The 144179-nt window shown below is 35.3% G+C and overlaps 1 protein-coding gene across 5 annotated transcripts; it reads right to left on the bottom strand.

Moving 5' to 3' along the window:
* Positions 1-41826: 41826 nt before the first annotated feature.
* PTBP2 (polypyrimidine tract binding protein 2) lies at positions 41827-121859 on the bottom strand. 5 transcript variants are annotated; one of them, XM_042997961.1, is made up of 14 exons: positions 121741-121859; positions 120017-120047; positions 94141-94216; positions 78922-79094; positions 77911-78054; positions 72098-72262; positions 71895-72005; positions 65913-66108; positions 51098-51252; positions 49599-49632; positions 49089-49181; positions 42481-42697; positions 42303-42380; positions 41827-42127 (listed from the first exon to the last, which is right to left on the bottom strand). In XM_042997961.1, exons 1-14 carry the CDS (start codon positions 121746-121748, stop codon positions 41995-41997), a joined length of 1614 nt encoding a protein of 537 aa, XP_042853895.1. In that variant the 5' UTR covers positions 121749-121859; the 3' UTR covers positions 41827-41994. The 5 variants fall into 5 exon arrangements, with proteins under 5 accessions (XP_042853895.1, XP_042853896.1, XP_042853897.1 ...); XM_042997962.1 differs by having other exon boundaries at positions 41827-42124; XM_042997963.1 differs by having other exon boundaries at positions 51098-51237.
* Positions 121860-144179: the final 22320 nt, after the last annotated feature.

Genomic DNA, 144179 nt, shown 5'->3' with positions numbered 1-144179 from the left:
TACAATTTTTAGATATTCTTAATGGATAGACTCCTTAATTATGATATAATGCTCTTCATTTCATGTTACAGTCTTTGCTTTAAAATCTAGTTTGTCTGAATAAGTGCAGTTACTTTGGCTTCCTTTTGACATCAATTAGCATGATAGATGGTTCTCCATCCCCTCACTTTCAATCTGCAGGTTTCTTGTATTTAAAATGAGTCTTGGGGTGCCTGGGTAGCTCAGTTGGTTGAGCATCCGAATTCAGCTCAGGGCATGATCTCATAATTTATGAGTTTGAGCCCCGCATCAGGCTCTGTGTGGACAGCTCAGAGCCTGGAGCCTGCTTCAGATTCTGTGTCTCTGTCTCTCTCTCTACCCCTACCCCCACTCTCTCTCTCTTTCTCTCTCAAAAATAAAAATAAATAAATAAACATTAAAAAAATTAAATGAGTCTATTGTAGGCAGCATATCGATGGATCTTGCTTTTTAGGCATTCTGATTCCCTATGTCTTTTGATTGGAGCATTTAGTCTGTTTACATTCAGAGTGATTACTGAAAGATATGAATTTTGTGACTTTGTGTTTTTTGTAAAGTTGGTGTTTCTGGTGATGTTCTCTGGTCCTTTGTAGTCTTTGCTGCTTTGGCCTTCTTTTTTTCCCTCCGTTAAAGAGTACCCCTTACATTTTTGCAGGGCTGGCTTAGTGATCATGAACTCCTTTAGTTTTTATTTCTCTGGGAAACCCTTTATCTCTCCTTCTTTTCTGAATGACAGCCTTGCTGGATAAAGAATTCTTGGCTGCATATTTTTCCCATTCAGCACATTGATTATTTCCTGCCACTCTCTCCTGGCCTACCAAGTTTCAGTGGATAGGTCTGCTGCTAAACTTATATGTCTACCCTTGTAGGCTAAGGACTTTTGTCCCTAGGCACTTTCAGAATTCTCTCTTTATCTTTGTGTTTTGCAAGTTTTATTATGATATGTTGTAGTGTTGACCTATTTTTGTTCATTTTGAGGGAAGTTCTCTGTGCTTCTTGGACTTGAATGTCTGTTTCTTTCCCCAGATTAGGGAAGTTCTCAGCTTTAATTTGTTCAAATAAACCTTCTGCCCCTTTTCCCCACTCTTCTTCTCTGGGACTCCTATGATACAGATATTGTTGCATTTCACAGAATCACTAAATTCCCTAATAGTTCATGATCTAATAGTTTCCTTTCCCTCCTTTTTCAGCTTCATTATTTTCCATAATTTTATCTTCTATATCACCTATTCTCTCCTCTGCTTCTTCAATCCTTTCTGTGACTGTATCCAGTCGGTTTTGCATCTCAGTCATAGAATTTTTCATTTCTTCTTGACTGGTTTTTAGGTCTTTGATCTCTGCAGTAAGGGTTTCTGTGGTGTCTTCTATACTTTTTTCAAGCCCAGCCAGTAGTCCTATGACTGTTTTTCTAAATTCTTAATCAGATATATTGCTTGTATCTGTTTTGAGCAAGTCTCTGGATGTAATACTTTCTTGACCTTTCTTTTGGGAAGAATCCCTCCATCTTGTCATTTTGGCTAAGTTTCTGTCCTTTGTGTATTTTGAAAGCTTATGTTCCCTGTATCTGAGAGTCATCCTATATTAAAAAGGGTCATACACTGTCCAGGACCTGGCACTTCAGCAAGTGTTTTTGGTGTATACTGTGTACATTCTGCTGTTGTGGTTTTGCTGCTCTTTCCCACTGGTCAGTCCTCTGCAGATCTCTTCCTTGCTTGCAGTGGGGGGAGGGGGAAGGAAAGTTGACCTTTAACTTGCTGTGTTCTGATTTGTTTGTTAAAGTAACCCTGGAAAAAAGTGGGGGAGGGAACCTGATCCCGAAAAAAGTAAAGGGAACAATAAAAACAGAGAATCAAAAAACAAAGAGCCTGATTCCAAAGGAAAAGAAAGGGAAAAAAGGAAGAAAGAAAAAAAAGTAAAAGAATAAAAAAGGCTGATCCAGAAAGAGAGATATGGAAATGAAAACAAACAAAAAAACCCAAAACAAACAAAACAAAAAAATAAGAAACTATAAGCTTGATTCCAAAAGAAAAGAAGAAAGAAAGAAAGAAAGAAAGAAAGAAAGAAAGAAAGAAAGAAAGAACTTCAGGTGTCATTTTGAAACACTCAATTTTCAGTGCACTTGGTACATTGGTGTGCTGGCTGTGCTGGTCTTCTGGAGGAGAGGCCTCTTGCATTGGCTCAGAGTCAGTCTTGCTCCAGTAAATAAGCAGTTGCCAGGCATGGGAGGGTGGGGTTTGGTGTAAGTGGGTCCTGCCTCCACTGGGGGCCACTGTTTTGCTTTCAGAAATCCCACCTTGTTTGTATTCAGGGTGAAATGGGACCACCCAATCTCTCCTCCCTGGACCAGGGATCTCGCACCCCTCACTGGCCTCACAGAATAGCAAGGGCAGTCAGCTCACCCTGCACCACAACTCTTCTGAATTTTTTCTTTGGTGCACAGTAGGGATTCAAAATCTGAAGTCTTAAAACCCAGCACTGCATGGATCTGTTCCCCTCTTCTAGAATATAGCCCCTCCATACTGTGTCTGAAAAACAGTTTTACGCCTGCATAGTGGATGGAATCTATGGTGTAGCACCACTAAAATCAGCAAATGTTATAGTCCCTCTGAGTGCAACTTTGTTCCATGCTGATGAAAGGCCTATTGGTGTCACCTGCATGATCTTTTGTCCTTGGGAGGCAATATACCTTCTTCTAAAAACACCAGGAAGGGTAATGTTCTCTCCCAGTGTGCCCCGGGTATCCCTACACCATGCTGTGCACTCTAAAGCCAGCTACCTCCTCCCAAGGAGTGCACACCACAGCTCCACTTCAGGAAAGTCACACACTGCCAAAACCTCAGAGTTTGAACTACAAAAGCAAGCAAACAAAAAACCGATGGCAGTATTTCTTGCTCCCAGTCCATGGTCCGGAGAGGTTTTCCTCTTGTGTGAACTCAGTGGCACATCTTTTAACCCCTTCCTCTTTCTCTCCCTTTTGTCTCTCCATGGAAAGGGTTCCCTCCCCTTCACAGCACCACCGTTTTTCTCTCCCCAATTCACTTCCACCCACCGACACCAGTTGTCTCCGACACCAGTTGTCTAGCCATGGAGATCCTTCTTCCAGTCTTCAGATCAATTTCCTGGGTATTCCAAGTGATCTGACCTCAATATAGCTGTTTTTGAGGGAGGAGGAAAGCCCAGGGCTGCCTACTTCACCATCTTAACTCCTCTCCTAAAGATTTTATTTTTAAGTAATCTCTACACCCAGTGTAAGGCTGAGACTTATACCCCAAGATCAAGAATCACATGCTCTGCCAACTGAGCCAGCCAGGTGCCCCGTGTACTTTATTCTTTTTGAAGAAGTTGTGAATGGGATAGTTTTCTTAATATATCTTTCTTATAGTTCATTGTTACTGTTTAGAAGCACAACTGATTTTTGTATATTGATTTTCTATCCTTTACTGAATTTATTATTTCTAACTGGTTTTTTTTGTTTGTTTTTGTTTTTGGTGGAGGCCTTAGGGTTTTCTCTATATAATGTCACGTCACCTGCAAATAGAGACAGTTTTACTTCTTCCTTTCCAATATGAATGCCTTCTGTTTCTTTTTCTTGCCTAATTGCTTTATCCAGGACTTCTAATATAATGTTGAATAAAACTGGTGAGAGTGGACATCTTTGATAGTTCCTAATCTTAGAGCAAAAGCTTTCAGCTTTTCACCATTGAGTATTATGTTAACTGTGTGTTTGTCATATATGGCCTTGTTATACAGAGGTATGTTCCCTTTATACCCAATTTGTTGAGAGTATATATTATGATTGGATATTAAATTTTGTCAAATGCTTTTTCTGCATATATTGAGATGATATAATTTGTATCCTTTGGTTAATGTAGTGTGTCACATTGGTTGATTTGCAAATGCTGAACCACCCTTCCATCCCTGGAATAAATCCCACTTGATCATGGTGCTTGATTCTTTTAATATATTGTTGAATATCATTTGCTAATATTTTGTCGAAGATTTTTGCATGTATATTCATCAAGGATATTGGCCTGTAATTTTCTTTTCTTGTAGTGTCCTTATCAGGTTTCGTTACCAGGTAATGCTGGCCTCATAAAATGAGGTTGGAAGGGATTCTTCATCTTTTATTTTTCAAAAAAGCTTAAAATCCAAACAGAAAACTAGGAGATAGAGGAAAGAAGATACTTCATAGAGGAGTTTCTAAAAGGGCATGAAGAAGAGTATGAATTATCCTTAAATAGAATGGATTTCTCTGAGGCTGCAGAGAAGGGAATATGTGATGATACGTAGGCAGGGAATTGAGAATTTTCAGTAAGTGATTTCTATTTTGATTTTAAAGTTGGGATAGGAAATGGGAGAGGTATCGTAAGATCACTTATTGAGTGAAATAGCACATGTATTAGGGCTGTGTATGTGTATATATATACATTTATTTATTTATTAAGTGGGGGGCTTGAGTAAAATGTGTTGAGGACAAGGGGAGGAAGAGTTCATCAAGGTCAATTAAAATGACTGATAGGGAGCATTAAGGACCAAAGTGAGTCCAGAAAGCTAAAAATTGTGAAGGCTGCAATCTGATAGTTGTAAGCCTGTCTTCATCTTTAAATCCTCAGCCCAGCTGTGTGAATAGAGAAATATGATCATAAGACTTCATTAACAGTGTAGGAAAACATACTATTAAACAACGGATATTTACGGTAAGTTTTGGAGAGACTTGCCATTTGGATTCTGTCTAATATACTCTTTAAAGAATCCCATGTCTCTGAAACAACTGTGTAGTAATGTTTCAAGGAGCTCTCTATCATAATTTTGTATTTAATGTATTCTAGGCCTCTGATGATATTAAGTTATAGATGTTAGATCTTAAAGTCCTATAGAGGTGATTCTTGTTTTTTGGGTTTTTTGGTTTTTTGGTGTTTTTTCCTTAGGCCAATCATGATTTTAGAGATAAAAGCATAAATTCTCAGAGTCATTAAGCTAGTTAAGTGTAGAGCCCATTTTAGGGACTCAATTCTTCCAATCTAGATCAGTATTTTTCCCATGATATTGTAATTGCTTTCTTCTATTTACTGAATCTTTTTAGCGCTTTTTTCTTCCCAGAGATCAAATCTCCAAATAATTAAAAGCATTATTTGTTTTCACAAAGTTTTTAAAACTGAGCAGCATTTCTTATTTTTCCAAGATAGAGTGATGTTTTAGCTTCTTGGCAACTGCATGAGTTAATTATAGTAATTGTATTCATAAGAAAATAGATCTCCTAAATGGTTAAATGATCTATTCAAAGTCAGACTTAAATCAGTGGCAATACTAGCTCACTCTCCAGGATTTTTAAATGTGTGTGTATATTTAATATGTATAATATATTAATATAGTATGCATTATATACATGTATATACACATATATACACACATATAATATATGATATATACACATATATCAAGTTCCAGTTTTAAATCTAAGAATTTTTCCTGATAGAACAAACATTTTGTAGATGGAAAAAAAATATAATTGAAATAAATAAATGTAGTAAATTAGAAGCCACAAAGTCTTCAGTTTATATAAATAGACTTCAGTATAGAATTAAAAGTCTCAATAAATAAGCATTTAGTTAGGAAGTATTTATTTACTTTTAGGTTCAATTAATCATTTTTAATTATATCTTATTTAATCAGTTAAAAAAAAAGAGTTTAGTTTAATACAATTATCTATGGGAGAAAAATGCCCTGCATTTTTACACTAAGTAAAATCCTTCCAGTTTGTCCTTTCTTCCCCACTGATTTTAGAAATTATATGTTCATTTTAAACTCTGTTATTTCAAACAAGTAGTCTTTTTAGGCCTCACAAAATTTTGCTACATCAAATATAAATGTAATGGAACTAACCTATACTTCATAAGAAAAGGTTTAGAATTTGACAAAAGAACTTGCACAGGCTTCTAGGAACAAAAACAACATTTAGGGGTGCCTGGGTGTGTCAGTAGGTTAAGCGTCCAACTCTTGATTTCAACTCAGGTCATGATCTCACAGTTTGTGAGATTGAGCCCCTCATTGGACTGTATGCTGACAGCATGGAGCCTGCTTGGGATTCTCTCTCTCTCTCTCTCTCTCTCTCTCTCTCTCTCCCTGTGGCCCTCCCCACTCATGCACACTCTTTCTCTCTCAAAACAAATAACTAAATAACTTAAAACACACACACACACAACAGTTAGATAAATGCACAGAGAAATCCTGTTTTATTTTCAGTATTTTGGTGCATATTTTTGAAACAGGTCAGATTCCTCCATTTAAGAAAAGTACTTTAATAGTAATAAATAGCAGCATGTAAATTGTTTATATAATCATGCTTTTTTTTGAAAAGTTGTTTCAGTTTGAGAAATTAACAGAAATGAAGAGATTTTGTGTATACAAAAGAATTTCTTTTTTTAAACAAAACAGTATATAAGATTTTGAGCTACCAGTGAACAGTTTTAAAAGAGATATGTGTTTGTTCTTATTTTAGTAAATATTTGTCCTAACATTTTCATGGATATATCAAGTATTAGACTTGGCATCAGTAAATCATGGTTGTTATGATAATGAAGTTAATTCCACACTGGAAAACATTTTTATACTGAATATAATATTATCTCTTACCTCCATTAAATGGCTGAAAATCATCCATAACCACAGATTTTTGAGTTAATATGTATTATATTCAAATCTTTTTACTACCACAGCACAACCAAAATGTGTGATATGCAGGATGTGGTAAACTTCCTGATGTATCTATAGTTAAATAAATGAAGATAAACATATGATAAAAGTAGCAATACACAGAGTACTTAGCCTCAGAGAATGTTAATTGAAATTTATATTAAAAATAAATATATAGGCAATAAAACTTCTGTGATTGACTGATAGGCATTCCCCAAGAGTAATATGAATAAATTTGAACCCCAAAGTCAGAGCAGGATTTTAGCACTGAATGATTTCCTCTGATAAAATAGGTTTCCTGAGATTTAACTTGAGAATAAATGAAATTTCCAGCAGCTTCATTATAGCAATAAGACAACTTTAAGACAGTGCTTCTTAAAATTATAATCATGTTTGTGAATTTCAGACAAAGCTTATGTTGAAAATGCCTCAAGGTCATGATTATATCTTTTCCTTTAAAGTAATTTTAAAGATTGCATGAAAACCTGAAAGTCTATAATCTGAATGTTGTTTTGATGCCATAATATATATCTTAAAATATACTATCCTCAGAAAAACAGAATGCTGAGTAGGACAACTGCAAAGTTTTCAAATATTTTATAAATCAAATCACTATTAATATCAATTACGCACTGTGAGTAGTCAATAATGGTAAGAAATGCACAGTTACTGGCCCTCTTTATTGGTTTGAAAAGTATGCAGTAACTAATGGTGAAATGCTTATTACAAACCTGATAGTTATACAGGTATATATTAAGAACTGGCACAAAAATGATAAACTGAAACATAGAAAAGAGATTTTGAAGCAATTACTAATCAGGAAAAGATTCTAATAAATCAATCAGCATTAAGGTTGCTCTTCATCAGCTAGATTCATGGTATTGAAAATTATTTACATTTTTAAATGGCTCACCTGGCTTAGCAATGATATTCAAATAATTTCCATAATATCTCCTGACAAGGACATCTTAGAAAATTGTTTATTTAACTCTAAGATTCTAATGGAACAAGGAGGGTGTGGGGGAAAAATAAAAGAAGGAAAAAACAACCCCACCAAACCAGATAAGAGGAAAATATAAAGGGAAAAATACCAAATCTACAGGAATAAAATGTTAAGTATCAGCAAATATAGAGTCAACCTATCTACACAGAATGTAGGTATAGATGTAGAATTGTGTAATTTCTTTATGATAGCATATCTATAAGTAATTTACATCACTACAGAGTAAACACTGGTAGTCTAAGCCCTTTTTCATACAGTTGGTGCAAACCATATAGTACATAAGCCTATTTGTATTTATTAGCCTTTTTGATTAGGATATATTTAAGTCTCAAAGAAGAACAATAGAAGTAACAATACATCATTAATATTGCTTTCCAAAAAAACTAGTGATTTTTCTATGTTCTTGAAAAGCCTCTAAGGTATAACTGTGTCTAGCATTGTATAGTAAGTTCTACAGAGCATTCAAATTTTTCCCTGTGGTGGAATTTCATTATATTATACACCTTGCCAGAAATTACTTTCCAAATTACTCTCTGTGCTGAATTGAACAGAGAGTACATAAGCAAAGCAAGATAAGTTCTTCCAAGATAAAAGATCAAAAAGGGGGAAAACTTCTTAAGTGAATACTCATACTATTTTCTTCTGCTGGGCTCTCAGAAACATATGAAATTTGACTTAATCCCAACCCCCAGTGGGCACATGATTTGCTTGGACAAGAGGACCAATAGAACAAATAAAAATAAAAATCTCTTCCAACTCTCTGTACATGATCTTATCCACTCCTATTGCTTAAACTGTTATATATAGGGTATGGCCAAAAGACTTCCAGAATAGTATCTATACTCCCGTGCTTCTTATACGCTTTTACAACCTAAGTGGGCATTTCAACAGTTTTTTCAACCAATAAAACCATAATACAAGAGCTAATTCGTTTCCTACTTTTTTCTTAACACAAATAATAGCACAAATACAAATAATAGCACACTGGTTGTCAACTCTTCCTTTTCCTTCACATCCTTTCATTTAATTGGTTCCCTAGCCCATCTCTGAAAATATCTTCAAATTCTCTCTACTTACACTGTCAGGGGTCACAGCATAATCTTTGGCTTACAATGTTCTAAGAATTTTCCCAACTGATCTCAATTACTCCATATATATATATATATATATATATATATATATATATATATATATATATATATATCTCACATCTTCCTTGTTCACTCATCTATCCATGGATACTTATGTTGCTTCCATACCTTGGTTATTATAAATACTGCTTCAGTAAACACAGGGGCACATACACATTTTCAAAATAGTGTTTGCATTTCCTTGAGTAAAAACTCAGTAGTAGAATTGCTGAATTATGTATTTCTATGTTTATTTTGGGGGGAACTTCCTACTGTTTTCCACAGTGGTTGCACCAGTTTGCATTCGCATTAATAATTCACAATAGTTCCTATCTCTCCACATCTTCACCAACACTTGTTATTTCTTGTCTTTTTGATACTATCCATTCTGACAGGTGTAAGATGATATGTCATTGTGGTTTATTTTTTTATTTAAGTTTTTATTTAAATTCTAGTTAATATATATTGTAACATTAGCTTCAAGAGTAGAATTTAGTGATTCATCACTTACATATAACACCCAATGCTCATTACAAGTGTGCAACTTAATATCCATCACCAGTTTAGCCCATCACCACCCCACTCCCCTCCAGCAACCCTCAGTTTGTTCTCTATAGTCAAGAATCTCTTATGGTTTGCCTTTCTCTCTCTCTCTCTCTCTCTCTCTCTCTCTCTCTCTCTCTCTCTCTCTCTCTCTTTCCCTCTCTTTCCCTCTCTTCTCTCCTTTTTTCCCTTTCCCCTATGATTCATCTGTTTTTTTTCTTAAATTCCACATGTAAGTAAAATAATATGGTATTTGTATTTCTGTGACTCACCTATTTTGCTTAGCATAATACACTCTAGCTCTATCCACATCATTGCAAATGGCAAGATTTCATCCTTTTTGATGGCGGAGTAATATTCCATTATATATTTTATATATATATATATATATATATATATATATATATATATATATATAATGTGATACTATATTATATAATTGTATTATATAGTTATATATGTGTGTATATATATATATATATATATATATATATATATATGTATCTCACATCTTCTTTATTCATCAGTCAATGGACATTTGGGTTCTTTCCATAATTTGGCTATGACTCATTGTGGTTTTGATTTGGGTTTCCCTGAGGATTAGTGATGTCGAGCATCTTTTCATGTGTCGGCCAACTGTATGTCTTCTATAGAAAAATGTCTATTCAGATCCTCTGCCTATTTTTTAATTGGATTATTTGGGGTTTTTTGTGTAGAGTTGTATAAATTCTTTATACATTTTCAATATTAATCCCTTATCAGATATATGATTTGCAAATATCTTCTGTATTCATCAGGTTGCCTTTTCATTTTGTTGATGGTTTCCTTTGCTGAGCAAAAGCTTTTTATTTTGGTTTAGTGTCAATAGTTTATTTTTGTTTTTATTTCCCTTGCCTAAAGAGACATACTTAGAAAAAATGTTGCTAAGACTATTGTCAAAGAGATTACTGCCTATGTTTTCCCTGAGGAGTTTTATGGCTTCAGATTTCACATTTAGTCTTTAATCCACTTAAAGTGGTCCCAGATTCATTCTTTTGCATGTAGCTGTCCAGTTTTTCCTACACCATTTGTTGAGACTGTATTTTCCCTATTGTATATTCTTGCCTCATTTGTTGTAGAGTAATTGAACTATAAGCATCAGATTATTTCTGGGCTCATTATTCTGTTCAGTTCATCTAGATGTCTGTCTTTGTGTCAATACAATACTGTTTTGATTACTATAGCTTTGTAGTGTATCTTGAATTTGGAGATTATAATACTTCCCACTTTGTTCTTTTCAGGATTGCGTTGGCTGTTTGAGGTCTTTGGTGGTTCCATACAAAATTTAGGGTTATTTTTCCTGGTTTTGCAAAAAATCTTATTGGAATTGTGAAAGGGATTGCATTGAATCTGTATATTGCTTTGGGTGATGTGTTAATTTTAACAATATGAATACTTCCAACCCAAGAGCATGGTGTATCTTTCCATTTGTTAGTGCTGTCTTCAATTTCTTTCATCAGTGTTTTATAGTTTTCAGAGTACAGGTCTTTCACCTTCTTGGTTAAGTTTATTCCTAGATACTTTATTCTTTCAGTACAATTGTAAATGCAGTTGTTTTCTGAATTTTTCTTTCTGCTACCTTGTTATTAGTGTATAGAAACACAACAGATTTCTGAATATTAATTTTGCATCTGGCAACTGTACTGAATTTATTTATTACTTCCATCAGTTGTTGGGTAGAGTCTTTAGGATTTTCTATGTATATATCATGTCATTTACATGTAGTGACAGTTTTATTTCTTTCTTGTAAAGTTCATTATGTTTGTTTTACTTGTCTGACTACTGTGGCTAGGACTTCAAGTACTATGTTGAATAAAAGTGGTGAGAGTTACATCCTTGTGTATTTCCTGACCTTAGAAGAACAGCTCTTAGTTTTTTACCTTTGAAAATGATGTAAGCTGGGTGTTCATCATATATGGACTTCATTATGTTGAGGTGCATTCCCTCTAAAAATATTTGTTGAGAGTTTTTATTACAAATGGATGTTGAATTTTGTGAAATGCTTTTGCTGCATCTATTGAGATGATCATATAATTTTTATCCTTCATATGGGTTAATGTATTATGTTGACTGAATTTGCATCCTTGCATCCTCAGAACAAATTCCACTGGATTGTGGTATTATGGTAAATGATCCTTTCAATGTATTGTTGAATGCAGCTTAGTAATATTTTGTTGATGATCCCTGCATCTTGTTTATCAGGTATATTGGCCTATGATTTTCTTTTGTGGTATCATTGTCTGGGTTTGGTAGCAGAGTAATTCTGTCCTTGTAGAATATATATGGAAATTTTCCTTCCTCTTCTATATATATTTTTAATAGTTTGGTGAGAATAGGTATTAACTCTTCTTCAAATGTTTGTTAGAATTCACCTGTGAATCCATCTGGTCCTGGAATTTTGGTTTTTGGGAATTATTTTTATTACTGATTCAATTTTGTTACTAGTAATTGTTCTGCTCAGATTTTCTATTTATGCCTGATTCAATTTTGGAAAATTATATTTTTCTAGGAATTTACCCATTTCTTCTAGGTTTTCCAACTAGTTGGCATATAATTTTTCATAGTAGTGTCATAATCTTTTGTATTTCTGTGGTGTTGGTTTTTACTTCTCCTCTTTCCTTTCTAATTTAATCTATTTATTTTCTCTCTCTCTCTCTCTCTCTCTCTCTCTCTTTTTCTTGATACGTCTGGCTAAAGTTTTACCAATTTTGTTTTTTGTTTCATTTTGTTTTGTTTTCAGAGAATGAGACCTTGGTTTCATTAATCTTTTCTACTTTTTTATTCTCTGTGTCATTTTTCTGATCTGATATTCGCAATTTCATTCTCCTATTAACTTTGGGTTTTCTTTGTTTTTCTCTTTTTAGTTCCTTTAGGTGTAAGATTATATTATTTAATCAATATTTTTCTTTTTTCTTGATGTAGGCCTCTAATGCTATAAATTTCCTTCTTAGAACTGATTTTTCTATGCCCCAATATTTTGGACAACTGTGTTTTCATTTTCATTTGCTTCCATGTATTTTTTTTCTTTTATTTATTGGTTGGCCCAATGATTGTTTTGTAGCATGTTGTGTAGCTCCATGTGTTTGTATTTTTCCAGTTTTTTTCTCTTATAATTGATTTTCTAGGTTTATACCATTGTGGTCAGAAAGATACTTGATATCGTTTCTATCTTCTCAAATTTATTGAGACTGACACTGTGGCCTAACATGTGATCTATCCTGGAGAATGTTCTGTGTGCACTTGAAAATAATGTGTATTCTGTTGTTTTTGGGTGGAATGTTCTGTATATATATCTTATGTCCATTTGTCCAGTGCATCATTCAAAGACACTGTTTCCTTATTAATTGTTTTTGCCTGGGTGATTTATCCATTCATGTAAGTGGGGTGTTAAAGTACTATCATTGTGTTATTTTCCATTTGTCCCTTTATGTCTGTTAATATTTGCTTTGTGCATTTAGGTGCTTCAATTTTGGGTACATATATATGTACAATTGTTCCATCTTATTGAAGTGATCCCTTTATCATCTTGTAATGCCATTCTTTGTCTCTTATTACAATTCTTATTTATTTATTTTTATTTTTTTAGAGAATGCATGCATGGGTGGGGGAGAGGGACAGAGAAAAAGAATCCAATGCTTAACACAGAGTCTGATGGAGGGCTAGATCCCACAACCTAGGGATCATGACCTGAGTTGAAATCAAGAGTTGGATGCTCAACCGACTGGGCCGCCTAGGTGCTTCATAGCCATGTTTTAAGGTCTCTTTTGTCTGGGGAGGAGTTAAGATGGCAGAGAAGTAGGGGGATCCTGGGCTTTCCTCATCCCTCAAATATAGCTGTATTAATATCAGATCACTTGGAACACCCAGGAAATTGATCTGAGGACTGGAGAAGGATATCCACAGTTGGAGGGAGACAGAGTGGCAGGTGCAAGGTATGGAAATGAATTGGGGGAGAGAAAAATAGTGGTGAAGCAGAGGGAAGGAAGCTTTTCCATGGAGATATGAAAGGGAGAGTAAGAGGAGTCTATAGACTGTGGCATCAGGCTTGCACAAGAAGAAAACCTCTCTGGACCATGGACTAGGGAGTGAGAGGTATTGAGTGTCACACGTTTTTGGCAAACAGCATGTGGAGCTCAAACTCTGAGGTTTTGGAAGTGTACCACTTTCTCCAGAGCTGAGCTATGGCTCCCACTCTTGGGGAGAAGGAGGGCACTGGCTCTGAAGTACATAGTGTAGTGTAGGAATCTCCTGAGTCACACTGGGAGAGAACATTCCCCTTCTGGAATACATTTGGAAGAGAGTATAATGCCTTTCCAAGGACAAAAGACCCTGCAGGCACCAGAAAAAGGCCTTTCATTGGCAGGGGACAGAGATACAGAGGGCAGAAACCTGGTTGCTCCCTTTTTCAGTGCCTCACTATAGATTCCATGAACCTTTCAAGTGTGGGACTGTTTTTCTGGGACAAAGGACATAAGAAACAGCACAGAAAGTCTCTAATATTGGGAGGGGGCAGGTCTGCCAGGTCCACTAAGATTTCAAGGTTTGAATCCTACCAGAGTGCTGAAGATAAAACTTAGGGGAACTGTGGTGCAGATAAAACTGTGGACTGACAACCCTCACTTTTCTGAGAGGGCTTCCAGAACAGCAGGGGGTGTGAGATCCCATTTTCCTCCTCAGTACTAACATGGTGGGACTTCAGAAAGCAACACAGAGGCCCCCAGTGGAGGTGGGACCTGCTTACACCAAACCCACACGCTGTGCCTGGCAACTGCATATTTACTGGGGCAGGACTGACTGAGCCAGTACAATGGGTGTCTCCTCCAGAAGACCAGAAACAGCAGCACACTGCATGCACCAAGCATACTGATCATAGAATGCTTCAAAATGTCACATGCAGTTCTGGTGTGAATAGGACTGGGCTTACTTTTATTCTTCTTTCTTCTTCCTCCTTCCTCATTCCTTTCTCCTCCTCCTCCATCGACCCCTCCTCCTCCTCCTCCTCCTCCTCCTTCTTTTACTTTGGAATAGGATTATAGTTTTTTGTTAGTTTTTACATTTCATTTTCGCTTTTTTTTCTAAGACCAGGTTTCTTTTTTCTTTTCTTTTTCTTTTTCTTTTTCCTTTTTCTTCCTTTTTTTTCTCTGGAATAAGGCTTATAGTTGCTTGATTGTTTGGGTTTTTGTTGTTGTTGTTCCTTTCCCTTTCCTCTCTCTCTCTCTCACTCTCTTTTGATCAGCCTTTCTTTTTCCTTTATTTCCAGGCATACTTTAAAAACAAATAAAAGCTAACCTAGTTAAAGTCTCAAATATTTCCCACTGCAAGCAAGGAGAAAATCTGCAGAGTACTGATCAGTGGGAAAGAGCAGCCAAAACACAATAGCAGAGTGCACACAGCATGCAGGGATTCTCCTCAAAAGAAAAGTCAAGAAGAAATCACAGCCAGAAACTTGTTCAGAACAGATATAAGCAATATATAGAAAATAAAATTATGGAAAATAATGAAGCTGAAAAAAGGAGGGAAAGGAAACTATTAGATCATGAAAGTAGACTTAGGGAACTCAGCCTCCCATAAAATGAAACAATGTCCATATCATAGGAGTCCCAGAGAAGAAGAGTGGGAAAAAGGGCAGAAGGTTTATTTGAAAAAATTAAAGCTGAGAACTTCCCTAATCTGGGGAAAGAAACAGACATTCAAGTCTAAGAGGCCCAGAGAACTTCCCTCAAAATGAACAAAAATAGGTCAACACTACAACATATCATAATGAAACTTGCAAAACACAAAGATAAAGAGAGAATTCTGAAAGTGCCTAGGGACAAAAGTCCTTAGCCTACAAGGGTAGACACATAAGGTTAGCAGCAGACCTGTCCACTGAAACTTGGTAGGCCAGAAGGGAGTGGCAGGAAATAATCAATGTGCTGAATGGGAAAAATATGCAGCCAAGAATTCTTTATCCAGCAAAGCTGTCATTCAGAGTAGAAGGAGAGATAAAGGGTTTCCCAGAGAAATAAAAACTAAAGGAGTTCGTGACCACTAAGCCAGACCTGCAAAAATGTAAGGGGTACTCTTTAACGGAGGGAAAAAAAAAGAAGGCCAAAGCAGCAAAGACTACAAAGGACCAGAGAACATCACCAGAAACACCAACTTTACAAAAAACACAAAGTCACAAAATTCATATCTTTCAGTAATCACTCTGAATGTAAACAGACTAAATGCTCCAATCAAAAGACATAGGGAATCAGAATGCCTAAAAAGCAAGATCCATCGATATGCTGCCTACAAGAGATTCATTTTAGACATAAGACACCTGCAGACTGACAGTGAGGGATGGAGATCTATCATGCTAATGGATATCAAAAGAAAGCTGGAGTAGCCACACTTATTTCAGACAAACTAGGTTTTACACCAAAGACTGTAACAAGAGATGCAGAACATTATATTATAATTAAGTGGTCTAGTCATTAATAATATCTAACAATTGTAAATACTTATGCCCCCAACTTGAAAGAAACTAATATATACATCAGTTAATAACAAACATAAAGAAACTCATTGGTAAGAATTCCATAACAGTCAGAGACTTTAATACACCACTTACAACAATGGAAAGATTATCTAAGCAAAAAAATCACCAAGGAAACAATGGCTTTGAATGACACAATGGACCGGATGGACTTAACAGATATATGCAGAACACATTATCCTAAGCAGCAGGATATACATTCTTCTTAAGTGCACATGGAACATTCTCCAGAATAGATCGCATACTGGGTCATAAATCAGCCCTCAACAGGTACAAAAAGATCGAGATCATACCGTGCATATTTTTGGATCATAATGCTATGAAACTTGAAGTCAAGCACGAGAAAAAATTTGGAAACCCTAAAATACATGGAGGTTAAGCCAGGAAATTAAAGAAGACATTAAAAAAATACATGGAAGCAAATGAAAATAAAAACAGGACAGTCTAAACTCTTTGGAATGCAGCAAAGGCAGTCCTAAGAGGCAAGTATATTGCAACTCAGGCCTATCTGAAGCAGGAAAGGTCCCAAATATACAACCTAATCTTACACCTAAAGGAGCTAGAAAAGGAGCAGTAAAAAAAAAAAAGCCTAAAGCTAGCAAAAGGGAAATAATAAAGACTAGAGCAGAAATAAATGATAGGAAAACAAAAACAAAAACGAGTAGAACAGATTAATGAAACTAAGAGCTGGTTCTTTGAAATAATAAACAAATTGATAAACCCCTAGTCAGACTTCTCAAAAAGAAAAGGGAGAGGACCCAAATAGATAAAATCATGTAGGAAAAAGGAGAGATCACAACCAACACCACAGAAATACAATTATAAGAGAATACTATAAAAAATTCTATGCCAACAAATTGGACAATCTGGAAGAAATGGACAAATTCCTAGAAACTCACGCACTACCAAAACTGAAACAGGAATAAATAGAAAATTGGCACAGATCCATGATCACTAAAAAAAAAAAAAAAAAAAAAAAAAAAAGAATCAGTAATCAAAAGTCTCCCTAGAAACAAGAGTATGGCTTTCCAGAGGAATTCTACCAGACATATAAAGAAGAGTTAATACCTATTCTTCTCAAATTGTTGAAAAAAAAAAAGAAATAAATGGAAGGAAAATCTCCAAACTCATTCTATGAAACCATCATTACCTTGATTCAAAAACCAGACAAGACCCCACTAAAAATGAAAATTATAGGCCAATATCCCTGATGAACATAGATGTAAAAATTCTCAACAAGATACAAACAAATCAAAATCAACACTACATTAAAGAATTATTCACCATGATCAAGCGGGATTTATTCCTGGGCAGCAGGACTGGATTAATATTTGCAAATCAGTCAACGTGATACACCACATTAACAAAAGAAAGGATAAGGACTTGGGGCACCTGGGTGGCTCAGTCGGTTAGGTGGCCGACTTCAGCTCAGGTCATGATCTCGCAGTCTGTGAGTTCGAGCCCTGCGTCGGGCTCTGTGCTGACAGCTCGGAGCCTGGAGCCTGGAGCCTGTTTCGGATTCTGTGTCTCCCTCTCTCTGCCCCTCCCCCGTTCATGCTCTGTCTCTCTGTCTCAAAAATAAATAAACGTTAAAAAAAAATTAAAAAAAAAAAGGATAAGGACTATATGATACTCTTAATAGGTGCAGAAAAAGCATCTGACAAGCATCCATGCTTGATAAAAAACCCTCAAGGTAGGGATAGATGGAACATACCTCAAAATCACAAAGGCCATATAATAAGACTCACAGCAAATATCATCCACAATTGGGAAAAACTGAAAGCCTTTCCCATATGATCAGAAGCAAGACAAGGATGTCTACTCTCACCCCGGCTATTTAACATAGTACTGGAAGTCCTAGCCACAGCAATCAGACAACCAAAAGGAATAAAAGGCATAAATCGTCAAGGAACAAGTCAAATTTCCTATTTGCAGATGACATGATACTCTATGTACAAAACTCGAAGACTACACCAAAAAGTTGCTAGAATGAATATGTGAGTTCAGAAAAGTTGCATGATATAGAATTAATGTGCATAAACCTGTTGCATTTTTATACACCAATAATGAAGCAGCAGAAAAAGAAATCAAGGAATCGATTACATTTATTATTGCACCGAAAACAGATACCTAGCAATAAATCTAACCAAAGAGGCAAAAGATCTGTACTCTGAAAACTATAGAACACTTATGAAAGAAATTGAAGAGGACACAAAGAAATGGAAAAGCATTCATGGATTGGAAGAAGAAACATTGCTAAATTGTCTACACTAACCAAAGTAATCTACACATTCAATGCAATCCCTGTCAAAATAATACCAGCATTTTTTCACAAAGCTAGAATAAACAATTCTAAAATTTTTATTTAACCACAAAAAAACCCCAAATAGGCAAAGCAATCCTGAAAAAGAAAAAAAAAATGGAGGCATCACAATTCTGAATTTCAAGCTGTATTAAAGAGCTGTAGTCATCAAGATAGTATGGTACTGGCACAAAAACAGACACATAGATCATGGAACAGAATAGAAAACCCAGAAACAGACCCACAAGTATATGGTCAACTAATCTTCTACAATGCAGGAAGGAATATCTAATGGCAAAAAGAGTTTCTTCAACAAATGGTATTGGGGAAATTGGACATTGACATGCAGAAGAATGAACCTGGACCACTTTCTTACACCATACACAAAAATAAATTCAAAATGGATGAAAGACCTAAAGGTGAGATAGGAAACCATCAAAATCCGAGAGGAGAACATGGGCATCAACCTCTCTGACCCTGGCTGTAGCAAATTCTTACTAGACATGTCGCCTGAGGCAAGGGAAACAAAAGCGACAATAAACTATTGGGACTTCATCAAGATAAAAAGCTTCTGCACAGCAAAGGAAACAATAAACATAACTAAAAGGCAGCATACAGAATGGGAAAATATATTTACAAATGACATATTTGATAAAGGGTTAACATCCAAAATCTATAAAGAACTTATCAAACTCAACACCCCAAAACCAAATAATTCAGATAAGAAATGAGAAGTCATGAATAGACATTTTTGCAAAGAAGACCTACAGTGGTTAACAGACACATGAAAAGATGCTCAACATCACTCACCATCAGGAAAATACAAACCAAACCATGATGAGATACCACCTTAAACCTGTCAGAATGGCTACAATTAACAACACAGGAAACAACAGATGTTGGTGAGGATGTGGAGAAAGGACACTTCTTGCACTTTTGGTGGGAATGCAAACTGGTGCAGCCACTCTGGAAAACAGTAGGGAGGTTCCTCAAAAAGTTAAAAATAGAACTGCCCTATGATCCAGCAACTGCACTACTAGATATTTACCCAAAAGATACAAAATACTGATTAGAAGGGGCATGTGCACCCCAATGTATAGAGCAGCATTATCAACAATAATCAAACTATGGAAGAGCCCAAATGTCCACTGACTGAGGAATGGGTAAAGAAGAAGTGGTGTGTGTATATAATGGAATATTATTCAGCCATCAAAAAGAATGAAATTTTGTCATTTGCAAGGACGTGGATGGAGTGAGAATGTACTATACTAAATGAAATAAGTCAATTAGAGAAAGAAAAATACCATATGATTTCATTCATGTGGATTTTAAGAAACCAAACAGATGAACATATTGGAAGAGGGGAAAAGAGAGAAGAAAGGGAAACAAACCACAAAAGACACTAATGATAGAGAACAAACTGAGTGTTGATGGAGAGAGGTGTTTGGGAGATAGGCTAGAGGGGTGAGGGATATTAAGGAGGGCACTTGTGATGAGTACTGGGTGTTGTGTGTAAGTGAAGAATCAATGAATCCTACCCCTGAAACTCGTATGGCACTATATGTTAACTATACATTTTTTTTTTTTTAAGTCTATTTTGTCTGATACAAGTATTGCAACTCTGGCTTTTTTCTTTCTTTCTATTTACGTGGAATATCTTTTTCTCTTCCTTCAATTTCAGTCTATATGTGTCTTTAGGTCACAAGTCAGTCTCTTATAGGTAGCATATAAGTGGGTCTTGGTTTTTTTTAATCCAATCTGTCATCCTCTATTTTGTGATTAGACCATTGATATTTAACGTAATTATTGATAGGTATGATTTATTGCCACATCTGTCATTGTTTTCTGCTTGTTTTTGTTGTTCATCTCTATTCCTTTCTTTTGCTATTCTCTTATTATTTGATGGCCTTTTTTAGTGTTATATTTGTATTCCCTTCTCTTTATTGTTTGTGTATCTATTATGGATTTTTGGATTTTGCTCACCATGAGGTTCATATGTAACATCCTAAACATATAGCCGTCTGTATTGACAGTCATTGAGTTTCAAACACATTCTAAAAAAACTTGATTTTTATTTTCCCCTCCACATTTTATATATATGTTGTCATATTTTACATATTTGTATTTTGTGAGTCCCCTTAAGTAACTTTTTAGATATAATTGCTTTTACTGCTTTTTCTTTTAACCTTCATACTAGCTTTATAAGTGCTACACTACCTTTCCTGTGCGTTTGCTTTTACTCATGACATTTTTTCCTTTCCTAATTTTCTTATTTCTAATTATGGCCTTTTCTTTTCTATTTTAGGAAGTTCCTTTAATATTTCTTGCAATAATGGTTTAGTGATAATAAACTCCTTTAACTTTTTTTGTCTGGGAAACTCTTCAACTCATCTTTAATTCTGAATGATAACCTTACCGGGTAGAATATTCTTGCTTTTAGTTTTTCCTACAGCACTTTGAAAATACCACAGAACTCTCTTCTGGGCTGCAGTTTCTACTGAAAAATCAGATTATTTTTTATGAGATTCCCTTGTATGTAACTAGTTGCTTCTCTCTTGCTCCTTTAAAAACTCTGTTTCATCTTAGACATTTTAATGATTATGTGGTATGTGGACCTTCTTGAGTTCATCTTGTTTGGAGCTTTCTGTGTTTTCTGAGCCTGGATATATGTTTCCTTCCCCAGATTAGAGTTTTCAGTTATTATTTCTTCAAGTAAGTTTTCTGCCCCTTTCTCTTTTCTCCTTCTGGGATCTCTATAATGTGAATGTTTGCTTGATTGATGTTGTCCAAAGGATCCCTTATTTTATTTTCATTTTAAAAAAATTCTTCTTTTTGCTGTTCAGATTGGGTGATTCCCATTATCTTGTTTTCCAGATCGTTGATCCAAGGTTCTGCATTTCCTAACATACTATAGATCCTTTCTAGTGTATTTTTAATTTTGGTTATTGTATTCTTCAACTCTGATAGTTTTTTTTTCCTCTTTGTTGAAGTTCATCCACTTTTCTCTCCAGTCTGGTGAGCATCTATATGACCATTACTTTGAACTATTTATCAGGTAGATTGCTTATCTTAGTTTTGTCTGGTTCTTTTTTTTTTCCTGAGTTCTTATTCTTTCATGTGCATATCTTATTCTTTCATAGAGCATAGTTCTCTATCTACCCATTTTGCTTGACTTTGTGTTTGTTTCTATGAATTATGTGGAACAGCTATGTCTCCTAAGCTTGAAGGAATGATCCTGTGTATGGTTGTCCCTTGAGTAGACTGTATGTGCCTGGTGACTTTGGGGAGATGTGGCTGACATGGGTTGGGTGTCCTAGGGCACTCTGTGCTGGAGTTTTCCTGGTGGAATGGCTGCAGCTGAAGCAGGCATGGGTTGTGGCACTCTCTATGCAGGGGACACACTGGCAGGACAGCTGAAGCTGAATTGGGTACAAGATAAGGGAGGGATCCTGTGGCTCTTCATACAGAGGGGGTCCTAGAAGGACAACTGAAGGTTAAGGGGACATGGGCTGGGGTGCTCCTAAGGCTTTCTGTGAAGAAAGCAACCTGGCAGGACAGCTGAAGCTGAATTGGGTACAAGACAGGGCTCCCTGAGGCCACAGAGCCCCTATTTAAATATTCACAATTTCTATCTATAGGAAGATTAAAATCTTCAGCATGAAAGCAGAAACTTACCAACTTTCCTAGACTTATCTCTCACCACTCCCCACCTCTCATACTGTTTCATCAATACTGCACTATTCACATGCGTGGAAAATAGAATGTCTTTGCATTACTCTGTGCCTCTGCACAAATCTTTCATCATACCTAGGATTCCTTCTTTATTCATTTCTCCTGGCAAATACTTACTTACCCTTTAATTCTCTAGTCAAATGTCACATCCCTTGTGACATTAACTTATATTTCCCATGTGTTCTCACAGCACAATTATATATACATCTCTATTATAACCATGGCAATATGGTTGTTTCTTCTTCATTAGAGTGTGGGTCATTTTTGTAATTTTTGCTTCAATAGAACAAATCTGGCATGTGCAGTGATAGAGATAAACAGTTGGTTAGGAGAGACAAAATACAAGTATGGGCTGAGAAATCAGGTAAGGATTTCAGTAGTACAATTCAGTTTTAAGAATAAATACAAGTCAGGGAGTCTGGCTGGCTCAGTCAGTAGAGCATGTGACTCAATTTCAGGGTCATCAGTCTGAGCCCCACATTGGGCATAGAGATTACTTTAAAAAATAAACACAAGTCCAGGCTAGGAACAAAGAAAGTTAGAATATCATGACAAGACAAACGTGTACCAAAAGTGAAGTTATGTTAAATGATCTCTCAGTATTTGCTGGAGGCAAAGTTGGAAATATGCAGAAAAAGAGAATTGACCTTGATCCATAAAATGATTAAAAGATGTTGCAAAGGACTCAGATAAGTTGAGCTATTATTTAAAGGTGTATGATTTTGTTCAACTATACTTGGTGATTTGAGCAAACAATTTAGATTTTGATATGGATATGAACTGGGATTTGGGCAGGTATGGCATAAGTAGACAAGTATAAGGAAAATGAAGATTTTAGTGAGAGCAGTTCAAATGACAGTTCTTGGTTTCAGATGAGGTAGAACTGGGAAGAATCAAGGCACACAGGCTGTTTTCAAAAATCACATATACAGGGACTAAGAAATTAAAAGTTGCAATTTATGGATCTAATAGATATTTATTAAGCATTTACTAAGTGCCAAATACTATTTCAGGTACTGAAGATACAGCAGATTTTTTTTAATTTATTTATTTTATTTATTTTTTTTCCAATATATGAAATTTATTGTCAAGTTGGTTTCCATACAACACCCAGTGCTCATCCCAAAAGGTGCCCTCCTCAATACCCATCACCCACCCTCCCCTCCCTCCCACCCCCCATCAACCCTCAGTTTGTTCTCAGTTTTTAACAGTCTCTTATGCTTTGGCTCTCTCCCACTCTAACCTCTTTTCTTTTTTTTTTTTTTCCTTCCCCTCCCCCATGGGTTTCTGTTAAGTTTCTCAGGATCCACATAAGAGTGAAACCATATGGTATCTGTCTTTCTCTGTATGGCTTATTTCACTTAGCATCACACTCTCCAGTTCCATCCACGTTGCTACAAAAGGCCATATTTCGTTCTTTCTCATTGCCATGTAGTATTCCATTGTGTATATAAACCACAATTTCTTTATCCATTCATCAGTTGATGGACATTTAGGCTCTTTCCATAATTTGGCTATTGTTGAGAGTGCTGCTATAAACATTGGGGTACAAGTATCCCTATGCATCAGTACTCCTGTATCCCTTGGGTAAATTCCTAGCAGTGCTATTGCTGGGTCATAGGGTAGGTCTATTTTTAATTTTTTGAGGAACCTCCACACTGTTTTCCAGAGTGGCTGCACCAGTTTGCATTCCCACCAACAGTGCAAGAGGGTTCCCATTTCTCCACATCTTCTCCAGCATCTATAGTCTCCTGATTTGTTCATTTTGGCCACTCTGACTGGTGTGAGGTGATATCTGAGTGTGGTTTTGATTTGTATTTCCCTGATAAGGAGCGACGTTGAACATCTTTTCATGTGCCTGTTGGCCATCCGGATGTCTTCTTTAGAGAAGTGTCTATTCATGTTTTCTGCCCATTTCTTCACTGGGTTATTTGTTTTTCGGGTGTGGAGTTTGATGAGCTCTTTATAGATTTTGGATACTAGCCCTTTGTCCGATATGTCATTTGCAAATATCTTTTCCCATTCCGTTGGTTGCCTTTTAGTTTTGTTGGTTGTTTCCTTTGCTGTGCAGAAGCTTTTTATCTTCATAAGGTCCCAGTAATTCACTTTTGCTTTTAATTCCCTTGCCTTTGGGGATGTGTCGAGTAAGAGATTGCTACGGCTGAGGTCAGAGAGGTCTTTTCCTGCTTTCTCCTCTAGGGTTTTGATGGTTTCCTGTCTCACATTCAGGTCCTTTATCCATTTTGAGTTTATTTTTGTGAATGGTGTGAGAAAATGGTCTAGTTTCAACCTTCTGCATGTTGCTGTCCAGTTCTCCCAGCACCATTTGTTAAAGAGACTGTCTTTTTTCCATTGGATGTTCTTTCCTGCTTTGTCAAAGATTAGTTGGCCATACGTTTGTGGGTCTAGTTCTGGGGTTTCTATTCTATTCCATTGGTCTATGTGTCTGTTTCTGTGCTAATACCATGCTGTCTTGATGATGACAGCTTTGTAGTAGAGGCTAAAGTCTGGGATTGTGATGCCTCCTGCTTTGGTCTTCTTCTTCAAAATTACTTTGGCTATTCGGGGCCTTTTGTGGTTCCATATGAATTTTAGGATTGCTTGTTCTAGTTTCGAGAATGTTGGGGCAATTTTGATTGGGATTGCATTGAATGTGTAGATAGCTTTGGGTAGTATTGACATTTTGACAATATTTATTCTTCCAATCCATGAGCAGGGAATGTCTTTCCATTTCTTTATATCTTCTTCAATTTCCTTCATAAGCTTTCTATAGTTTTCAGCATACAGATCTTTTACATCTTTGGTTAGATTTATTCCTAGGTATTTTATGCTTCTTGGTGCAATTGTGAATGGGATCAGTTTCTTTATTTGTCTTTCTGTTGCTTCATTGTTAGTGTATAAGAATGCAACTGATTTCTGTACATTGATTTTGTATCCTGCAACTTTGCTGAATTCATGTATCAGTTCTAGCAGACTTTTGGTGGAGTCTATCGGATTTTCCATGTATAATATCATGTCATCTGCAAAAAGCGAAAGCTTGACTTCCTCTTTGCCAATTTTGATGCCTTTGATTTCCTTTTGTTGTCTGATTGCTGATGCTAGAACTTCCAGCACTATGTTAAACAACAGCGGTGAGAGTGGGCATCCCTGTCGTGTTCCTGATCTCAGGGAAAAAGCTCTGTTTTTCTCCATTGAGGATGATGTTAGCTGTGGGCTTTTCATAAATGACTTTTATGATCTTTAAGTATGTTCCTTCTATCCCGACTTTCTCAAGGGTTTTTATTAAGAAAGGGTGCTGGATTTTGTCAAAGGCCTTTTCTGCATCGATTGACAGGATCATATGGTTCTTCTCTTTTTTTTTAATGTGATGTATCACATTGATTGATTTGCAAATGTTGAACCAGCCCTGCATCCCAGGAATGAATCCCACTTGATCATGGTGAATAATTCTTTTTATATGCTGTTGAATTCGATTTGCTAGTATATTATTGAGAATTTTTGCATCCATATTCATCAGGGATATTGGCCTGTAGTTCTCTTTTTTTACTGGGTCTCTGTCTGGTTTAGGAACCAAAGTAATCCTGGCTTCATAGAATGAGTCTGGAAGTTTTCCTTCCCTTTCTATTTCTTGGAATAGCTTGAGAGGGATAGGTATTATCTCTGCTTTAAATGTCTGGTAGAACTCCCCTGGGAAGCCATCTGGTCCTGGACTCTTATTTGTTGGGAGATTTTTGATAACCGATTCAATTTCTTCACTGGTTATGGGTCTTTTCAAGCTTTCTATTTCCTCCTGATTGAGTTTTGGAAGAGTGTGGGTGTTTAGGAATTTGTCCATTTCTTCCAGGTTGTCCAATTTGTTGGCATATAATTTTTCATAGTATTCCCTGATAATTGTTTGTATCTCTGAGGGATTGGTTGTAATAATTCCATTTTCATTCATGATTTTATCTATTTGGGTCATCTCCCTTTTCTTTTTGAGAAGCCTGGCTAGAGGTTTGTCAATTTTGTTTATTTTTTCAAAAAACCAACTCTTGGTTTCGTTGATCTGCTCTACAGTTTTTTTAGATTCTATATTGTTTATTTCTGCTCTGATCTTTATTATTTCTCTTCTTCTGCTGGGTTTAAGCTGCCTTTGCTGTTCTGCTTCTATTTCCTTTAGGTGTGCTGTTAGATTTTGTATTTGGGATTTTTCTTGTTTCTTGAGATAGGCCTGGATTGCAATGTATTTTCCTCTCAGGACTGCCTTTGCTGCGTCCCAAAGCATTTGGATTGTATTTTCATTTTCGTTTGTTTCCATATATTTTTTAATTTCTTCTCTAATTGCCTGGTTGACCCACTCATTCGTTAGTAGGGTGTTCTTTAACCTCCACGCTTTTGGAGGTTTTCCAGACTTTTTCCTGTGGTTGATTTCAAGCTTCATATCATTGTGGTCTGAAAGTATGCATGGTATAATTTCAATTCTTGTAAACTTATGAAGGGCTGTTTTGTGACCCAGTATATGATCTATCTTGGAGAATGTTCCATGTGCACTCGAGAAGAAAGTATATTCTGTTGCTTTGGGATGCAGAGTTCTAAATATATCTGTCAAGTCCATCTGATCCAATGTATCATTCAGGGCCCTTGTTTCTTTATTGACCGTGTGTCTAGATGATCTATCCATTTCTGTAAGTGGAGTGTTAAAGTCCCCTGCAATTACCACATTCTTATCAATAAGGTTGCTTATGTTTATGAGTAATTGTTTTATACATTTGGGGGCTCCGATATTCGGTGCATAGACATTTATAATTGTTAGCTCTTCCTGATGGATAGACCCTGTAATTATTATATAATGCCGTTGTTCATCTCTTGTTACAGCTTTAATTTAAAGTCTAGTTTGTCTGATATAAGTATGACTACTCCAGCTTTCTTTTGGCTTCCAGTAGCATGATATATAGTTCTCCATCCCCTCACTCTCAATCTAAAGGTGTCCTCAGATCTAAAATGAGTCTCTTGTAGACAGCAAATAGATGGGTCTTGTTTTTTTATCCATTCTGATACCCTATGTCTTTTGGTTGGCGCATTTAATCCATTTACATTCAGTGTTATTATAGAAAGATATGGGTTTAGAGTCATTGTGATGTCTGTATGTTTTATGCTTGTAGTGATGTCTCTGGTACTTTGTCTCACAGGATCCCCCTTAGGATCTCTGGTAGGGCTGGTTTAGTGGTGACAAATTCCTTCAGTTTTTGTTTGGGAAGACCTTTATCTCTCCTTCTATTCTAAATGACAGACTTGCTGGATAAAGGATTCTCGGCTGCATATTTTTTCTGTTTAGCACACTGAAGATATCGTGCCAGTCCTTTCTGGCCTGCCAAGTTTCAAAAGAGAGATCAGTCACGAGTCTTATAGGTCTCCCTTTATATGTGAGGGCACGTTTATGCCTTGCTGCTTTCAGAATTTTCTCTTTATCCTTGTATTTTGCCAGTTTCACTATGATATGTCGTGCAGAAGATCGATTCAAGTTACGTCTGAAGGGAGTTCTCTGTGCCTCTTGGATTTCAATGCCTTTTTCCTTCCCCAGTTCAGGGAAGTTCTCTGCTATAATTTCTTCAAGTACCCCTTCAGCACCTTTCCCTCTCTCTTCCTCCTCTGGGATACCAATTATGCGTATATTATTTCTTTTTAGTGTATCACTTAGTTCTCTAATTTTCCCCTCATACTCCTGGATTTTTTTTATCTCTTTTTCTCAGCTTCCTCTTTTTCCATATCTTTATCTTCTAGTTCACCTATTCTCTCCTCTGCCTCTTCAAGCTGAAACGTCGTGGTTTCCATTTTGTTTTGCATTTCGTTTAAAGCACTTTTCAGCTCCTCGTGACTGTTCCTTAGTCCCTTGATCTCTGTAGCAAGAGATTCTCTGCTGTCCTCTATACTGTTTTCAAGCCCAGCGGTTAATTTTATGACTATTATTCTAAATTCACTTTCTGTTATATTATTTAAATCCTTTTTGATCAGTTCATTAGCTGTTACTATTTCTTGGAGATTCTTCTGAGGGGAATTCTTCCGTTTGGTCATTTTGGATAGTCCCTGGCGTGGTGAGGACCTGCAGGGCACTTCCCCTGTGCTGTGGTGTATAACTGGAGTTGGTGGGCGGGGGCCGCAGTCAGTCCTGATGTCTGCCCCCAGCCCACCGCTGTGGCCACAGTCAGACTGGTGTGTGCCTTCTCTTCCCCTCTCCTAGGGGTGGGATTCACTGTGGGGTGGCGTGGCCCGTCTGGGCTACTTGGACACTGCCAGGCTTGGAGTGCTGGGGATCTGGCGTATTAGCTGGGGTGGGTAGGCAAGGTGCATGGGGGCAGGAGGGGCAGGCTTAGCTCGCTTCTCCTTAGGTGATCCACTTCAGGAGGGCCCTGTGGCAGCGGGAGGGAGTCAGATCCGCTGCCGGAGGTTTGGCTCCGCAGAAGCATAGCATTGGGTGTTTGAGTGGTGCAAGCAAGTTCCCTGGCAGGAACTGGTTCCCTTTGGGATTTTGGCTGGGGGATGGGCGAGGGAGATGGCGTTGGCGAGCGCCTTTGTTCCCCACCAAACTGAGCTCTGTCGTCCGGGGGCTCAGCAGCTCTCCCTCCCTTTGTCCTGCAGCCTTCCCGCTTTCTGAGCAGAGCTGTTAACGTATGACCTCCCAGACGCTAAGTCGCGCTTGCTGTCGGAACACACTCCGGCCCCTCCGCTTTTGCCAGCCAGACTCAGGGGCTCTGCTTGGCTGGCAGGCTGCCCCTCCGCCCCGGCTCCCTCCCGCCAGTCCATGGAGCTCGCACCGCCTCGCCGCCCTTCCTACCCTCTTCCGTGGGCCTCTTGTCTGCGCTTGGCTCCGGAGACTCCGTTCTGCTAATCCTCTGGCAGTTTTCTGGGTTATTTAGGCAAGTGTAGGTGGAATCTAAGTGATCAGCAGGACGCGCAGTGAGCCCAGCGTCCTCCTACATCGCCATCTTCCTATCTCTCTCGATACAGCAGATTTTTAAAAAGACAATAATCCCAAGATATTTGTTGAAGTTCAAATTTTCAGAGGTAAAGTAGTTTTGAAGATTTAAAGATCAGACACGTCATGGGAAGGGATGACTGAAATATTGTGGTCTGAGTCACTAGAGTTTAGGGGAGCAAGAAACTCTAAGGAAAATATATTCCATATGTTATAAACATGGATAGGAAATCAATCAGGACAAGTCAGCACTTGGGAGGTAAGAAAAAAAGCCAGGTGCCAAGTCTTCAATGAATGTGGAGTTAACAGGAGGCTGCTACAGTGTAGAGATGGAAACAGAAGGCACAGTGAGATGCAAAAGTTTCATTAGAGTAGTAATGTTTACTTTAAAGTAGAACATGGAGAGAAGTGGAGGTTGAGAGAAAAGAGCATGCCCTACCTTCTGGCCCTGTGGAATACATGTACAATGAGAAGAATCAGGTTTTAATTAAGGAAGTGGAAAAAGCATTATATGAACTCTCTAAGGCTTGTTGACCATGGATTGAGGAGTGAAGTGAGGGTTCGCACTGAAAAGAGCAAGCACAGAAAACTATGAGGATGAGCGTATTGCAAACGATAAATGACATGAGGACTTTCACTTTGGGCAGTGTTCAAAGGATGGCCCTAGCAGACTCAAGTGTTTCAAAAAGCATAGGTACAATAGGTTGAGTCCGGGTGCTAGACGGAGACTTCCTAAGTTAGATTTCTAGCTTTACCACTTGTATATAAACTCTATATGACTTTGGAAATTATATACATTATGTAGAGCTTACACAGAGCAGTTCTTAATTATTAGCTATTATTAGTGTTCTGAAGCCTGAGGAAGTTGTGGGAGGTTAGACGAAGACAGTCACAGGCCTGTTTTATAACTGGTATAGGCTGAGGCCCTAGAAAACAAAGGTCTGATCAATGTCAACAGACACTGAAATCAATCTAAGGTCCCTGGTGGAAATGGAGGCAAGGGTCTTGAGAAACTCACAGAAGACTTGAGGCCTCAGTACACTGATGTCAGTAAAAACAGAAATAGCCAGCTTCAAAACTTGGTAGCAAAGAATCCCATCACCTGGACTCTAACACACTCTCACTGAAAAGTGAGCCTAGTTTGGGGTTTATTTGCCCCATCACCTGCCTCTGAACTCTAGAGCCTGAGGTAGCACAGTGACAAGACAGGCTTAAAAGTATATGGGTTGAAACGACTCATATTTATGAAGGCATATGATAGTTATCATCAAGGTCTGTAGTCCGAGATGTTGGTGGATTAGCATTTAAAACAGGGGCTCAGGCTTTGCCATTTAGTAAGTGATTTTGGTAGTAACATCTGATCCTCACTTTCTCTAATGTGGAAATAATTTATTTACTTCACACTGCTACCATAGGAATCAAATGTACAAATGTATAAAAATCATTTCATATGTAAATGTTACTAGAAAATCTTTTTTGAATTCTGCCGATGATTTACTACAGGACCACAAATCTAGACCTATTGGACATTAGATTTGTGTTTTCTGTCACCACTGCTCCAACATTTCCTAAATGTGTACTATTTCCTAAAATCCCCCATTATCTGAAAAGGGGAAACAGATGTTCTCATGCTTGACCTGTGGGAAAAAGATGGAGGACAGCTGAAAGTTCAGGCTATCTAGTGCAAAAATTCAGTTAGACCCTATGATAAAAAGATTTACATCCAAAGGACATAAAAGATGTTAATGTAATTGTGTCAGGGATAAGAGTTATACAGATAAATAACCAAGATGGACAGATTCAATAAAGATCTTTTCTTCATCTTTCTTTGAAGAGCTATCATACAGATAATTTGCTTTTTAGTTATGGTTGTATAGACAAATTAAAGAAATTTGTCTTCTTTTGGTGCTGTGAATCTAGCAAAGTTAGATTAGGTCCATGGTTGGCTCTGACCATGTCTTTGTCACAGATTCTTAAAGAATACATAACATTTTCTCCCTTTCCCCAATGGAAGAAAGGGCAAGAAAAGGCTCACACTGATTTCAGATCTCCATGCAGTGAAGTGTTGATTGTTGTGTATAGATACAAAACTGGAAAAAGACACACCTAACCATATTTGTTTTCTTTCAGAAGTACTGTTACATGTTATATGACTGCTGCTTCTGTATCTTTATAAGCTGGATTTCCTGTCATTTGCTTGCTCAATGAATTTATAAGGAACCATGTACTTCAGCTCTCCAAACCCATCAGAAGACAAGATTCTAACTCTTGAAAAAACAAAAAATTCTTGTGCTAGCATATAGTACTTGTGTATATCATGTTCAGATTTAGAATTTAATAAAAAGTGAGATGGCAAATGAAAACAAAATTTGGATTAATTTTGCCAGTTATTATGCATTTGCTAGGCCACATGTTAGACCAAGATGGTCTAACTTCTCCTTAGGTGAACACTATTAAACTATTTACAACTAAATTACATCTGTTCAGTATGAAGTCATTTAAAATATATATCAAAAGTTTGACAGTCTTTTGGAGTTTCTAAACTGGAATTTGGCCTGGATATCAACTCTATACACCATCCCAATTAGGAATAAAATAAATAATACAACAAATAAATAAAATAAATAATAAAGAGAAAAAGATACTTGAGGTCTCGAGAGAGCATATAGTAGTAAGGAACCTCTCTACAGAGTTCCAGGTTAAGTATGGTAACTCAGTGATCAGAAAGAAAGCAAATGCTGGGGCACTTCGGTGGCTCAGTCGGTTAAGCCTCCAACTTTGGCTCAGGTCATCATCTTGCAGTTGTGTGTTCAAGTCCCGCATCAGGCTCTGTGCTGACAGCTCAGAGCCTGGGGCGTGCCTTAGATACTGCATTTTGCTCTCCCTCAAGGGTGAATAAATGTTAAAAAAAAATAAAAGCAAGCAAATGCTAACACAAGTATTTCTGGCAATTCTCTTTATCATGAAGCTCAGTATTCCCATAGACATCTTGTTTTCTTGATTTCAAATAATTTTCATTAAACTCAATTACATACAGCTTTTGTATACAAAATGATAAGCCAGAGTAGATAGCAAATTCAGAGGCACAGGTGGTAAAGAAAAGTATGTTGAATTTCCAATCATTAAACTGGCTTTGAGTATGGTTGTAAACTCAAGAATATAACGCAAGTATAATTTTACTTGAACTAGTTAAAAGATAAAGTATGGTTAACATACTTCTATTAGGAAATATTTAAATTTTCTGTGAGACTTCAATTCCTTTTTAATGATTAAAACACTTTTATTAAGGGGTATTTGTCTACACCAATTCTTTTGACTCAATAAAATTGGCATTTCAGATTTAAAACTTCTATATTACTTAAGAGTAGGGATTCTTAGAGTTCTTCAAACCAAATAGCAGTCTAAACAGCAAAGGAGAGTGAACTGATATTCCTGGATTATCGTGATGCACAACCTAAAATGGTCCTTAAAGCATGGTGGCTAAAATACCATGGTTGCTTTGAAATTTCATTTTAAATCTTACGTTGTAATTTATAAGCTTTATATTTTGCATTCTTCTAATGACAGAACATGATATGTCCATGTTTAATGGGAAAATATTTTTAATTACCATTTAAAAAGACAATCCAAAAACATGCAGCATCCCATGCCTTTGTCTAATCCTTATTATATAGAAAAGCATGGGCATAGGGTTTAAACTGTCAGGATAATGCATTAGAGTAAGCGTCTTTTTAATTTATGGTATTCAACAAAAAATACTTTTGGAAGCCTTAACTTTGTATTCTTTAATTCAGTATCGTTTTGTTTGAGATTCTTAGATGTAACGGTTTAAATAAACTCAGTTTTTGTGTGACTTTTTTAGAATCAGAAAAAAAAAAACCTTCATATTTAAAAGAAGTATTTTTTAATAAGCAGGGTAAATTTACCAGTTTTGTCACATCAACCCTGTCTCCTCTCTCAAATCCATTTTACCAATAATTGTGTTTAAAAATCACTGGTCTTAGATTCCAAATGCTTTATTTACCATGGCCCATAATCTGGCCTCTTACTATCATAACGTGTTTCTCTGCTTCTTCTGTCTCATAATCTACAAACTAGTCATGTTAAATTTATAATTTCTCTAGGGTGCCATAACCTTGATTCAGGTGTCTTTCTTTTAAACACACTATTTTGTCTTCAACCCTTCCCTTCCTCATTCCTCCCTCCAACCCAGCTCTTAAGTATAATTACCTCCAAGAATCCTTACCTGATAAAAGTTGAGTATGATATATATATGATAGCGCCCAGTAGTTTCTCCATAAAACTCATTAAACTATGTAAGTGCTTATTTACTTATCTCACACCAGATTGAAAGCCCCATGATAAGAAGGAACTGTGTTTTATGTGCTGTTTCACAGCATCTAAGATGGCACATGGTTAGCATGTAGTATTTGTTGAATGAAAAAAATAAATGAATTCTCAAGAGGCAAAAAGATGTTAGCAGATAAAGTAGAAAATCCTTCTAAAATTGACTTATATTTCTAGTTGGTAGAAATCATAGTTTTGGGGGCTAGTATTTCATTTGAAAGCACAATACTGGATGTTTCATACTGACAATCTTTAAAACTGGAATCTCTCTTTTCAGGTGCTCTCCTGTAGTTAAAGATAAATAAATTCAGTTATTTAAAAACACGCAAGTGGTAATAACCACAGAAACTTACATACATTGTGTTATTACTCACTGTAGTGTAAAGAGCATGGGCTTTGAGGTTAAAAAATATCTCCATTAGCTCAGAAAAATTTTTATAATCACACCACCTTAAAATTGGCCCTTTTGGTAATCTTTGTACAAGACATTCCCAAAGCTCTATTTCTACAGGAATTGGTATTTTATAAAGTGCTTGCATAAATTATCTTGGTTGAAACTAACACCCTGAAACAGAAAGAACATAGATGAGAAAATGGGCTCAGATAACTAACTGGCCTTGCTCAAGCTACCACGATCAGTAAATCGTGACGCCCAACATCAAGTCCTGTTTTCCAATGTCTATTGTCTAATATTTTGCCATATACTGTCTTGTCATAATGTGAATTAGACTAGAAGCTCCTTGAAAGTAGATAGTTCTACTATAACATAGCATAAACATTTCCAGAAACTTCCACATCATGCAAAATCACAAAATAAAAACTACAGGGCTATGGGAAAAAATGGGTTTGGAGAACAATACTCAAAAACTTCATCAGAAACTTTGCCAGAAAAATGGCAGCAGTTTTACATATGGTAAGTGATTAAAAAATATATATTGTTATAAATAGGACTTTATTTCGAAAAAGACTTTACATTGCTCTTGTTCAAGTGGCGATGGCAAGCAGTTTGGAGCTCGTGAGTTATTATTGTACAGTGTTGGTTACCTCAAATTGGACAAAAAGTTGACACCAGATATGGGTTAAGTGTGGTACCTAATACATGTGGAGAACTGAGGTATCCAATAGATAGATATCTGAGGAGTGTACATAAACACATTTTGTGTAAATTCCTACACAGATGGTTTAGCTGGGTGCAGCTTTTTGCTTTCATCAATGTTTCCCGTGATGAAATTGCACACATGTAAATGTGAAATTCACGTAATGCTTAAATTATTCCCTAACACTTATCAAATATGTTGGAAAATTGTTATAGAACTGACTGTATTGTGGTTCTATTTGTTTTTGAATTCCCTGTAATGCACATAGCAAGTGTCCAATAAATGTCTTTTGAATAAGAAGTCCAATGTAATATTTAGGGAAAAAACTTTCATAAATGGAATGCAAAGAATCTTTCCCAAGCAATGTAAAGAAAAACTATCAATAGGATGGAACTGTATTCCACATACATTCCCACAGTGAACATCTGAGGTAGATATTATCCCCACTTTACAAATGGGACAGTTAAGGCTTTTAAAGGTCTCACTGTTACTGGGTAGCAGAAGATAGCTTGAATACAGTTTAACTGAACATCAATGCCTACACCTTTTCCAGAATAATAAAATATAAATACCTCACATTATAAAATTCCAAACTTATGAGAGAACTACAGTAATGTTATTATCTCCCCTGGAGCTCTTTCACTTACATCTTTAAAAAATATAAGTAATTATGCCTTTGAACATACATGTTTTACTTTCTAGGTATCATGACTAAATGAACTGGAATCACCTTTTAGAATTTTACAAGTCTCCTTAAAAGAACTCTTTTAACAACAATTCTTTGACAAATTCCCCTCCACCAGAACTGAACATAGTGATAAACACACCAATGCTTCCTTCATGTTTCTGGAAGACTTCCTAGTGATTTGAATCATCTGGAATTGTTACGATCCCAAAAACTAAAAAAGCAAAATAAAAATAAGGCAAAAGGAGTTTAAGCTGAACCAGACAAAAATAGGAAAACATCTAAATATTACATACAATGCACTATCGTTTGTCAGTTCATTAATCAGAAAAAGGAGTAATGTTAATTGGTTGGTTATGGTTACAAAAATGAAAGTCACAGGAGCAAGAAGCTTAATCACAAAGAAGAGAGGAGGGATGAAAAATGAGAGAAATGAACAGTGTAAATGACAGCTAAAGCAGCAACGAGGTTTAGAGACAGCAATAGGGGTGGTAAGCAGGAAATATTTAGCAAGACAGGACACTGGAGAAAACAGCTAGCCAAAAGAACACTAAAAACTATACTAAGGGTAATAGTCCCCAAGGGCATGCTATGACAAAGCTAAATCTCTGTTTGTACCACAGCTCTAACTATGGAGAGTACCAGCAATATCACTCAATGAGTGTTAGGTATTTCAACTATGAAACTGCTATCCAATTGGGAGTCGGGAAATGGATTGAAGCAGCATTCACTGAGTCGAAAAGCTGTCTATTTACTGAAATGACCCAAGGGCATCATTTTATTTTACCATTATTTTAATTAGGGTCAACACTTAAAAGTGTTACTTTCTAATCATTTAAAATCAATTCACATGGAGTTTCTTTCCCTGTCCAGCTAAATTTTATGTTTAGTACTGAATTTAAAAAATTATATTGATTTCTACTATTAGCTTTTATTAGCTATTAACTTGTACATTATAGTTTTAATTAGCAGGCCTCTATGTCTTTTAATTGTTAGGACACACTGGAGGACTGGACTGGGAACCCAAGGACCTGTATTCTAAGTACAGGTAAGTCAATATAAATATGTTGCTAAACGATTCATTTGACCTCTCTATAAGTTTGTATTTAAAACAAGGTTAGAAACTATATACATTTGTATCTCTACATATAGATATATGTATACATGTGTACTATATATGTGTGCACAGTCCTTTTCAGTTTTACAATTATTCCTTAGTGTTACTAACAATATGTATCTTTCAGCAACTTAAAATACTAAAAATGTTCAACAATTTTCACATCAGAAAAAAAACCCACGTTTTAAGCTGATTTTTATGACTGAAAAAGCATATTCTAGAGTGCTTCTCAAACTTTAATGTCCAAATGGATCTCACCTGCCAATCTTGTCAAAATGTATTCAGCGGGTCAGGGACAGGGCCAGAGACAGTTTCTAATAAGCTCCCAGGTGATACTAATTGTTGCTGGTCTGGGGACTGCATTTTGAATGGCAAGGTTCTAGGATCTGAAGAAACTGTAATGCTGACTAGTGAGGCTAGCCCAGGTATTACAGACTAGCAACTATGACCAGGAATCAAACACTACAAGGAAAATATACCAGAGAGTCTCATGATGATATAGATATGGGATTTGTATTACTATGGAAGGTGAGAAGTTGTGGAGGAACAAGAAAGGCTAAGTTGGCAAATGAAGCTCAATGATGCGGGGCTAGCCTTCTGTTTGTTTGTGCATTTGAAATGTTTCACAATAAAGAGTTAAAATTCCTGGACTAAAAAATCTTATATAACAACACTAATGCCAATTAAGGGAATGAAAACAAAGATGCCAAGTACTCTTTCCATTGAAACAGGAGGGAGGCAGGAAGCTGCAAGAAGGGTAGCTATAATGGGAAGCTAGAAAGGATGCATTTGTGTTTAAGACTCTTACACCTAATTTCAGCCTTTAAGATACTAACAATAGTTGTTTACTTTTTACATCTTTACATTAAGAGAAAGTTGAAACTCTAACAGCTTACTCAACATTTATTGAAAAAGAAGTGATTTAAAAGCCTTCCTAAAACTGGTTAAATGTCATGAGATTTTATAAGGGGAGTATCTGAATCTTAAAAAATTATAGTTTATGTGTTGGACAACAAAATATCATCTCAACATCATGAATAATGGGAGTATTTGCAGTATTTAGATAGAAAAATAAATTTAGGCTATAGAATACACAACAAATTCCCTTTGAAAAGCAACCACTGAATAAGAAAACCACCACTAAATTCAAGGTAATGATTGAATTACCTTGTGTAATTGAATTATGTTTGGTAGGGACTAGATCAAGAAGAGGTAGTTCAATCTGTAATGTTTTATCTCAAATATTAAAATTATACATAAAGTATGGAAAATGTCAAAAGAATCAAGTGCTAAGTGCATAGGTGTTCAATACATTTTGTCTGTATTCTTCTGCAGATTTGAACACTTGTTTGACCTTAATGTGAATAATCTGACACCTCAACATTTATGCTTTTATTTGCAAAACCTAAAATGAAAAAAAAAAAAAAAACCTGAAAAGGTGTATATTTAGGAGAATAAAGAACCATAAAATTAAGATTTTTTTTTGATGGGGCACCTGGGTGGCTCAGTCAAACGGCCAACTTCAGCTCAGGTCACGATCTCGTGGTTCATGGGTTTGAGCCCTGCATCGGGCTCTGTGCTGACAGCTCAAGAGCCTGGAGCTTTTGGATTCTGTGTCTCCCTCTCTCTGCCCCTCCCCCACTTGCGCGTGCGTGCTCTCTCAAAAATAAACATTTAAGAAAAATTTTTTCTAATTAACTGATACACAGATTCCAATACTGTGGCTTAAAATTAAGATTTTCTAGAAACATTTAACTACAATAGAAACCAATGTATACTCAATTTCACTAAATACTCAGGATTCGTGAGATCAAGACCCTGGAGTTGGGCTTTGCACTGAAAGCACAGAGCCTGCTTGGGGTTTTCTCTTCCTCTCTGCCCATCCCGTTCTCTCCCTCCCTCAAAATAAATAAGCTTTAAAAAATCCAAACCAAAACACTCAATACTATACCCTCTTTTCCTGAATGAACAAACATGTTTTCAGACTTATGTTCTATTTAAAATATTAAATCAGTGAGGAAACTTTAAAGTCCTATGCTACTCATGAGAATATCCTTTCTTCCTTTCATAGCCTTTACGTGTTACAATTACCTCCACGTTTCACAGCAACGTTTAAAGTTGTACACATAAAAAAAAAAAATCTGTTTTAAGCGGAGCCTAAATTATAAATACATATTTTTTTTAATGTTCATTTATTTTTGCAAAAGAGAGAGAGAGAGAGGATGTGAATAGGGAATGAGGGAAGAGAATCCCAAACAGATTCCACGCTGTCAGTGCAGCACCCAATGCAGTGCTCGAACTCACAAACTGTGAGATCATGACCTGAGCTGAAATCGAGAGTTAGACGCTTAACCAACTGAGCCACCCAGGTACCCCTACATATCTATGTTCAATTACATAGATATTATTATAGTAATAATATTACTGGGATATTAAAATAGTTCAAACAAAATACAAGGCTAATAATAATAAATCCAGTCTCCTTTCATTTGGCTTTGGGATGCATTATATATTTCCATTCTCCATCCTTTTGTTTTACCAGGCTGACACTTATAAAATAATTTTAGATCATTAAAAATACTTCCCTGTGGCAAAAAAAGGCAGTAGGGTAAGATTTATTGTGGATAAAGCTTACTACTGGCAAATCTGGCAGTCCTAAAACTCTGGTGGTGTTACATTTTCTCCTATATAAGCAGTTTACCAATTACACAGTATTTTTGCTTTTGTTTGAGCTTCACAATAACCCTGGTGAGGTAGGCAGAGCGGAATTACAGTCTCCACTTTATAAAGGCTACTGAGGCTTAGAAAGTAACTTGTCCCTCTAGAAACTATATGGTGATCCAAATAGAACTACAGGAACAAATTCAGTTTATTATAATTTGATTAGACTAACCTTAAATCTTAAAATGCCTCAAAAAAGCATCAGTTAATATATTCCTAACATAACTAATAGAATGATTTGTTACCCTTCCTGCTTAAGTCAAGCTATTCTTAGTGACTTTCAAATGCTAAATTCCATTTCTATCGTTAAATATAACATTAGATATAAATACATATGAATCCATTCCTTTGAAACCCATTTCCAAATAAATATTAATGTCAAAACCAAGTTTTTCTAGCTCAGTTACAGAAAAAAATTCTCTTCCTAAATCTTCAAGGATGGGAAGAACCTTGGTTGCTAGTCATGCCTGATCAGAGGTATTGTGAACTCCCCCAGGTCGGCAACTGGAGCAACCCAGTTCCTACATGCATTTCAGGACTTCTCTTTCTTCTTCCAACTCAAACTTCTCTTCTCAAACCACAGAAAACTACTTGAAATGTGGCAAGTACTTACTATCAGCTGTTTCGACCACCACCCAATAGTTCTGAGAAAAAGTTCAAAGAAACTTTGTTCAATTACGATTCATTAATCATGGTGTTGGGTTTTTTATACACTTTAGGCACATCTGTTGCTCAGAGTGCTTCGGTAACACAATCCTATTTTAGGAAGAAAAAACATGAAGGAGATCACCTAGCTTCTAAATAACCTCATTGTTGCTGACTCAAATTAACAATTATTTTTATTTACTATATTCTTATTTCTTGGAGAGGAGTGAATTGTTGTATTAATATAGCACATTTAAAGTTACCTCCTACTCCAATTGTTGTTTATTCTCCTAAAGTAGGAGTTTTGCATTAATTCTCACTTTCTATGCAAAATGTATAACTCCAAAGTTACCCGACACCAACATACCTACTTTTTAAAAGTGGCCAAAAATATACTGGGTAATACAAATAGCACCCTAACTGGACTCCTTTAAAAAGTGAAAATTGTAACATCACAAATTACCCTGAAGTTTTTAAATAACCGGGCAAAAGCAGACTATATGTTACTGTTTTTCCCAACAACATCTAGTACCTTTTGTTAAAATCTCACAAGGTAATCTAAAATTAGTAGGAAATCTTTAGCAGACACAAAAGATGAGAGATGAAACTGCAGCGAGAGAGCATGGCAAATCCAAGAGGTCTAGTAGTGCATAAATCTACTGGAAAAAAAACAACAACAACAAAAGAGATAGAGAGAATTAACAAGATACAATAATAAAAGTTATGTCTTTAAAGCAGATTATAACAGGGTGGGAAATGTTTAATAGGTGTCCTCCTGAAAAGCAGTTACTATCTTTTAAATTAAAAAAAAAAAAAAAAAACAGCTGGTATATTTTCACAGCATCTAGATTTATTTATGGTATAAAGCCATAGAATTGTAATATTATTACTCCTTTCCCACCCTGGCAGAGAATAAACATGAATTCAGAAGCACAGTGGAGTGAAAACAAAGAAGAGGAGAGAGAAAAGGCAGCAGAGAAAGACAGAAAAGGTGAATACAGAGCTACAGAAGTGTTTATTGAGCATGCTACAGAGGTAAGCAGAGTACACACAAAAGGAAATTAAACAACCATCAAACCTCCCAACTTTGTTAGAAAATTAATTTTTAATTGTGCCGCTTTCAAACTATACTGAATTTTACATTTCTAAAGATGTAAAAACTCAACTAATAGAAAATATACATGACCATTCTGTCTACATAGATAACAGAATCTATGAATCTTGAAACTAAGTACATCAATTTCAAAAAGTATTGGTCATTTAAACAGAATCAACAATTCAGATTGACAAGAACTGTTCAAATTAATTTGACCTGTAGATTCTGAGCCATGTTTTTATTAAAGTCAGATCTATTCCTAAATACAAAATATTTTGAAGATTTATTAAAACTGAATATTACAATGCAAGGTAAATTAAGACTAAAGGCACATAAACTTTGGTCCCACCTGGTTGTCAGTTTTAGAAAACTGCCACAAAATTAATCTTCCTGCAAATTTTCGCAGTACACTTTCTTTATCTTTGAAAAATACATGCACCAGTTCCTGAACTAGCTAGACCAGTCTGCACATGCTCAGAAATCCACAACCATATTCCAAATCTTAATTACAAACTAAGGATGGCAATATATATTTAAATGCACGTAAGTCATGTCAACTTCAAAAACATCTACGAAAAATATTCAGCCACAAACAAGACATTACTTAGTGCTGACATTTATATGATACGTCCCACAAGAGTGTGTACAAAAAGGTTAAGATTCCACAATGCTTTCCACATAGGGCTCAAACTTACAGAAATCACTTTGTTGTCTTAAGAAATTAATACTCTGCATCTTGTTAATTTTAACTAATGCCTACATTCATAACTGAATCTAGACCAGAATTGTGAGATACAAAAGGCCAATGTTTTTTTAAAGCAATAAAGCCTAAGGTAGTAAAAACTAAAAAATGCTGCTTTAATTCTCTCAGTATCATGTATCTTATTTGAGTAAATAGAAAGAAATGTGACAAGCCAATAATTCAAAATAAGTTCCAAGCAGGAGAAACAAAAACTTAACCTTTTTACACACCCCTGCCTAAACATATGGTAATTCCCATATAACAATGTGCCCTAGACAACCAATTCCTTTTTCCTAGTAAATGCACAATAGCAACACTAGTTTTCCTTTTTAAGGCACGTATGTCAACTAAGTTGAAAAAGGAAAGTATAATTAAACTAAAAATTTAAACAGACAATAAAAATGGCTTCCCTATAGAACAGATGAAATATAGCAGTTAACACTCTGCCTTTATGTATGCCATTTCATTTTATAACCAAGGAATGATAACAGCATGAAAAAAAAAAAAAAGGAAACAAAAAAAAAATCAAACTCTGGTCCCCACTTTTCTGAACAGTCAATAGGTGATGACACCAAACAATGTGATACACCCTCCATCTTCACCTCCCCCTTTTTAAATTGTTGACTTGGAGAAAGACACTCTCAGATGATGGTTTTCACCAAGGTTATAATTATGAAGATCAATCAAGGCCTGGATAGCTTCTTCCACTGTTGCCATCTGAAGAAGAGCCATTTTGTGATCTCTTCTGAAACAAAATTATAAAATTAGATACTTCATAAAAATTAGGAAGGGCTTAAATACTTGAATTTTTGCCCACTACAGAATCAAAAATTTCCATAAACAAAAAGAATAAAAACTACTTGAAGAAAACTTTTAACTTCTATCAAGTCACTAATTTAAAGATAAGAAAGCTTGCTTACTGAAAAAATTTAAATGCTTTCACAGTGCCCCCAGTGTTAGCAAACAGTGTTCGTAGATCCTCTTCTGCTACTGAAGGACTAGGAAAATTGGATGGAAAAAAGTAAAGATTAATAATAATTTTCAAGTTTTATTTCTAAAATGTATACCCATTTAAAAATCTCCAGCTTTAATACTTACGGGATATTGGATAGGTGTAGGGTTGCAGAAGGAGGAAAAATGTTCTGAAAATTTTTGGATCCAGGTTTCTTAAAACGATGCAATGGGGAATTACCAAAATCCTTTGTTAGCCCTTGATCATCAAGTCCCTCTCGAGGTAGTTGTACAGTCTGATGTTTAGACAGAGTAACACGAATAATTTTGCCATACATTTTCTGTCCATTAAGATGGTTCATGGCTATAAAACGAAAAAAATGCCTATTAAAAAACAATATTAACAAAGTTCAAAACAAAAAGAATTCTTCTTTTGGAATAGCTGAAATAACTGAATTATATGATTTTTAAATAAATCTTTTTTTTTTTTTTTTTTTTTTGGTTAAGCTTATTTATGTTGAGAGAGAACATGAAAGGGTGAGGGGCAAAGAGAGGCTGGCTCCATGCTGACAGTGAGGGGCTGAGACTCACGAACCGTGAGATCACAACCTGAATCAAAACCAAGACTTGGACACTTAACCTACAGAGCCACCCAGGCGCCCCATGATTTTTAAATAAATCTTGAGTTTTCAACAGTCACTGGTGACAAGATGATTTAAATTTATTTGCCCTAGACCATTTTGGCAAAAAAGCCAGCCTCTTTCACAGAATGAAAATCCTCATTATGAATCTTCTCTTCCTTGCCAATCCTGATAAATCATATACTTAGATGCCACAGAAAGAAACTTAGTACTCATCTGTAACAACTTCTCTCTCCTGCCCCATAACCTAACTGCCAAGTCCTATGATAATCTTTTCTTCCTAATTATCTCTCAATTCTCTACTTTTCAGTCACAATTTTTTGATCTGCTAACTCTGTCTCCCAATTTGTCTTCCTGTTGGATTTTTCCCTTTTTTTCAAATGCATCCTATTCCAAAGAGCAGCTGGATGACCTCTATAAATTGCAAATCTCATGTTATTACCTGACCCTAAAATCCTTAGGGTCAGACTAGGAAAGGTATAAAGCCATGTTAAAGAAATGAATTTGGACTATATCCTGATCTCCCCAGCATCTCTGAACGTATTTATTGATGATATACAAAACCAATTACTTTGTTAGTGCTGAGAATCAAGTGGTAAGACAAGAACCATCTCACCCCTCATGGAACTTACAGTATTTTAGTACTGTACTCTTTGAACTTTACCCTCCAGCTATACAAAACCCTATCTTCCTTGAAGTGCCAGTTTTTCTTACCTTTTAGCCCTGTGTGCATGCTGTTCTAGCTACAATAATTTTTCATCTGGTCATTATCCCTCCTAGTCTTTCTCACTGTTCTTCTCTGGAAAGGTTCATATTCCCCATGCAGCACTCGATTTTCTTCTTCTTAAATTCATCACAATTTAATTATCTAACTCCTCCTCCTTCCGACTGCAAAGGACATGAAGGTAGGAACCCCGGTCTCTATCCCAGCACACAGCACAGTGCCTAACACAGAACATTATTACATACCTACTTTCTGCGGTAGCAGTTGGGTTATTTTTAAACTAAGCAAACTGGTCTGAGGTTACAGATAAGTTACATGTTTTATGTTTTACTCACTAGTCACAACAACTTACGACCATTTTATAAGTCATATACTTTAAACTGAAGGTCTGATTTGACTACTCCAAGTATGTGTATTAACAGCAGAGAGATAAAGGCAAGGTGGAAGAAAAGGGAAATGAGGACAAAATCCTACTCACAACAGTACGTACACAATCTGACACCAGAGAAATGCACAATTTATTAAATCCAAGCATCTTTTCCTACTTACTCACATAGAATATAAACCAGTTAAACATAAAACAGTTCTGAAAAGGAAAATGCTATAGAAGTGTTAAGGTACCATTCAGAAAAGATTCAAAAGTAAATTCTTATTTCACTTACAGCTTCCCTAATTTGTAAAAACAAGTTTACTCTTCCCAATTCTTTTACTGTAGTGTTATGTATTTGTAATTTTCTTTAGATTTGCAACTGAGGCCAACAGGAAAAAAAAAATCTCAGGCCTGAATTCTTTCTCACTTGTTTTACTGCATTTCACATATACTTCTAAATTTTCACTTACAAAATCAACTGCATTATTCAGAGATGGTACATAAACTCCTTTTATAAAACTTATTTGAATTATAAAATATTTTCAAAGTTCTAGAATTCTATTGTTTTAAGTGAACAGTACTTTGCTTATGAAAAAGTGCTACTACATAATATAAGGCATGGGTTATAAGGAATGAATCTGGGAATGAAGTGTAAAGAAGCAGACTAAGGTTGTTATAAGAAAGCTATCTTTGTTCATCTTCAAAAAGTCATGAAAAGACGGCATAAACAGCTGAGCTTTGAGATACTGAAGAGCAGATATAAGAAAACAATAAAAAGTTCTAGGAATAGCACCTGCACCAAGAGGAGATGGATGAAGACTAATGGGATTAAAATAAAGCAAAAAAACCAAAAAGCTATCTCTAGAAGTAGTCAGGTAATGAGAAGTATGTCAAGTCAGCTGACCTGACAAAAGAATATGAAGTAATATGAAGTGGATGAGGGCCGAAGTTGAGGGGTAGAGTACCAGGGTTTTTAAGTATTCAAAAAAAAAAAGAAAAGAAAACCTTGTCAAATACTAAGGCATACATAATGATTAAGCAAAAAGCAGAAGAGTACTTGAATTACTAATTTAAGATGAATCAAGTTTAAATATTGGGACTCTGATAACTTGAAGCCTGTTACAAGAAATATGGCATAAATGGACAAAACAATCAATTAACGATAAAAGAGAAAAAAGCCAATGTCGCACAGTGGAAATGGCACTTTGGGTTGAGTATAATTTTCTACTTTTCCCTTAATCTCTGAAGAAGATATCAATGAACAATGAGAAGATGGTTAAAATATATATATATATATATATATATATATATATATATATATATATATATAGCTACAGGACGAGTTTATATGTGGAAATGGAGCTATGTCAACAATTATACCCTTTATAATTCAACAAACTTAGGTGTGTTGCCTCTCTCATTATTCCAAAAAATGAATCTTAACATCTACTTGTCTATTTTATTAATCTATTCAAAAACCCAGCTTCTAGCTTTTCTTTCTTTCTCTCAACTGTCTTCTATACCAGTGATTTCTAGTCTGGTCTTTTATCTTCTTCTTTCCTTGGGTTTACACCATCATTCTTAAAGTTAACCTCCTGTCACAACACTGCTTTCACTGTACTACACATACCTAATTTTAGTACAGTAGTTTCATTATTTTAGTTTTTAAGTATTCTAAATTCTTATTAAAGTAACTTCTTTGATCCATTAAATACTGGGAAATATAAGTGTATCTTTTTGTTACTAGCTCTAACTTGACTGTGCAACAGTGAATATGGTCTACATGATACTTCCTCTTTGCCTTATGGAGGGCTGCTTTAGTAATGTTCCCTATGTACTTAAAAAGAATGTGTTACATGTATAATTCTATACATGTGTCATTTGTGTTGTACCATTTGTATCCTTGTTGATCATTTTGTATGCCTGAAATAATTCAGAAAGGTGTGTTGACATCTCTGTGATGGAAGATTTGCTCAATTCTTCCTCCAGTTCTATTCATTTATGATTTACATATTTTGAGGATATTTCATTAGGGGCACACCCACATAAAACTGTTTTATTTTCCTGGTGATCTAAATTAATCTATCTTTTCTATATCCCTTTACTTTCAAATTTTCCACATTCTTGTGCTTTATATGCTTCTTGTAAAGAACTTTTTAAAAATCAGATCTGACGACCTGCCTTTCGACTGATGCATTTACTACTTTACATTTGTTGTTGTTGTTATTACTGATGTATAGGGACTTAGATTCTATCATAATTTTAAAATTTATATTTTCCCCCATTATACTCCATACCATTTGCTATTTCCCTCCACTGGATGGGGGGAATCTCTTGAAATCTCGGCAATACCTCAAAGTGTGACTTAGAGTTCTTCACTATGCGTGACGGTTCCTCTGTGAAAGCCAATATAGACACACACTTAAAAATTGCTCAAATATCATTAACACTAGAGTTACAGGATTTCCACGCACTTTACAGCACACTTTGACAGATGTAATATAGTGGCTAAAGGTCTGTTATAAAGAACTAAGTAAGTTTACTTTTGAGATGGCAGTTATATAAAAATACTCTTTGGTATTTTGTTAAAATTCTGTTAAAGTTCATTTAGGATAATATGTTACTCTTAAAACAACAATTTAAGAAAACGCTAAATTAAATAAGCCATGGTAGAAAGCCATGGTAGAAAGATTATTAAAGAAACACCTTAAAGTTTGCAAATTTTAAAACTCTGGTCTAAAACGATTTAGCATGGCCTCTGAGATTTGCAGCAATCTCGTTCACATTTAAACACTACTATCTCTTAATGTTCTTTATTTCCCCCATACTACTTCCTAAACATAAAAATATCTGCCTAGGGGCGCCTGGGTGGTTCAGTCGGTTGGGTGTCCGACTTCGGCTCAGGTCATCATCTCGCGGTCCATGAGTTCGAGCCCCGCATCGGGCTCTGGGCTGACAGCTCAAAGCCTGGAGCCTGTTTCGGATTCTGTGTCTCCCTCTCTCTCTGACCCTCCCCTGCTCATGCTCTGTCTCTCTCTGTCTCAAAAATAAATAAATGTTAAAAAAAAATTTTTTTTAAATATATATCTGCCTATACCATAAAACAATGAGTATTTTCAAATAGAGTCCTATGAAAACCAAAGGGAGAACAGGGCCCCAAAACATACTAAATTTTTTATTCTCACTAATTTTTTTTCAACAGCACACCTTAGTTTTCTGTGGGATTTGAGTATGTGGGTGTGAATTTTAAAGGCATTAATGGTGTGAATACATATTTTTCTGGTCATATACTTCAAAATCTACCCTAAAAGCAATGAGAAAAAATAAATTATTTGCTATTACATATGGTTTAAAAACTACAAATCATGCTATTAGACAGTCAAGGCTCTAGTAAAATATAAGTACTGTTACGCACTGAGCTGTATTCTCCCAAAATTCATATACTGAACCTCTAAGGAGATAGTGAAGGTTAAATAAGGTCACAAGGATGAGGCCCTCATCCAGTAAGACCAGTGTCCTTAGAAGAAGAGGAAGAGAAACCCAGAGAGCTCAGAGGAAAGGCTATGTGAGGAGATGCGGGGAAGGTGGCCATTTGCAAGCCAGGAAGAAAGCCCTTATCAGAAACTCAATCTACTGGCACCTGAGAAAAAAAATTTCTGTTGTTTAAGCCACTCTGTGGTATTGTTTTAGCAGCACAAACTGATGTAAGTATAGTAAAAACTAAAATGCCACTTACTTAAAATAGTCATTATATATATAAAATATCCAGAAGAATTTGATTAAATTCTACCTGAGGTACTTCTTAACCATGATAACTGTAAATCCTTTACATGAGGGTAATGTCATCCACAGCTCACACAGTGATGAGAAACAAATGAAACACTTGAGAAATGTTTTTTTAAATGCTACTTACAATGTACATAAAAGCAATGGCCATGACTACCCTTACCAGAGTACAGAAGTATACACAGCAGAGGGAGAAAAAAAGATTTACAAGGACACCCAGAACATGATTAGCACATTTTTATACATCTTTCATTAAAGATGGGTATCTCCATTTTAAAGAGCAGAGAGCCAGAGGTCTAGTTTTATACGTTGTCTGAGCTACCATGAAAGCTGGTAAGAAATAATAAAATTCAAATTTACTTCTATCTGATACCAAATGCCAAAAGGTCCATATGTCATGTTCAAGTTTATGACCTTCACTGGGCATAAGAGCAAAAATACACTAGTCCTTACGTCATAAGGGACAAATTTCGAAATTAACAACGTGAAAACAACCAACCTGAGGCACCGAATGTCAATGAACAGAATTACAAGCTAAAGATCATACTGATATTTACAGTCTTCTCACACTGTGAATGTGTAGTTGTATTCCAGATTTATGTGATCTTTGTGTATGAAGGCAAATGATGTATTAATTTAATTAAAATACTTACCTAAGTTAAGAATGTAAGTGTAATTTGACTACAGTACATTTTAAGATTCCAAAAGGGATTAACAATGGTGTACTGTATGTGGCACAAGGTTTTCATTTTGTAAAAACCCAGTACCCCTAAAATACGTTTTCCATGTGACTCTATTATTAAGTTTAGCAAAAATCTAGGAGAATTAAGATAACACCACATTAATCAGGACTCCATGGACTATATTTAGCCTAGCAGTTAACTTCTATCACAGGGAATAAGTAGGAATGAAAAACACTAGGGATCTTTAATACAAATGTCATAATTCTTATGTGAAATTATTATTGCAATTCTGGAGCCTAAACCTTTTTCCACTGGATTGTACTTGAGGAATGGTAAGAGGACAGCAGACAACCACAAACATATTCATCATGTATAATGACTCGCATTAAAATACGAAAGTTAACGTGCCATTTTGAGCCTTGGCTATCCAAAATAATAAATAAATAAATGAATGAATGAATGAGTAAATAAAGGTTCTTACTGCCATAAAGGGGTTTGATTTTATTAACAGATTCAGATTTATAGACGTATGGGTAACTGTTTAACCTTACCAAGCTGTGATTGGTTTCCATCAGCCATCTGTATCAGAGCACTGTCTTTCTTATTGTACAAAATCTTCACACGCTGCACATCTCCATAAACACCTTTTTTGGAGCCACAGAGAGGTAATCCAAAAATGGAATTAATGTTACATGCAAGTCAGCTGAAGATTATCTTTCTGACATATTAATGAAACATTCAGACATCAACATGATCACTCATTCAAACTCATCATTCTCACAAATGAATAAAGAAGATCAAGATTTTGAACAGTGAATTTTGAAAAGAATAATTTTTGATAAACCCTCAAAGCTATGTGAATGATATTAAATTAAAGACCATGCAAAATAAATCAGCATGCATTAAAACAAATTTTGTGTCTATGGAGAGTTTTAAATAGCAAAGAAAAATAGCAAAAGATTTACTATTCAACTTTAAGCCAAAGTGCTAGCTACAAATAAGAATTAAGGTGAAACAAAAATCAAATCAATAATAAAAGTATAGTGCTAACAATAACATACCGAAGAGGGTAAACAGACTTTGGGGCGTAACCATCTTTAGAAGGAGAGAAGAGCAAGCAGCGTAAGACAAGAAGAGAGAAGAGTCGAGGAAGAGCGGAGATGAACAGATCATCCATAACGAAGGGTGGTTCCCGCAGAATGGTGAGGTGGTCATGGATCATGGTTCAAGGCGGTTAATTGGGGCAAGTTGGTCCGAGGAACATTTGTTCAAGCACAGAAGCATGAACATAGGGAATGGAGACAGGGAATGAAGACAAGGACAAGGAAAATAAAGGATAAGACAGGGAAGGGAATGGGCATTTGGGAAAAGACAAGGAAAGGGAAGGTGAACACACAGGGAAAAGGATGAAATGGGGAAGGGAAACAGCAATGCAGAAGAAAAAAATAAGGAATTGGGGAACAAAAAAAAAATAAAATATAGGTCAGTACATAGGAAATGCAGGAATTTGGTCAGAAAATGGTTGGTTTATGTACTGTACAAGAAAAACTGAGTAAAATGTAGTCATCCAAGACAAATATGGGTAAAGTACATCTATATCAAAGAGTAAATTACAGCATTTCATCTCAACATAGGGAAGGAAAGCATGCACAGGAATTTTAAACTTTGAACTTTAACTGCATAAGCATGGCTGGTTATGAAATGCAGGCAAAATTCTTAAAAGAAAAACAAAGGCACTCTGATTCAAACATTTTAGCATGCAGAACTGTGAATGACAATAGTATCAAATGATAAAATAAGCTTAATGTTCGTATTAACAGAGGCCAATTAAAAATGAAACAAATATTCAAATTAGACATTGTAAACTGATACACTGAGCTTCCCACATTTCATACCAGCTTTCATAGCAATCAAAATAAAATATACCAGACATAAAATGTACAACTAAAGAAAATAACTCAGCAATAAATTTTATTTAACAAGGGGGAGGGGGAATAAAGTTGAAAAATATTTTTAGAAGACAATGACTAATAACTGCAAAGAAAAAATTACTAAGAAAGACTGGAAGAGTGCCTCGTCAAGATCTTTGGAAGAACCTTCAAAGAAAAATGTATTAGAGTAGTTCACATAAAATAAGATTTAAAAAAATGCAATGACACATAAGCATGAAATGAACAAGCAAATAATTAGAAAAGGCAAAGAACAAAATTGTTTTACAGTTAAATCTGCAAATTAGATCACATTTGCCTTTGAGAACAACAGAAAGAAAAAGCCATACTACAGTACTTCACCATATTTTTCTTAGGAAAAATAGGTAGTTAGGTTAAAATAATAATATAATAATAATAATAATAATATATATATAAAGAGATATGACTGCCTAGGGAAATATTACCTAAACAAATACATAGATTTTATTCAGAAATAGAAACGTACAGAAAATACTTTGACTAATGAATGTACATAAAAAGAAAGGCAAGTGCAAAATGAAATAAACATGAGAAACTTTCACAAATGAAATGGAGTTAAAGAATAAACATTACAAAATTATTTTACTAACCTCTTCATTTAAATTGCTAACCAACAGGACTGTATTGCCACCAGCTGAGACTCCAGGCATACCCACTCGGCCAGCAGCAGCTGCAGCAGCTGCTGCAGCAGCATTTGGAATAGCCAAAGGACTCAGAGCTCCTGGAACAGCTGCAACAGGAAGCCCTAATTTTAAAATAAAGCATATTTTACGAAACACACACAAGTCGTTTACAAAAACCAACTTAAGCACGATGGCTGCATGGCTTACGGCTGACCATTCCAAATGGTTCCTGAAAGTTAATTTGTATAACATTTAGAAAAATGGTTTACTGATAATGCATCAGAGAAAATTAACTGGTTTCAATGAAATCATTAAATATTAGGGCTAAGGTACATACCTGTATGTTAAAAAATTAAATATACCATATTCCATCTCCTATGAAAAAGCAAACAAAGCATAAAGGATGTAATATTTCTAAATCAGAGATTTGAAAATTTCACTTCCACGGTTTATAGCAAGAAGCCACATCTAAAATAAATATCATCTTCAACAAAACAGTAACTCACACTTTTTTCTACAAGTGCTATCATCTTCATAAACTCATACTTGAAACCAGACAGCTACAGTTTATGAAACAAACAGTAAGTCAGTCCTTCAGTTCTTGGAGACCTATCACCCTGAACATCATTATTTAATTCATTCAAATGACTTAAAGAAAATCTTACAGAAGTTTGTTTGCCTTAATTCCATACTCAAGTAGTCATAATGAACACAACAAATTTCTCAAACACATTTCCCCAGTAGAAGGAATGAGAAAACGTCACCATATCCACACAGGCTTTCTCCTTCAGTATTTTCCCACATTTTGCCTACCAGTTTTAACATTTCCTTCTCATTTCTATTGTTCTATTTTCCAGTCTTACTGTTGTTCTATCATCTTTAAGATATGCCAGTCTTCACTCTAGAGAGAATTCTCTTTTGTCTCAGCAACTTTTATCCACGTTCCAATTAAAAGAATGAACTCTAAATCCTTTCATCCCTGAAATTCTTACATACCAGCTGATTCCTCAATACATATTAGTTCACTAATGAAGTAAATTGTATGTTACTTTTATTCTTCCCATGAAAAAGGAAACATCTAACCTACATGAAGTTAATCCGTGACATACCTGGATCAAAACGGCCCTTTGTACTGTTGTCCCAAAAGTTCATGTTTTATTTCTTCTTTTCTCTTTCCATCAGCCTTCTTGTCTATGTCATAAGGATGTGCTGTTGCCTTTGGTTTCAGATCTCTCAATATTTTAGCCAAGTTTTTTTTTTTTTTTTTTAAGTCTTTTTACGTTATAGAAACTATGATGGCCTTTCACTGACAGTCTAAAAGGTTAAGATTCACAATTCTTAATCTCTTCAGTTTCTGACTTCTAATTTTTCCCTCCAATTTCTTTGTATCTCTTCTAAGCACTCCAACAGTGGAAAGATATTTTTCTCAATCTTTCTGTGGATAAGCTTATTTTAGTGCTTTTTGCCCACTTTTTGAGATTCCCCCTTTTTTATTTCTCCATCTTATTTTTTAGATTCTAGTTTTTGTGATGGAAAATATCCAACACATAGAAAAGAGAGTCTACAATAACAAATCCCACATACCCATCACACTGGTTTACCAATTACCAACTTATGGCCAATCTTGTTCCATCCATTCACCCATTTTACTTTTAAAATAGAAACTTCTCATGTTCTTTGATGCCTTTTTGGATCCATCGGTGTGAATCTTTTTAACCAATTATTCTACAGTGTTACAAACTTCCCCAAGTCAAATACTATAGCCCTATGATTACACTTCATAGGTTGTTTCCATTTAACATTCAATAGATATCTTAATTTGCTGCCAAAGGCAAGTATGAGGATACATTCCCAATTCTTAGATATGCACTAACAGTAATTTTGTTTCTGAATACTGTTAGAAAGTGACCCCTCATCCTTTCTTTAAATATAGTATTCCTTAAGTATTTTCAGATAGCTGTGGCTGAATGTACATACCATTCAACTAAAGTTGACAACACAATTATTTCACACTGGCAGAAACTCCAGATGCAGGCATTACACTGTCAAATTATTTCCTCATTTCCCTGACTTTAATTGGCTACTTTTCAGTGGAAAAAGTAACTTAAAATTCTGTTAAGATTCTTGGTCTTAATGGGATCCAGTCCATGGCCCAAAACAAATACTATCGAAAATACATGGTATGCAGAAGAGGTCAATATCAACCCTCAAATTCCCTTTTAGGAATAAAAGACTTTTTTTTTTTTTTTTTTAAATCCATCAAAGACATCTGAGAGCAGCTCCTTTCACAAAAAATTAAATCAGCTACATTTCTGGTTTTTCAATTCTACCAGACAAGAAAACAATTTTCAGGGCCCACTAAGCCAGAAAAATTTAACTGAAGAATTAGTTACCAACATTAATATAAAAATTTTCCCTGTACATCCCTACTCTTCACTGCCATCTTGTTCATTAAAATACTCCTACTTATCTACTACAATAGTCTTGAACTTTGTATCCCACAATGAAAATGTTCTTTTAGTCTCAGGACCCCTTTATACTCGTAAAATTTACTGAAGAATACAAACAGCTTTTAAATGAGTTGTATTTAACATATCAGAAATTAAAGCCAAGAACTGTTTTAAAAAGAACAAGTATACATGATCACATATTCTATTATCCTTTAAAGCAATGTATGCTAGTGAGAATAAGTCAAAAGACAACATTTTAGTAGTGTTATGGATATATAGTTTGGACTTTGTTAGACACCCTAAGAGGGCCTCCAGAGATCTCTAAACATTTTGTGAACCACTGCCATGTATTCTTGGTATGATGCTTTGTACATCTGTGGTTATCAATAAATAAGGAATTGGGGAAAAAAAAAAAAAAAAAAGAATTCACTTCCAAAAAAGAAAATGCTGTAACATGATGGATACACACACACACACACACACACACACACACAAGAATGAGACATGCAATAGATTACACAGTACTGACACTTCCAGGATTAAGTCTGAAGTCATCTATTACTCGTCTTTCCTTGTTGACATTTCAAGCAATATTATTAATTCATGAAATATAAAATATCAATCTACCTAAATTCAATATATAAATCTAAACATGACAGTCTAAGCTTAATTTATTTCATTTTTTCAAAAAAGCTTCTTCTGAAATACACCTCTACAATGTCAATATACAATGATCTAATGAAAACTTCACCAATATACTCAAAGGTGATAGAAAATTTGTTCAAAGAAACTTCATTCACAACATAATGGTTTTTGAAATACATTTCTTATTGAAATCTGGATGTTATAATGGAGTAACTTGGTGGCACATTATTTAAAACATGAAGACTTATCATGGAAAAATGACCACTGAGAATTAAGAGAGAACTGAAATTAATTTAAAATGGAAATTGAAAAAAAAAAAAAAGTCTAGTCTTTTTTTAGTGTGACAGATCTGAGAGACTTTTTAAATGCCAGGGAATGCCATCTTTTAACAAACAACATTGCACTTTGGTAAAAATAAGACTGCTAATTTTCTAGTGAGAAAATGGGCTCAAAGGAGATGCAACTACCTCCTTCTAGTACGGAGGTAACGGGAAACAAAAAGTGGAATGTAAGCTGTTGAGATCTTTACTGCTGTTACTACTATCCAAATGATATACGTCTCCCCACTTTTCTATTTATTATCACCAATCTGGGCCACTGTGCTATGGCAGGTGATACTGCCAAATCATCTTTCTTCATTTTAGGTAGCCCAGGGTATGGCCTAAGAGTACTTTAAGAGACGAGGGCAGTCTGTCTTTAATACCACTAGCAAGTAGTTCTCTTCCACTGTATCCTCCCCCATGCTGATAGAAAAGCTTACTTAAGCCATCTTTACATAGTTCTAAAATCACTGGAATTAGTCTTGAGTTTTTACTGGACTTTTAAAGTCTCTAACGACAGATTCTACAATTAATTTCTCAGTACACTCTTCTCTGAAAAATTACTATCAGTCAGGAAAAAAAAATTTCGGTTTAACCTAAATGTCTTCCACGTTAAAAACAACCTACATTGGGGCACCTGGGTGGCTCAGTCGGTTGAGCAGCCAACTTCGGCTCAGTCATGATCTCGCGGTCCGTGAGTTTGACCCCCGCGTCGGGCTCTGTGCTGACAGCTCAGAGCCTGGAGCCTGTTTCAGATTCTGTGTCTCCCTCTCTCTGACCCTCCCCCATTCATGCTCTCTCTCGGTCTCAAAAATAAATAAAAAAAATAAAACGTTAAAAAAAATAAAAATAAAATAAAAACAACCTACAAAATATTTCATGATGCACTATTTATTTACACCATGATAAATTCTGAAAAATAATTCTGTATATTTATATTAATGTTAACTTCTAGTTGTAAATCAACAAATTTACAATCTCCCCTTCATAAAAATTACATAAAACATGTTATATACATTGGCTCCAGCAAATTATTTCTAGTTGTAGAAATACTTTTAATTTTAATACTGTATATCTTTAGCTATGGCAGCAGGTATGCTGGAAAAAAATATTGACACATGTTCATGATGAGACATAAAAATGCCTGTTCTACTTCTAGGATTGTTATAAGGATAAAATAATGTCAAAGAGCTTCATAAACTGCCACACAAAGGTGTAACAAGAATCCTTTTCATATGAAGTGATCTTCATCAGGTGGGTCACCCAGATATTTTGAGTTGACTCAGCAATTTTATAGATTTCTCATGTTAGTTCTGACACATTACTAACCCTTCCACCACTGAAATGGATGAACACACAGCCATGTATATGATACAGGTTCAAAGTCCAGTGGGATGAAGTGATATTACTTATTTATCTTAAGGTCACACAGACATCCTTAATCTTGCCCAGAAGAATTAAAAAATCTAATTTATTTTTTTATTTTTTATATTTAGTATTTATTATGTATATATTTATGTATTTATGTATTTATTTATTTTTGAGAGACAGTGTGTGAGTGGGGTAGGAGCAGAGAGAGAGGGAGACACAGAATCTGAAGCAGGCTCCAGGCTCTGAGCTGTAAGCACAGAGCCTGATGTGGGGGCTTGAACTCACGAACTGTAAGATCATGACCTGAGCTGAAGTCGGATGCTTACTGACTGAGCCACCCAGCTGCCCCCAAAAACTAACCTTTTTGTTAACTTCCTTTAAATCATTTACAAATTTATCCATGGTTTTTAGTAAGGTTTTTATTTTAGAACAGTTTTAGATTTACAGAAAAACTAAGCTTCTACAGAGTTCCTATATAACCTGCACACTTCCTTTTCCCATTAACATTTTACGTTAGTGTAATTATTGCAATTAATCAACTAATACTCATATATTATCAACTGAAGTCCATACTTTGTCAGATTTCCTTGGTGTGCATCTAATATTCTTTTTTGTTCCAAGATCCTCTAATACATTTAGTCATGTCTCATCCCCTTAGGCTTCTCTTGACTTGTCCTTAGGATTATTTTACCCATGATTTTTAAGGATGCACAATTTGTTTTATCCCTTCATTTCCCATTCTAAAATTTATACCCAAAGTCCATTAAATTATTTCTCTTGGTCTTACTTCTTTACCCTGTTTAGGACATCTGGTAGTTTTAAGTCTCACATACTACTGAACACAGTATACTGGAAGGGCCTTCTAATTCATAAAGTATTGGGTTTTCGGTGAGGAGGGAGGTTTTAGAACATTTTATTTCCTGATTTGAAACTAAAAATTTTGCTTTTGACAAAAATGAGAAACGCTATTCTATCCTCAATCCATGCCTCCTCTTCTACAAACCTACCCTTCAATTCCTTATTGTACCTGCTGGAATCCATTCTTTTCTATCATTAACAATCAAATTTTTCTTTTTCAACGTGTTCCTTAGAGAAACTTTTTAATTAAAAGCTTGCTTTGTCCTCTTGGAACTTCTCCTATAACCCTTTCAAAAAGTCATTTTTACCTCCATAAACCCTTCCCCAAAGGAAAGAGAAAGGATGTATTATTCATCATTCTACCCCACCACCCAGTGTTTCTTTCAGACTGCTGTCCCACCACCATCAATTAAGACAGCTTCTGCATGAAATCATTTCTCATCAAAACAACCATCAGGTTACCGGGACATTTTCACTCATTATATAGACTTTTTAAGCACCTGGCTTTATTCCTCCTCCTCTCTCAGCCCCTATTATCATCCTGTGATATGGCAAACACTCTGATCTCGCGATTTCTTTAAAACTTCTACTTTGATAATTTTTACATCAATCCATTTTAGCAACTTCTCTCGCTACATCTTTTTCTTTTTGTTTTGCCATCCATTTCTAACATTTAAATCTCCTTTCCCGACTTCCTTCTTCCATCTTTCTCAATTCTACCCCATACAACCACTGAATCCACCTGTGGCCTTTATTTATTTTAGCCCTTTCTATTCTTCCTAGACTTGACTTCACAATGTAGCCTAAATTTCTTTGATATTCTTCAATGCCAGACTTGGATAAATCCAATCTTGTACTCTGGCTAAACTTTCATGTGCTTAAGTATTAGAGTGAACACAGAACACATAACATACCCCAAAACTGATTCACAAACATTTTGTTATTTAACATCAGCTGACTTCCTCATCTATTTTCAAGAGTTCTCTACAAATCCACTAGACTTAAGTTCAGAAAGTCTACAATTGAGATCAGAATCCCCTTAAGTTTTCCAGCCAATTTCAGAAGTCCTCCCTTCCTTCATCTGTTTCCCCTTTTCCTTTTTTTCATAAAAACACAATGGTGAGAGGAAAGAATATAGACTACACAAATGACGACTTCGGTTCTGGCTCTAGCTCTGCCCCTACATTGTTCCCCGCCCCCCCATTTCTGTGTGAGCTTGACAATAATCCCTTGTAGTTCTCACAGTGATCTAAACAAGTACCTCTTTATTTTTTAGGATCCAGCATTTTCACTATAATCTTGAGCCAATACACTACAATCAATTCTGGGACTTAATTCTATCTCAGCTCTCATTACTTCTTTTCTAAAAGAAACATCTTAAAGACTGAGAAATTAATATTTTAAAAATTCAGCCCTGAGAAAATAGAGGATAGTTCAATAATCCAAAGACTCAGGATCATTTTCTAAGAATGCACACATAGGGAGATAGGCATGTTCAACCGTAGTTTCTTACTTCTTAGATGTTAAGACAGAAATGAAATGAGAAAGCCAAAGATATGGGACAGTGAATTAGAACAGGTATTTTCGTGTGATTTATGATTTATGTCTAATATGATAAAATACTGCTTTTCTAATTATATGGTTTTTAAAAAATTTTTGATGTCATGACATTCACCGATACACTTTAAAGATTTATGTAGTTTCATATTTCTGGGAAATATTTCTAGAATGTGTGTATACTTGTAATTATCTTAATCTTTGTTGGGTGATGACTTGCAAATGTGTCTGCAGTAAATGAGTTATTTGGCTTGATTTTATGACCAGAATTTTCTTTGCTATAATTCAGTCTTATAATGGAATATTATAGACAGGCTTTGCTAAAATTAAGATTTTGGTATTTAAGTTTTAATGTGTATTTTGTAAAAACATAAAAATACAAATTCAGTTTGCTATGTTTTGGTTTCCATGATACATACATCTCTATTTTGGATCCACTTTTGAACGGATATATGAACAATACTTTTGTTTTTGCAATCATATAATAACCAGGTCCAACACCTAATGGGCTGGGCAACAAAAAGCCAATGTCTTGGCAACACAAAACACCTTAGTATAGGAGGGACAAAAAGGAAATTAAAACTATAAGACTTACATATTTACTATATGTATGACATTATTCTATTTTAACTCCATGGGGGGGGGGAGTTTAGCCAGACTAAGAGGCCCAACTAGTCTACTGCATATTTTATTCAATTGTCTGTTAGGAGTATGAACTCTGGAGCCAGACTGCCAGCATCCCTGAATACCTCAGCCACCCACTAATTATAAGAATCTGAGCAAACTGCTCATCTTTTTGTATTCCAGTTTCTAAACTGATAAAGTAGGCAGACAGTTAAGGGTTAACTTCATTTACGGACAATGTGAGGACTAACTCACAAGGGTTAGGAACAATGCCTGGCACATAACGCATATTCAATCAATGGCTAGTGATTAGTATCCATATGCATCAGACAATTTCATTCTAAGCCATAGTATTTCAAATATTTTTGCTACAAAATAAATGAAGAACTGCAGCAATATAGGTGGAATCTAAGTAACTACTTTTAAACTAATAATTTTCTAAATATTTATTCCTCTCATGGGAATTACCCAAAAGATCTAGGCATTTTGACAGTGGAGCCATATTTTTCTAGGGAAAGCAAATAGTGTTAGGAAAAAAACAGCTTATCTCTTCTGTCAATACCCATCATCCAAAAAGACCCCACTTCTTAGAAAGTGGTATAAAGTATCCTCAAGACTCCTTTCCACAAGGATCTTTTTAAAAAAGTCTACTTAATGGCCTACATCATAATAATTAAATGAAATCAGACTAAGCTCTGAGGCTACTGAATGGTTCAGAAAAAAAAAACACACAAGAATTTCTAAATAGCATTCACCTTTGGAGGATACTGTAACAACCTAAATTTATTAATATCTAAAAGACAATAATGAGTATCTTATTTTAAAACCACACATGGGAAAACATGGGCATCACTTAAATATATTATAAGAAAATAGATGAGTATTGGTCTATTGCTCATTGCGACATACTAATTAATTTCCAATTTGTCTGGATTTGTAGTTTTCCCCCTCATCACTCTACTGAAACAGCATATTGCAATGTTGCATAAAAGATGTTTGTTTTTACTGCATATCTTATAGAACCATATTAAAAATGTATAAACAGACAGACTGCACATACCCACAGATACAAGGAAAAGAACACCTAAGGGATGTTAATCCTTTGAGAAAACAACTCACACTCATATCTGCGGGTCTTTTTTCCCCTCATAAGTAGCTGCAGGAGAAGTGATTTATATTCTTTTGGTATTTAGTAAAGAAACACTAATGTTTCCCAGTTCTTTATTTTAGGGTGATGTATTATTTTTGGGGAGAAACATATTTAAATTTTAATTAGCTCTGTTTAGTCCTTAATCCACTACCACCCTTTTCTTTTTTTAGGCCACTGGCTATGACCAAAATAAAAAATTATTATTACATAAATAAAACTGCTCACCTCTGGGCTAAGGCCATTATCTCAAACCACTCTGGGGCTACCAGAACCAGGAAGCAACCTACAGTTTCTGAAGTTTAAAGCAGAAGTTGGGAAGAATCTAGGTTGTACCCATTCATAAACTGGTTTAAGTAATTAACAAAAAACAAAAGCTGGGCATCAATTTCTTCCACCTAAAACTAGTAAATAAATGCAAGAATTTAAAACTGTCTAGAACAAACCAATTATAAGGTAAACAGCCTTAGTTGATGAAGGAAAATTCTACAAAGATTTTCAACTAATTAATGGAAAGGGATATGTGAATGGGGAGGAGGAAGGCAACATTTGCAACCCCCATATAGAATAAATTAAGGCAGCAATCACTGGTGGATTCTCAAACCATTAGATCAATATAATGAAGGATCATAACACCTAAACTACAATCTATTTTAAAACATGACTAAAAGTGGGATAACCAGATGTTTTATGCTTCCAATAGACATACAATATGAAACAAGAACACCTATGAAGTATTCCTATGAATATTCTTGAGAAATAGAAATAACAGAATCTAAATTTAATCAAGCTTTTGGAGTTAACTTCTGGTTCACATGGAAACAAGTTAAGATGACACTACAAAAAAGAGCCACACCAATCCAGACTGTAGGACTTTCTCAAAATAATTAGGTTTCCTCATTAAGTCAATGGATCTGAGGGTGGGCATGAAGGGAGAGTACAGATTACCAGGGTCTTAAGAGAAATAACCAGATGTCATATATGGCCCGAGAGGATATTCTGAACAAAGCAACTCTTAAAATACATTTTTTTTGAGAAAACCGGGGAAATTTGAAGATGGATTGAGTACTCAATGACATTAAGAAGTCACTGTCAAATTTGATGGGTGTGATAATCATATTATGGTTTGGTAAGAAAATGTCATTATTTTAAAGATATTATGGTAATGTTTGAGATGACATGACATGATGTCAAGGATTTGCTTCAAAATACAATAGAAAAAATGATGAACAGATAAAACAAGTGTGGAAACTATTGAATCAAGATGATGGGAATGTAGGATTCACTATACTGGTATATGATGACTGAAATCTTTGATAGTAAAAAAGTTTTTAAAACCTACCATATGAATAACCCATTCGAAAATAACAAAAGCTTTCAGAAATTACTTAAAAATAATTTTAAAAGAATATTTTAAAGTTTACTTGTTGATTTTATGCATCACAAACAGGAAAAAAACTCAATTTAACAGCTAGACAACATTCTATCAGAAAAATGCCAAAATATATTTATTTGGCATGAATAAACAAAGTATTAAAATACTATTCAATAGCTATAAAGAATTTTTTTTGAGAATTCTGTTAACTTTGCTAAAAAGCTAAATTTAGCATCTAAAAATTACTAACTTTTCTCTGTATTTATCAACTCCCATTACACAGTAAAACCATCTTGGGATTCTTGAAAAACTACAAACTACTGGGACACACTCCTCATTATTTTCAGTGTAAGGGTAGGGCTTGGTGATTTCCACATGCAGAAAAATTTGAGAGACACTGTCCTACAGAACTACAGATTTACCTTTATGAACAAATGTTTGTTAGATCGGTCCTCAATTATCAATTATTTTGACATCAACAGATTTCGTATAAAAAGTTTTGTATTGACTTTTGTTAAGGCCATATGAAGAAATGGATGACAATTACTTTATTCAACTCAAAACGCATGGAAAGCTCTAAAGTACTCTTTGTACACAGTACCTTCCCTAATTTTTTAAATGTAGACAACATGATCGTGAAAAATTACTTCCAGCAATTTTTCTAAAAGTGATCCGCCCCTTAATAAATTAAATACACTTCTTAAACATGATAAAATGATCATAGTAACGACATCTCAATTTATAATCTCAAGGATTTTTATCACCTTTTTCTTTGAAGTAGAATACGTGAATAACTAATAGTCTGCTGGATTTGTGATTATGTATTTAGATGTCAGATTTCTAATTATTTACAAAGCACTAGGTCTCACTTCTTGAAAGAAGTACATTTTCTGAGACACTGAGACACTGTAATCCCTAGCACTAAAAGAAAAAGAGAAGCCAAGTATAAATGCTAGTCTTAATAAACCATTATGTAAAATAAACCAATTAAAATGTATAATATTGATTCCGAATTCAGCCAAATCCTTAGATATAAAATTATACGAGGTAAAGTGAATTCCCTAAATATTTGCAGAAAATATTTAGTACTTGTGTTCTTACAGAATCTTCGAAATAAAGGGTCATCTATCAATTATTTCATTTTGAACAAGTACTGCTTGAGGAAGTCTCAGCAGGAAATGGATCAATACCATCAATACCAGTTTGTTGTATGTTGAAGTCACCTGACATTAAATATCATTGCAGGCAAATAAACATAGAAAAGATTTAGTTACCATTCCAGAGGGCATGACCTTACTAAAGTAATATTGGATGTTGCTATAAAGGGTGCCTGAAAGCTACTATAAAAGGCAAAATAGTAAGTGGCTCCTTATAAAGATGACAATATCCACCAATGTGGGGGAAAAAATTAACTTCATGTCCGATAAATAGATATCTTTGGATTGAGATAAATTTAAAAATAATTTTTCTATAAACTGGCTAGCGTAAAATACTGTGTGAATCAAGTTGAAGACTCAGCTTATATGAAATATGGATAACCTTAAAACACACTTTACATGTACATCCCAATAGAAAGACAACCAATTCAGAGACTTCTGTCTAATAAGCATTTAAAAATTACAAGCTAGCTCATAATAAAAAATTAAAATAACCTGACACATTCTTATCAAATTAATATCCAGTAAATCAAAAAAATAATACTCAATGCTAGTAGGGAAAAAAGTGGAATAGCCAGACTCATATACCATTCATATTAGGTTTTTTTTTTTTTTTAAATGTTTATTTATTTTTGAGACAGAGAGAGACAGAGCATGAACGGGGGAGGGTCAGAGAGAGAGGGAGACACAGAATATGAAACAGGCTCCAGGCTCTGAGCTGTCAGCACAGAGCCCGACGCGGGGCTCGAACTCACAGACCGTGAGATCATGACCTGAGCCGAAGTCAGACGCTTAACCGACTGAGCCACCAAGGCGCCCCCCATTCATATTAGTTTAATATCACCTTTCTAGAAAGAAATTTGCAGTAAGAATCAGGAGTCTTTAACACTTTTTTTGATTTAGTATTTCTAGCTCTAGGCATCTAGTTTAAGGGAATAATTTGAAAGACAAAAAGTTATGTACAGGGTATCTGTCACATGCCATATATATTAATAAAAAGTATAGAAGAAGATTCAATGTCCAACAAAGGTACTTTCAAAAATATTAAAATTAGTTTTCAAAAAAATTCTTACAAAATAACAATTATAACATATCACAAAACTGCAGTGTGATTTTAATTTTGTACAAAAATACGTATTTACATAGAAAATAAGAGCAAAAATATTAACAGTGGTTACCTCTTGTAAATGATCAAAACTATCAGAGTCCATTCCATTATCTGATTTTTGAATCTTGTAACTCCCCTAACATTCAAAAAATATCTGGGGATACTTAAACAAAACCCAGTTATAACAAAATCCAAAACCACTGAAATAGATAAACGATGAAATCATTTAGTTAAAGGTGAATTCACATATTTCCACTACAAAACATTTCCTTTTTCCTTATCAAGCAAGAGTGCAGAAACAAAAATATATTAAAATAGTCAAAACAGAGCGAAGGAGAAGACACTAGCCACATTTATTAAGGAGTGAACTTTACTCATATGCTTTTAGTGCAAAAATACACAATACCTGAAAAATGGATAATGAAAGTACAGAGGAAGACACAAGTTAGTTATGCCAGTGCTTCATATTTATGAGAAAAATGTTTTACTATTACTTAAAAAAAAATTTCATCAGGGCTATGAGGTTACAAGGAAAACAGTGATGAACTCCCTAGAAGAATCTTCATGACTTCTAACCTGTATTCCATCCAGAATCCAAACACACAGAGGCACATCTAACTATACCCAAATGAGCACACACACAAACTCCTTAAGAGTCCAAGGAACTGATTGTTATGGTCCTATGCTTGTCACTAGCTGGAATTTCTTGGTATTTTACCCTTAAATTGTTCAACGAGTTCCATGTGAATTTTTAAACTTCTCAAAAAAGAGACGTCATCTGCTTTGGTTATTTTAAGGATTAAATAATGTGACTGAACAGTGCCTAGTAGAATGCTACTCGATAAATGTTGATGTTTTCTCTTCTGTAAAAATCATATCATTTCTATCAGTAAAGAATTGAAGAATCTATAGTAATGATTATAATCAAAGATCATGTATCACTCATTGTCTCACTCTTGCCTTTACCTTTAAAATGGTACATTACGAAATAATCAATTTAAGAAGCCAAGTTAAGGGAGTAAAGGCTTAAAGTAGGCCCACACTGTGATAGAGATTCTGTCAGAAAAAAATATTACCAACCTTAAGGCTCTGTTAAAGTCATGAAAGACAGTTAGGGCTTGTGCTAGATGTGTTAGAACATTAGAATAAAGGGTCAGTTTGGTCTGAAGTCACCAGAATTAATTTCAAATGTCAACTGCTTCTCTTGTGCATTAGGGTGTCTCTGTTCACAGATGTATCACCTATACTGCACTTTCAATGGAAAACACCATTGTTACATATCCACAATAAATATAAATCTATTTCTAAGAATTACTTCATTATAATATGCTTTTTCTGACTGAGGGACACAAACTAAACTGTAAGAGCTAGTTTTTAACTCCTCAATCTTGGGTTCCATATGGACACACTCTGATTTAAAGAAAATCTTACAAATATCAAATGTCAAGAATTTCTGAAACACAGCAAATAAAACTAAAATTTCATCCTAAGTTATAAATCACTCATTTTACTTACAAAGTAACATTTCCCCTTATTCTTCATTCCCTATTATCTTCATCTTTACTCCATCAACTAGTTGTTGCAAATTTTTGTATTTTTTTTATGGGAGGTGACTCAAATCCATTGTAGAACAAGGTGAAATATAAATGATTGAGACAAAATGTGAATACCAGAATAAATCTTCATAGCGAATTCTTCGTTTAAATTGTTTTTTAAGAGACAGATTATAATATCATTGAAAAAACCCATATGACTAATCCCATTACATGTTTCACCTGTTGACTTTTCACCGTTTCTGTGCAGTACTAAATTAAAGCAATCAGAATTGCTAAAGACTAAAGAATATGGACAAAGACTCTAGACATAGACCAAGACAGTGTGTAATCAAGTTTAACGTGTAAATAACTCAACAGTATTTCTTTATTAGAGCTCTTCTTTTAACAGAGAAACTGAGGATGATGAAAGGAATATAGCTGATAGAACTGTAATTAACACTTTAAGCTTTTCTCCCAACAGCATTCATATGCATCATAAAAAAAATAATAATAATAACCTAACACAATTTCTTAAATTCCAAAATGGAGGATTTATTATACTTACTGTAGTTTTAATAGGCACTTTCCCATTTGGCAAAATCGGAGAAAAGTGGTATAGACAATAAAAATCATACCTAAGAGAGAGGTCTCCTTGGCAAATGCTGCAGCAATAGCTGGGTCCAATGCAGGTTGTCCATCCCCAGATGGAAGATCAGGTCGAGTATAATCCCTACTTTTATCATTGTTGTATTTTACATTCAAATTCACAAGTTTGGAAAAATCAATCCTTAGTGTACAGCAAGCATTATAAATATTCTGACCATCTAGGGCCTGTAAAAGTGAATAAAGTATATCAGCAGTCTTAAGGAATGAAAATTAGCAAGAAATAGGATTTCGACAATAAAACCCAATATTGAAGACCTGCACATAAAAGCCACCAGGAAAGGGACCAAGTATCATGCATCATTCTTCGTTATCCCAGCTGTACATTATTTGTTTCCACAAATACTATCTTCTTTAAACAGAAAGTGCTACTTAAATCTAAAATACAACCAGTTGAACACATTTGCTAATGCTTTTAATTCAAAGTATCTGCAAATAATTTAAAAAAATAAACAAGGATGACAGTCCTGTCAAAGTCATACCATAATAGTCTGCTTAATACTTTAATTTTATTATACACATTTTTTGCTGGATGGCAGTACTTAGAAGAATTGTTAGAATTTTGTAAGGTAACTTTTGTTTGATGACACATTTTATGAAGTGCCTCAAGCCAAGTAAGTATCACTATAAGGCATAATAGCAAGTCCCATAAAACGGGGCAAAAACTATTATTTCCGTAACTTGAGGTGTTCAACCTGAATCAAAATAACTTGAAACAGAAAATCCAACATCATCCCAGGAAAGCTCTGGAATAGAAGAGTACAGGCTCTAGAGCTGAAAAGTCTACATTCAATTACGTCATATTGAGCAAGTTACTTAACCTCTCTGAGTATCAGGATCTTTCTTAATCTGGAAAACAAAGATGGTAATGGCTGCCATGATCCTCACAGGTTACTTTGAGGATTAAACAAAAGATCATGTATGTGTAAGTATAATGTGAGTTATAAAAGACCATGCTGCTGTTATGATTATTATGGTTTTTTTTTCCTGCTCCTATATAATCACAATTGCTACTCCAGCTGGATATAAGCCTAGAAGAAACTAAAGAACAAGGGAATATATTAATTTTTCATTAGAAGAATAAACATTTACTGTATAAAACAATAGTTCAGAAATGAAGAATGTTTAGCTAAATCACCATGAAAATGAAAATGAAACAAGTTCTTCTGATAATAGATCAATAGATTAAGCCTGATGTTTACATAGACCAAGATCCATTATATGTATATATTTAGAACTATAGTACTTTAGTAGTAGACCAGCATTTTTTTTTTTTTTTTTTTGCAGACTTTTGAAGACTGGACTGAAATATATATGAACCTTAGGACAAATTCAAGAGATTGTTGAATTTTTCCAGCACTCACTAATGCTCCACTGTTAATCTGTTTTTTACATAGCCTTCATTGTCTTAATAAGCATAAAAATGTAGGAACTGAGGGGCGCCTGGGTGACTCAGTCCATTGAGTGCCTGACTTCGGCTCAGGTCATGATCTCATGGTTCATGAGTTCAAGCCCCATGTTGGGCTCTGTGCTGACAGCTCAGAGCTTGGAGCCTGCTTCAGATTCTGTGTCTCTCGCTCTCTCCCTGCCCCTCCCCTGCTCACTCTGTCTTCCTCAAAAATAAATAAACATTAAAAAAACTTTTTTAAAAATGTGGCAAATGAACTACAAAGTTTAGAACCAATTCATTTTGTAGTATACTGAGATATACAAGGATGACTGCAAAACAGGAAGAGATCTGTAGCACAGCAGGTGATGTTCTCCACAAGTGCTGGGAGAGTTGTGACACAGTATGAAAGTTCTAATACCTACAATGTGCTATACACCGTGCTATGTTCTAGGAATATATGTTCTAGGAACAAAGCAGAAGAGCCACCCACTCTTATATAACTTATAGGAAAACAAAATATAGACATCTCACAAGTAATTACAAATTTGATGTGTGGTAGTGAGAACAAAGGAAGGGATGTGATGTAGCTGGAAGTTTACGGAAGACTTCTTAGAGACTTCTAAACCTGAAAGAGGAAGACAGGTAGAGGTGGACATAAAAAGACAAAGAGAAAGCAGTAGAAGCAAATGAAACATCAGGTTCTAAGCCTGAGAAATCAGAGAAAATACAGCATATGCAAGCTATTTTACAAAGTCCAATATAGTTGGGGTGCCTGGGTGGCTCAGTTACTTGAGTGTCCAACTCTTGATTTCAGCTTGGGTCATGATCCCAGGGTTGTGGAAATGAGTCCCGTGTTGAGCTCTGTGCTGAGCATGGAGCCTGCTTAGGATTCTCTGTCTCCTCCTCCTCCTTCTCCTCCTCCTCTGTCCCACTTCCCCACCTACGCACTCTAAAATAAATAAAATGAAAAACTTTTAAAAAATTCCAATTTAGTTAAAAGAAGAGAGATGAGATTGGAAAGACAAACACTGAGGATTGCTTTAGAGTTCTGTAAGCCATGTTAAGGACTGAGAAGTTTACACTAATGACAAAAGCCAGTCACTGAAGGGCACTGAGAATGGAAGTAATAGGACTTTATGTTGAATCATCCTTAGTGCTCGGGAGAAAAATAAGTGTAGGGGAAGAACTCAAAGTGGTGAGGTGAGTCAGAGGCCTTCTGGGATTCTTGGACTAGCTGTCCAAATCACTCTGCATGAAAAGGAGTGTGTCAGAATCTGTATTAACAGCGCACTAAACACACTACTAGAAGTATGCTGACTTGTATTTTGGCAAACGCTCCTGGTACCATCAGAGACCAGCACTTTGAATAACACCTGGTTTAGACGAAGGTGGTGTGCAAGAGAGCTGGGAGACAAAAGGATAGATTCAACAGAAATTTAGGATGAGAATAAGATTTGGTGGTAGGATGAAAGGAAGAGGAATAAAAGACATGTTTTCTGGCTTGTTACTGACATGGAATTCGATACCCTGAGCTTTTTACTGACACAGGTGAGGAAGGGTTTGGGTTTTTTTTTTGGGGGGGGGGGCGAGGGGCGGGGAGAAAGGCTGAGTGGGTAGGTGACAGGAGCTGAACTGATCACACTAAGTCTGAAGGTGCCTAATGGTCCACTAAGTTCCTACTCTGGGTCTCTCAGAAGAGATCTGAGCTAGAAAGAGCCACGTGGGCATGTCACAGTCATGAAGGTATAATTGAGCTATGGGAACAGGTGAAGTCCCCCAGGCAGAAAGAAGGGAAAGGATATGATGAGACAAAGAGAGGTGGAACATATCTAGGCAAGAAGTGTTGAGACCAGGAGAAGAGAAGATTTTAAGAAAGAGAATGGCTCACGCTGTATGAAAGGTACCTAGAGGGTAAGGACTGAATAAGGCTGGTGAGATTTACCTACTGTAGTGATCCTGGGGACACTGGGAAGAATAATTTCAGTAAATCGGGGCTGAAACCAAATTATAGTAGGTGAGGAAATAAAAAGGGAAAAAGTATACACAGCAAACAGAGAGCTTATTTAGTAGGTCTGGCTATAAATGAAAAGGGAGGAAGAAAGGGTGATACATGTGTGGAGTTCAGGGTAAATTCACTCAAAATGAGAGAAATTTAATGATGCTTGTGACACTGGTGACAAGTAGCCAACAGAGAAAAATGTAAGAGAAAGAGGGATGAACGATAGTGCAAAGTCTCTTGAAGGGGAGAAGAAGACAGGATCTGGTGTTTACTTGTCCTAAAGTTATCTATGCCTTTTATTAGAAGAGAACGATAGGTGTGGTATAAGTGGATTTTGTGAGAAAACCTGATGGGAGTTTCCATCCGATACCTTCTATTTTTTCTGAGAAATAGTAGGCAAGCTCATAAGGAGGAGTGAAGAGAGTTGGTAGACTAATTTTCTGATACAGTCTTTGTGAAAAATGGGACAGCATGCTGGAGAAATGTGGTGACATTTGTCAAGCAGAATAGAGGGCCTATTTGTAATTAATGCTGATAAACTTCAACTGGTATCAACTGCTAGATTACAGGATATTCTCTAGCTACACCCAACAGTCTGGATACAGGCATGAAGAAAGATTACTAGAGTCATCAAAAGTATATGTTTTAACAAGGAATCTGGATTACAAGATAATGGGGCAAGCAAGTTCGGGAAACGACCTCTTTTTTCCTTCTCTAATAAGTGAAATGATGTTCAGTTCAGATACAAGAATAGTTAAATAATGAATATTAAATAATTACCTAATAACTCCCTCGGAATTACAACTGTAGATCTTTGTAGAGAAGACATGATTGAGTGTAACCCTCACAAATATTTGATGCTTATTATCCTACACAGACGACTGGTTAAATTTAAACCTCAAATATCTGATAACATAATTAAAGTACAATCTTTTGTTCTCATTACTATAGATTACCTCAGACAAAACACATAAACTACTCTCCCCATTGGATTATACCCCAAATGCAGTGTAATTTCAAATTAAATTCCATTCCATTGCCTTGTACCAAATACTCTCCCCTCTCCATCAGAAGGGATGACAAAAAATATTCCACATTAAGAAAAACATGCACTATATTTAAATATTTGGAAGCTGTGAAAAGTGCCATAAACATCCTGGCTTCTAGACCGTATGCTACTGATCAAACCTCATACCACATGGATTTTGGTTACTCTTTAAATATAAAATATCTCCAAAGTTAGAGGTCAGGGACATGTAAAGAGAAATCAATATTTTTGGAAAAAAGAATCCCAAGTGTTAATGTATGCCTGAAAAGGAAAATATAATAAGATTAGATCATGTAACTTAAGAACAAGTGAGTAGCAACATACTGGAGAAAATCAGACTGAAAATATGTCTACCTTACATATAGTGAACGTTGTAAGTAATTTACCTCTTTAAATATTAGCATCTCCTTATAACACAAGAGTAATTCCTGTTCTGTTGACTACATATTAGGAAAAAAACGAGATAACAGCACTTGGTAAACATTTCAATTATGCCAATATAAACGGTATAGCAAAAATATCTGAAGCTATTTTTGCTTCCCAAATGACATGCTGAAGTTGGAAACACAATGAAACAATCAAAAATGGTCTGGGTTCAATACAATCTATCTTGATCTAGAGGAAGCACTGAAGTATTACAGACCATAATTATTTGAAAGTATGAGTAAAAGGGAGAAAAAAGAGGTAAGACAGAAGGTAAAGGAAGATAAGACAGCTGATGTAATGGTTTAATAATGAATATTTGATCGTTTAACAACAGAATAATAATCACAATGAGATAACATGGCACAAGACGTTAAAGAGCTAGAGCAAAGGTAGATTTAAATACGATACACAAATAGAAGATTAAGGCAGTTGGTAGCAAAGATATGATATGCAGTTTTCAATAGTGGTCATGATACGGGAAGATATTTTACTTCTTTTAGTAGTTTCTTATCCTCCATATATAACAACAAAAAAAAAAACGTAAATGATGGAAATAAAAAGCAGATCAGGAATCTATTCAAAAAAGCAGTCTTAAAAAAAAAAAGCCTTTAAAGAGAGTATTAAATATACTGTAGTCTTAAATAAACTGAGAGCTTATCATAATATCTGAACCACATGTGTGATGATTATTTCAGCCCAAGTGTCTTGATAGCTAAATTAATTACTCTGAAACTCCCACTGGAAAACACTCAAAATCTTTACTGGTGTTCATGCACAATATATCCTGCCATATCCTCAGGAGCATAAAACTTTGGACCTAAATCAAAAATGGAAAGTAACAGAAATCAATTATTATAGATAACTATAGATAGAACTATCCTTAGAAATAAACATTTCTATCACAAATACCAAGCTTTTCTAACTGTATGTAAATGATACCAATTTGTGCCATCTACAATGCTACATGGTATTGCCAAGTTATGTCCATATTAGTAACATCAGCAATATATGTGTTTATGTGTACCCACCATTGAAAAAGATCACTATCTATTTAAAAAAAAAAAAAAAAAAAAAGCAAGCTCCAGACTTACTAGTTTTGCTTGTTGAGCATTTACTGGATCACCATACTGGAGAAGAGCCTGAAACTGGTTATTTTTTGTAAATGTGATGATCTTTAATACAGCACCAAACTTTGAAAATATCTGTTAAAAAATTAAAATCAAAATATTATTTATCTACTGTTATCTTTATTTCTCCAATTTATAGGTAAACATGAAAATTAAGTTAAACTTACTTGGTGAAGAACATCAAGTGTTACAGGGTAGTACATATTGTCAATAATTATTCTAAGCACTGGACTCTGGGCTGGAGTCACTGCACTCTCACTAACTGTGGTGCCACTAAGTGGCGTATTTGCTGTCTGGACAGCTGTCACAGCTTGAAGAACTGCTTGAGCACGCTGAAAATTAAAAGATAAGCACTTTAGAAACACACTCCATATTTTCATTTAAACTTTGCTACATGTTACACTATTAGTTCATTTTTTTCTACAACACACACAGATTAAACAAAATTTAACAATCATTCAATAAATACTTTGGAGCTCCTACCATGAGCCAGGTATTATCGGTTTATAATTCAAGTATCTACTGGTATTTACTTCAAAACAATTATCTAAGGTTTGGGACCTAGATAATGGAACAAACGAAGAAAGGCAACATAATTTATTTTCAAAAGAACAAAATATAGTTTGGCAGATTCATATCATCAGAAAATGTTTTAAACAAACTTTTAGAGAACAATAAAACTTCAACTTAACATTATTCACTCCATAAAAAAGGTACCCAGTAAACCTCAGCAAGGGGATTACCAGATTATCCAAAAGAACTCCTGTAAAGTTTATTATTTCTAATACAATCTTAAAGGAGAAATATTCAGGACATATATTAAGTCTTTTTCATAGTAGCATAACTTCTAAAATACTACTAATTAAACCAGACAAATCAACGACACTTAAGACACATCTTAATTTCGGAGATTTTAAAATGTGAAAAAATATACATACTAGAATATTACTACTATGATAGATTCACCAGTAAGGAAATAGTATTTCTACCTATCTGGGGTCAAAAAACCTATACAAAGGCAAATAACTGTTAAGTAACAATAACAAATACTACTACATTGTTTTACAGTTTGAAAAAGCTGTACTGGCAGATGAATAGGAATATAAACTCAGCATGATAAATGAAAAGGAAGGCGAACACAAAAGATATGAGAATAAACAAAACTGGTAACTTTGACAGCACATATACTATGGTAGAAATAATTTTGCAATCCGTGTGTCAAATCAACACAATATATACCTTAAATTTACACAATATATCAATTTTTATCTCAATAAAGCTGGAAACAAAAAAAAAAAAAAGTCATTTCATTGACATGTCCCATAACCAGGAGATCACGCAGTATGGAATTCAGAGACCACATGCCCATCTGGTCAAACCTCATTATTTAAATGCTAATTAAACAATAATATGACCTACAGATCTATATATTGGCTGAGGTGACTTGAAGTATTTTAAGTAGTGTACTGCAATATTACTTCCTTCACTAGTGAAGCATGTCCTTACATATATTTATGTTATTGCAAGCATGGAAATATCACAACTTAGGAAAATACTAACATCTCCTACCTCAAATAATGGAATGTCTTTTTAAAACAGGAATCACATGATATACTATCCAAATGGAACAAAAGGTTAAAAGTTTCCTCTGCAACCCTGTCACCCTGTATCCTTTCTCATACCCATTCCATACCGATATAAACATGGGTACCCTTCCATATATCACCTAGGTGTGTGTGTGCGATATGTCTATTACAAACCTTTCCCCCCAGTACTATTCACTTTTCTCCATCTTCTCTTTTTAGCTTAACAATCAGGTTTTCTACTATCATTAACAAATAACTTTCCATATTTTTTTTAATTGATGAAACAGAGTTGGCTTGCCAACAAAGATTTTAACTGAACTTAGTGAACTATTACATATACATATAAAAGGACACGGATCCTAAGAGTATACAGCTCAATAAAACATCACAAATTGGACATATCTGTAAAATGACTAGATAAAAATAGAGCATTGTCAAAACCCTAGAGGCCACATTCATGCTTTCTCCCAGTTATATAAAATGGCATCATATGTGTTCTACTTTGGTCTGGCTTCTTTCACTAAACATTATTTTTATGATATACATCCATGTTTTGCAAGTATAAGTAGCTTGATCATTCTTTTTGTATTCTAAGAAATTCCAACAAATGAATATGCCACAACATATTCTACTGCTGCTGAACATGTAGATGATTTCTAGTTTGGGGCTATTATGTATTAGTGTTCCATGAACTTTCTCATACGTATCTTCTGATGCACATATTACATATTTTCTCAGGTATGTAACTAGGATAGATTTACTAAGACAAAGATTATGTATATGCTCAGCTTTACTACATATTTCAAGTTTTTAAACATAAGTCTACTAATTTACATTCTTAGCATGTATATATGAAAGTTCCAGCTTCCCAACCTTGTTACCAACATCTGGCATTACCCATCTTAATCATAGGCAATCTGACACAGTACATGGTAGTAGCTCAATGTGGTTTTAATTTATGTCAAAGTTTTGTTTTTTTTTTAAAGTTTATTTATTTATTGAGAGAGAGAAAGAGAGAAAGAGCATACACATTCACATGCTAGCAGGGAAGGGGCAGAGAGAGAGGGAGAGAATCTCAAGCAGGCTCTCCACTGGCAGTGCAAAGCCCAACATGGGGCTCAAACTCCTGAACTGTGAAATCAGATCCTAAGCCAAAACCAAGAGTTGGACGCTTAACTAACTGAGCCACCCAGGCGCCGGTGTCAAAGTTTCTTAATGCAAACCTCACCCACACTGTGGATCAAAAGATGGCTTTCTAGAGGAAACTAAGGGGAGACCTGAAGATGTCTACTAACCGGCCATGTGAAGTGTGGGTTGGAAAAGTGGCACAAGGGTAGGCAGGCCTTAATATTCCAGGCAAGAGTGACATCACAGAAACACAGTGGCCTCAAAAGACTGGAAATAAGAGAAAGCATGCCAGGTTGGAGGATTTACAATTACTTTTGGGTAGAAGCACAAGGAAACATACAGCCTTAAGACAGAAATAGTAGCCATCTCTTCTGAAGGGCTTTATCCTGAGCATGAAAAGGATATGGCTGCAGGAGAGTAACTAAAATCAGATTTGTCTGTTTTACAAAGATATATACATACTTAGGGGTACCTGGGTGACTCAGCTGGTTAAGTACCTGACTCTTGATTTCGTCTCAGGTCATGATCTCATAGTTCATGATTTCGAACACCACATGGAGCTCTGCACTGCCAGTGTGGAGCCTGGTTGGGATATATATATTCATTCATTCATTCATTCTCTCTCTCTCTCTCTCTCTCTCTCTCTCTCTCTCTCTCTCCCCCCCCGCCCCCTCTGTCCCTCCCCTACTTGCACACACTCTCCCCCACTCTCAAAATAAATAAACCAACTATTAAAAAAAATATATAAATATATATATTTAAGAGAGAGGGACGGGGTGAGGGGAAAGAGACTAATAGGGAAGGGGAGAGGGGGAAGTGTAGGGGAAGGGGAGAGGAAGTAGGGAGGGAGAAAGAATTCAAGAGGGGAAAGCAAAAAAGCAGATCAATAAGAGAGCTGTTATCACAGTACAGCCAAAAGGTAACTGTGTCTGAGCTACTAAAGTAGCAAGAAAGATGATGAAAACTAGGCAGATATTAACAAGAGTGAACTGGTAAGACTTGGTAATTTGAGGAAGGATCATGGAAGAATTCAAGGTTGACTCATATTTATTGGACTCTCTTCTATTTATGAAAGCCCAGAAAAATGCCTATAAATGAGGTGATGGGGATTAAAGAGTACCCTTATCATGATAAGCACTGAGTAACATACAGAATTGCTGAATCACTATATTGTGCACCTAAAACTAATTAACACTGTGTTACCTACACTGGAATTAAAATTAAAAATAAAAATGCCTATAAATTAATACAACATGGAATAAACCCAAACACTGAATAGAGAGAATGTCCTCATTAGCATAGAATACTTTTACCAAAATTCCTGGAATGCAGAAAATAAATGGAAACAAATGGGAACAAAGAAGACTTAGTGAACACAGAACAAACAGGGTTTGCACTGTTAACCGCCACATTATGTCAGATTAGAAATTGGCAGAGTCCTAGGACGAAAATCAAAGGGTTAATGGAAAGTCTGCGTAATGAACAAATTCCTCTTTCTCCCATTCCCTCATCATCTCTCTCCCTTATCATTAAAAAAAAACCAACAAAATCCTCCCCTAAAAGAAAGAAATTCTAAAGAGAGTTTTACAGGCCCAGAATAAGGTGCTCTTTGGTATTTATGGGATCCCAGCTCAGTGTCCAAACTCCTTATTTTACTCTAGAGGAAAGCATACCAGTCCAATAAAACCTAATTGTCCTTTCTAAAATATATAAACACAACTGGGGGGAGGAAGACAGACAGATGGACAGAAGATAAACATAACAGCTAACACTGAAAGAATGAGATAATTTAGATAGAGTGAGGTATTTTTAAAAATACTATTAATTAGTAGTATCCTTAAAGAATTGTGAAATCACAAAACACTGACTAATTGTAACCTAAAAAGGATTATCAAAAAAGATTAAAGGGCTTCTGAAAATTAAAAATATGGCTGCAAAAACAATTGTTTTGTTTTGTTTTCCCAACACAAGCAACTGTTGCATTGATTGTTCCCTATGTCTGGAATAGTCCAGGCCAGAATAATTGTATTTATTTCCAAATCACTTTGAAGTTTGTAACTGAAATGTCACCTGTTCATGGGGTTTTCACTAAGTATTCTATTTAAAATTATAAATCCCCTTCCCTTACATGCATTTGTCTATAGATGCCTTATCTTTTTTCATGTTCCCTGCAATGGAATCTTTTAAAATGAGAATGCATTCACAAATTACTAAAAATACTAATATATAAATAAAATTGAAATACTGAATGCCATTTTAAATTCTGAGTAAAATAAATATAGAATATCTTTTAGCATATTTCCTCATGATAAATTCCTAGAAGTACAATTTCTGGTTCAAAAGGAATGAAAATTATTACCAAATTAAAACAAAACCCAGCTGAAAATTCAGCCTGGTCTTTAGACAAAAAATTTTAAATATTTATTTATCAACTATCAAAATGATCTGGAAAGGTCAGTTTTTATGAAGGTTAAAACATATGAGGAATTATTTTCTATTACATTTTCAGTAAGACAAACAGCCAGATAGTTTATATTTTACTGAAACATAAAACATATAATTAGCTAAAAACTGTATTAAAAGAGCCAAAAGACCATTCCTTAAATGCTATGTTTTTAGGTCTAAAATCATTCCTATGCTATTTAAAAAATATATACATATTAATTTTAAATAATTGGTATCTTCTACATCACACTTAAAAAAATTCAATATATTCATATATTCTCAATTCTTACATTCCCAAACACCCCCACTCCCACCAGAAAACCATTCACACATCTTCAATAAAAATATTTTCATAAGACCTACAGGTCTTAAGTTTCTTATAGAAATATTTTTATTTCTAACATTTTTATTCCTAATTTTAGTTATTAATAACTAAAGGTATTAAACATACCTTAAAACTCTAAGCAACAGACCTGTACAGTTTACGCTAATAGTAAGCCCAATCTCATGTGCAGTTTCTATACAAAAATTTGAACTTGCAACATGAAAATGAACATTTTGACTAGAACCTTAAAGCTTTGAAAAAATATTATTTACTTCATCAAGTACCAATTTAAAACATGCACATAATAGACTTCACATACATTTTGTAAATTAACATAATATTTAATACTTAGGGACATACTGCAAGAAAATGTCTTTAAAATAACAAGAAAATGCCCATAGCTTCTGAATGGTTAAATATTTTTACTTTCTGTTAATATGTTTCAGACTCTTAATATGTCCTAGGCCATTTTATTTGTGTACCTACACATACTCACTTGGTTTAATGTATTATCTGTTTTTAGTTCTTTGTGATTGGAGTACTGGATATAAATTGGTTGGTTACGGAGATGAGGTGTCACAGCAGAATAGTAATTAACCATAGTAATAGCGGCTTCCTCTGTTGCTAGTTCCAAAAATGCCTGAAAATTTAAATAGCAAACATTTTAATACCATGAATTATATTCAAATAAACCTCAGTATCTGTGTAATATATTCAGTTAATAAGAAAAATCAGTACAAGACTATAACCTTCCCAGTTACATTTAGATGTTCAAGTAAGTTATCCTTACTTATCCTTATTTTCCATATACCACAAATATAGTCCCCCAACAAAAGCTAAAGAAAATAAAATCTAAACGTTTTCTAACATCAGAATTTTACCACTCTTAGAGACATAAGAAATCTTAGTCATTTTTAAAGCAGTATAACTCAAGAGAGAAAGAAAAAAATTAAGAGTTAAATATCAGATTAGTGACATTTATTATATTTAAGAGCATGTTAAATTTCATAAGTTCTTCTAAATGATATTAGAAATTTTAAAGCAAAATTTTAATATGCCAGGGCACCTCTGCCACAGATACATTTATTAAATGAAGAATTATCTAGGATTAATGACTGTTTTCTTCTAATGCTATCAGATAAACACTTCCATGAGATAAACTTAAAGGAGAAGATGCTACTAGTATTCACCCTGTTTTCTGATATCAAAGCCACAATGAAAGAAATATTTCATTTGTATTTTCCACAATCTTATTATAACAACTGTTCAATTAGAGTCCAAAAGTGAATTCAAAAGGCGAAATTTAAAACTACAGTAACTCATTCATTTTGGCTCCCTAGTATTAATTTCTGAAACACCATTACCAGGAAAAGTCAAGAACTTCTGTTATGCTCTTTTACAAAAGTTAGGACCTACTATATTCTACCCTTTTATTAGGAGATAGCTAATTCACACACACAGGATAGCTTGGGGCTTAACAGTTTTGTAAGTCCTGAAAGAAGCATACCTGATTTTTTCCTTTCAGCATAAGGATGTTGGTCACTTTACCAAAAGGTAAGCCTAAAGCAATAACTTCAGTTTCTGTCACTTCACCAGGTAACTTTCGAATATGAAGTACACGAGAAGGAGCACCATCCATTTTATCTTCTCCTTTAAATTTTTTACTATCATTACCATTGGCTGAAAGACATTTAAAAAAATAGTTTATTAATTTTCCCCATTTGTGTAAAAAAAAAGAAACCCCACAAAACAAAGTTTAAAAAAGAACTTAATTGAGCCCTGGGTCACATTGGGCTCTGTGCTCACAGCTCAGAGCCTGGAGCCTGCTTCGCTTTCTGTGTCTCCCTCTTTCTCTGCCCTTCCCCCGCTCATGATCTGTCTCTCTCTGTCTCAAAAATAAACATAAACATTAAAAAAAAATTTTTAAAGGGGCGCCTGGGTGGCTCCGTCCGTTGAGCATCTGACTTCAGTTCAGGTCATGATCTCACGGTTCGTGGGTTCGAGCCCCATGTCGGGCTCTGTGCTCAGAGCCTTGGAGACTGCTTTGGATTCTGTGTCTCCCTCTCTCTCTCTCTCTCTCTCTCCCCCTCCCCTGCTGTGTCTCTGTCTCTCAAAAATAAACATTTAAAAAAAAAATTTTTTTTTAACTTAAAAACATAGCTGAGTATGCCTGAATAATTTCTAAAAATTAAAAAACTGGGCTTTCAAAGGGAGAGAGAAAAATCATATCCACCAATTATTATCAAATAAAATTATGTTACCAATTAAGGTAACTACTGGGTAAATGTTTCTGAACAGAGTGTGTGTATGTACACACACACACACACACACACACACACACACACACACGTAAAGAGTAATAAATGACAAGCAAAAATTAAAATGCAATTTCAGAAAGAAATTTTCCAATGGCTAAAGAACGCAATTATCTTACAATTTAATCATCTTATTATAGACTAACAGAAATACAAAAAGTGTGAAATATTGACTTAGCAAAAATTAGGGTGATAAGAAATTATTAATGGTTTAATTTGAAAAATATTGTACTCAAAAAGTGGAATCAAAGAAGGCAATGCTGTAAAAATAATCATGCAGTCAATCCACATTACAGCTTAACTACAATAAGTCTCTCCTAATTTACTAATATTATCACTTAATCCACCTAAGTATTTTGTTACTATCAACATCTATGTAATATAAAACACTCATGGACTTCATTAACTTACTGTTATTCTGACCTTTAAAATAAACTGATATATTTTTATCCAACAAATTAGTTACCTGCCTTTATTCCAAAGCCTCACCAAAAAGAAAAGTCCTACTAAAGACACAAAATTGGTGATATTTTATGTAAAACTGTTTGAAGGACTTGCAATCTATCCAATATTCCACAAGAGTAGTTCCTAATTGTCTAAAGACTAAGGGATATTTCTGAAACTAACTAAAATGAAGGATCCTCAACAACACTGAGAAATATGTATACTCCACTTGTGTATAATTTTAGGTACTTCATGGTACTCCCCAAATCAACACTACCCATAAACACTATATGTGTGTGTTGTGTATGTATACATATTCAACAATATCTATAAAATTCTAAGATCAATTTGATCTCTAAGTGGCTTTAAAATTCATTTACACACTGATTCTTTAAGAGTTACTGAGTATCAAAAAAAACCAGTTACTGAGTGTCAAGAACATGTTTAGCACTGTTTGAGGCTCTGGGGGATACAGCAATGAACAAAATGATCAGTAAGATCCCCAATGCTCTCTTACAGTCTAGTAGGAGAGGTGGACTAACTTACATGAACAAAATATCTCTTATAGTGATTAACTGCTATGAATAAAGCAAAGCAAAATGTTGTTGATTAAAATGGACTTAGCAGAGAACCAGAAGAAGGTGGTGTGATAGTGACTTTATTGGATGATTAAAGAAGGTATCTCTAGGAAATAATATGTGAACTCACTTGATAATTAACTTATTAAGTTAAATTTAAGTCATATTTTATGCTAAGAGCTTTACTGAAGTTTATATACAAGAATGGCCAGCCAATGCCTTTAGAAATCCTCTTTGGATGGCTTTGTACTGAAGAGTAGTAGGCTCTGGCCTCTGGATATATTACCATGAAAATCTTGCTGGCTAGCTCCTAATCACTCCAGAAATAAGAAAAACTAAAGGAAGCCCTCTATACTTCATAACTAAGGACGATTTGTACATGCACAAGCATCTGAATATATTAGAAAGAAGAAAGAGGCTGAATTTTCTCTTTTGTGGCATTTTATTGAACAAAATCATGACTGGGTCTGTTAGCCGAAAATGTAAGTAAAGCAGGAATTTAAGAATACATGTATACTTTAAGACTTATAATTGGCATACAAACATATACTCTTATGTAAGACTACAGCCATTTCTTGGCAAAGCAAACGGAGTACAGAATCCTGACAGTTTGTGTTCTCATTTGTTCATTTGTTGGAATAACAAGAATGAATACTTCATAATCCAATCTAGAGCCCCAGGAGTTATAGGTTATGGTATCAGTAAATTTCAGTTTTTCCTAATTTAGTCTGTCCTTTTCTTTCTGGGGAAAAAAAAAGCAAAAAAAAAAGTACATCACAATAAAGATACTATCTATTATTGCATACATAAAGGCTTCCCTTTTTAAGTTATTTTTAGAATATGATCCTCAAAAGGTTAACAGCTTGCATTTTCCCATTATAAAGAAAATAGGATAGTTTATTGTTCTGGATTTGTGTTGGGTAATTCCTGGGCAGTGTGAATTGTGAACGTTAATAAAACAGTTAAATAATATGGAAAGGTAGAATCATTTTGAAAAGTCAAAGAAAATAAATAACCTTATTTTTTGAAGCTACTTTTCTTTTACATCAATATTTAACATTCCCTGCAAATTAACTACATGCCAAACACTGTACAACTCTATAGTACAATCCCATTTATGGATAAGAGCTAGTTAAGTCGACCAAGGTCAGACATTAAGTAGTAAAAGACAGGAAGTAATAGAAAAAGACTGAAACTCAGGAAATAGGACTCCATGGCCTGTGGTCTTAACCCACCACACTATACAAGGATCCCAAAGACAAATATTGCATTATACACAATTGCCAAGATAGGATCTGTCCTTTTCTTCCAAAGACCATGTAACATCAAAACTTACACTTTTGTCACACTCTGATATTCCCTCAGTTAGTTAATAGTTTAGAAGGGGTAGCTACTAAATATTCATACTTTAGTACTAAATATTTATATTTTGGTGTGAAATATTATTAAAGTTTTCATTTTAGATAATGAGACTATGAGAACATGAAATTGGGAAATAAGGACTTCTTTAATCATATTGACTAAAGCATACTTTCATATATAAAAACACTCCAGCCCTAGAAAAGAAAATGGGCACAGGAAAATATATAGCCCTTAGCTTATAAAACACATATGCCATTTATTACCCTATCAGAGAAGTAAGGAAGATTGGGTCTCTCTGGGTTACAGATCTAGGATTCTTCAAAGGCAAAGAATAATTTGAACCTCTTTCCATGATCTTTTCCCTTCCACTCCTCAAGTAAATCCAGAAACTTTTGGTTTGTGTATGTAAAACCAGTAACAATTAAAATGATTTCTAAGAACTTAGGCAACAACAATATAGTAATACTTTTATTTATGCATACAGGTTGTATATAAATTGCAGAAATCTTTAATATTATTTTCCATATATTATTCAGCCTTCTTAAAGCCTTTTGCTTAAGATGTTCTTCTCAAATTTGAAACAAAATAGTATGTAAAAATATGCAAAAACTGTTTCTATTTGAATACTTCTCTGCCAAATTCAAAAGTGGTTTTCTACCTCAATTCTAAAGTGACCATGTTCATTCACCTTTAATCAGTCTCTTTTTTCCCTTGACTGACCTTTGCTTTTTACTGGTGTTTATCACAGTTTTCACGTAACAGTCTCACCAAGATTCTGGGTAATTTGTTAAATCCATCCATGGCCAAAATACTGTAAGCCCTCTCATACTTACCATATCTCTGTTCTCACAGCACCCCTAACAATTCACATCTAGTTTTCTTACTTCCCTGACTCACTGTATAGTTGTTTGAACTTTCTGTTAAGCACGCATTCCCAGTAATGGTGGGAATTCCTCAAGCTGTACTGACCCCAAAGTCCTATCTTTACTTCCTCATGTAAAACCTGGGTCTCAAAAACCACCTGCTCATTTAATTTGTAAATCTATTACCTTAGTCCCACTCATTCACCAATTTTCTAATTCTATACTTTCAACTGCATCAGCCTGAAGTGCAACATTACAAAACTTTATACTTCCACTTATTTATACAGTGGAAACTATTTAACAAAAGATAAGTACATTCTCATTCTCTGAAGTCTTTCAGACCCAACCATTTATAAAAAAGCATTGGTAGCATCCTTATCAAATGTGAAACTAAGAGGAAAAGCAGTTTCAATTCCAATCAGTTTTAGTTAAGCTTCAGGGCAAAGCATAATGTTATAAAAGCTGTTGGCTTTAGAAAAATAAAAAATAAAAAAAAAAACCTGAGTTACGAAAAATGAATGCTCATATTCTTTACATTCCTATCTGGGAAAACAGAAAACCCAAAGAAGAATTGACCAGAAATGCAGGTATATACAGAAAGATACTTCTGTTATTCTGCTAGCTGTTTAGTCAGGTCCAACAGCCACCACACAAAAAATCTTAGGCTTAATGTAAAAACTGGCTATAACTCTGCATTTTCAAGAAGCTGCACTGCACAGCCTACTTGCCAGAAGTACCTTACGCATGAGCTAGGAAAAAATAGAAGGCTAAACTAGAAAACTCATGTGCTGGAATACTTCAAAGCATTATAGCAAAATGAAATGGCATTATATAAAAATGTCTTCACATAAAAATTAAAATCTCAAAGAATTCTGAGTAACATATACCAGAATCTATGGGATGATTTCAGTTTTTTCACATAAAGCAAAATATCACACTTTTAACAATATTTAAATCCTACTATTATAGAATAACAATCAGAATTACTGGCAGAAATATGTATACTTTAAAGGGACAGTCCATATCCAGAGCTATGAAGAAATGACTCAAAAAATTAAAGAGACCATGTTTTACAATTGTCAAACCTCCTCCCCAATGAAAACTAGTTATTCCTTTCAATAAAAGCCAAATCCAATACTAGTCGGAGCTAGGTTTTTTTATTTTTTTAATGTTTCACTTTTATTTCTGAAGGAATATATTACAAAATATTCTTTTTTTTTTAATTTTTTTTAACATTTATTTATTTTTGAGACAGAGAGAGACAGAGCATGAACGGGGGAGGGTCAGAGAGAGAGAGGGAGACACAGAATCTGAAACAGGCTCCAGGTTCTGAGCTGTCAGCACAGAGCCCGACGCGGGGCTCAAACTCACGCACCGTGAGATCATGACCTGAGCTGAAGTCGGCTGCTTAACTGACTGAGCCACCCAGGCGCCTCTATTACAAAATATTCTTAATGCAGGGACTTCTTATTTACCTGAGACTAAAATTCTAATGACGTTAACTTTTCTCACTTCTAAAAAAAATTTTTTTTTTTTCTGACACAAAAAACTGGCATGTATATAGAAAGTCTGGACAGATGAGGGAAAGGCCATTGAACAGACATTTTTAGAAACAGAATTCTATAGTAAAGTGATTTTGAGGAAACATTTTGGATAAAGCTGGAATAGAAGAATGAAATCCTCTTCTGTATCTGATAATCATAAAAGTTTCCTTGTAATGCTGTCTGTAAAAGTACCTTTTTGAGACACTTGGATGACAATGGCATTTTTTTTTAATAAACTTTTTTAATGTTTTATTTATTTTTGAGAGAGAGAGAGAGAATGAGGGAGGGAGGGACAGCATGAGTGGGGAGGGGCAGAAAGAGAGGGAGACACAGAATCCCAAGCAGGCTCTAGGCTCAGAGCTGTCAGCATAGAACCCAATGCGGGGCAAGAACCCACGAACCGTGAGGTCATGACCTGAACTGAAGTCAGTTGCTTAACTGAGTCACCCAAGTACCCTGACTATGGCATATTTTTCCAGGCAAGTAGAATCACAAGTTTTTAAAGGTCTTTTATGCTGTTTGCTCTTATAAGCAATAATATTCAAATTGGGGTCTGTGAGATCATGTACAGACTCTCATCTTTTTTGTTAAGGAAAAAACATCTTAAAACTCAGGGTTTCCAATGTGAATGAAGGTAAAATAAATTGAAAGCATGTAAATTTCTTATGTTAAAACAAGGCTTTAAGGAATTTTATTCCATCAGAACACAAGACTCAATCATTCTTTAGTCACTGAAGTACATTGTCTTTCCTAAAGATACTTTTAAAAAGATAGTAACAAATTATTGTTTCTTTCCACCAAAATCCAATCTCCTTTTCCATGATCTTCCCTTTGTTAATGGGACTATCATCCATCAATCTAGTGATTGTCTAAACCCAAATGAATACTTCTCCCAAACCAGTCTACTTCCAAATAACTCAGAAGTTCTAATTTCTTGATACATTATTTCTTCCATATTCTAAGAACCTAAAATTCAGAACACCTTAATATCTCTGGAGATTACAGTACAGTGTTTAACTGTCTACCCTGTGTACAGTAGTAACCTTCACTCCATACCCCACGAAACACAAATGGAAGAAAAATCTTTTCTAAAATGTAAATCTGGTAAAGTCCAAGATCCCTAACATAACAAATCAAATCTTATATGCAAATCTCTACCTATCAGAACTCAACTTTAGTCACTCCCCTTCTCATATTTCACATTTCAGCAAGATAAAACTAGGACTAGCTCATGGTTCCCAGAGGTATTCTACAGTTTCAAACGAATTTTGGACTTGTTTGAAAACTTTGTAAATCCATATAGAACATGTCCAACACCACAGAGAATTAATTCCCTTGTACTTCCTGTTCATCCAAACACCCACAGGCAACCCTTATTCTGGCTACTATACTAAAACTTGATTATCTGTTCTTTATAAAAATGGAATCACACAGTGAGTACTCTTGTGTCTAGCTTCTTTTGGTTCATAGAAGGTCTAATATTCACTCATGTTTTTGTGTTAATAATCATTCTTTTGTTATGAGTAAGTAGTAACCTACTGTTTGATTATACTACAATTCACTGATATTTTCCTACTTACAGACATTTGGGTAATTTCAAGTTTGGGACCATCATAAATCAAGTTTTTTATACACATTTGTACAAGTCTTACAGTGAACATGTTTACACTGCGTAAAAACCTAGACCAGAAAGTACGAGGTCATAAGCTGTCTTCATGTTTAACTTTATAAAATACTGCCAAAGTTGTTTTCCAAACTATTTTACACTTTCACCAGCAATGGCAAGTTGTTCCAATTGCTCCATATCCTTCCTCATCAACATTTACATTGCCAATCCATTTAATTTTAGCTTAAATTCCAGTGGGTGTGACATACCTCACAGCAGTTATAACTTGTGTTTCCCTGATGACAAATATTTTTGTGCATTTATCAGCCATTCATATACCTTCTTTGGTCTATTTCAAAAAAAATTAGGCCGTTTGTGCTTACAGATGTGAAAGAATTCTTAAGCTATTTTGGATACAAGTCCTTTGTCAGATATATGCACAAATATGTGAATATTAGGATCTTTACCCAACCCGTGCCTTGCCTGTTCATTGTCTTAACAGTGACTTTGGATGAGTTTTTCATTTAGATGAAATGTCTAGTTTATAAATTATTCTTTTATGGGTAGTGGTTTTTGTGTGTTCTCTAAAAAAAAAAATCTTCATTTACCTGAAGGTTAGATATATACTCTATATTTTTTCAAAATGCTTTATGTATTTAGTTTTTTAGGTTTAGATATACATCCATCTAACTTTTCTGTACAGTATCAGGTAGTTTGTTTCTTTTTTTCATATGTGTTTCTGTTTTCTGGCACCATTTCCCCAAATGAATGACCAAGGCACCTTTGTAAATAATCAGTTGATCATAAATATAGGAGCTTCTTTCTGCACACTATTCTATAAATACTAATCCTGCTAATATTAAACTGTTTGATTACCACAAATTTACAGTGAATCTTGAAATCAGATAGTGTCACTTTTTTTTTCTTTTGGAAAATGGTTTTCATCTAGGTCCTTTTTTATTTCCACATAAATTTTAGAATCAACTTGTCAATTTCAATTTAAAAGCCTGTTGAGCTTGACTGACTTATAGATTCAATTCCACCCAATATGGGGGAAAATGACATTTTAACATATTGAGCCTTCTAATTCATGAACATGGTTTCTTTCTCATTCAGGTCTTTAATATCTCTTTGTAGCATCTTATATAGTTACTGATATACTTGTCTCCCAAATTATTTTTTAAATGTATTCCTTGATATTTGTGTTTCTGGTATTTTTGTAAATGGATTTTTTTCATTTCATTTTCCAGGAATTTGCTAATAATATCAGGAAACAATTTTTGTATACTGAACTGGCATCATATAACCATTCTAAATTCACTGATCAGTTCTATGCAACATTTTTTAGATTCCTTTGGGTTTTTTATTTTAAAAATTATGTTTACTGAGCAGAAGATAGTTTTACTTCTTCCTTTCTAATCTTTATGCTATTTTATTTGCCCTATGTAAAGAAAAAGCAGGAGAAAATGTGAAAACAGACATTACTTCATTCCTGCTTTTAAAGAGAAAACATTCAATATTTCACCATTAAAGAATGGAATTTGTTTTAGGCTCTTATTGGATGTCCCTCACTCAACCTGTGGAAGTTCCCTTACCAGTTTTCTGAGTTTTATCATGAATGAATGCTGTATCTGTCCTATTGTATCTGTCCTATTCTCCTATTGACATTTTTTCCCCTTCATTCTATTATTGTGATAAATTACACTGAGTTCACTTAGAAATGTTAAACCTTACAATCCTTGGGTCCGCCTCAATTAATAATCATGAATTATCATTTACAAATGATAATTCTAAAATCTAACATTTTGTTAAGAATATCTGCATTTATGTTAATGAAAAATATTGGTTTGAAATCTTGATTTCTTATATCCTCTGGTATCAGTTATAGCAGCATCACAAAGTGAATTTGGAGTATACTCTGCTTCTCTTTTTCTAAAAGCAGTATACTGAAGATGGCTATTATTTCCTACTTTGAAGTTTCATAAAATACAACAGTGAAACCACCCATATCTGAGTAAACTCACCTATGAGTGAAATCACCTACGCCTGGAGTAATCTTTGTGAGAAGATTACTAATCTAATTTTTATAATAGACATAGAGCTAATCTGTATATATTATGGAGTAACAGTTCATGTCAGTTTTAGTAAGTTAGGTTTGTGAAGGATCTCGTCTATATCACCTAGGTTGCTGAATTTATTGGTATTACTACTCTTTGCAGTACTGCCTTATTTTCCAGTTAGTTTCTGTAGGATCTGTAGTGGTACCTCTACTTTCATTCCTGATATTGGTAATATAGCTTTCTTTTCTTGACAGATTAAACTTTAAAAAAAAATGCTTATTTGAGAGAGACAAGGAGAGCATACATATGCACAAGCAGCGGAGGGGCGGGCAGACAGACAGGGAGAGAGAGAATCTCAAGCAGGCTCCATCCACACTGTCAACGTAGAACCGGACACAAGGCTTGAACTCCTGAACCATGAGATCCTGACCTGAGCCGAAATCAAGAGTTTGATGCTTAACTGACTGAGCCACTCAGGCACCTCTAAAGCTTTTTCTAAAGTAGGTATTTTCTAATATGGGTATATACATAGACGTATTTTCCCCATGTACTTTCTCAAATGAGCCAACAAATTTTAATATTTTCACTTTCATTCAGTCAGAAAGATGCCCTTAATATCTTCAATCCATGTATTATTCAGAATTGTGTAGTTCAATTTTCAAATATTTGGTGATTCAAATTCTACTATGATCAGATACTATATGAGCTTTCAGTCATTTGAAATCTATTATTTTATGTCCTAATATATAGTCGATCATGGTGCTATATACACTTGACAAGTTTTTCTGCAGTTAGGGTATAGTTTTGTGAATGTGAGTTAAGCCCAGCTGAATGTTCAGCACTGTTCAAATCCTCTATTTATTTTAAAGATCTGTCTTATCAATTACTATAAGAAATGTTAAAATATCCAACAATGATTATAGACTGGTTTCTCTCTTTAGTTTTACACATACGTGTATTTTTTCATAAACTTTGAAGGTCTGTTATTACTGGTATAAAGTGTTTTTCAATATATTAACCCTTTAAGCACTACAAAATATGATATTTTTATATCTGGTAATACTCCTGTCTTGAATTTTACTCTGAGGCTAATATAATCAGATGAACTTTCTTGTGCTTGTTGTTTGCACAGAATATTATTTTCAATCCTCTTTACTTTCAGCCTATCTGTGTACTTCAACCTGACTCTAGAAGATACTGCAGTCAGACCTTGCTTTTTAATCCAGTCTGACAATCTTTACCTTTTAATTGGACTTCTTAGACCACTAATGTCCAAAGGAAATATTCTGCAAGTCATGTAATTTTAAATATTCTATTAACCACGTCAAAAAATGAGGAGTGAAATTAATTTTAAGAATAGATTTTAGATCAATATACCTGAAATATTACCATATCAACATATAGTCAATATTTTAAAAAATGAAATATTTTACATTATTACTTTTGATACTATGTTTTTGAAACACAAAGGCATACATCTCCATTAGGAACAGCACAGTTCATGGCCTCATATAGCTAGTGGTTACTACAGCAGATTAAAGGGTTTTTCTGTTTTTTTTGGTGTTTTTTTTTTTTTTTTTTTTGCTAATTTACATTTACACATTTATGTTTAACATCTATTTATTTTCTTATTGCCTGGTGTTTTCATGGTGTTCTTCTCTTGCACTGCACTAACAGAATATTTGATAATATTCCATTTTAATTCTTCCATGGGCTTTTTCCTTTTAAACAGCCCTTCTGAGGTATTATTCACATGCAATAAGCTGCATACATTTAAAGTATACAATTTGACAAGTTCTGACATATGCAAACATCCACGAAATCTTCACCCTAAGAAAGTATATATATCATTCACCCCTAAATTTCCTTGTACCCTTTGCAACCCATCCCCCATGCTCCTCCCCACTCCCAAATCCAATCTGCTTCAGTTTGTATCTCCTTGGGTTTTATATAAATGAATTCATACAGAATGTATGTCCCCTCCCCCGTCCATTTCTTTTACAGAGTAGCATTATTTGGGTATTTATCCCTGCTATTACATGCATCAATATCTTATTCTAGGAGTGGCTGACTGGCTCAGTACAGCATAAGACTCTTGATGTTGGGGTCATGAATTCAAGCCCCACATTGGGCAGACAGCTTTCATAAAAGAAAAATAGCTTATTCTACATGTCTGAGTAGTATTTCATTGTATGCAAAGGAATACGAGGCCAAAATTGCAATCTATTTATCCATTCATCTGTTGATGGACATGTGGATTGTTTATGGCTTTGCTTATTACAAACAAGCTATTATGAACATTCAACTGATTTTTTTAGTTTTTTGGGTTTTTTTAAATGAACATATGCCTTCATTTTTCATGCATAAATGCCTAAGAGATAAACAGCTGACAAACGTCATTTGGTAGTTTAACTTTTTAAGAATCTGCAAGATTATTTTGTCCAAGTAGTTCTTCAAGTTTACGTTCTCACCAACATGAGAGTTACAGTTCATCCACATCCTTTCCAACACTTAGTATGGTCAATCTCTTAAATATTAGCCATTATAATAGGTGCGTAATGTTATCTCACTTCAATTTGCATCTAATGATTAATGACATAGAGCATCGTTTTCATGTGCTTATTTGCCATATGTTTTTGCTGAACTATCAAGTATTTTTGCCAATTTATTACACTAGGTTGTTTGTTGCCTTATTAAGTTTTAGCATTTATACAGTCTGAATTTATATATATTCTGGATCAAAGTTCCATATGCTCTGTAAAGATATTCTGCTACTCTATGGTTTGTGTTTTCATTCTACTATCAGTATCTGCAAAAGAACTTAGAGTCTAAAAGCTGATGAAATCCCACTTGTTCTTTTATAGTACTTTTGGGGTCCTATCAAAGAAACGTCTGCCTAATCCAAGGTCACAAAATTTTTTTACTATGTTTCTTCTAGGTCCACTCAGAGTTAATTCTTCAATATGGTATGGGGTACACATCCAAGTGTGTTTTGGTGTTTTGTTTTTGGTTTTTGCATAGATACCTTAGTCAAAAACCAGTTGTCCATAATTATGTAGGTTTATTTCTGGATTCTATTCTGTTCTATTCATCTATTTATCTTTCTTTATGCCACTATGATACTGTTTTGATTACTCAGCTTTATTGTAACTTGAAAACAGGGAATCAGTCCTCCCAACCTTTTCTTTATTCACTTTTAACTGTACTTCCTTGTATGTTTTTTTAATTATTTCAGTATGCAACCTTAATAGAATCTACTTTAAGTTAGAGTTAATATTCTATCACTTCATGTAAATAATAAAAACCTTACAACTGTAAAATTCTATTTATCTTCACTTAGTGCTAACTGTTGTCATATAAACATCAACACACAGTCTCTGTGTGTTCACTCACTAGTATTTTCCTTTATAGCTTTAAAAATATCTATAATCCTTGTGTGTTAATTCCACTATCTAGGTCACTTTGGTGTCCGCTCCTGTTGAATGCTTCTCTATTAGATGGAATGTTTTCATGCTTCTTTCCATAATTTGTAATTTTTGATGGTATGGGGGATATTATGAATGATAGTTCACAAAAAAAGACTGAGTCATGTCTTCCTTAGGGGGTGTGGTTTTGTTTAGGCAAGCAATTAAATTACTGGTGATCCTTATTGTCTTGTCAGGCCAAACTATCTAGCTTCTTCACTCTTCCTTTTAAGGTTGGTGCTTAGTGTAATGGGTGATCCATTCTCTTAAGGACTGGGCTTTCAGTAGTCTAAATTGAATGCCTGAGGTTCTCTCCAAGATGTCTGCATTCTGACTTCCCAGAACTCCCAAGATCTCAGAGCACTACAGAACCTTGGGAATCACCACTTTAGCTCTCAACCCCAGAACAGGTCCGTTCTGACAAATCATGCAGAGTTCTCAACCTGTATACAGGCAGCCCAGCTATTATTCAAAATTCTGAATCAAGTGAATCACCATACTGAATTCTGACCCCTGCAAAATGCCCAAACCCCTGGAGAGCTTCCTTTTTCAGGACCCTTCACAAATCCCAGATGTCTGAGCAGCTTTGAATTCCAGTCTATCTTTCCAGCTCAGTGAGACCTCCATGCTCTGCTTAGATTCTCCTTTCCTGTGCTACAACAATAGGGTAACCCAAGGCAGAAAGCCAAAGCGATCATGGGACTCCCCTCATGGATTTCCCTTCTCTCAGGGATCTTTATCTGGTACTGTCTGCTCATCAATTCAAGACAATATATTTTATACAGTTTTGTAGTTACTATTTTTTTTTGGAGGGCACATGGAAGGAGAAGGAAAAGGTGCTATCAGTTATTCTGTCATAGCCCTACATACTAATTTTTAAAACATTTCAACTATTCATCACTATATGTATTGTTTTAAAAAAATCAAAGTGGCAAAGCAGCGTTAGACATTTGAACCTATTTGTTCAATTATTTGTACACAGTATTTTGACTATCAAAATCATGGCCTAGTGATTTTGTTTTGTAATCACGGAAAAGTCAATAATAATGATGTGTGGGCAAATTCATTATCACATCATTATGACTACGTTAAGTACTTCATTATAGTTTTTACTTAACTGAACTGCCAGGCATATGTATGTGTGTGCCAAGGCACACCTATACATAAGCAATGGCTACCTGAAATAAATCAAAATGCTTCTAGTTTTTTACAATCCTTTTACTACCCAAAACAATTAATTCCTCAAGCAAGTAATTCAGGAAAGGGTTCAGAAAAAAGGAACTTCGGTTTTAGGTAAACAGTGTAAAATGCAGGGGTATAGGCAGAATAATTAATTCATCGTCATTATCATCATCATTATCCCCATATCAAATTTTGATCCATAAAACAAGAGTCTAAAAATTAGTTTATATTTGTTTAGACAGACCTTACACACAACCAACTTTATTTCAGACATATATACAATTTAAGAAAAATACCCTATGAAGATAATATGGAGAAAACATTAAAAAACCCAATTCAAAGAATTAAAATATTGTTATAGCAAAGAAAAAAAGGTTGAAAGCACACAGAAATGAAAACTATCTAGCTCAATCTTTTGACTTTTATTTAGTTGGGCTTTAGAGCTTGTGGGATAGAGAATACTTCAAATATAGTAATTCCCTTTATCTGCTGTTTCACTGTCCATGATTTGTTACCAGTAGTCAACCATGATCCAGAAGCAGATGATCCTCCTTCTAAAATACTGTCAAAAGGCCAACAGTACCCTAACACTGTATCACAATGCCTATACATCATTCACCTTGCTTCATCTCATCACACAGCCATTTTATAATCTCACACCATCACAGGAAAACAAAGGGTGAGTATAATACAATATTTTGAGAGACAGAGGGAGAGAGTATGCACATTCACATAGCTTTTATTACAGTTTATTGTTATCACTGTCCTATTTTTAGTTTTCGTTAATCTCTTAATGTGCCTAATTTATAAATTAAGCTTTATAGATATGTATGTACAGGAAAAAACACTGTATATACAGGGTTTTGTACCATCTACAGTTTCAGGCATCCACTGCAAAACTTGGAAAACAAGCCCGGGGAGGTGGGGGGGAACTATTATAAAAAATTTTTCTGTAAGACACTCAAACACAAAAACTAAAAACAAAAGGATAAAAGGGGCAAGAATGAGGGGACTTTTAACATGAAAGGAAAAGTTTATATTTTTGTGATTAAAGAAAGGGCAAAAACACTACTTCTCCACAAAAGTGACCAATTTTAGGTATTTTACTTGACACATATATACTCTAATAAAACTTCCTCTGTAGTGTTTCAACAGAAACATTTCTTTTTTCCAACAGGAACATTTAAAACATTTACCATAAATTATAAAAGGCTATTCTGGTAAAGCAGACTAAATATTAGTTTTAATATTCTGACCCATAAAATGGCAAATAATTAAATTAAACACTGTTAAGAGAGTAACACTTACCTGTAACCACCATGCTGCTCATATTAGAGTTTGGACTACTGAGAACACTGCCTGAGAGTAGTTCGTCAGATCCTCTCTAGAAAAAACAGAAACACATTAACATAAGTTATCTTTAAACTTAAAAATATTAATCCATCACTTATCTGTATTTTCCAAGTATTCGCTGAAAAACAAATGTCAGGTGTTACATACACTATTGGCAGTATTTTAAAATATTTTAAAATTGTAACCACTAAAATAGAAAATTAACTTTCTTGTCAATCTCTCTCTTTTCCACAAAGCCAACAGGGCTTCCTTTCTTCCTTTCACCTAAGTATTGGCTCACTACCAATAATAAAAATGTTTCCAAGCTTTCTTTTTTTTCTTTTAATTTTTAAGAGCAGCTTTAGGTTTGCAAGAAAATTGAGAAGGCAGCCAACAGAGACTTCTATTTACTCCCTTCCCCCATACATACATAGCCTCCCTCATGATCAACAACTCCCACCACAGTGGTACAGTTTTTACAAAGGATCAACCTGCATGGACACATCATAATCACTGAAAGTCTGCAGTTTACCAGAGGGTATTGATGTTGTACATTCAGCAGGTTTGAACAAATGTGTTAGGATGTATTTCTATCATTATAATATCATATAGAGGATTTTCACTGACCTAAGAAATTCTCTGTGCTCTGCTTTATTCATCCTTCCCCAACCCCATCCCTGGTGATCACTTAAGTTTTTACGGTCTCTAGAGTTCTGCCTTTTCCAGGACATTGTATAGTTAGAATCATACAGTATGTAGACTTCTCAGAATGGCTTCTTTCATTTAGTAACATGGATTTAAGGTTCCCCCTTATCTTTTCTTGGCTTGATAGGTCATTTTCTTTTACTTCTGAAAATTATCCCAGTGTCTAGACATACCACAAAGACTTTTGGATGCTCCCAAGTTTTGACTATAAGGTTGCTATAAATATCTGTGTGCAGGGTTTTGTGTGTACATTAAGTTTTCAACTCCTCTGGGTAAATACCAAGATGCACAATTGCTGCATTGTGTGGTAAGAGTACATTTAGTTTTATAAAACTGCCAAACTGTTTTTCAAAGTGATTATACCATTTTGCATTCCCACCAACAACATACGAAAATTCCTGTTGCTTCACATCCTCGTCAGCATTAAAGACTGTCAGTGCTCCACATTTTGGCAATTCTGATAGGTGTGTATCTTGTTTCAGTTCACATTTCCTCAATGACATATTTTGTGGAATATCTTTTCATATGCTTCTTTGCCATCTGTACGTCGTCTTTGGTGAAGTGACTATTACGGTCTTCGGTCCATTTTCTAATTGTTTTCCCACTGTTAAGTTCTAAGAGTTCTTGATCTGTTTTGTCCTTTATCAGATGTATCTTTTGCAAATGCCTTCTCCAGTCTGGGGCTTAGCTTCTAATTCTCTTGATACTGTCTTTTAAAGAGAAGTTTTTAATTTTAATGTGGTCCAGCATATCAATTATATTTTCATGGACTGTGTCGTTGGTGTTATATCTAAAAAGGCATCATCATACCCAAGATCATATAGGTTTTCTCCTATATTATCTTCTAAGAATTTTACAGTTTTGCATTTTACATTTAGGTTTATGAGTTAATTTTTGAGTTAATTTTTCAGAAGAGTGTTAACTGCGTCTGGATTCATTCTTTTGCAAGTAGATGTCCAATTATTCCAGCAGCATTTGTTAAAAACGCCATATTTGCTCCACTGTCTTGCCTTTGCTCTGTCATCAAAGATAAGCTGACTATGTTTACAGGGGGCTCTATACTAGGATCTCTATTCTGCTCCACTGACCTATTTGTCTATTCTTTCACCAAAACCACACTGTCTCAATTACGGTAGCTTCACAGTAAGTGCTGAAATTGGGCAGGATCAGTCCTCCGATTCTGTTCTTCTTCAATATTGTGTTGACTATTCTGGGGTCTTCTGCCTCTCCACAGAAACTTTAGAATCCGTTTGTTGATATCCATAAAATAACTTGCTGTAATTGGGACTAGGATTGCACTAAATCTGTACGTCAAGCTGGAAAGAACCGGTATCGTGACAATACTGAGTCTTACTATCCACAAACATGGAATAGCTCTCCATTTATTTTGGTTTTTGGTTCATTAATCAGAGTTTTGCAGTTTTCCTCACATAGATCTTCTATATATTTTGTCAGATTTATACCTAGGTATTTCACTTTCTGCGGTTCTGTCAGTGATACTGTGTTTTTAATCTCAAATTGCACTTGTTCACCACTGATATATAGGAAAGCAGCTGATGTTTGTATATGAACCTTGAATCCTGCAACAGTGCAATTATTGCTTCTTAGTTCTAGATTTTTTTCAGTTCTTGCAGATTTTCTACATATACCATGTCATCTGTGAACGATTTTATCTCTTCTTTCTTGATCTGTGTACCTTTTCTCTTTTCTTGCCCTAACCACATTAGCAAAAGCTTCCAATAGGATGTTGAAAGGAAGTGATGAGATGGAATGTCCTTTCCTTGTACCTAATCTTAGAAAGTGTTGAGTTTCTCACCATTAAGTACGATGTTACCTGTAGGTTTTTTATTTTTTGTAGATATTTTTCATCAAGTTGAGGAAGTTCTCATCTATTTCTAGCCTTTGTCATAAGTGGACGTTAGATTTGTCAAATGTGATTTTTCTTTTTTCAGTCTACTGATGTAATAGATTAACCTAGTTTTCATTGTTTTTACAAGTATGCAATATTGCATTAAGAAAAGGGGCTCTGTAGTTTAGTTTCCACCTACCAGCTATGTAACTAGTAAATAACTATCTTAGGTTTTAACTTCCTCATTTGTAATATGGAGAAAGTATTTACATTAAAATCCTTGGGATTAAATGCTGTAACACACAAACAGTGGTTACCAGTGTGCCTAGCCCACCGCAGCAGTGTTCACTATAATATTCTGAAGTGTCAACCAAGCACAGGGTCCATATATAACTGTTGACTAATCAATGAATGCTGATTATTATTAACAGTTGCCCAAGTTCTCAGAAAACACAGACTCCCATACTTTTCAAAAGTATACTTGACCTGTTTTCATGTATATATATATTATTAGTTTACTTTTTAGATGTTTGCGGGAGTCATAATCCTTCCATACCAGTGGGGGTTCATAAGTAACTCTGGAGATAAGGGGTGAGGAATCTTAAGTCTTCTGAAGTATAAAAGCCTGTAATTCTGATGTGTGGTGTGCAGAACACTCTCCTTCCTACAACATATGTTCATTAATGAATTAATTTTTTTTTTAACATTCTATTTGTGGTCTTGTTTCTCCCTCAAATGATTTCACACATGCTGCTAAAATACAGTAGGTTTAACAGCCTTCATAACAGAGTCAGAATATAAAATTATTTGCAATTCTTGATATTTTTACCAAAATTACTGAAAATATGTTTATAAACATTATTTTTTTAAAAAGTTATGGGGTGCCTGGGTGGCTCAGTCGGTTGAGCGTCCGACTTGGGCCCAGGTCATGATCTCACGGGCTGTGAGTTCAGGCTCCGCGTTGGGCTCCATGCTGACAGCTCAGAGCCTGGAGCCTGCTTCAGATTCTGTGTCTCCCTCTCTCTGCCCCTCCCCCGCTCATGCTTGCTCACACTCTGTCAAAAATAAATATTAAAAAAAAATTTTTTTTTAAAGTTATGTTGGCCTTTCCACTGAATATAAAGCTTACCACTACTGTGCCCAAAATAAGTGATTCTATAGTACCAATAACATTAATGTTTCCACATTAACTTATAGGACAATTTTATTTGCTATATCTTGACACTGATGCTTAACTTGGAAAAGATATAAAATCAAATGACTCAACAGAATCGTGATTGATGGTTGTTCTACAATACTGGCTATGGAAACAAACTAAATTAGAACTTAAATTCGGAATAACAATCTCTACTAAAAATGCATATTTTTATAATTAATTCATCTAAGATGGATGTCAATTGATTTTAGATTCCGTTAAAAAAAGAAATGAAGTGTTAAGATACGCATTGACGTGCTTTTTAAAATCTGACCACAGAAACTTTTTCCTGTATAATGACCATTTCATGAGAAATTAGTATCCCACAAAAACAATCAGAAAAATGCTAACATGGAAAGATACAACTTATACGTCAAAGAAAACATAAGCGTAAACACATAGGATAAGTATAAAAGCACATTTAAATGACATTTTACAATCATTCCAGTATTTGAAATTTTTTAAATTTTATTATTAGATATTATGTTCATCATAATAGTACAATCCAAGTACCATTCGTCACTCCCAGGTGGAAGAGCTGCTGAAACTACCAGGAAGGCAAGCAATAACTGGAGGCTGAGGCTGACAAGAGTCCTGGGCTCTGCCAGGTTTCAGGACTAAGAACTGCCCAAAGACTTTCTTTTCTGGAGAAGAAGGAACCACGACAGAAAGTCATGGGGCAAGGATGCCAACATCAAGTTCCTGAGAAAAACTAGATTTTCAGAAAGGAAGGAACTCACTCACATGACTATTCCTGGTGTCCTTGACAAACCTCAGGTTGAGAATGATCAAAGGAAAAAAATGAAACAAGACAGCACAATTATACATCACCAAACCATGCAGACAAGAACAAAAGCTTAGGAAATAAGGAAGCCACAAGATGAAGCTGGCCTAGTGAATAACCTTTATGGTACAAACTGATACCATTTTAAGCCAGCAGGACTTTGGCTTATGAGAAATAAACTTGCCTATTTCTGCCACTATGTTCTGCATTTTATTACAGTAACTTAGCCTTCACCCTAACACATATTTACCCGTAATGTGAAGAAATGGCACTGCCATTTTTATTTAACTGGTTATCTCTATAAGGTCACAAAAATTGAAATTGGATCCCTATCTAATACAATACACAAAAAATAGTAATTTTCTGATGGGTTAGACAAATGTCAGAGGCATTAATTTAAAAATTTTGTAACGTATGAAGATACCTTTATGACCCTCAGGTCATGTAAGGACTTTTTAAGTTATAACACAAGAAAATGAACCGTGTGAGAAAATACTCCTACAGAGTAGCCACAAAATTTCTCTAAAACAAACTGTATCCCAACAACAGATGAAAACATAGAAACTATTACTAGAGATGGCTTTAAAGATTTCCAACAATCAACAGCAAAGATATCAATAAGAACAAGGCAAAGATTCAAATGGTGGAAAAAGAACACATAAATAATTTTAATTATGATGGCAATGGGAACTCATGGCCATATTAAAACTCTATACACTAAAATTAACAGTTTTTATTCATCAAAACACAGTATTAAGTGAAAAGGAAATCTACAAACTAGGAAATGATATGAGTAACATAAATAACAGGAATCAATAGCAATACATAAAAAACTATAAAGTTGGTTAAATTCAAATTTTTATTAGGCAAAGACATAAATAGATATTTCATAAAATTTCACAAAAGAAACACTAATGACCATAAATATGTCGGGGGAAAATAAAGATGTAACGCCTCATTAATAATTAGGGAAATATAAAGAAAGACCAAAGAAATTATTACATACCAAGATGGCAAAAACCAAGGAATTTAACACTTGACCAAGTGCTGATGAGAATCTGAAACAGTAAGAACTCTTGTATACTACTGTTAACATTAACTGGAGCAAAACACCGACAAATAATCTGTACTACCTTATGAAGTTTAACACACTGTACATCCTAGCAATACTTGTCCTTAGATATGTACCCTCAAAAACTTTTGCACACATGAACCAAGTAGTACAAATATGTTCAGAGCAGCATTATTCTTAAAGTCAAAAACAGTAAATGACCCAGAGGAATTCCAACAAGAAAAGAGATAGATCAGGGTATTTTAACAGATGAATACTACATTGCAAAGAGTATTACATAACTATATACAAAAGCATGGCTAATAATTAAAAACACTGTTAAGGTAAAACACAAGTGAGAGAAACAGAAAACAGGCATACCATTTTCACAAAACTAAAAATATAAAACAATACATTTTTGTCATTTACATGACAAAATATGAAAAAGATAAAATAATTCTGGGCAGTCACTACTCATAGCAGGGTAACACATAAGCATATACAACAGCACTGAAAACATTCCATATTAATTAATTCCAAATATTTAGAAACTTCAAGTCCAAAATGATAGAAAACATAAAGTTCTCCACAGTCCAAAATTTGTCCTTAAATTCAATACAATTCCTTTCCAAAAATGTATATATATCTACATTTTTAATATTCATACAAAACAATCACACCATACCTGCTGCTTAACACCATTCTCCTTTCATTTAATAAAACAGCTTAGAGATTTTTTAAAAAAAAGATCAACACTACTAATCTAGTTCATTTTATCAACAGCTTCGTAGCATTCTAGTATATTAGTATACTACGGTTTTTTAAATTCTCCAACTGATGTTTCAGTTATGTGCAATTCATCCTTGTATTTAAATACCTGTGAAAGTTTCAAAAGCAGATCATGATCTATGTAATGAGTAACTCAATAAATTCCATAAAGAAGAAATTGTGCAAACCATATTTGCTCAAACAGAATATTTTGAGGGGAAAAAAATTGAACAAAATTCAATTGTTTTACCTTTTTTTTTTCTTTTAATAGAGAGAGATACAGTGGGTAAGGGGCAGAAAGAGGCTCGATCTCCCGACCCTGAGATCATGACCTGAGCTGAAATCAAAGAGTCAAACACTTAACCAGCTGAGCTACCCAGGCAGCGCTCTGAAAATTCAATGTTTTAATCAGATGAAATTTTGAAATAATTCCTATATAACTTGGATCAAAATGAGAATATAAACTTCAAATGCAGACTATTACAAAATTTTAGAAAGACTAGTTACCCCATTTAAAAAACTGGGCAAAAGATTAATATGAAAAGCTGTTTAACCCTGATCATAGAACAAAACAAATTCAAATTAATACTACATTTAGGTGCCACCTCATCTATCAGACTGGCAAAACCCCAATCACTGAACAATATACTCTATTCAACAAGATATCGGGAATGGAGGCACTCATATATTTTCTATACAGCAGTACAAAAAAAAAAAAAAAAAAGACAAAAATTTCCCTGTACAGCCATGGAGTGATCTCCAGGATAAACTTATCATTAAAAAGGAAGTTGTAGCTGTTATAACCTGTATACACTGTCACTCTCTCTAGGGTGATGGGAAGGAGAATGTAGGAAGCAATTCACATTTGTTTACATTACACAAAAGAAGGATAAGCCAAAAATTGATGAAAATGACACCTATAATGGGATAGACAAAGCAAAGGAGAGTGGACAGGAAGTATTAACCAGACTTCTATAAATGTAGTTTATTTTACTTTTGATTTGGGAAAATTTAGCCAAAAATGTTAGGGGGGAAAAAAATCCCTAAAAATCAAAACCAAATGAAAACATGAAACCTATCAGCTTGGTAGTAGAACCACACACAGAATTCTTTCAATAAACTTTGATATTCTGTTTTTATACTATAAGGACAAAAATAACTGCAAAGAAACATTAAACTGTATTCAGTAATTATAATGTCAGTGTAATACTGATGTTCCTTTTTAACTAACTAGTGTATATATATGTACATATGTTACAATTTTAATGTTAGCAAGCAAAATTATTCAATTTATACAAGAGGTAGAAATATAAAATCAGAAAAGTAAAAACTGTAAAGTTAAATTGCAAATAACAAATGAGCTCACAATATTATGTCTCCAAATTATTTGCTAGCTCTGTTCACTAAAAGGGCTTTGAATGACCACCTAACAGCAATTAGCACCTTTGCACCCATGTTACTGTGGTCTCTTAAGGACCACTACTCACCCAAAGAAACCAGGATTTTTTTTAAAGAAATGGCTAAGATCTAGAACAAGAAATGATACTTCAAGCAAGTACGTATCATAGCTACTGGTGTTATAAGCTCTCAACAGCTCAAAATGAAAAATTAAAGACTTCTTAAAGAATGATTATTGCAATAAGACTGGGAAATAAATGTAGAAGCCTGTTTTCTTATAAAAAGGGAATTCCAGTATGACAAAATACTGACGTAAAAAGTTAACAGAAAAATCTAAAATAGGCGGGGGCAGGGGGAGAAGTGGATCACCATTTTTGCAATACCCAACGAAACTGCAATTATTAACTAATAAAATCAAGAAGGTATGAAAGGATAATGGGAGCACTCTATACTGGATACATCATGCTAACCAAACCTGAACCTCCTGATAAATGTTAACGTCACAAAAAGATAATGAGATATGTTCCTCCTGGTGTGATACAACAGGAAAAACACACAGTGCATCTACAAAATATTCCTGCTAAAAATTAAACCTGAATCTGATCAAGCCTCACCTCAGGAAACAGGACATGAGGAACATGTAAAACAATGACATGGAAGTATAATCACCAAAATCAACAAAGTGGAAAACCGTACAGAATAGATGACCCGGTTTCTCTAATAAGCAATAAAAGAAAAAGCAATAAAGGGAATGGAAGGTAAACTGATTCATAGTTATCTTTATAGAGACTTAAAAGACGTTAACCAAATCAGCATACTGACTTTCCTTGGAATCTGATTTGAAAGAGAAAAAAACACATTTTTTTTTTAATGTTTATTTATTCAGAGAGACAGCACAAGCAGGAAAGGGGCAGAGAGAGCGAGGGAGACACAGAATCTGAAGCAGGTTCTAGGTTCTGAGCTGTCTGCGCAGAGCCTGACACGGAGCTCAAACCCACAAACTGTGCAATCATGACCTGAGCCAAAGTCAGACACTTAACTGACTGAGCCACCCAGGCGCCAAGACATTTCTGAGGCAAATGGAAAATTCTTACTGCTAGAAATTAGATATTAAGAAATTATTTTAAATTTTATTAAGGTATAATAATGGTATCAATATCATCCTTAGGAGATTATTATGTTAGAGACACACAATAAAGTATTGAGTGAGGACATGAAATGATCTCTGAGATTTACTTTAATATTATCCAACAGGAAGGATTTGTGTATTATTGTACCATTACCATTCACACTCCTTTTTATGTATCTTGAAAGTTTAATAATGAAGTTTTAAAAAAATTTAAAAAGGGAAAAAAAATTGACACAAATAAATGGAAAGACATTCTGTGCTCCTGGTTTGGAAAAAAATCAGTATCATTAAAATGTTCATACTACCCAAAGCAATCTACAAATTCAATGCAATCCCTATCAAAATTCCAACAGCATTTTTCACAGAAATAGAACACACAATCCTACTAATTGTAAGGAACCACAAAGGACCCTGAAGAGTTAAAGCAATCTTGATAAAGAAGAACAAAGCTGAAGGCATCACACTCCCTAATTTCAAACTAGTAATCAAAACACGATGGTACTGGCATAAAAACTAGATACATAGATCAATAGAAAAGAAATGCAACCATACATACATATACATACACACACACACACACACACACACACACATATATGGTCAATTAATTTATGACAAAGGAGGCAAAAATATACAATGGGGAAACAGTCTCTTCAATAAATGGTGCTGGGAAAACTGAACAGCCACATATAAAAAGAATGAAACTAGACTACTATCTCAAACTATACACAAAAACTAACTCAAAATGAATTAAATACTTGAATATAAGATCTGAAAGCATAAAACTCAAAGAAAACATAGGTGCTAAGCTCCTTAACAAGGGTCTAGGCAATGATATTTTGGATTTGACACCAAAGGCAACCTGAGGACCTACAGAATGGGAGAAAATATTTTCAAGTCATATACAGTTGTCCCCTCTTACCTATAATTTCAGTTACTCATGGCCAACCATAGCCTGGAAGTAGATGATCCTTCTTCTGAGGTATTGTCAGAAGGTCAAGAGCATCCTAATCCTACATCACAATGCACCTATGTCATTCACCTCACTTCATCTCCTTGCATAGCCATTATTTCATCACAAGGGTGAGTACAGTACAATAAGACAGTCTGAGAAAAAAAATTTTTTAATATTTAGTTTAGAGACAGAGAGAGCACGCACGCAGAGAAGGGGCAAAGAGAGGAGACACAGAATCTGAAGCAGGTTCCAGGCTCTGAGCTGTCAACACAGAGCCTGACATAGGGCTTGAAATCATGAACCGTGAGATCATGACCTGAGCCAAAATCGTACGCTCAACAGACTGAGCGCCCCCTGAATCCATTTTTAAACAAGAAAGTCAATGAGTTCAGGATCTCAAGTGGACTAAAAGACAATAAAATAAATCTCATGTGAGGCAGAAAAATAAGGATAAAAGCACAGATTAATCAATTACAGAAACAAAAAAAAAAAATAAGAAAAGCTGATTCTTTTTACAGGCCAGTAAAATAAGGTCTCTGACAAGAGAAATAAACAGAATACAAATTATCAAAATTAGCAATAAAAAGGAATTTAAAAATGCTATAGAATTCTGAGATATCTGAAGCCCAGTAAAATATAATTGTCTAAGAAAGCAGTAAATAAACTAGTAACTTTGGAAGAAATTGAACCATTTATCAAAGACGTATCCCTCTTTCCTCACCCTTTATATATAAGCTGCATAAAATCTTTGTAATATATAGAGGAAATGATGGGAAGTATATACAGTGCTGATTAACTTCGGTAAAATCACTGGTGATTTAATTTACTTTCCTTTTTGGCTAATGCATTAAGCATAACCTCTATAATTGCAGAAAATATTATGGGGAAGAAAGAGGTAAATTTTTCAAATGTTAGTTTCCTACCTTTGAGCTCAAGCACTGCCATCTTATTTTATTGATAATGTAAATATAATATTACAATTATCCTATAAACTTCTTTAAATGTTTGAGAGACAGAGGGAGAGCATGCATGGGAGCAGGGGAGGGGCAGAAAGAGAATCCCAAGCACGCTGTGCAGTCAGTGCAGAGCCTGGCACAGGGCTCCATCTCACGAACCATGAGATCATGACCTGAGCCGAATCAAGAGTCAGATGCTCAACCGACTGAACCAGTCAAGCTCCCCAAACTTAGTGCAATTTAATCAAAACCAAAAAGTCTTCATGGAACTCAGCCGACTGATCTTAAAATACACATGGTAAAGAAAGTGCCAAGACAATTTTGAAGAACAAAGTTGTGAAATTCACTCTACAAGGTTCCAAGACTTACTGTGACGCTACACTAAATTAAGACACTGTGGTACTGGTACAGGATAGACAAACAATGAAACAGAACAGATAGCCCAGAAACAGTTCCATCCATCTATGGAAATCTGACAACTGACACTGCAGATCAGTGGGGAAAAAACATGAACTATTCAATTAAGTTGGTACTAAATGGGTTATTCATAAGGGGGGAAAAATCATTAAACTTTATCATAAAGTTAAATTCCAGGTAGACTGAGGCCCTAAATGTGAAAACCAAAACTTCAAAACTTTCATGATAAAAACCACTATATATAAGATCTTGAGTTAAAGAAAAATTTCTTACAACTAAAACATAAATGTGACATTAAAATTTCCAAATTCTATTCAATGAAAAAAAAAAAAAAAACACAAGCCACAGACAGGAGTTAATGTACGTAAGTTACATGGCTTTAGGACCCATAATGTATAAAACTCCTAGGAAACAATTTAAAAAAGGATAAAAACTACATTAAAAAGAAAATGGATAGACTATATCCATGAACAGGTATTTAACAAGAACGGCCTATAAATAAGAAAATGTATCCATTCTCAGGGAATTCAAACTAAAACAAGAGATCTATTCACATGTTCCTCAGTCTGACAATTAAAAATTCCAACAACGCCAGTTATCAGAGAAGACGTACAGAAACAAGAATTCTCATACACTGCTAGTAAAGTATAAATTAGCACAACCATTTAGGAATGCAACATGTCAATATCAACTTGCAAATAGACACACAATATAATCCAGCAATTCCACTTCCAGAGAAACCTGAATAGTGGCATTTATTAATGCATGCACAAGAATACTCACAGCAGTAATTTATAACAGGAAAAAATTAGAAACAACCTCAATATTTGTCAGTAGGGTAAGGTACATTCACATAATCATATACCATATGGCAATGAAAATGAATTAGAGCCACATGTAAACCTGGGTTAAAAAAAACAAAAACGGGGACCTGGGTGGCTCAGTTGGTTAAGCGTCTGACTTTGGCTCAGGTCATGACCTATCTCACAGTCAGAGTTCGAGCCCTGCATCAGGTTCTGTGCTGACAGCTCAGAGCCTGGAGCCTGCTTCAGATTCTGTTTCTCCCTCTCTCTCTGCCCCTCCCGTTTGTGCTCTCTCAAAAGTAAACAAACGTTAAAAAATTAAAAAATAATAACATTGAACAAAAAGAACAAGTTAGAGAATACAAGCAGCATGTGGCACATATACATAGTTTAAACATGTAAAACAAAACCATATATTGCTTATGACACAAAACATAAATAACACACACAGGGAAAGTACAGACATTCACAGGAATGGCAAACACCAAATTCAAGATAGTGGTTACCTGGGGTGGAAGTGGAGGGAAATACAGGATGCAATGAACTGAATGTTAATGACCACCAAAATTCATACATTCAAATTGTAATTCCCAATGTGATGGTATTTGAAAATGGAGACTTTGGGAGATAATTAGAGTTAAATTAAGTCCAACTCCATACCTTCAAAATTCTACATTTAAAGGCTGAAAGGAACCCTCCAATGAACCTTTCCTAACACCATTAAAATGAGTTCACTTTGTGACCTTTTTTACTTTTTTCCCCCCTGAATTCTTTTGGATTAGATGTCTTTAATTTTAGTCGCCCCAATTCTCCAATTATTTTAGAAGTTATATATTCTATCCCTATGTTTACTGTGTTGACCCTTACAATTTTAAAATATAAATTTATCTGATTCACTTTAGTCTTAAAATTTCCACCCTCCAGACTGGTACAGTCCAAAAGAAATGTAAGATGAGCATATAGGATGATCTTATAATGTAAGACGATCTTTTAAATGTTCTAATAACCATATTTTTAAAAGACAAAAAAAGAACACAATTTTATTGAACACAAAATAATATCAACATGTAATAAATATAAAATTACATTTTTTTTTTTATCATACTAAGTCTTGGAAGTTTATGTACATTTTACAACTGGAGATCAATTTAGACTAGCCATATGTCAAGTGCTCAATGACTACGTATGACGAGTGGCTATTATAATGGACACCATAGCTCAAAACAATATTAGAAGCATCAGAACTTAAACATCAGTTACTCAACTACTCTCTTACACGTTGTTATAATATTTTTAGTTCAACTTTTTAAACCCCAAATCAAACAATCACTGCTATCACTTTCTCATACTGTCAATAATTATATTTACCCACAGGCCTACCAACTTCTTGGTTAACCTTACTTTTCCTACCCCAAACCTCCTTTCTGGAGTCATCAGCTTTCTTCCTACAGCATAAACTCTAGAAATTCTTCAGTGAGTCTGTTGATAAATTTCCTCAATTGCCTTTTTTGGGGGAGGGTGAAGGGAAAAGGGGTTTCTGAAATGACTATTTTGTTCTTCTCTTTAAGTGATAATTTAGCGGACTACAAAATAACAGGTAGGTACTTATTTTCATTCAATACCTTGAAGATACTATTTCACCATCTTCTGGATCCCCATGTTGCTGAAGAAGCATATTGTATCTTTACAGTTGTTACTCCTTCTTGGGAAATCTGGTTTTTCTATGGCTGCTTTAAAGCTCTTCCGTGTGTCTAATGGCTTGCTCTTTCACTGTGACGTGGCTAGGTTTTCTTGTGCTTCCTAAATCTAAGAATTCATGAAGCTCATCAATTTTGGTAAATTAGGAGGTTTTTAAACTTTCATATTCCACTTCCCTGCAATCTTTAACTTTCACTTTCTGGTAGTCTAGATAATTTGTTAGAATTTCTCTTCCTTTCCTCTTTTAACCTCTGCTTTTTTGTTGCTCTGTGTTAAATTCTGAGTAATTTTTATGTTTTAATTTACTAATTCTCTCTGTAGGGTTATCTGCCCAGCTATTTTTAACCTGGACTCAAAGCTCTCTTAAAAACTTATGTACAGGGGCGCCTGGATGGCTCAGTCGGTTAAGCATCCGACTTCGGCTCAGGTCACGATCTCGCAGTCTGTGGGTTTGAGCCCCGCGTCAGGCTCTGTGCTGACAGCTCAGAGCCTGGAGCCTGTTTCAGATTCTGTGTCTCCCTCTTCCTCTGGCCCTCCCCTGTTCATGCTCTCTCTCTCTCTCTCTCTCAAAAATAAATAAATGTTAAAAAAAAAAACAAAAAAAACCTTATGTACACTTGAGGGGGTACCTGGCTGGCTCAGCTTGGAAAAGCATGCGATTCCTTTGATTTTGGGGTCTTGAGATTACTAAAGATTACTTGAGATTACAGAGATTACTAAAAAAAAATTAGTAAGCTATTGAAAAAACTTATGTACACCTGAAACTAATACTATGTATGTCAACTATACTTCAATAAAAAATTTAATTTGGGGGCACCAGTGTGGTTCAGTCAGTTAAGCATTTGACTTCAGCTCAGATAATGATCTTGTGGCTCATGAGTTTGAGCCCCGCATCAGAGACTCTGCTGTTAGCGGGGAGCTGGCTTCAGATCCTAGTCTCCCTCTCTCTCTGCCCCTCCCCTACCTGGCACATGTGTGCATACACTCTCTCTCAAAAATAAATAAACTTTTTAAAAATTTTAATTTTTAAAGAAAAAATTTTGTCTCTAATAGCCAGTTAAAAAAGTTCATATTTGGGAGTCCACTGTGGTGCTCCTCCCAAATCAGGTGTACAGAGTAAAGAGCTACAGTAACAACCATGATCCTCATTTGAGCACTTATGTGCCATTCTGTGCTAAATCTTACATGTTATTTCATTTAATCTCCAAAACAACTTTTGAGGTAAGTCCTATTAAGACCATTTAAAAATCTGTTAAACTAAAGCTCAGAGATTACCTTCAATGTTATAGAGAGGCCATACTCTAGCCTGCTAGCAAATTCTAAATCACATGCTCTTGACAAGACCTCCACTAAAAAATTCTTGTCTACCATCAATAACTACAATTTAAGTTGAACTTTAATACTGTCTTTCCATCATATAAATTTTAAGTGAACTTTAAGATACATTTCTTTTACATATCCTTTAAGAATACTGATAACAGATGTCTACTGAACTATGCTGAGCAGACAATGATGAACACAAAAAAGGTGAAAGAAGTTATTATAAGAAATATTATTGGGAATAACATTACAGACACACACAAAAATCAAATATATGTCTTCTAATGTAAAAACATACCACCACTTATAAAATATTACCAAAAACAAAAAGAATATGACAGTCTCTAGATCCAACACCAATTGACAGATACATGAACATTTTAAATTATAACATCAGAACACAATTAGTAGATGCAGACTCGGGGGCAATTCTGTGGAATCAACAAGTATTCTTCAAAAATAAAATGCAATGAGACGCCTGGGTGGCTTAGCTGGTTAAGCATCCGACTTCATCTTAGGTCATGAGCTTACTGCCTGTGATTTCCAGCCCCGCATCAGGCTCTGTGCAGGGCTCTGTGCTGATAGCTCAGAGCCTGAAGCCTGATTCAGATTCTTTGTCCCTCCCCTGCTCCCTCTCTCTGTCTCTCTCTCTCTCAAAAATAAAATAAAACATGAAAAAAAATGTTTAATAAAATGCAATGTTAAAAAAAAACTTCACGAGTGAAAGGATAACATGCAGATTAAAAAACTAAAAAAAGGCTTATCAACCTATTGAATTTGCTCATCTTGTTTCATCCTGATCTCTCCTTCTCACCAAAAAAAAAAAAAAAAAAAAAAAAAAAAAAAAAAACACCCCTGTAACAAATACTTTGACCTTTATGAGACAATTAAAATGTTTTTTTATTCAATTTTCTTTTTATGTTTTTATTTAGTTTTTGAGAGAGAGACACAGAGCACAAGAGGTGGAGGGGCAGAGAGAGGGGGATCCACAAAATCAGAAGCAGACCTCAGGCTCTGAGCTGTCAGCACAGAACCGGACACAGGACTCGAACTCACAGACCATGAGATCATGACCTAAGCTAAAGTCGGATGCTCAACTGACTGAGCCACCCAGACGCCCCCAAATTAAAAATTTTAACATTAATTTGGCGCTTGATAACATTAAGGAATGTTTTTTTTTTCTGTCCTAACAGTATTGTGGTTATATCAAAAAAAAAAAAAAATCTTATTTATGAGACACACCAAAACATTACAAGTAAAATACTGTATCTGCTACTCATCTCAAAATAACATAGGAGAGGGGCGCCTGGGAGGCTCAGTCAGTTAAGCATCCGACTTCGGCTCAGGTCATGATCTCGCAGTTCGTGAGTTCGAGCCCCACATCGGGCTCTGTGCTGACAGCTCAGAGCCCGGAGCCTGTTTCAGTTTCTGTGTCCCCCTTTCTCTCCGCCCCACCCCTGCTTGTGCTCTTTCTCTCTGTCTTTCAAAAATGAATAAACATAAAAAAAAAATTTTTTTTTAAATAACATAGAAAAGTACAGTGAATATCACAAATTCTAGCAATGGTTTATTGATGATTATTGGGACTAAGTGACAAATAGTGGTTCATAACTATCAGGTCTTTTTCTATGTTCAAATTTCACAATAGGTATAAAAAATCATTGTTCAAAAACACATCTTTCATGATAAGTTTCTGTGATACCTTTACCACTTCTAAAGTAAAAATATTACTTAACCACCTTAAGCCCCTAATGCAGTATGTCCAAAACTAAATATTACACTTTAGCAACACAAATAGACCACATAAGAGTTTAAATTTTAAATTTATAGAGATTCATGATTCTAATTTATAGCACCCCACGTAATACCAAAGCCAGTCTTTTTGGAGTTAATTCTCCAAATTCTAACAAGAGGATAATAATGAGCTACTTTTTATGTATGGGAACTTACCAGTATTTACAGAATAGTGCCTACCAGATCAAGTACAGATTTCATAACCTGCACTTGAGACCTTCTACAACCTATATGCCATCTTTCTCTCAAATTCATATACAAATCTACTGACACAAAAGCTATTCAGTGGTTCTCAATTTGTGCCAGCCCATTATCACAACTCTGGCCATGTCATTCCCTCACCATACACTACTCACCCCTCCTCTCCCCAACTACTTTTAATGTATAGGTCACAACTCACTACTTTCGTGAGGTCTACTCTGATCCTACCAAACCAGACTAATCTCTTTTATAAGTCATAGGCACTTGCTTAAACCTTGTGTTATCTCTTTAACCAGATGAGGTCCTAGAAGACACAGCTCTTTTGGATCTCCAGCAAATAGGAAGAATGTTATGAAATAAAATTGATGTTTATCTTTTCACTGATAAGTGGCTTGAGATGATAAGCATACTGAAGCCAGACCCATTAGGAGTTATTAAATATTTAGTGTGTATGTACTACTTAACACATACTACTGATGATGGAAGAACAATAAAACAAATAAGGTCCCTACCTCTACCCTCAAAGAGCACATATTCTCAGTGTTTCTGAACTGCCAGTTAACAGTGTTGGCATTTTGTAGACACACTATAAATGTCTGCAACTTGCAATTCAAATATAAACACCTAAGCATGCATATGTAGCATTTTAAGAAAAATCACACTCTAAAAGTCCAAACAGAAGTTTTTAATAACACACTTATTATAAACAACCAGTTATATTCGATCGCATTATTTCATTGCAATTATCTAAAAAGCCCACGTTGGTGAATTCACATCTCAGTTAAGTTCAGCAATTTACAAACAGTGCTTTCTATATACCAGTGAGATCCAACATGGAAAATGCTAATAACTTGTTTTAACAAATATGTCCTCTATTGTCCAGTTTTAAAGGCTTCATTTAGTGGTTAATTTAGTATGAGAGCTAGCACCAATTTCACTGTTTAAAATATCCATTCAAAAAGTTAACATTTTACCACAAGGAGTATAATCTTGAATTACTGTGCAATCACTTCATTCATTTCTGTTTTCCTCAGTAAAAGGCCGATTACACTGCGATTTCAGTGGCAAAATGGTTAAGAGTATAAAAATGAAACCATGAAGTTAATTACAAATTACAAAGAACAAAAAAACCATTTTACAGAAATGCAACAAATCTCTTTATTAAAAATTCATAGATTTCTGAGGCGCCTGGGTGGCTCAGTTGGTTAAGCACCCAACTTGTGATTTCAGCTCAGGTCGTGATCTCCTGATCATGAGTTTAAGCCCCTTGTCAGACTCTGTGCTGAATGTGGAGCCTGCTAAGAATTCTCTCTCCCTCTCTTTCTGCTCCCACGCAGAATAAATAAATAAATTTTTTAAAAAATCTTTAAAAAAAAAACTCACAAATTTATTTTTATACTCTCACTAAGCTAACCAAAAAGAAACAAGTCTAAAATCAACTGAGTAGCTACATCAAATTTATATGAAAAATGAAATTTCAACAAACCCTAAAGTTATAAAATTCAGATATTCTATATGTAGTGCAAATCAGTTAATATTAACTGAGGACCTGGTTTGTGAAAAATACTTTTTATGCATAATCACATTTAATCTTCAAAACTATTATAATCTCATCTAAAAAGTAAAGGACCTGAAGCTAAAAACATTTAAGATCAAATAAAAAAAAACTATACTCCTTAATAATACAAATAAATCTATATGTCCAACACTACATGAAGAAATTCAAAATAATAATCTGTAAGAAAATGTACCTACAATGTGTACAGGAAATCAATTTTACACAGAAGTGTAACAAAGATTCCCAGGCATTCCCATACATAGTTGTGGAAAGAATCCTTTTGGCATTCTGGTTTTCATAAACTTTTTAACTGTAAATTTCATTTGACACAGGATTTTTTACTTCCATTGTAAATATTTCCACATACTCTTTAACTACAAACTAGAATCAAACTATGTTATCAACATAGAAACTACATCGTGGTGTAGCCATATAACAAAGAATGAGGCAGATCTAGAACTACAGACCACATTATGTAATTTTTTTTGAAAAAAGGAAAAAATAGGTGGACTTGTACTTCCAGGCAAGACAGTGTAATATGCACGAGTTTCCCACTGAAACTTTAAAAAAAAAAAAAAAATTTACACATGACACGTGTAACAATGGTTTTCAAGAACCAGACAATGATGGACAATGATCCCTGAAATTCAGAAAACAAGGTCAGTTCATGATTGCCCCAGCTTACTATCTTGAAAGACCAGGCCATGGCACAGCCCAGGTGGAGAAAATGGCCAAACTTCAAAAACTCCCTAAGAGGACATGAGTCCAAGGAGACCAAAGCAAGTAGGGTTTCTGAAGCAAAGTACCAAAGAGAGTTGCACAGAGGCAGCTCTGGGAATCTGTGGAAAATCCCCCCGAAAATTCAATGCATGCACACAACTGTGTTATGATTAATATAGAAAATATTTTTCTTAAGTAGTATTTAAAAGATAATTAGCTGTTTCAACAAATAATATATGACGTGTAACATATACAAAAGTAAAATATACGATACCAATAGTACAGAGGCCAAGAGAGAAGAAATAAGTCTTGAAGGAAGACTGTAAGTTAAAGATGTATGATACAACTCCTAAAACCAGCCACCAATATAACCAGAGTTATAAGCTAATCAGTTAACAAGAGATATAATGGAATTAAAACATTATCCATCCAAAAGACAGCAGAAAAAGGGAACAAAGAACACAAAGCACAAACAGAAAAACAGCAAAGTAGTAGTTTTAAAACTAATCTTATTAGTCAAAACAAGAGAGTGTAAGTTGGATGTAAAAATGGAATTCCAACTTTATGCTATCTACAAAAAACACATTTTAAATCTAAGGACACAAATAGGTTGAAAGTAAAAGAATGGAAAAAGATATGCCATGTGAACCCTATTCAAAAGAAAGCCAGAATGGCTGTATCATAAAAGTAGATTTTAAAGCAAAGAGTATTACCAAGGATAAAATGGTCACTACATAATAAAAAAGGAGTCAATGCACAAAGAAGACATAGTAATCCTAAACATTTATGTACTAATCATAAACTTAAAAAAAATAAATAAATAAAAACTGGAACTGCAAGGAGAAACTTAGACATGCACAGGTAAAAGAGGAAATTTCAATATCCTTCTCTCAATGTGATAGCACAATACACAGAAAATCAAGAAGGACAGAGATCACTTCAACAACATTATCAATAAACAAATGACATTTATAAAACACTACCCAAGAGCAGAATACACATCTCTATCAAGTGCACATAAAACTTAAGATACGTGATATTTGGATCATAAAACAAGTCTCAACAAATTTACAAAGATTCAAGTCTTACAGTATGTTCTCTAGCCACAATGGAATTGAATTAAAGTAATAGACACATTGGGGCGTCTGGGCATCTGTTGGTTAAGCACCCAACTTCAGCCCAGGTCATTATCTCACAGTTCATGGATTCGAGCCCCGTATCAGGTTCTGTGCTGACAGCTTGGAGCTTGGAGCCTGTTTCAGAGTGTGTCTCCCTCTCTCTCTGCCCCTCTCCCACATGCGTGTGCGCAAGTGCACGTGGGCTCTAGCTCTCTCAAAAACAAACTAAAAAAAAAAAATTAAATGAAAAAAGTAACAAACATCTATGGAACACTCATAATATTTGGCAATTAAATAAATAACATACTTCTCATAACACATGGGGCAGAAAAATGTATTACAATGCATTTTGAACTGAATAAAAAGTATGCATGTCAAAATTAGAGAGATGCAGGGGTGCTTAGGTAACTCAGCTTGGGTAGCTCAGCCGGTTAAGTATGGATCTCTTGATTTCAGCTCAGGTCATGATTTCATGGTTCCCGAGTTCCAGCCCCACATCCGGCTCTGCACTGACAGTGCAGAGCCTGCTTGGGGTTCTCTCTCTTTCTCTCGAAATGAATAAACTTTAAAAAAAAAAAAAAAAAATCTGAGAGAGGCCACGAAAGCTGTACTTAGGAGGGTAATATATAGGGGCACCTCGGTGGCTTAGTCAGTGAAACATCTGACTTTGGCTCAGGTCATGATCTTGCAGTTCACAAGTTCAAGCCCAGCTGTGCTAACAGCTCAAAACCTGGAGCCTGCTTCAGATTCTGTGTCTCCCTCTCTCTGCCCCTCCCCTGCTCACACTCTGTCTCTCCAAAATAAATAAAAACATTAAAAAAATTTTAATTAAAAAAATAAAAAAAGGAAAATACATAGCACTAAACCTCTATGTTAGAAAAGTATCACGTCAACAATACCAGCTTCAACATAACTAACTTGAAAAAGAACTAAATGCAAAGCAGAAGAAAATTAAAACAGTAGTTATCAATAAAATAGGACACAGAAAACTCAATGAAACCAAAAGCTGATTTTTTGAGACTATTAACAAAATCAATAATCTCTAGCTAGACTGACAACGAAAAAAAGACACAAATGATCAATACCAGGAATGAAAAAAGTGACAGCACTACAGATTCTACAGACATCAACAGTATAAAAAGGTAATTATCATAAACAACTCTATGCAAATACACTCAGTAACTTGGATGAAATGGACTAATTCACATGGAAGGCACAAATCACCAAAGTTCACTTAAGAAGAAATAGATAACTTGAATAGTCCTGGATCTATTAAATAAACTAAATGTGTCATTTAAAACCTCCACAAAGAAAACTGGTGAACTGCCCAAACATTTAAGAAAGAATAGCATTTAGGGGTTCACCCTAATATCATCACTTCTATTCAGCACTGTACTAAGATATCACAGGAAAAAAACGGCATCCAGATAGGAAAGGAAAAAGTAAGATGGTCTATGTAGAAAACCTGATAGCGTCTACAAAAAAAGCTATTATATCTTAACAAGTGAGTTTGGCAAGACTGAATAATACAAGAACAATACATAAAATATTTGTGTTTTTCTCCACTACTAACTAGAAACTGAGATTTTAAAAATACCATTTATAACAGCACCAAAAAATACTGAAACAGGAATAAATCTGACAAAAATGTCCAACTGTACAATGAAAACTAAGCACTGCTGGGGCGCCTAGGTGGCTCAGTGGGTTAAGCATCCAGTGCCTGATTTCGGCTCAGATCATGATCTCACGGTTTGTGGGTTCGAGCCCTGCATCGGGCTCCTCACTGTCAGTACAGAGCCCGCTTGGGATTCTCTCTCTCCCCTTCTCTCTGCCCCTCCCTCATGCCTGCACACATGTGCACTCTCACTCTCTCTCAAAATAAATTTAAAAAAACCTAAACACTGCTAAAAGAAATTAAAGAAGATCTAAATAAATGGATAAACTGTGTTCATGAGTGGGAAACTTCAACATTGTCAGGATGTCAATTTACCTCAAATTGCTTTTTACATTCAAGTTACTTCCAATAAAATCCCAGCAAGCTTTTCTGTAGAAACTGACTCCTATAAAAATATGAAGGACATAGAAGAGCCAATACAACTTTAAAAAAAAATAAAGAAAACCATGATTGCTTGATGTCAAGCCTTAACATAAAGTCACAGTAATTAAGACAGTATGTTTTTGGCATCTACATGGACAAAAATGGGTCAATGGAAAAGGATACAGTACAGAAATAGAACCACTCATACAGATAGCTGATTTTTGACAAAGGTGCAAAGCGAATTCAATGAACAAAAGACAGCCTTTTCAACAGTGCTGGAAAAAGTTTAACTCCATACCCCCCAAAAAAGAAATGCACCATATTAAAAAAAGAAAAAAAAACCTCAAATGCAAAACCCAAACTATGAAACTTCTATTACAAATCAAAGGAAAAAAATCTTTGTGACCTTGGGTTAGGCAAAGATGGCTTAAACAAGACCTGAAAAGTACAAGCCATAAGAAGACAAAAATGGTAAAGGTCATCAGAATTAAAAATTGCTGTTCTTTAAAAGACACTACTGAGAGAATGAAATTACAAATGGAAAAAAAAAAAAAAAAATCTATGAACCATATATCTGATAAAGGACTTATAACCAGAATGAAGGCTTCTTAAAACTCAATAGTAACCCAATTTAAAAAGTGGGCAGGCGATCTCAAGAGATACTTCACCAAAGATGATATGCAGCTGGCAAAAGAAAACACATGAAAAGATATTTAACATAACAGACATTAGTGAAATGCAAATTAAAACCACAAGATTACCACTTCACCCCCTCTAGAATGTCTAGAATCAGAAAGACAAGCATTGGAAAGGATGCAGAAGGAATGGAAATCTCATACCCTATTGGTGGCAATGTAAAATTATACAACCACTTTGGAAAATAGTCTGCAGTTTCTTAAAAAGTTAAGAACATATGTGTATCATATGATCTAACCATTCCCATCAAAGGTATTTCCCCAAGACAAACGAAAAGTTCACACAAAGACTTTTACAGGAATGTTCACAGCTTTATTTACAATAGTCAAAAACTGGAAAAAAAACCAAATGTCCATCAAGAGTTGAATGATAAATTGCTGTATATCCATAAAATGTAATACTACTAAGCAATAAAAAGGAATGGACTATTGACAGACAACACGGGTAAACTTCAAAATAATCACACAGTGAAATAAGACCAAATAAAAGGGGCGTACATACGGATTCATTTAAAATTCTATAAAATGCCAACAACCTATAGTGACAGAAAGCAGATCAGTGGTTGGAGAAAGAAAGGCAGAAGGAAGGGTTACAAAAGGGCAAAATGATATGTTCATTATCTTGATTGTGACAATGGTCTCATAGATGCTGTATACTTAAAATATGTCCAGTTTATTTTATATCAAATTGAATCTCAATAAAGTTATGTTTTTAAAAGGCAAGATGTGGGCCAGTACATGTGTTATGAATCCACCTGTGTAAGTAAGCAAGGATGCTAATGTTTGATAATATACAAAATGGTAACACCTCAGAGGGGAAAAAAGCACCAGGAAAAATTTAACATAATTACCTACACCTGAGAAACAGGACTGGGCTTTGGGGAAACATACCTTCCACTTTAAATTTTTTTAAGGGCACATAGAAATATATATACAATGAGAACTTAACTACTTGTACATATGCATGACTCCAAAGCAAAAATTCTTAACCACTGTCTCAGAAAAGTTCATAAAACAAAACTTCGGTTATTCAAACTTTTATATTGAACAAAGGATAAAAAAAATGGTTGGCAATTATTTTTACATCATTTTCCATTTTTTTCTCCTCAAACCACTAACACAGAAACTGGTAGAACCAATAAACCATACCTGGACATCCAATCCCGAGTCTCCTCCTATCTCTGGGCCTACTCATGGTGGCTCCTGTCTGAATTCCTTCTCTCCTCACCCACTAACAGTGAACAACTCAGACTTGGGTCATTCATTCTTTTACAAAATTCCACAGGATACCTACCTAATTGAATGGTAACTATACATTTTACATCTTGCACTCTTGAGCTATTCCCGATTTCAAATCCTGCAACTACCTCAACTTACAAAACACTGCCAAATAAAAATGCCTTCCCCAGAAAAAGCTCTTTCTCCCCCAATGTACATAGTAGAAACTCAACAAATAAGCCTAAATATTAAAGCATGGTAAGTGGGGAGCCTGGATGGCTTAGTTAGTTAAGCATCCAACTTTTACTCAGGTCATAACCTCAGGCTCAGGTCATGATCTCATAGTTCATAGGTTCAAGTCCCGTGTTGGGCTCTGTGCTGACAGCTCAGAGCCTGGAGCCTACTTTAGATTCTGTCTCTCTCTCTCTCTGTCTCTCTCTCTCTGCCCCACACTCCAATGGTGCTCTGTCTCCCTCCCTCTCTCTCTCAAAAATAAATAAAACGTTAAAAAAAAAAATTTAAAGCATGGAAAAGTATCCAGTGCACTACAGGGCAGAGGACAGAAAATAAGCAAGGAAATACAAAATATTCCCTAAAGTATTCTAAAGACTATCACAAAAAATACTGTGAACAGTCACCATCACTATACTAAGGACACAGCCTCTCAAGACTACTCACGCTTGAAAGGGGGAAATGTTACTGCATCCAACAAGTATTTGTATATCAGGTTTGGAGTATGTTGTGCCAGGCTTGAAAAATTAAAAAGACAGAAGACAAGGACCATGCCCAAACACGGCAGACAGGTTTGCAAACAAAAATTTTAACATATTATGCTGTTAAAATGTGCAACGATTCAAGGAAATCAAAGGCCTAAGTATTAGAACTAAGGTCTAAAAGAGTAGTTTTCCTGGCCAAAAAGTGAGGGAAAGATTCCAAATGATCTGTACCATAACAGCTATTTTCCTTTAATAGAAAGACAAACCAGCTCTTAACTTCTGACTCTAATATGAAGCTAATTACTGAAACAAGTTTCGCTTGTTTTAAAGATCAAGATAACTGATTTCTAATGTGGCTCACTACGGACACATTTTAGTCTTCAAAATCAAAAGTTAGAAACACTTAGATTAATAAAATTATATGATTTATGTCAAATCACTTATCTGCCCACTTAAAACCATAACTTCCCCTCAGAAAATTGGGATATCATTTTTATATTCACAAAAAGTCATGTCTGAAAGCATTTTTAATTCCCTGAACACCATTCATACCTACTTTAGAATGTTCTCACAGACTTTCTAGAAAAACTTAGTTTTGTCTATTTAGATTATAAATTATATAATCCAACTTTTAAAATTAAATGAAACACTTTACACTTGGGTTTTGTTAACTCTAACTTTCAAAAGCTAACTTAAAAATTTCCGTTGATGGTAATAGTAGATTCAGCCATTCTGTTTTCATTAGTTTCAAACAATTTTTTCCTACCTTGACGCCAACTGCAACCTCAGTGACAATTCTGTAAAGAAAAAAAAATAGTTTCAACCTCTTATTCTTTTAATGATCACTGTTGGTCTCTAAAACTTTAGGGTAGTTCACCATTCATAAATCTTCCACTAACCATGCAAATGGAAAACAGATACACAGATGGTCAGTGACAATTCTTTGTACTATTTTAAACTCAGTTTTCTAAAAACTGCTTTCAAACTTAAGATGAAATCACTAAACTCATGGTATTTTTTAATAACCTATTAAATATCAAAAAGAACAAAACCCCAAGAACTATAATGCCATTTCCACAAAGCTAGTATACTTAGATTAATAGTTTAAAACTTAAAACAATTTAGTTATCCTGACAGAATCAGAAAACATGAATTCCAGTGCCAACTTTTGCCGTCAATTTTCATGTTAACCTGGGGAAATAGCAAACTTTAGATTTAGATTTCATGTGGAAAATTATCTCTAGATAACCTCTCGGACAACTTAAGTTTGGTTACTTTGTTCACTTTGATATGGTCTTCCCTTAATATCTTTTAAAAACACCAAACTCCAAACACTTAATTAAAATAAACTCATATTTTACAGGACTCTTCATATACTGCTACTGATTCTAATAGATGTACTTTTTAAATGATTCGTTTTTATACCCCCAAATGGGCCCAATACAGCTCTCTTTTCGCCCTCAAGGGTGCCTCCTTTCCAACAATTAAATCATTAAGAGTCTTTTCAGATGTAGAGCATTAAGTACCAGGGAGACCCCGGTCCCGGTCGCTTCCCAAAGCCCTTGCCCTCACCTCACTCAGCATTCTACCTGCACTAGGGCTCTCAAAGATGCAGCACGGTTCTGGCTTTTTGTTTTTCCCGAAACCGGTCAAAGTGGCTAAAAAAAAAATGGCCCTGTGTTGACTATCTGCTCTTGTTTCTGCCATGGCTGTTGGCCTTTGCCCATGTGACTGATGCCGACCACAAACACTTGGGTTTTGCAGATGATTTAATTTCTGGGCCCTTTTGCCAAGCCTTGAACGTTTAGGCCCCCACAAAAAGGCATTTTTTTTCGGTCTCCCGCCCCCACTACCAGACTCAAGTGAAAACAAAGGAGTATGACATCTGCCTTCCCCCTTCCTCCCGCCGCCGCACGCCCTCCCCGCCCCCCCCTTCCCCAGCGGCTCCCACTTAGCTTTCCCCCGAGCTCCCGCCACCGGCATCTCCCCCAGCCTGGGCCCGCCGGGCGCGGCCGGGCAGATGGAGGACGGCTGGGGTGCACACAGACGCCTTTCTCCCATCCCCTAACAACCCCCACACAGGCCTCTCTCTTTGGCCACAACATTCGCTCCCACAGGCGCGGCTACCCAGGGTTCGGGTCCCAGGTTACGGATCGAAATGGCTCCTAGAGGGGGCAGGGACGGGCCAGACGTTCTGGGGTTCCCACCCCATCCCCCGCCGCCAAGTCCGTGCCCGCTCCCTCTCCAGGGTCGTCGCCCCCGCCATCGCCCCAATGCCTCTCCAGTCTACGAGCCCGCTTTCTTCTCATTTTCTCGACCAGAGCCCGCCGGGGGAAGCGAAGGGAGGGGTGTGTGCGATGGGGCGGGGGTTGGGTAACGGCAGCCCAGCCCTGGGAGGGGCCGCCGGAGGGTTTCTGGCCGACCCCGAACCGGGCCGAAGGAGGGTCCAAATCCCCTCTCACACACTTCCTTCCCGGCCCCATTACATACCCGTCCATTGCCGAACCGGACAAAGCTTCGCTCACAAGAACCGAGCCACGCAGCCAGCGAGACACACAAGCGGCTAGAAAATGGCGGCCAGGGCCCGACGGAAATTGCCGAAGGTGTCGGAGCGCACGGGGCAGCGCGCGGCAGCGGCGGCGGCGGAAAGAGCCGAGCGCGCCGGCGCCCGGCTGCGGGAGGCGAGCGGCGGGGCGCGGGGACGAGGGGGAGTGGGCGCCGTCGCCGCCGCCTCTTCCTCCGCGCGGCCGCGCGCCTGGGGCCCTCCGCCCTCCGCCCTCCGCCCTGTGGGCGCAGGCCTGCTGCGGTGGAGCAGAGCGGCCTAGCTTCTTTTTGCACGCGCCTGTGAGAAGTCCCTGATGTCTTTCTTGGGCAGCGTGGTTGGAACACCTCTCAACCCTTCACACCCATTGCCCTGGATCTCACGGGGGTGGTCCCAGAACTGCACGACTGCCACCAAGCAGCCTCCACTTTTAACTCCAAACCAGGTCCCAACTTGGCCACCCTCGACCTACTTGGGCAAAGGGAAAACCATTTTATAGCTGTCCTCCTACGCCATCTTTTATTTGCAGACCCTCTCCATCCTCTCAAACACACACACACACACACACACACACACACACACACACACAACCTTTACCCCACTAAATGAAACCACTGCTTTGTACAAATCAGACTGAACCTAGATTTTTGCTTCCAGACCCTTGTAGTTCCCTGCCAACTGGGAGAATGTAATTCTCACCTCAGCTGATGATAATGAGCACTTACAGGAAACAGTCACAGTACCTTGGATGGAAAAGAACACAGGTGGAGCCTTGTAATAAAGAATAGGTATGAAAAATGCAGCGATAGTTAGGATCTACCATTTGGGAGCTCGAAAGGGAAAGTGGGGATGAGAGTGGTGCCTCAGTCTTCATTGGTTAGGGATGGAAGGAACATTGAAATGGGCCACACAAATTGACTCCCTTTCCTGTGTATCTCACAGTCTTCATTTTAATTCTAATAGTATATTGGACCTTTCCTTTAACATGTTTTTCAGGGGCTCGACAAAATTTGAACAAGCATCCATTTTGGGGAAATGTGCTTAGTGGGGTGACTCTGGCCGGCAATTTACCCTCTTCTCCATCCATCACCCCGAACTACAACACACACACACACACACACACACACACACACACACAGGACAAGTATTCTCTGTATTCTCCAGTTACTCTCAGTGCCCACTCTGGGTCTATACCTCCTACATGCAACCCTGTTACTCCTTTATTGATTGGTATTTCACTGCACTAACCGCTACGTTCTATACAATTCATAAAATAATACTATTTTTAAGGTGGACAGACCTTAAAGAGCATCTTGTCCAAATATTTTGCTATAGAACTCTTAAAAGTATACAAATGTTATTTACCTCAGGGATTGGCAATCCTTAAAAAAAAAATCTATTTCGGGGGCGCCTGGGTGGCTCAGTCGGTGAAGTTGGGGTCATGATTCCGTTGGGGTCATGATCTCACGGTTTGTAGGTTTGAGCCCCGCATTGGGGTCTGTGCTGACAGCCCAGAGCCTGGATCCTGCTTTGAATTCTGTGTCTCTCTCTCTCTGCTCTTCCCCCCCTCGTGTTCTGTCTCTCTCTCTCTCTCCTTCAAAAATAAATAAATATTAAAAAAAAAATCTATTTCCAACAATGCCTTTGCCTTCACCATTGACTTACAATATATAAAGGACCCATTATCAGTCCTATCACTTTTCATATATTTGTGGTTTTGTACATGTATTTCCCTCAACAATTAAATATGTAAGCTCCCAAAGGACAGGAACTCTAGCATAATTTTCTGTATTCTCCATATTGACTCAATCGATATTGATTGATGGTCAAAGACAAACTGTCTCCATGAGGGAAGCTTGTCCTTAAATGGCAAAAGATATTATAATATTCACAAAACCACGTTTTTCTCTATTTTTTCTCCTAATAAAGTACAAGAGTATGAACAAATAATAGTCAATATGATTGTTTATTTAAACCCTCCACTTTCTAGAAAAGATTTAAAGTTCTTTACAAGTCAAGACATATAAAATACTAGACAAAATATCAAAGTCAAATAAGGAGTAAGACAAATGGACAAAAATATAACATGGAGTCAAAAAGAGGCTAATGTAACAATGTATATCACAAAAACATGTCGATTAAAAACTAGTTTCAGATTTGAGCTCTTTCATTTAGCAGCTGTGTGACATTAGGTATGTTCACTAACTCCTCCAGGAAAAAGTTTCTGTTACTGAAAATATGGGATTTATTACTGAAAATGAAAAAGGGATTTAAAATAGGGACTTCATCCTAGATGGTTGTGAGGTCTAAATGCCTTAATGTATGTAAAGTATCTCTCTAGTTCAGTGATGGGTTATGGTAAATATTCAATAAAGACTGCTATCATCATAGTTATTTTACTTATTAACTGTTATTCACTCGACAAGAAACCGGTAACAAATTTAGCTCTTGGATTGTTAACAATCAACAGTATTCATATAATAAATCGATATAGAGATTTTCACAAAGGTTAAAGATGTCATTGAAGTAATTAGATTGGCTGGTATCTAGTGGAATAAATCTGGGAAAATGTCATAGATAAGTTTTGAAACCTCATCCAAATCTAAATTTACATGATTTTTATGAGTTAACCATGAGACAGATTATTAATCTCAACATTAGCACATGGCCAACCTTTGTAATATATGACAAGATTATATTAGTGTTTATGGATTCCTAAAAAAAAAAAGGCAATAAAAAGTGAGTGCCTGTACAGTATTATTTTCATACCCATATCTTTTTTCAGTGTAACAATTTGTTCTTTCCCTTCTGAGTGGTAAATGTTTTGACCTTTTACAGAGATTTACACTTATGTGAACAATGATTAAATCTAAATTTCAGTGTATGCTAAGACAAAATGAGGTCTAATATGGATGCAATAAAAGTAGGAAATAGGATCTTGTTCATAATGTTCTGATTTTATTCCTGTCTCCTCTCATCTGCATATAGTACCAAAGGCTTCCTTTAACGTTTTCATAAAGCAGTTTCTTCTTATGAGAAGAGAGAATAATAATGTGATCAGTTATATCGTTTATTTTTTTGATATGTATCTTTGAATAGGTGATATAAATTCAAAATAGATAAAGTAAATTCCAAAGGTATAAAAGCATATACAAAATGCCCAGAAAGCGTAAATACCTACAGACAAAATGGGTAATAATTGTAAATTAACATAGGTTTCTTTTTAGGCTGATGGAAATGTTCTGAAACTAGATTGTAGTGATAGTTGTACATATACCAAATATACTAAAATTTATTGAATTATATACTCAATATTGGTGAATTTCATATCATATAAATTATATATCAATAAAGCTGTTACAAAAAGAAAAAGCACCTATTTCTTCTCCCCAGCTGCTGTTACAGAAGCAACCCATCTTACCAGTTTATTGCATAATGTTCTAATGCATAAATTGATTAGATACATAGTATCAGTTTTTATTTCAAAGTAATAACTACAGTACACACTTCTGCAACTTATGTTTCAACTTTAAAAATATATCATAGAAATCTTTCCTTATTGGTACATTTAGAACTGTCTCTTTCTTTGTATATGGCTGCATAATATTCCACCAAATGAGTAAATCATGATGTATTTCACTGGATCTCATTGATGAACATTTAGGTTGCCTCCAATTTTAGCATTTACAAATAATTCTGCAATCAATATTTGTGTTTCTAAGTCATTTTATATTACAAACTAAATTCCTGGGTAGAATGCATTTTTAAATTTTTAAAAATACTATCAAATTGTCTTTCAGGTTAGTGAGCCCTTGTGGGGAAATGTTAGCAATTCCTATTGTAAGAAAGAGGGCTGATTTCCTTAATATATTAGGAGTTACTACAAATAAAAAAGTCAACAGCCAAATAGAAAAAATAAGTAAAGCATACAAATAGAATCTGAACAAATATTACAGAAAAATAAAAACAAAAATAAATGCTCAGCCCCACTTACAATAAGAGAAATTAGAGATAAAACTGTACTCGGGTACTCTTTTTCACCTGTCAATGCCCACCTGTCTCCTTCCCTAGGAAACATAGCACAAAGCTTCCTGACTACTGAGAAAAAGGATTCCTTTCAAAACTATCAATCTGTGTGAAAATAGAATAAACATGCTTCTAAATACACTAAATTTATATGTCAAAAAGTTTGTTTTCTATGCATTTCTTCTTTGATATCTTCTGGAAGATGTATTTCCCAATGAGGGAATATATCAGTAAAGAAAATATGGTATCCTGGAAGCCAGACATCCAACACGTAAGAGAGGAGAAATAAATTAGATATTGATCAAAGAACACTCAGGCCAACAGCTACACAGCTATATAGCAGTTCTTGGGTTCCAATATGATATGAGACCAGAAGGCCCCAGGAAAGATGTCTCTAAGACAAAACAAAGAACTTATATAGACCAAAAATGTCTGACTATATTGAGCAGTTTTGTAATGCTGTTGGCAAGCATAGGGTAAGAAATTAACTCAGATAAATAAAAAGTTGTAAGGAAATAAGTCACAGTGCACTCTATGGATCAGTTGTAAAAAATAGTTATGTCTTCACACAATGCGAGCATTGAATATTAACAAAATTAATATTATGAAACACTATCATGAGAGGATAGAAGAGAAGTATGGATGTGTGCGTGTGTGTGTGTGTGTGTGTGTGGTGGGAATATGAATTCTCATACTCCAAAGTAGAAAGTCAACAGATAATGTCTAGAATTGATAGGTGAGAAAATAGCAAGTGAGTATATTATTCAGAAGCATAGAGGTAAATACCAGAAAAATCAGGGAAAAGAGTTCAAAGTGGTTGTTTCTGGGGCATGGTACTTGGGGATAAGGAAAGGGTGAGACAGAAGAGTATAGTTTTGGTTTTGTTTATTTTGTGATAAATCTTCCAGAACTATTTACTTGTTAAGCTTTGTGCATGTGTTACTTTGATAAAAATACATTTTACATTAAAAAACGAAAGGATTAGATGGCAGTGAGCAAAGGACTGTCTTTGCACAAACATTGCCTCTTTTGTATTCAGCAAAAGTGACTGCTTATCTACATGCTCACTGAAAAAAGCTCAGCATAGCTGGCTGTCCTTCCTATACTGTGCATATAATAGAGATTATTCTTGGAAGAGAACACAATAGTTTGAGTGGATCAGCAGTTTTTAGAATGATCATGCATAAAGAACTAAAGTAGGGAAGAGAATGAGAAAAGTAAAGAAAAATACACAGAAAAGTAAAAGGTGAAAAAACATGCTACATACAAAGGAAACAACATCATTTTGCTTTAAAATATTGTAAACTCTGAAATGTTATAAATATATTATAAAATCCACATTATAATTCACGTAGCTTTATGTAAATAGCCACATAAATGATAACTGACAAGTGATTTGCAAATAAAAATGCAGGTTTTCAGATCATTCCTGGAATGAGTAGCTCTTCCTGACTAAATTCTTCTTTGATAACTTCACAAAGAAAGAAACCAAATAACAGATGGAAACCATCGGCCTTTTCAAAATCTTTTAATATTTCTAAAGTTTTCTAAGTAGTTTGAATACATTTGCTCCTTAACACTGGCAATGAAAAACTGAGAAATGAGAGCTGAAAATAGTTCAGATTTGGTTAAATCTCTTAATTATTTTACAATAGATGTCTCTCTTGGAGCATTGTCACCTCCGTCCATGATCCCCGGACCCCCTACACCCACTTTCTATTAGAGAAACAAAGCGGCTTTTTAAGAAAAGAAAGAAGAATATGATTTTGTCCTTATTTAATATTCATAATGAAGTATGTTTACCAAATTTGCAAATGACAGATAACCTGTGTCAGGAAGATAGAATCCACATTCAAGATGGTATTGAAAGGAATGTAAGTTCTCATATTTAGATTAAAAGAAACAGCTAAAGGGGTGCCTGGGTGGCTCAGTTAGTTAAGTGCCCAACTCTCGGGTTCGGCTCAGGTCCTGATCTCACGGTTCATGAGTTCAAGCCCCACATGTGGCTCTGCACTTACAGCGCAGAGCCTGCTTGGGATTCTCTCTCTCCCTCTCTCTCTCTGCCCCTCCCCTGCTTGCATTCTCTCTCTGTCTCTCTCAAAATAAATAAATAAACTTAAAAAAAAAAATAAAGAAACAGCTGCAAAACACTCTACATATTAGGGGATATATGGTTTGATGACAGAACCTCTAAAGAAATCATAAAGCATCGAGCAAAAACAATTACGATCTTAGGATTTGTTAATGGAATGAAAGTATTCTACTCAAATTTTGCCCATAGATTATGTTTACTTAGAATAAGTGCTAAGAAAACAGTAATCATTAGACCAGTATATTTCTGGAGGGCATTATTGTTGGCAGATCAATATTCGTTCTATTCTCTATTGTGGAGTAGTTGAGCCTTTATTTCCAGCTTCATGGAGAACCCAATCAAGGTAATCATTGACCTTCCATAGTGATAGTTTCGGGTAATTCTTAGTTAAGGCCAATCAGAATATGGCATTCCTTTGAGCCCAGGGATTGGTTCAGGAGTGGGTCTATCAGCATGAAATTTGCTATCATTTGATGAGGGTAATAATCATCATCTCCCTCTTGATGGACACAAATGTGGAGGTATGCAGCTCTGATCATTGCAAACAACCACACTATAATCACAAAATGAACTTACCTAAATGTAAAACCTACAGAAAGACAGAAAGAAACTTTTACCTCCCAACAATCTATTTTGAGTAGGAGATAGGAAGACTCTTTTTAAATGTAGGTAAGGTCATGTCACTCTTGTGCTCAGACCCCTGAAATGGAACCTGATTTCATTCTGAGTAAAAGGCAGGATCCTTATAAAAACTTATAATCCTAGATGATCTGGTCCCCTGTCCTCTGTCTTCAATCCTGATGACTTTTCCCTTCGCTCGTTCTTTGCCATGTGCTAGCCTTTTTTGCTGTTCCTGGAACATGCCAAGCACTGTCTTTCCTTAGGGCCTTCATTTAAACTGTTTCTCTGCTCTTCCTGCAAATACTTTTGCCTACTTCCCATGCCTCCCCCAATTCTCTCTTCCTTAAGCCTTTATTCAAATCTCAGGGAGATGCACCCTGATCACACTACTAAATACAGCCACCTGCCACCCTGCTCCAATTATCTCAGTCCCCTTTTCCTTGCTCTACTCTTTTTATTAAAGGCACTTACCACATTCTAATGTACCATGTAGTTTATTTTTTTATATGTATTGCTTACCATCTGTCCCCCTCTCATTGGAATATAAGCTCTAGAATGGCAGTTTGTTTTGGCCTTGATGTATTTCAAGCACCTAATACAAATGTCTGGCACAGAGTAGATACTTCTCAAGCATTTGCTGACGAATGAATGAGGAAGGGATCTGCTGGATCACCTAGTTTCTGAAGACTGACTCTAGTAGATTTGCCAGTGATGTGAGCCAGGGTGATTCCTTTATTGCTTTATACATTTAGAGTAGGAACGTCTTTTTTAGACAATCAAAAGCAAACTAGCTATTAAAATAGCAAAGGATGAGGGATCCATATCAGAAAAGGAATGTTTGAAGGAGTTGGAGATGTTGAACCTGGGGAAAACCAGTGAAGAACATGTTAGTCGTCCTCAAATAAGTGAAGGGCTGTCATGTAAAAAGAGGACTTAAGCATATTATTTATTGTTCCACAAAGTAGAAGGGATTAAAGTTATAGAGAGGCAAATTTCAGCTCAGTGCAAGAATGAACCTTCTAACAATAAAACTGCCTCACATTGGAATGAGTGGCCTCATGCTTTAGTCAGCTCTCTGTTATATGCTCAAGCAGAGGCTGAATGTATCCATCAGAGAGAGGATGGAAGAGATCACTGCACAGGGCAGTGGATTGAACTAGGTGATTTTTTGAGTCCCTTTCTACTATTGAATTTGGTATGAAGTATTTTGATGGGGGCACTTATAGAATATTTGCTTAGCCTCAAAATACATGTTCTTTCTCTGTGAACTCTCTCTCTCTCTCTCAATTCCTTGACTCTCTTCACATGATGGGCTTTCAGCAGCCATATTTGTAATGCAAGAGCCCAGTTCCTATGGCCATAGCTAATTAGGCCAAGAATGGGCAGCCTAGCAAAGTATGTCAATCAAATTCTTCCACCTAGAAACTTAGATACAGGAAGAAAAACTCTCAGTCAGTGTTCTTAAGTGATTAGAAAGGCAACACCCTAACTCAGAAATACTGGACAACTATATTCTACCGTGTGAGTTAGGAGTGGAGATAACTGGTCTGCATGAAGGAATAAAAGATTGAAGCTGATACAAAGAGAGAGCAACACTAACTAACAAAGGCTATATTGCCTGTCTATCAGGCTTTCCAGTTTCTAGGTCCAGTTCTTCCTAAGGTGTAATGATGTTCTCACCCATGAGTCTAACTCTTTTCACTTTCTTTCTCTTTCTTTTCTGTAAGCCACTCAAGTTGTTTCTATTACTTGCAACCAAAGGGTTATAATCAGTAAACACTTTATTTTGTTTTTAACTACTGTATCTCTGTACAGGATCCCCATTTATAAACTAAATCTTCTATCATTTATATAAAATGGGTAAAAATAAGATTCTCTCTTATTACATATTACATATTACATATATACATATACATATTACTTATTAATTGAAACTGCATACACTGTCAATTAATTCAAAAAAACAAGTTGTATGACATTTCTTTTAATGTATCAGTTGCCTAACTATCATTTCTATCATGTTAATACTTGACATAAAGCTTTAAAAACTGTGATAACAGTTCTATTATGTTGAGTATTTTGGGACTTAACAAATGCACTGTATATTTCTATTTGGGTACCTTAACGTTATTATTGCTATTATTATGCCCTACTCACTTGGTAGTATTTTCTGTTCTTGTCCTTTACTTAGCTTTTTTATTCTTTCAGGTTTAGCTGTTGGTGGTACTGTGAACATGATAAAACAGGTGTTATCTAAACATTTTAAAAAATTGGGAGTGACACATAAGTGCAAGAGTAGGGAGGAAGGGCTTTTTCATTGATGCCATTTACCAATTACTGGGAGCAGTGACTACTAAGGTTACTCCCCCACCTCAAGTGTTGGGGTCCAGGAAGGGATACATAAAGAAACAACCAGAACCTTTTGGCTAGGTCTCCACCAAGAGAACTGATCTCACAGAAGTCAGATTTGGCCCTTAAGTAAATGGTTTCACCTCTACCAGTCTCCCCTCCCTCAGTGCATGAGAACAGAGTCTCTTTGGGAGAAAAACTCTGATTTGTTATGTTTGTTGATTTTCATGACATAAATACTTCCACAAGGTTGATTTCAAGCTACAAATGTGACTAAACATGGAAAAAGTGAGCATAGTTGGCTCTTGAGGGCATGTTCAAGCTGGCTCTAGCACACCACTGAGATAGGCTGCCTTGTATCTAGAACCCACTGCCAAAGACAGTCAGCCTCAGGCAGTGCCTTCTGTCTTGAATGCTCTTCTTCACATTTTTTAACTTAATGTTTATTTACTTTTGAGACAGAGAGTGTAAGTTGGGGAGGGGCAGAGAGAGAGAGACAGAGACAGAGACAGAGACAGACAGACAGAATCTAAAGCAGGCTCCAGGCTCTGAGCTGTCAGCACAGAGCCCAACGCAGGGCTCAAACTCACAAACTGTGAGATCATGACCTGAGCCACCCAAGCGCCCCTCTTCTTTACATCTTTACAGGGTTTTCTCCTTTATTTCATTCAAGTCTTGCTCAGAAGACTTCATTCAAGTCTTGCTCAGGTAGGCCTTCTCGGAGAGTTCTATTTAAAATACCAACTCTAAATAAATAAATAAATAAATAGGCGGCTGTATCCCATCACTCCATTTCCTTCCTCATTTTCTCTTCTTAGGAATTAACAGCCTAACATATTGTGTATCTATATGTTTAGTTGATTATTATTTGTCTCATCTCCCAAAATGCAACTAACAAGAGAGCAGTGAATTTGCATTTTTTGTTCTTTGCTGCCCTCCCAACACCTAGAACAATGCCTGACACAAAGTACATAGTCAACAAATAATTGTGGAACGAATTAATGGATAGACTTTGTTAAATCAAGTGGCAATCGTCTCTACATCCTAAGTGCTTAGCACAGTCCCTGGACCAGAATTGGCACTCAATAAAAATGTTTGAATATATGAATAAGTAATTACATAGATATATAAGACAAATGAGCAAGAGTGGGAAGTTAGAAGAAAGTTCATTTAGGAACACTATATTTCTAGTGATATGCCTGCATACCAGATGGCAAATCTGTTCTTCCTTATCCTGTTTCATAGCATGGAAGACTGACATACAGAAAAACAAGTTGACTTTACCTACATACACAAGATGTGCTGTGTTTCTGTAAGGCTAGTAGGTCAACTCAGAAATGAAAGTTTGGATTTGAACCAGTCTGATGTAATGGAAAGAGCGATGGACTGATAATTTAGGAGAGTTTGCTCCTCCTCTAGCTGCCTAAACTGAGTAGGATGAATCATTTAACTTTTTTTCTTACATTAGGTAAAATATCCCATTCAAACAAAGTAATTTTCTATTCCAAAGGTTTTCATTCATGTTGTTGTTAGTGAGCTAAAGTTATTTAACTAATCCTAGTTTAAATATATATAAAATAGCTGACTATATGAAATATAAGATATTCATTCATTCATTGAACAAATATGTATTGTTCAATAAACATTTATTTATTCATAAATATTTATTTGACCACCCTATTTAATGGCGTAAACTGTCCCCTTCACACACCTGATCCTTTTTACTCTACATTCATTTTCTCGTAACATCTTCCAAGCTAGGAAATATTTTCCTCATTTATTATGTTGATTTTTTATTTTTTTTTCTTCCCCCACAACTTCCTCCCGCTGGCAACTCACAAGGGAAAAAGCTTACTTTGTTCACCAATGTATCCTAAGCACTTAGAAGAGTACCTGGCACTCAATAAATATTTATTAAATGAATGAAATTTATACTCTCTATGTTTCAGACACGATTTTGGGGACTAGAGATACAGTAGAGAACAAAACAAAGACTCTGCTCTCAAGGAACTTACATTCCAGGGGGAGAGACAGAAAAAAAAATTATATATATATATGTGTGTATTTCAGAAAATGATAACTGCTATGTAGAAAACTAGCAAGGCAGGGTAGACCGAGGGTAATAGATGAGAATTGAGTGATATGTTTCAATAGGGAGATTAGGAAAGGCCATTCTGATAAGATGACATTTAAGCAGAGACTTAAAAGAAGATAAAGATAGCAGAATGAGCCTGTAGGCTTGGTAATCCAGACCCATAAAGATGCAGAAATACATTCACTGTGGCTGTTCAAAATTTTTGAAAATTCAGTTATCTAATGTGTGTTTATTAAAAAACTACCATGTTTCAATCTCTGTGCAAGCTACTGAAAACAAACAAGCAAACAAAAAAACCCAACTGTCCTCAGCCTCAAGTAATTAGACTTCTGGTAGAGAGAAGATATGAGGAAATCAGTCATTAAAATTCGGTGCAAAAAAACCCAAAAATTCAGTGCAGTACCAGCACAACTAGGTAAAGCACAAAGGAGGTCTCCACCACAATTTTTCCTTTTTAATGTAAGCTGGAGAGGGTTGAAGATACACGATCAGGATTGCTGGGTGGTTGAAGCTTTAACTGTTAGGTTGCCAGTAGATGAGGCTGGAAAGGCATCACTGATATAGAAACAGCATTTGCAAATCAGGGAGTCAGAAGAGAGAATAAAGTGCTCAGAACCGGTACACAGAGAGATGATAATAGTGTTGAAGATTTGGGTGTAAGAAACGGAGAGTGAAGAGGAAACCTGATCCTCAAATGTCTGTGTAAGACATGCTGATGAGTTTGAACCTTAAGGGAAATGCAGCAGGGAGTTGTTGGAAGGTTTTAAGCAGAGGAGGACATGAGGTCTTTATAAGATACTTGGGTAGAGATTTAGGGTACACATTGAAATTTTAACTTTTTGAAGTCATAAGACTTTCCTAAAATTGTTTTCTATTTGCCACATTTGATATCTCAAAAGGGAAAAAAGCAAATACAAAGAATTTATAGTTTCTCTTTAGCATTGAAATACATAAAGGATACTTAAGCTTCAAGATATTTATGTTAAAATTACTCTTTCAGGACACTTAGTATAGCCTGGAAACTGTCTTTGATATGAAGCTTCTTTAATAGGCCAATAAGATATTTTCCCACCTATAGTATTCCTGATAATATGATAATATTGCCTTGATTTTACCTTGGTTAATGGGCTAATGGACTTGCTTTTGATATTAATTAGAAAAAGTTTATTTATATCTCATAAAAAGTTATCTTGTTCTCACATTTTCAAATGCAGAGAGTTAAGTTTGGGGAGGAATAAACAAAATCTTGTCCTTTGAAGGGTAGAAGACTTTGCCACCCAAAACATGCCACTTTGGCATAAGGATGATTTTGAGCTGAAGGCAATCGAAAAAAAGCAAATATGAAAAAAGCTCTCCTCCTATTTATCTAAAAACAAGATTTTACAAAGATGCCCTTCCTCCCCCTCCCCCAGGAAGAACACATAAAGAACAACTTTAGTCCCTTATCAGCCTGGAAGACAGCACCCGAGGAATCTACGTAACAAACTTTACTAACCAGCCTTTATCTACCATTAGTTTCCCAGATAGTTGTCTTCCCATGATTTGAGCCCTAGAATCTTGAGGTATTTTCCCTTTGTCTTGCAGCTGCTCTAAAAAAATTATGATTCCATTGTTATAATGCTATATAAGCCCAAGGTCTAGCCACCCCTTTGAGTTACTAATCCCTGAGTTTCTCTCAGATACGTGTGAAATATACGTTAGTAAACTTGTTTGTTTTTCTCTTGTTAACCTGTCTTTTGTCTGTCTAATTTACTGGGTTCCAGTTGGAGAACTTATGGTAGGCAGGGGAAGTGGTTTTCTTTCTCTTTTTCTTTTCTTTTTCTTCTTTCTTTCTTTCTTTTTTTAATCTTTCCCTGTATCCCATTGGGCACAAGGATGTAGTTAAAAAGAAGATACCAATCTGGTCATTCAGATGTTATATGTGCTATGCAATGCTTTGTGACCAATTAGGGTATATTTTAAGATAGGTTTTAATAGTTTATACAATATATCTTTGGACCTTCTTGTACTCATGTCAATTATGGCCACATCTTCTGGAACTCCTTCCCAATATCACTAAAAAGACAAAAAAAAAAAAAAAAAAGGAAAAAAGAGAACTTAAAAACTACAATAAAACCTTTCAAAATACTCCTCACAATATTCCGATTTTGTGTGATTTAGAACTTCTGAGTTTGAGTTAAATTGGAATAGAGTTCATCTTTGTCAAAAATAATTCCTTGCTTATGAACAGTACAATTTAATTGTATTAGTGTTAGCAGAATGTTTAAAATAATGTAGATTATCAACTGTTTCTAAGCACCTTCAATACCCTCAAGTACTTTCAGAAGTAGTTAATTTGCATACAGTTGATATGCTAATTATAATTAATCTTTGAATAATTCTTATCTATTCGTTAAATCAGTCCCCCAAGGATTTTTATTAGTCAACATATTGTTAACTGTAAGCTTGAGTTGCTTAAGACTTGATAGCTGAATGAGTACTGCAAAATTGTGACATGTTTTCTGCCCTTTATCTCTGTCAAATGAACTTGGATAATTTCTTTTTCTTTAGTTACTATTCCAACTTGTTTGGTACCTCTTTGTTTAGGATGCAACACCATTATGTCTGCTGAAAATATCCACCTCCAGGGTAATTTTTAAAAAAGTGTTTATTTGAGAGAGAAAGCATGAGTGAGGGAAAAGGCAGAGGGGTGTGGGCGGTGAAGAGAATCCCAAGCAGGACCCATGCTGCCGGCACAGAGCCCGACAAGGGGCTCAATCCCATGAACTGAGATCATGACCTGAGCTGAAATTTAGAGGCGGCGCTCAACCAACTGAGCCACCCAGGCAGTGCTACGGTGTAATTTTTGAAGACATAATTATTAACAAAACTAAGAAAAGTATAGTTTCCATCTTACGGGGTTCAGGACATGGTATCCCAAAATATGAGAATTTGGCATTTGAATGTCTTAAGCTGGAGGATTTTGAGAAAAGGGCAGAAGAAGGAAGATAACTTGCCACCATCCTCCTTACCCTTCTTCCCTGAAACAACTCGTGAAACTCCGATGTAAAAGATATTCTTCCTGTACAAGGAAGAAGGGTGACATTCTTATAACCAGAGATGGGGAATTTGAGGTCAAGAAATCTGTACAAACCTTGTTAAACTTATGCTTATCTTGTAGTTACTTCTTCACCACTTGCTACCTGAACCCAAACCGCTGTATCTTAACAATTCTTCACGAATTCTTTGTTTCATTCTTCAAAAAGGAACACCTTCCTACTCTGGTCTTTTCTTTAGGTCTTCATTCTCCTGTGAAGGCCCCGTGTACATGTAAAATGTCAATAAAATGTGTATGCTTTTCTTCTGTTAATCTGTCTTTATCAGTTTAATTGTCAGACTCAGCCAGGGATCCTAACAAGGTTGAGGAAAACTTTCCTATTCACATCTCATCAGCTCCCAGTATAATCTAAAATTAAAAAATAAAAAACAAAACACAAACTAAACCTTGCCCAACACATTTTCCTATACTTGGAAGCATTTCATTGAAAAAAAAAATGTGGTGCCCCAGCTTTGCTGTCATCTTAAACACAAATTTAATATGATTGGTTAATCCAGCATTAGCTCCAAAAGTGACCAACCTGACAAATTTTCTTCCAGATAAGGTTCTGGACCAGAGGAGAACTGAGAGCCAGCATTCACCTTTCAGAACAGATGCCTATCAGTTTTGGCACAGGGTTGTTACAAGGGTATAATAGTTCTGGAATGCACACATGTTTCTGGTTATACAGTCTCTCTTGGAAAATTTACATGTGCTATCACAGTACTCTAATGTTTGAAAATGTCGTGCCCTTGTTATTTGAAAATGACAGTGCTGAGCTGTGCTTTGTGTTGTTTATTTGAAGGCAGTGAAAGGTCAGAGATCCAGTCACTCTTTTCCTTCTGTTCTTCTTGTAAAAGGTAGCATTCATCCTCAAGGAGGATGACTCAGAATAGAGTTATCTATTGAATGCTTTGTATGTATAAGGGATATGATAGGCAGTCAGGAGATACAGAGGGATCAGTCTGAATCCTGCCCTTTAGAAGCTATCATGGGGCTTTCCTGCCTCTGAAGGTGAACTTGAAGGATCGCTAATGTCCAGTCCTAGAAACTGAAATTCTCATGATCTACTCTGCTTCCAGATCCTATGTCTGTATTTCCTGCATTTGTACATCTTGCATTAACCTGTATGTGAAATTCAGTCCCTGGTGTAGTTGACATGATAAATTAGTTTCCACTAAGTCTTTGTGAGAATGTCCCTGAATATTTAGCGATGACCGTGAGGAGTTGTTATATTGTATTGGGGTTAGACATCAGTAGCCCCTCTCTCTTCCTTCCTTCTTTCTTCTTGTTTTTGTACTCTTTCCTTCTCTGTTGAAGCAAACCAAAATTTCCTCCCTCTCTCATGCATATCATTTTAGTGAGCATCATTTATTGCCTCAATATACATTTGGGGGTCTCACTCACAACTCCAAGAAATAATTCTTCCAAATAATACTATACTTTGTTCTTCCCAAGAGAACCCTTGGGGGACTGATTTTACCTCTCCCCCTTATAGGAGATGAGAGAGAAGTTTTAAAAGGTGGATTTTGATTATCTAAAGAAAGCTTTGAATTGCTACTCAGAAAAACTCTGAAACCCTACCCTCTCAACTCAATGCAACAAAAACTGAATTAGAACTTCAAACTATCATCTTCTCTTTCCTACACCTGAGCGGTTGGACACCACTAGGCAAAAAATCTCCCAGTCTTACAGATGCTGCCGCCATAAAATCATAATTTCAAACTGCAGCCAGATCCTTGGCTTCTCCTACTAATCCCTTGAGCTTCCTTTCCCTCAACTACTACTCCAAATCTGTACAAATCTCATCCAAGTCTCCACTCACTTTCAGCCCACTTTCATTGACAAAACTTAGGCCATTATGCAGAAATTCTCTGAATTTTCAGATCTCTCACCTACAAAATAATTTATATAAACCATTCACATGTATTCCTTTCCTCTAGTTTTGAGCATGAAGGGTGTCTCTTCCAGTTCCTTGATGCTATACCATCTGGGCCCTTGATCCATCAATTACTTCCTCACCTCTATCATTAAACTTCGTTTAGGGGTAGGCATCTTTTTTTTTTTTTTACTTTCATTCTTTTTTTTAATTAATTTTTAAAAAATTTGCATCCAAGTTAGTTAGCATATGGTGCAACAATGATTTCAGGAGTAGATTCCTTAATGCCCCCTACCCATTTAGCCCATCCCCCTTCCCACAATCCCTCCAGTAACCCTCTGTTTGTTCTCCATATTTATGAGTCTCCTGTTTTGTCCTCCTCCCTGTTTTTATATTATTTTTCTTTCCCTTCCCTTATGTTCATCTGTTTTGTCTCTTAAACTCTTCATATGAAGTCATATGATATTTGTCTTTGACTGACTAATTTCACTTAGCATAATACCCTCCAGTTCCATCCACATAGCTACAAATGGCAAGATTTCATTCTTTTTGATTGCCGAGTAATACTCCATTGTGTGTGTGTATATATATACCACATCTTCTTTATCCATTCATCCATCGATGGACATTTGGGCTCTTTCCATGCTTTAGCTATTTTTGATAATGCTGCTATAAACATTGGGGTGCATGTGTCCCTTCAAGACAGCACACCTGTATCCCTTGGATAAATACCTAGTAGTGCAATTGCTGGGTTGTAGGGTAGTTCTATTTTTAGTTTTTTGAGGAACCTCTATACTGTGTTCCAGAGTAGCTGCACCAGCTTGCATTCCCAGGCATGTAAGTTTTTATTTCTTTGTTTGTTTGTGTGCTTGCTTTTTATTTTACGATAACACTGTGCCCACCAGAATATGTTTGCCTCACAATGGTTAAAATACAAAATGTGAACTTCATAATTCCAACATTTTATCCTTACTGTTAGCAAAACTGTTAATCTGTATTGTGAAATATTTCATACATACTGTATGCAGATGTTCATAAACAGTTTACAGAATGTTAATGAAATTAAGACCTTCTGGGTTAACAAATAATGGCCAAGATCCTGAGTAAATCCCTGGTAGCAACAAGGTTCACCAGTCTGGACATCTGGCTCAGCTATACTGGGGACATGATCCTTGAGCTACAGCAGAAATAATAGCCTCAGGAAGTAGGCCATGCTATGTTTTCTTTTTCTAAGATTTCAATGTTCTGTCTCCAGCTTTCAGGAGTATATCAGACTGAACATACTTCTGTACAGTGATATCAGGGTTCTCAACTAATATAGCAGCAGTACCTGGAGGGGAAAACAGAAACTTCCCTAACAAAGAGTCAAGACAGGTCAACCACGGTTGATAATCTGGGCTAGGCTCATGAGCATCCTTGGCCATTAAAGAGTAACTGGAACCTGACTTGCCCTCCTACCATTAAAAACAACAACAACAACAACAACAACAACAAACAGAAAACTTGAAAAAATATATAAAGAAACAACTGTTTTCATATATTGGGCAACAGGCAGTGCGTGACTGAGAAAAAAAATAAATGAGGCAAACCTTATGATCACTCCAGCTTTGTGCCTGAAGGCACTTTCTGGAATATGGTAAGGAGAAAGGTAAGCAAAACAGAAAATGACACTCTCAATAAGCTGAGGTGACAGATATGAGATTTAAGAGAGGCAAAACACCTGCAGTTTGAACTGATGAGAACTGGAAAGAAAGAAGAACAGAGAAAGAGCTCCAAAACACTTCAAGAGTTATCCTTGAGTCTACCAGTGAACACTGAGCTACACATGCATAGGGTTAAACTCCATAAGGCTGGTCAAAAATGATTGAGGATCTATAAGCTGAGCAATTCCCATTACTCACACAGGGCCAGGAGATTCACAGGACTGGGAGAGAATTGAATTGTAATAAGCTATAGTAGAGAGTCCTTGTTGAACTCCTTGGACATTCAATAGGAACCCCAGAAAGGTCATACCTTAACAGTAGGGCTCACTAGCACTAGTGTTAAGAATACTCTTGGGGCACGTGGGTGGCTCATTTGGTTAAGTGTCTGACTCTTGATTTTGGCTTAGGTCATGATCTCATGGTTCATGAGTTTCAGCTCTGAGTTGGGCTCTGCATTGACAGCATGGATCCTGCTTGGGATTCTCTCTCTCCATCTCTCTGTCTGCACTTCCTGTGCTTGTGTACACATGCACATACTCTCTCAAAAAAAAAAGACCATCCCTGCCCAAGTTACCAAAAAAAAAAAAAAAGGAAGAGTTACACAGTTACACTGAGAGACACCTGGGTGGCTCAGTTGACTGAGCAACTAACTCTTGATTTTAGCTCAGGTCATGATCCCAGGGTTGTGGGATTGAGCCCCATATTGGGCTCTGTGCTGAGCATGGAGACTGAGATTTTCTTTTTCTCTCCCTCTACCCCTCTCCCCTGCTTGTGCTCCCTCTCTCTAAAATAAAGAAAAATCACATGAAAATTTTAGCACTGAAAAAGACAATATTTGAGATGAAAAAAAACCTGATTTGTTGGGCTTAATGGAGTTTTTAGACACTGCAGAAGGAAAGATCAGTGAACTCGAAGACATAGAAATCAATAGAAACTCTCCCAGTTGATACACAAAAAGGAAGAAAAGACGAAAAAAAAAACTGTAGAGTTTCAGTGACCTGTGGTACAATATTAAATAGTCTAAAACATGTGTAATTGAAGTTTGCACTTAGAGGGGAAGACTGGAATATTAATGACTAAAATTGTTTCCAAATTTAATAGAAACCATAAAACCACAAATCTGAAACTCAACAAACACAGCAGAATAAACACACAAAAACCCACATAAAGCCACATCATATGCAAGTTGCTAAAAATTAACGATAAGGACAAAATCTTAAAAGTATCCAGAGAAAATAAAGAATAACTGCAGATTTCTCATCAGAAAAAAATTGCAATTCAGAAATGCAATGACATCTTTAAAGTTTTGAAAAAATTGCCAAGCTAGAATCTGGCTAAAAATTGTCAAACTAAGAATTCAATATCCAGGGAAAATATCTTCCAAAAATTAAAGAAAAGGAAATAATTTTTTTACACAAACAGAGCTGAGAATATCAGCAGATCTATACAACAAGAAAAAAATGATTCTCAGATAAAAGGAAAATTAAATCTAGATGGAAATTAAATCTTAATAAAGGAATAAAAAGTGTTAGAAAAAGTAAGTATGTGGGTATATTTAAATTTTTATATAATAAAATTTCTTCAAAAGACAATTGACTGCTTAAAGCAGAAATTAATAACATCTCACGGTGAGTTAAAAGAAAAGAAAGTCATTAATATTGGTTGAAATGTTATATAAAAATGATAAAATTTGTCTTTTCATGTCTTTTATTTTCAAAGTAAGATTGTTTTCCAGTGTTGCAATGATAAAAAATATCATATGTAGAAGTAAATGTATGATAACAATAACTTGTGGGGTGGAAGGGGAAGAATGGAACAACAATGTAAGCATTTTACATTATGTGAGAAATGGTATAATTTTTAAAGGGAGATTGTGATCAAAGATGCATATTGTAAAACCTACAGCCACCACTCTAAAGATATAACAAAGAATTATAGACAAAAAGTCCACAGAAAAGATAAAATGGTATCATAAAAATAATCCAAAAGAAGGCAAGAAAACTGAAAGGTAACCTGTGTTATGGGAGAAGATATTTGCAAATGACATACATGATAAAGGGTTAATATCCAAAATATACAAAGAACTTATAAAACTCAACGCCAAAACCCCGAGCAATCCAATGAAAAAATGGGCAGAAGACACAAATAGACATTTTTTTAAAGAAGACATATAGATGGCTAACAGATACATGAAAAGATACTCAACATCACTCTTCATCAGGGAGATACAAATCAAAACTACAATGAGATATCACCTCACACCTGTCAGAATGGCTAAATTCAACAATACAAGAAACAACAGGGGCTGGAGAAGATGTGGAGTAAAGGAAACCCTCTTGCAGTGTTGGTGGGAATGTAAACTCGTGCAGCCACTCTGAAAACCAGTATGGAGGTTCCTCAAAAAAGGCAGAATAGAACTACCCTTAGAATCCAGCAATTTCACTACTAGGTATTTACCCAAAGAATAAGCAAATGCTAATTTAAAGGGATAAATGCACCCCAATGTTTATAGCAGCATTATCTACAGTAGCCAAATTACGGAAACAGCCCAAATGTCCATGCGCGGATGAATAGATAAAGAAGATGTGATATATATATATATGCAATGGAATATCACCTAGCCATAAAAAGAATGAAATCTTGCCATTTGCGACAATGTGGATAAAGCTAGAGAGTATTGTGCTATGTGAAATAAGTCAGTGAAAGAAAGACAAATACCATATGATTTCACTCATATGTGGAATTTAAGAAACAAGAGAAAAAGCAAAGGGGAAAGAGAGAGAGAGGGAGGCAACCCAAGACACAAACTCTTAACTATAGAGAACAAACTGATAGTTACCAGAGAGGAGGTGTGTGAAGATGGGTGAAATAGGTGACTGGGATTAAGGAGTGCACTTGTTATGATAAGCACTGGGTGTAGTACTGAATTGATGAATAACTTCATTGTACACCTGAAAGTAGTATTACACTGTATGTTAGCTAACTGGAATTTAAATAAAAACTTAAAAAAAAACAAAAAAAAATCAGAAGAAGGCAAGAGAAGAAAAAGGAAATGATGAAGCAGCTAGGATAAAGAAGAAACAAAACTAAGGTGATAGATTTAAATCCAATTTTATCAATACTAACATTAAATATTAATGGCCTAAATAGTTCAATTAAACGACAGATATTATCAGTTTCTGGATAAAAACAGAACCAACTATATACTGTCCACCAGAAATGCACTTTAAATATAAAGATACAGCTAGGTTCAGAAAGAAAAGAAAATGAAGTAGTTATTATTGGTTGAAATGCTACATAAAATTGATAGTAGTTGATCTTTTCAAGGTCTATTTTATTTTCAAAGTAAAATTATTTCCAATGTTGTAATAAGAAAGTAAAAACCACCATTATTATTGTCATAGTTAAAACTATCTTATTTTGTAAGCAAATTATCATTCACATAAATGAGAGATTATTCTTTTCTATTTTCCTAGAATTAAAGAAATAGTATCTTCACAAAAGACTTCTAATTCTAGTAATAGAAGAGGCAAATTCTACCCTGTGTTTGAGTGGCTGTTAAAAGACATGGGTTTGTTTTTAGTCTGCAATATTTTATAGAGGTACTCTCCTGGTATCCTGATCTTTAATTCATCATTGCTCAATACCTTTTGAAGCTCTAGCCAGAGGAAACAATTATTTTTTGAAGAATTGACTGTTAGCTATATCATCCATTTCTTTCTTTATATACTATAAAATCTATCCCTGTAGTATGACAGGTAACAGAAAGCATATACACCTGGACACATTGTGTTAGCCGCATGTTATGCTGTTAGTTTCTATTAAGGCACATTGTGGGTTATGTACACAGTGGCCATATAGCCTAGTTGGTCTGGGACAGTTCCTGATTCTACTTGTCCCATTGTGATTGTCATTAGTGCCCTTTCCACTCTCAAAAGTGCCTGTTTGGACAATAAATTATATGTTCATCCCAGTTACAGTTGACTTTGATTTTCTTCTTTCCTTTATTGTCAGTTTTCCTTAGTGCTCACATATGACTTTTGATGCAAGAAAAAGAGCTATAAATGCTACTTTAAAGAAGAAAAAAAATCTTTCATACCATTTGTATATCCTCACAAAATACCGAACTTCCCTCAGAATTTTTCATCCTTCCAGCAGAAATTACTGAATTACTTAAAATCATAGAATGTTAAAGTTAAGAGTTTGTTTAGATAACACTTTGTCTAATCACTTCATCAAATAGGTAAGGGATCTAACACTAGAAGGCTTCTATGACTGACCCATAGTCATTCAGCCAGCCTGGGGCATAGGTGAGATTATCAGTCAAGATGTGTGCTGCAAGGCTAATCATTAGCCACCTGTGGCTATTTCAATATCAATTTTAAAAAAATTGAATACTAAAAAAATGAATACTATTAAAAGTTTGTTATATATATTAGACACATTTCAGTGCTCAATAGTCACATATAACTAGTGGCTACTATTGGACAGTCCTGGTATGATGCTTCCTCTACTACAGTAGCTTAAAACAGTAAAATTTTCAGGC

This window comes from Panthera tigris, chromosome C1 (genome assembly GCF_018350195.1).
Source record: "Panthera tigris isolate Pti1 chromosome C1, P.tigris_Pti1_mat1.1, whole genome shotgun sequence".
In the NCBI taxonomy this organism is placed as follows: Eukaryota; Metazoa; Chordata; class Mammalia; order Carnivora; family Felidae; genus Panthera; species Panthera tigris.
Note: the sequence above shows the minus strand (reverse complement) of the source record. Positions and strands in the feature narration are given on the sequence as shown.

Coding starts and splice junctions, on each gene's coding strand:
- PTBP2 (XM_042997961.1), bottom strand. Junction 78,055..78,921: donor TGCTGAAAGGAAAAAATCAG/GTATGCTTCTTT, acceptor TTAAATTTTCAG/GCATTTTTGGAACTAGCAAC. Junction 51,253..65,912: donor CAAGGAGACCTCTCTCTTAG/GTATGATTTTTA, acceptor TTTTAAAATTAG/GGCTTCCTGTTGCAGCTGTT.